The 144,179-nt window shown below is 39.9% G+C and overlaps 2 protein-coding genes across 3 annotated transcripts in view; both read right to left on the reverse strand.

Moving 5' to 3' along the window:
* Positions 1–27,356: 27,356 nt before the first annotated feature.
* Positions 27,357–98,322, reverse strand: Neto2 (neuropilin and tolloid like 2). Of its 2 annotated transcripts, none has more exons than XM_036187108.1 (9): positions 98,001–98,322; positions 76,392–76,448; positions 72,803–72,943; positions 71,938–72,186; positions 66,119–66,142; positions 65,890–66,017; positions 49,290–49,518; positions 33,096–33,209; positions 27,357–31,825 (listed from the first exon to the last, which is right to left on the reverse strand). In XM_036187108.1, the coding sequence occupies exons 1-9, from the start codon at positions 98,032–98,034 to the stop codon at positions 31,245–31,247; spliced, it is 1,557 nt and encodes a 518-aa protein (XP_036043001.1). In that variant the 5' UTR covers positions 98,035–98,322; the 3' UTR covers positions 27,357–31,244. The 2 variants fall into 2 exon arrangements, with proteins under 2 accessions (XP_036043001.1, XP_036043000.1); XM_036187107.1 differs by having other exon boundaries at positions 66,098–66,142.
* Positions 98,323–121,209: 22,887 nt separating this feature from the next.
* Itfg1 (integrin alpha FG-GAP repeat containing 1) overlaps positions 121,210–144,179 on the reverse strand; it is a 152,786-nt gene continuing 129,816 nt past the window's right edge. Inside the window, exons 14-18 of the mRNA XM_036186693.1 lie at positions 142,320–142,398; positions 127,720–127,844; positions 127,051–127,133; positions 124,289–124,406; positions 121,210–122,549 (exon numbers count right to left, since the gene is read on the reverse strand). Of these exons, the coding sequence (XP_036042586.1) occupies positions 122,490–122,549; positions 124,289–124,406; positions 127,051–127,133; positions 127,720–127,844; positions 142,320–142,398 (465 nt within the window). The 3' untranslated portion in view covers positions 121,210–122,489. The remainder of the gene's footprint in view (positions 122,550–124,288; positions 124,407–127,050; positions 127,134–127,719; positions 127,845–142,319; positions 142,399–144,179) is intronic.

The following is a 144,179-nucleotide window of genomic DNA, read 5'->3' on the forward strand; positions in this document are numbered from 1 at the left end:
ACAGGAGGGTTGCTGTGAGTTCAAGATGGCCTGGGCTACAGTGTAAGACTATGTTAAAAAAGACAAAAATAAAATAAAAAAGGTCCTTCTAATTGGGGACAGGTTTTATCCTGGAGCAGGAGCAGGAACAGGTATGCATTTTGCCCAGGATAAGCTATTTCACTCCTCTGAGGATTAGGTCCTTTGGGGTAGGCTTGCATTGTGAGGCATTCTCTGTGTGAGACTTAGACACAGGAGGAATCTGGTCATTCTGTAAGAGGAGGCCTGCAATAGGAATGCTTGTTGGGGAGGGCAGGGAAAGACGCCGAAGCTGTATTTGGTGGCTCATAACTGCAATCCCAGCACTTGGTAGGTCAAGACTGAGTCTCAGACCAGCCTGTGCTGCACAGCAAGACAAGACCTCAGAGGATTGGGGAAGAGAGACAGGGAGAGGCAGAGACAGAGAGAGACAAAGAGACTGAGAGACAGAGGCAGAAAGAGAGACAGAGAGAGCCTGGGTTGCATGTTTGGGTTGGTGCTGAGCAGAGAAATAAGGACAGTCACAGATATGAGAGCATCTGCTGGAAACTCCTGTAGGGTAGGAGATATTCCCCAATGTGGCAGTTCTCAGGGATTCCTGTCAGTCAATTTGACAGGAAGGCTAGGCTACATCACAACTTGATAGACTGGGACCACTTGCTTTGTGATCTCTGTTATATAGATAAAACAGCCTCAGAGAAGTTAAGAACCTGTTCAAGGTCATGCAAGAGGCACGGTGGTTTAAGACCTCGCCTAACATTTGGAGAAAGTTTATGTTGTGGAGTAATCTTTTTGTTCACTCTGAAGATGTGTCACTCTGATTGGCTTGATCAAAAAGCTGAATGGCTAACAGCTAGGCCGGATTTCTGGGCAGAGAGGATGCTGAGAAGAAGAAGACAGAGAAGCCAGCTAGATGAGGAGTAAGTCAGACACATAAAATGTGATAGAAGTAAATGCCACGTGGTAGAATGTAGATTAATAAAAATATGGGTTAATTTAATTTATAAGAGTTAGTTAGGAACAAGCCTAAGCTGAATGCTGAGCTTTCATAATTAATAATAACGACCCCAATGAAAAGTCCAACTACAAGTTTACGTGACCCGTCCTGCAGGCCAGGTTGTTAGGTCGGACCCGAGGAGGCACCACTTGAAAGACCAATGGGGGCGAGAGAGGAAGGAGACCAGGCGCATAAAGAAAGACAGAGACAATCTGAGTCACGTCAAGGTCTCATTTATTGCAAGGGGAAGCAAGTTTATATATTGGTGGATATGAGGGGAAGGGAGGGAGATGAAAAAATTGTTAGAAAAGGGTTCAGGACGAGGTCTCTTTGGTCCAGTGCTTGAACAACTGATCAATCAATTAGAAAAGGGTTAGGGAGAGGTCTCTTTGGTCCGATGCTTTGAACAACTGATCAATCAAACATACTCCAGGAAGTTAATCTAAAAGTACACTTTGTGGTTTTTCCGGGAACGATTGTTTTTGCAATTCAATGGGTGCAGTTATGCCAGATCATCCAAGCAAGAAAAGTCAAGGCACAGCTATCCAATTTTTGGTTCCCAACAATTCCCCCTTTTTTCTTTAAAATGGCCAAAGCAGGCTTTGGTCATGACTCGAGAGGGCCCCTGTCTTAGGCTATATGGGGTGTGTCCTGTGTCTGGCAACGTGCCATGTTGAGCCGGTCTCGACGACCTCTGTACGTTGTGCCTCCAGCACAGGCCCCATACTAATCCTGTCATTGAGTACCCTCTAGCCTTTAGTTGTAAGGGGTTTTTAGGTTTGTAGGGTGCTGAACCTTAGCCCTTCACTTGTTCTGATAGTTTGATCTGGAATCTCTAAATGATGATAGGGTACTGAGATGGTTTTTGATAGAGCTGAATCGATCTGATTTTTTATGAATTGTGTTAACCGTTGAAAAGCCCAAGGACCAAAGGTGAGGAGGAGAAGGAAAATAATCAGGGGGGCCAGGAGGGTGGGGATCAGGGTAGAAAGCCAAGGGGAGGGCTGGAGTTGGTGTCAACGGCAGGCATCAGCGCGAGCCAGGTAAAGGCAGAATTCCTCATTCTGTAGGAGGCTTCAACCACACCTGAAGAGAAAGGGAGAAAAATCTTTGTCTCAGGGTTAAGGCCTGGACATCATAAACAGTGATGAGCATTAATCTTGGCCATCGATTTTAGATTGGGTTTTCGGGGCAGTATATGGCTTGACCAGTCTCTCAGGTAGCCAGCGAGCCCCATTCTCCTTGGAATCATAGATACATGCAGAACCTTTTCCCCAAATAATAACTGGATCAGGGCTGCCCCATTTTCCGGTGATTGGGTCTTTCCAAAGGGCCTGAGCATACCCTTGTTTGGTCTCTGGGTGCCAGTGTCGCTCAGCCACAGATTTTCCAAAAATATCCAATGTCAAAAAATTTAACACAAAAAGGGCATGAGAAAGCAGAGCCTTTTGGTTCCCCTTAAAGGGAAACAGTGTCTCTTGTGAGCTGAGTTTACTAAGAGTATTTTTTAAAGTTTGGTGAGCTCTCTCCACAATACCCTGGCCTTGAGGGTTATAGGGTATTCCAGTGATGTGTTTAATTCCTAATTGTAAACAAAATTGTTTAAATTTATTACTAGTATATCCCGGGCCATTATCAGTTTTTACACATTTTGGCTGGCCCAGCACTGTGAAGGTATGTAACATATGATTGATAACATCTCTGGTGGCTTCTCCACTGTGAGCAGAGGCACAAATAAATCCAGAGAAGGTATCTGCAGTAACATGTATGAACTTTAATTTACCAAAAGAGGGAACATGGGTGACATCCATCTGCCATATTTGTCCAGGTATAAGCCCTCTGGGGTTTACTCCATAATGGGGTTCAGGTAGGAGCATCAGACAATTTTTACAGCCTTTTACAATTTCCCTAGCCTGCTCCCTGGTAATTGAGAACCTTTGACTCAAAGTTTGAGCATTGAGATGATGAAGGTGGTGAGCCTCATGAGCAGCTGCTATCTGGTCATGTTCCAGATGAGAAATTAAGATAGAACGTGTAGCAGAATCAGCAAGCTCATTTCCCTGAGCCAAGGGTCCAGGCAGGTCTGTGTGAGCACAAATATGGCCAACATAAAAGGGTAATGACCTCTGTGGGATTAATTTTTGCAGTTCAGAAAACATGTGGAAGGTAGAATAGGTTGAATTACTGGGACCATTTCTAAAGTCTGTAAAGCCCCTACCACATATCAACTGTCTGAATATAAATTAAAGGAGCAATTTTTGAAATCTTTAAAGACAACAAGTGCAGCATATAACTCCACCAACTGAGCTGACTTGAAAGGAGTTGTCATAACATTCTTTTGACCATCGAAGACATAGGCAGCCCTACCATTTTTTGACCCATCTATGAAAAGCACAGGGGAATCTGGGATGGGCTCCATTTGGGTATTTTTGAGAAAAACAAAAGAAGTAAGGGAAAAGAATTGTAGGAGTTTATTACTGGGCATCTGTGTATCAAATTTCCCTATATAGGTACAAACAAGGATGGCCCAATCAGGACTACGGGTGCACAGCCATTCAAGCTGCTCTTTATCATATGGCATAACAATGACATCAGGGTCCCGCCCAAAGTATTGTGTGGAAGTTTTTCTCCCCAGCACGATCAATTGGCAAACCAAAGAGGGGTAGGTGGGAAGGATTTTTCTTTTTGCAACAGGAAGGTATACCCAGAGTAAGGGCACAGGTTCTTGCCAAAGCAGTCCCGTGGGGGCAAATTCTGTAGAAAAAAACGATCAAATATAAGGGTAAGGTCGGCTCAAAATATCCTGTGTGTTGTTGGACGATGGCTGACTCAATTTTTTGTAGTGCCTTTTCTGCATCTACAGTAAGATATCTGGGGGACCAAGGATCAGAATCCCCTTTGAGAATATCTTCGAGGGGATGTACTTCTCCCTTGGTTATTTTTAAATAAGGTCGTAACCAATTGATGTCCCCCAGAAGCTTCTGGAAGTCATTAAGACAACAGAGCTTGCCTCTCTTGATCTGAATTTTCTGGGTATAAAGAAGGTCTGGACGTAACTCAAATCCTAAAAACAAGAAAGGGTATTGAGTCTGTATCTTTTCTGAGGCTATATAGAATCCGTGGCCTTGAAGTAAAGTAATTATCTTTTGGGCTATATATTGTGTTTTTTCTTCAGACTCCCCTGCTATTAATAGATCATCCACGTAGTGTATAATATAAGCATCAGGGTACTGGATCCTCACTGGATCAATGGATTGAGCTACATATTTTTGACACAGTGTGGATGAATTGGCCATACCTTGGGGCAATACTTTCCATTGAAATCGGGGGTTGGGCCCAACATGATTCACAACAGGTATAGAGAAGGCAAATTGTTTGCAATCCAGAGGATGCAGGGGGATAGAGAAAAAGCAATCTTTAATATCTATAACAACTTTAAAATATTTTTTAGGGATGGCCACAGGAGATGGCAATCCAGGCTGTAACGCCCCCATGGGGACCATAGTCTTATTTACTTCCCTAAGATCCTGTAACAACCTCCATTTTCCAGGTTTTTTTCTTTATTACAAAGATGGGAGTGTTCCATGGAGATGTGGAAGGCTCAAGATGCCCTTGCTCTAATTGTTCCTGCACCAACTGGAGGGCATCTTGAACTTTTTCCTGAGGCATGGACCACTGATCTATCCAAACCGGGTCATCCGACTTCCAAATTATTTTATCGGCTTGGTGTGCAGACAGGGGCCTGAGCCACCTTGGTGCACTCTGCAGCCCAAGAACAAAATGACACCCCTGACTGGGGTTTCCCTGCATCCGTGAGATTTTATTGTTCTGTAACTCTCTTCTCCCAAAAGCACTACTAGCAAGGGAAGGAAATGTTTCCACAGGTCCTCTCAGGCAGCAGGGAGGCTGTGCAAGGTGAACTGCAGTCTGTACTCTGACAGTACATTTCTTATTGCAATGTCACTGTCATTTTCAGCCCCCAAGAGTGTCGAACTTCCAAATGTTATAAACAATGGCACATTTACTATCTGCATTATTAGTGTGGCTAGTTGAAATGTTTTATCTAGCAATCTTAATACTGGTCTTACCTTAGCAACCCAGCTCATACGATCACTTTTCATATACCAGCAACCATGAGACATTAAAGACAAAAAAAAAAAAAAAAGATTCATATTCTGTCCTATTTGTTTGCTGTTTTAAAACTGATTCCTTGTTAGAATTTTCTCTGAAGCAAAGTAGTAATTCTAGAAGGCCAACAGCATCCTTACTGGTTTACAGGTCATAAATTCAGTTTGGTGACAACACCCAGGCCACCATGCTACCCTGCCGATAACTAGTCACATAGACCTCTCAGGTCCTGCTTTTTTTTAGTCAGCATCTTGCTGCTAAAATGATTCTGCCATTTGAAGAATTCAAACTGACGGCAATTTTCACTGTTTGCAACTCTATCTTTTTATCTGGCAAATGTTAATATATTTTGCATGCTAAAAATGTGATCATTGAATTAGGGATGTCACTCAGTTGGTATAGCACTCGCCTAGCATGCATGAAGTCCTGAGTCTGATCCTCATCACCAACAACACAACTGGGTATCCGGAGCCGACCTCACCCTCACACCCGATCACCCCCTCTATCCTGTTGGGTAAGCTCTCTCAATTCTCTTTTCATAGAGAGGACATCCTTTAGATTGGCGATCTGGTTTAGAAGGGATTCCTTGGTCTCTAAGAGACCCTGCATTCCAGGTATAACGGGGGCCCATTTGTCCTGTCATTGTCTCCCTACAAATGGGGGTGCTCGGGGCGTTGGGAGTGGGAGTGACATAGGCAGGCGGAGAGTGCCAGTGAAGGCTCCTCTGGCCTGTTTGGCGGCTAGTGAAAAAGGCTTGGGACTGAGAGAGGGGAGGGGGAGCATATCTCTCTCTTTTCGTAACATGCTGCTTCTTCTTCCAGGCTGATTTCTGAAGAAGGGTCAAGCCAGTCATCGCCTGCTGCATTTTTATGAATGACAGGGTAGATTTTTTTTTTTTTAATAGGATTTGACCGGGGCGGGAGGCTTTAACAAAGGAGGGATTAATTCAGCGGCAGGGATAGGCTCATCAATAAGGGAGGGGGTGCTTGAGATGGAGGCAGCTGCAGGGCTGCCTGTGATCTCAACGTCCCCATTAGCCTCAGGTGGAGCGGCTGCCAGGGGTGAAGCGGCCGTCTCCATTTTACATTCGTTCTTTGGCAGAGCAGCCGCCTCGGTTCCGGACTCACAATCGGGCATCAGGCAGGAGGAGTCTGAGAGAAAATCCTCCGCAAGGGCTAATAAATGTGAAACATGCCCATCTCCCTCTGCCTCTTTTAAAATATCTCTGATCACACCATAAAAGCTAAAGAAAGCATCAGGAATATTTTCTCCCTGTTTAAGTAATTTGTTGATGTCTTTTCCAGCCTTATTCCAAGTTAGTGGGTGAATCCCTGGGCCATTAACTACCAGCCAAGGGCACTTCTCCTCCACAAAACAGAAGAATTTTATCAGATCCTTTTTCTTAACTCTTAGTCCTCTCTCCCTGAGATTGCCCTTCATTTTCTTAATAAAAAGAACCTCTTTTGATAATCCTTTGCCCATGCTCAAGACTCTCCCAGGTTGCACGAGTGATGCGGTCCAGGTGTCTCTACCTTGAGTTGTCCGGAGCTCCGTCTACCCCACATTGGGCGCCACTTTACCCGTCCTGCAGGCCAGGTTATTAGGTCGGACCCAAGGAGGCACCACTTGAAAGACCAATGGGGGCGAGAGAGGAAGGAGACCAGGCGCATAAAGAAAGACAGAGACAATCTGAGTCACGTCAAGGTCTCATTTATTGCAAGGGGAAGCAAGTTTATATACTGGTGGATATGAGGGGAAGGGAGGGAGATGAAATAATTGTTAGAAAAGGGTTCAGGATGAGGTCTCTTTGGTCCAGTGCTTGAGCAACCGATCAATTAGAAAAGGGTTAGGGAGAGGTCTCTTTGGTCCGATGCTTTGAACAACTGATCAATCAAACATACTCCAGGAAGTTTAATCTAAAAGTACACTTTGTGGTTTTTCTGGGAACAATTGTTTTTGCAATTCAATGGGTGCAGTTATGCCAGATCATCCAAGCAAGAAAAGTCAAGGCGCAGCCATCCCATTTATGGTTCCCAACATTTATGTAGTACAGTTCCTATTTCTTGTGTTCCCAGGATGCCCTGGCTTCTGCCCTCCCAAAGGTGGGGAAAGTTCTATTCACTCACTCTTCCTTTTCATATGTGATCTGTCTGGATCCTTTCCTTTGGCTTCAGTAACCACAGGGAATTTCTTAGCCTGTTACTTAAGTACTCCACTTACGTGGCATGTGAATGAGGCATGCACTGTGTCTGGCCTTGGTCCCTCTGCTGGAGGAGCTCAGAGTCCAGAGGGGATGGTGGGCCCTCAGAAGGAAGCTGATGGAAACATGTGGAGAGATCAAGGAGGCATACAGGCTGTTTGGAACTCAAAATGTATCTTGAGCTTCCCCAGTGACCACTATTCTCAAAACAGTTAGATGAGGAGGGAAATATACCTGTTCTGTAAGGAGCAGCCGCAATCTATAAATAGCCACCAGCAACAGAGTGAAGAGAGTGAGCAGGAGAGAGAAGTTATTTGCAGGTCTCTCCTTCCTTCCAAGATAAGAGATTCAGTTCTGTTCGGACTGAGAAAACAAAAACAAACAATTAAAAAAACCTACCTTGGATCACTAAATACTCTTTCTGTCATCTTGGTAACCCCAGAGCTAGTGATTCATATCTTAGGCAGCCCATGTCCAAGGTGTGTGTCGGGGGGTAGGTGGTGGGTATGGTGTTCGGGTGGTGTATATGTCCTGGGTGTGGAAGAGGGAGAGCAAATGCTCAGCCCCCACCCTCCATTTCTTTCCAAAAAAGGAACCTGCAAAATTAATCAGCACTAACAGCCAGAGTGGGAGAAATTCATTAACAGATCTAGTTTTGCAGAATTTAGTCACTGGCATTAGCAAATTAAGCATGCATGCTTCCCTCATTGGAATGGCCTTGGAGAAACGTAAGGAACTGGATTAATCCCCCAGTGGTGAGATACTGTTTACAGCAGCAGACATAAGCTGCTGTCCAGACTGGGTCTGCTTCCACTCAGATGTTCTTGCTTGCACCTCATAGTTCTAGAGGAGGAAGATGGCCTGGATTATTTTCCTAGTGAGAGTGACAGGTGCTGAACTAATGGAGATCTTTGTCACATGACTCCTGTTTCCCTCCCCACTGCTGTGGCAGGCCTGCTCCAAAAAGGGTTGTACTGGACACACATGACAAGGCACCAGCTGGGGATGCCAGTGGCGAGAGCAGTGGTTGGGAAGTCTGGCAGTGCCCTTATCTCGGGTGTGGGTTTCCTTCTTCCAGGCTGTCTCAGGTCAGTGGTCCTCAACCTTCCTAATGCTGAGAGCCTTTGGTACTATAATATAACCGTAATTTTGTTACTATTATGAATTGCAATGTAAATATCTGGTATGCAGGGTGTCTCATATGTAACCCCCAAAGGGGCATGACCCACAGGTTGAGAATCCCTGTCCTAGGTCAAGCATTTCCCTTTCCTTGCTGTTTAGTTAACTGAAGTAGGTCCACCTTTCCTTTAGATCATCTGATGGGCATGGTCCAATTCATCTGTCAGTTGGCCCTTCCTGAAGCTCTCACAGCTGGCTAGCCCTCCTGAGACCATCCTGTTTTCATCTGTGTCTGCAATCGATTGGTCTTGCTGATGATGGTGCACCTTCCTCTGCAGGGGGACTGCTTTGTCCTAAGGTAATTTCATAGTTCAGCTTTCAGAAGGAAACTTTCCTCCTTGTTCTGAAGTTGAAAAGCATTCTGTTTCCTCCCAGCAGCCATCCCCTACCTATACAAAGAACACAGAGAAAAATAGCACATGGGCTCTGCCTTCTTCACAGCTGGAGGATGGGCCATGCTTTTGGATAGTGAACTATACTTCTAAGGTCTCCCCTTTGCCTTGAAGATTATCCAGTTCAGGAATGCAGACTTGCAAAGGAAGCAAACTGGGTCAGGAGGACCCCTGTAAATGCCAGCCATGTTTCTGGGAGTCAGCACTGTGCATCCTGGTGAGCAGCGGCCTTTGGGCTCCCTTTCCCTTCAGAGGCTCCAACTACCTTCTCTGCATCTCTCATTCTCAGTGTCCTTGCTGAGGTCCAGGACTTTGTGGCTTGTCCAGACAGCATGGATCCAACTTGTTTTCAGCTCTTCTTTCAGCCTGTGCTCAGCACAGAGGTCTTAAGGCTGAGAACGGCTTTGCTGAGTTAGTAAAGGCATGGGTTCTAACAGCACAAGATCGCCAGAGGTCACTTGTCTAGGTCCTGGTAAGAGCTCCCAGAATCTTAGCAAGAATCTTTCTCTCCTTGGGTTGGCCTCCAGTCACCCTGTCTGACCCTGGTATCTCTTCTGCTGTCTGAAACATGGCAAATGCATTTTTCAGTTATGGCACAGACCTTAGAACCAGGCCGAGTGCTCAAGAAGCAAGGCTCCTTCTAAGGGAATGTGGTCTGCTGGAGGCTGAACCCAGACCTCCCGAATGCAAGCACACATCCTCCTGCTGAGCGCCAGCCACACTAGCTCTCCTTATTCCTACTTGGCCTCTTGGAGCTGACTGCTCAAGGGACATCTGTCTCCCTTATTTTTCTCACTTCCCACCCCTCCCACTCTCCATGGAGACACACTATGCTTCCTTCCAGAAAAGTGCACACAAAGGGCTTTGGGCACTTCTTGAGATGCTGTGGTTGGCTTGTGTGGGATGCTCCTGATCACTCCCTTTCCCATCTGGTCATCTGAAATCTCCACCTCTTAAGTCTGTTCAAGAAAATTGTTCTCAATCACTAGTTCTTAGGATGCTGCCATAATTGCACTGTGGCTTCTGGAAGGTAATGGTGGTGGTGGTGGGTGCACACATGTGGGGTGCACACATGTGGGGTGCATGCCCACACACATGCCAGAGGTTACACTTTGTGAGGCAGGATCTCCTCCAACGCCCATCCTAAACCTAGAACTCACTGATTTGGCTAGTCTAGCTAGACAGGTTGGCCCAGGGTCCTGTCTTCACCCTGAGTGCTGAGATAATAGTTGGGCAGCCATGCCCACCTGAGCCTTGTGTGGATGTTGGAGATCCAAACTCAGTTATGCTAGCATGGCCGGTGCTATATCCATGGAGCCAGCTCCCCAGCCCTTCCCTGCTCCTCATTTTACCAGTTACAAGTCATGGTCCATGACTCCTCACATTTTATCACTCACTAGCATGGCTTACAGAGCTCAGGGGTACATATACTGATTTCCTGTAAAGAATACGGTAGCGGATCCAGGTGTAGTGGTACATTTGAGGCAGAGGCAGGAGGATCTCAGTGAGTTTGAGGCCAGCCTGTCCTGCATAGTGAGTTCCAGATGAGCCAGGTCTACATTGAGACCCCGTTAAAAATTACAATGGATAGTTGATGAAGCAGATGATGAGGTGAGGCCTGGAAGGGTCTGACTGTAGGAGCTTCTGATTGCATGGAGCGGGGTCAGCCACTCTTCTTGATGAAAACAGTTCACTAATCTGGAAACTCTCCAAACTCAGCAGGGATCTGTAGGAAATGTCGTCATGTAGGCACAATTGATATTAACCTACAGCCCTTCTTTGCTCCTATGTGATGCCCCAAGCTTTCTTACAGCTTGGCCTTTGTGCTGAACTGCCCTGTCCAGGAGCCACCACAGGGCACCTTGTTATAACTAAAGATGCTCTGTCACCCAGGAAAGTCTAAGAGACTGGGAGTTGTACCAGGAACTGGGGATAACAACTAAAACACATGTCTCTTTCTGCATTAGAGTATCATAGCCCGTGAGGGCCTGTGACTAGCTGATGAACTAGCTTTGCTTTAATGAAGACCATGGAACAACTGGTACAAAATCATTCATGTTGCATTTCACCCCAAGTCATCCCATAGCTTACCAGCTGCTGCCACTGTCCAGCACAGTCCTTAGTGTGAGGTCCAGGAGAGGAAGGAGTGAGTGTGCACACATTCACATCAGCTCTCAGAGCTGGTGGAGACTGGTCCTGTGCCGGGTATGTGAACAGTGCTCTGGGTAACACCATGTGGACAAAGAGCACAGCCTTTTATTCAAATATGGGCTCAAAAAACCTGTGTCTTACTGTCTGTGCAGCCCAAGGAAGTGGATCTGTTTCCCAGTCTGTGATGGGACACCATTTACCCCACAATGCTGCTAGGAGACTCACTAGGATGGGATGCCCAGGATAGCCCACAGAAAAGTCTTAATAGGAGGTAGTTTCCTACCTTTCTCTCCTGATACCTGAGTAACCAGCATGCACTCAGTTCTTAGTGAGGTGATCTGCTTCTTCCTTTTACAGAGGCATGTGACACTTTTCCTGGAGAGATGTGAACAAATGTTTACTCACCCCAGATAGGAAGCATACCAGAGTATGAATACTGCCAAAGTCCAACTTGCTGAGCCAATGAGTGTTACTGTGCCTGCCTACCAAAGCAGAATTCATTGAGAGACAGCTGTATTGCCAAAAGCCTATCCTAGCATGGCTGACAGCTTGAGATGTGACAGCAGGCACATGGACAGGTTGGAGAGTCCCTTTTTTTAGGTGGCTCTATTGGTCTGAGCCTCTTCCAGGCAGCTTGGCTGGTCTGAGAGGGTCCCTCAGCAGCACTGCTTATATATATGCCTGAGCAGGAAGAAACAGTAAATATGGTCAGTTTCAGAGACTTCCTGAAGCTACTGAGTTGTTTACTTCCTGAGCTAAAGAGCTTCCTTATAGGATGGGATGTTTTACTTCCCCCTAGAACATTCCGAGTCTGTCTCAGTTAGGGGTTCTATTGATGTGAAGAGACACCCTGGCCACAGCAACACTTTTGAAGGAAAACAATTAATTGGGGCTGGTTTACAGTTCAGAGGTTTAGTCCATTATTGTCATGGCAGGAAGCATGGCAGTGTGCAGGCAGACATGGTGCTGGAGAAGAAGCTGAGAGTTCTGCATCCAGATTGGCAGGCAGCAGGAAGTGAACTGGCTTGAGCTTCTGAGGCCCAGTGATACACTTCCTCCAACAAAGCCACACCTACTCCGACAAGGCCACGCCTCCTAACAGTGCCACTCCTTATGAGTCTACGAGGGACCTTTTGTATTCAAACCACCTCAGAGTCTTAACAAGCTTCTCTCCCTCCGGGATGGAAGGTGTTAATCTCAGGAGTTGGCTGTGCAACAAGAAGAGTTTGCCCTGCATCTCAAGGACGTAGTGCTCTTCTTGTACTAAAGTAGCTGATAGGCACTAAAGCCAAGCAGGTAGCAGCCTCTGCTAGGTACTAAAGCCTTGGTTCTCATGCAAGGGACTGTGGCTCTTGTTGGCCTAAAAGGTCTGAGTTAAAACGGAAAGTGCCTCCCTCTGCTCTCCAAGTCTCAATTCCTCCTGTGTCGGGGCAGGTAGAACAGTCTGCCAAGAAGTGGAATTCACTGGAGGAAGACAATAGGGAGCGTTGCTGCTTTGGGCAAACTAGGATAGGATTAAGACATTCAAGCACATTTTTGCCTGCATACATATGTCTGTGCATCACTCGTGTGCAGTATCCATGGATGCCAGAGAGGGCATTAGATGCCTGGATTTGGAGTTACAGACAGCTGTGAGCTACCACCTGGGTTCTGGGAATGGATCCCAGGTCTTCTGGAAGAACAGGCAGTGCTCTTCACCTCTAAACCATTGCTCCAGCTCCAAGAACTTCAAATTTAGAAAAGAGTAACAGCACAATTGTGCCCCTTTAATTATCATTTAATGTGTTTAAATTTAGTGTACCCATTGTTTTAATAGTTTTAAAAATTCTCTAAGGTAACATGAATATTACCACACTGAGCATTGCAAAATACCAAAAATATACAGATATCGTGTGTGTGTGTATGTGTGTGTGTGTGTGTGTGTGTGTGTGTATTTGTGTGTATGGTACAGAAATGGGTTTTCTTCCACCATGTGGGTCCTAGGATTTGAACTAAGGTCCTCAGCCTTGGCAGCAAGCATCTTTATTCACTGAGCCATACTGCATGCCTTATTATTATTATTATTATTATTATTATTATTATTATTATTATTTTATTTTGGTGTATGACAGAGTCTCACTATATATATCCAGCTGGCCTAGTACTCTGTGTAGACCAGGCTGGCTCCAGTTTCCCATAGATCTGCCTTCTTTTGCCTCTCAAGTGCTAGGATTAAAGGCGTGACTACCCCTCCTCTTATGGCCTTATTTTATGAGACAAGTCTCTCACTGACCCTCAAACTCACTGATTCAGTGAGGACGGCTGTCTGGTGAGTACCATGGACTCACTGATTCAGTGAGGACGGCTGTTGGGTGAGTACCAAGGAGCAGCCCCTCTGTGTTGCCACACTTCCATGCTCAGCACCTGTGTTGGCACTGGGAGTCTGAACCTGGACACTCAGGCTTGTCACAGGCGCTTTACTGCCTGACTGTCTCTCCAGCTCCATTTTATATTTTTTAATTTTCACTTTGATTTTTATTTTGCCATTTGTTCAACTTGTTGTAGATTTGAAAAGGTTTGCAAGAAAAGTTGAGTGGAAAATTCAGGATGTGGGGTGTGGCCTCTTTTGGTAAAAATAATGTTTATACCCATTACATAGAAGACTCTGGAAGGCTGTATCCAGAGGAACCACCGTGCTAATCTCTGAGTGACTGGAAATAACTTTTCTTGTAGCTTCTCACTTTCTATAATCCATGTGTAGTTTCAGTGATAAAAGACTGTTAAGGTAATGAAGGCCCACAGCACAGGAGAGGGAGGGTTCCTGGGATCTGGGAGAGTTGTGGCCCAGGCCTGGAGGACATCTCCTCCTCTCAGCAAGATCACTTCCTCCACCTGCTGCCCCATCCTCAGACGGATGTGCACTGGCCTGGGAAAGACTGATTGCCGTACAGCAGGAGGAGGTGAGGCCAGGTACAGCACCCAGTGAGACCCAGCTGGGCACCTGACACTAACCTCAGCCTCAGCTCCGTGCTGTCTTTCAGTTTCTGCCTGTGTGGTGTGGAGGAAATGTATATTAAAACTGTCAAATTATGTCTATCTATTGACATATTTTTTGATTGGGCACATTTGCCCTGTAGAGGTCAGGGGTCAGTTTCCCCTTTCTAGCAGGCCAGACTCAGGTCAAGCTCAGTGGTAGGCACCTTTACCGCTGAGCCGTCTTGCCAACCTGAGTTATTTTTGGAATTGATCCCTTCCCTCCCTTCCTGGCACTGTGCTGCTGCTGCCAGCTCTGACAGTTCGTGGTGGGGTCCCAACTAAATGCTGTTTAAGTTATGCTTCTCTGAGGCTCTCTCATCTCCATCCTCTTGGCTGATTCTGGGACCCTTGCTCCTACCGGGAGAGACAGACACCCACACACTGCATCACATCTTCACTGGTCTCTAAGTCCATTAACAGACTCCAGAGATATCAAAAGATCCCAGCATTTCGGAGGCAGAGGCAGGCAGATCTCCGGTGAGTTCAAGGCCAGCGTGGTCTATAGAGTGAGTTCCAGGACAGCCAGGGCTGTTACACAGAAAAACCTTATCTGGAAAAAAACAAAACAAAACAAGACTACAGTGGCAAATGCACCCACCTCCACAACTCATCTGGAAAGATCCCTCATGGGAACTCTCTCCCTGGCTCCCTGGGAATCAGAGATAGCCTGGCTCAGGCTCATGCTGTGAGACCTTCCTATGAGTCCTTTAAGAGATCCTCACTTTGCCTCAAGGCCCTAAACTCTCCTCAGATCCCCTGTCAAGTGTCTGTCTGTCCCTGGTCTTAATGACTCTTCTAATAAACTTACCTAAAAGGGCAGTCACCTCAATGTCTCAGTTGAACCCCACACCCAAGCCCCTTCACTTTTGTAAGCTTAAAAACAAGCAAGCAAGCAAGCAAGTAAGCAAGCAAGCAAAGGACTCCCTTCTCCTTTGTCAAGGTGCTTTCAGTCGGGGAAGTTTTCTTAGCAGTACTCAGAGTGAACCCCTGCCCTTCAAGGGTGTCCAGTCCTTTGACACTGCTATGACACTGTCACTTACAAATGTGTGGGATTCCATTCACAGCTATCTTGGGACACATTCAGCCTGTGGGCTGCAGGTTCAACATGCCTGGACACGATCCCAGTGAGTGGCCCAGGACAGCAGGAGGCTCAAGCGATTTTGAGGCTGGAGTCTTAACCAGAGGCTTGTGTGAGTGTAGGATGCCACTCGCCTAGTGAGAAGGCCTCATGGAGGTCCAGGGCAGGACCACATTGGAAGAACTGTTAAAGGAACCAAGGGCAGCACCTGGGAGGCAGAGGCAGGCGGGTCTCTGAGTTCAAGGTCAGCCAGCGCTTTGCAGTGAGACCATTTCACTCTTCCCACTGTTGTACAATTTCTGGAAAGCCCCCGAGACCACCAAGGAGCCGGTTTCCAATGCAAGCACATAAGGGTCTTTTATTATCCGGTTCAACCTGGGCCCCTGCATCACAGATGAGGGAAATGTGGCAGTGGCTGCGAGCCCAGGTGTAGAGAGTTTTTATAAAAAAAAAAAATCACAAGCTGGGAATTGGCAACTTGGGATTGGGTAGAAGGGATATGGGGCAAGGTGATTTTTTTGAAACTATTGGTCTAGACTTTGGGCACAAAATCACATTTGAAACCATTGGGTTAGACTTTTGGCAGGGAACCACAACCCGCTGGACAGGATTATCTGGACTGCTCAGCAGGATTATCTAGATAGCTTCAAGGGCCATAAACCACAGACAGGATGTCTGCAGAAGGATACTGCCCTGTATCTGAGAGTTGTCATGGCACATTCCTGAGGTCCTTCTTGGAACTGAGTACAGCAGGTGGTCTGAGATGGTGGCCCTCCCTTAAGATGGAGCCTCTAAAGTCAAGTCTAGACCTTCACACCTCCCACCATAAGAAAAGGACCAGAGAATAGAGTCTGGCTGTATTAAGAGAGACAAAGGCTGAATAGAACAGAGGCGGTAGACCGTGACAATGATAGCAGGCCAGGGAAGGGATGGATGAGGTCACAGGGCCTTCTGCCATTCCTCTCTTCTCATCCTTCTCTTGGCCTACGGCTGCCTGAGGCAGGCCTGTCTCTTGTTTAGCATACTCAGTTAAGAACACCTGTCACAGATGAGGCCTGTGAGCACTCACCTATCCCCTTATGCTCGCTTGGCAAGGTGCTGGGGTGACGATTTCTCTGCCAGCTCTTAACATAGCTGCTTCTGTCTGTGGGCTGCTCTTGGTGAACAGCTGCTCCTTGAATCTCTTTAGCTGGCTTGGGACACTCTGGATGGCAAACCTGGGCATGTCTGCTTCACATTCAGGTTGGACACAGTAAAGATGGGACCTGTTAAGCCTGTGCTGGGGTCCCATGCAGAAGTCCATGCAGTCCAAAGCCTAGGACAGCTACTTGGGTATGTCCAAGCCCTGTGTGCTCCATGCTTTTAACTTGGAACCAAATGTGTGTCCTCGAAACTAACCTGCTTAAGGAGACCCCTAGCACTAGGCTGAGGGGAGGGTCTAACCACATGCCTCAGTGGTTATCAATTTTTTTATCAATTTCCATTTTTTATGTGCATGATAACTTGAGGGTATAGATGTGTGTGTGTGTGTGTGTGTGTGTGTGTGTGTGTGTGTGTGTATACATATGTATGTATCAAAGGACAGTGATGGTGCTTTCCACCTGTTGACACAGGGGTTTCAAGATGATCCAGAACTTAGTCCTATAGGGTAGGCTAGCTGGCTAACAGCCTTTCCTCTCAACCATCACTGGTATCACAGGTATGTGCTACCAGGTTTTATTGGGTTCTAGAGATATGGTGGTCTGAATGAAAATGGCCCCATAAGCTCACAGGGAGGGGCACTATTGGAGGTGTGGCCTTAATGGAGGAAGTGTGTCACTGGGGTTTTGAGGTTTCAGAAGCCCAAGCCAGGCCCAGTGTCACTCTGTCTTCCTGCTTCGGGTGAATCCAGATGTAGAACTCTCAGCTCCTTCTCCAGCACTGTGTCTGTCTGCATGCCACCATGCTTCCCAACATGACCACAATGGACTAAACCTCTGAACTCTAAGCCATCCCCAGTTAAATGTTTTCCTTTATAAGATTTGTGTGTCATGATGTCTCTTCACAGCAGTAGAAATCCTACCTCTGAACTCAGGCCCTCGTGATTTCGAGGCAAGCACTATACTTACTGAGCCATCTCTTCAACTCCAGTTTGTCTCCCCCCATTTGAGATCTAAGAATACATCCCAGACTGGCTTGGGTCTTGTGACTGTCTTGTGCTGGACTATAAGTGTACACAATATACAGACTTCATATTTACTTTATTACTATTATTTTTAGGATAAGGTCTTACTGTATAGCCCTGGCCAGGCTGGAATTGGCTTTGTAGACTAGGAAGGCCTTGAACTCACAGAGATCTGCCTGTCTCTCCCTCCTGAGTGTTGAGATTAAGGGTGTGTGCCCCTATGCCTGGCTCTAATTTTGTAATTGCTGTGTTTGGGTGCTTTTGTCCTCTGAAGATTCCAGCTTTGGGAGCCTGGTCCTGTGTGATGCTGGAGGTAAGCTCTTCACAGGGCAGGGGCAGTGGGAGTTGAGTAAGTGGGGTTTGCCCTTGCAAGGACCATACTGGCCTCAGTTTCTCTCTGGCTTGTTCCAAGCTGTGACCTCTTCTTCTGTGTGTGCTTCTGTCTTTTGCCATGAGGTCCTCCAAGACGATCTGGATTATGCCTCCAATCTTTGCAGCTATAAGCTAAATAAACCTCTTTATAAAAATGTTAAAACCAGGTGTGGTGACATACATTTGTAATTCCAGCACACTGGAGATGGAGGCAGGAGGATTAGGACTCCAAGAGTTTGAGGCCAGTCCAGGATGCACAACTGTCTCAAACCTTTTCTTTTTAACCTATCTCAGACTTTTTTTTTAAACAGTAATAACAGACTACTACAGCGTCTAAATGGATGTGACTAGGATCCAGTCCACCTTGTACAGCATGGGATCTTTGATGACTGACGCTCAATAAATACTTGTGGAATATACTGGGCCTGAAGCTCAGGACTCTAATCTCTAACCCATTATTATACACATTAAAAGTTAATTAATTAACTAATTAACTAACTAATTAAGAAAGGTAAAAAAGACATTTTAGGATGCAGCTCAGAGGTGGAGCACTCACAAGGTCCTGGGTTCGACCCCAGTGCCACAAAACAAAACAAACCCTGAATATTTGTGGAATGATTGGCAGAATGAGCATTCCAGTCCAAGTGGAGTCTGAATCAATTCAGAAAAGCAGCAACCTAAAGCACAGGTCCAAGCCGTAAGCCAGAGGATGGACAAGGGAAGGGAGGCAGTCCTGTCTAGGTGTGGAGGCAAGTGTCAGAGCACCCTAGACAAACGCTGAATTCTGAGACCTGGGCTGGCTCCTGAGAAGACTCCTTCCAATCCTGGCCTCCCTGTTGTCAGTCAGCCAGGCACTCAGCAGTTACACCAGGAAGGTCTGATGTGTGAGAGGAATCATGGACACTACACCTGGATTTTCTCTCTTCGTGGAAGTGCTCTGCACAGATAATGGGACTCAGCAGGACCCCACAAATGATTATTGAGCTTACAATCTAAAGAACAAAGTGACATTACTCAGCCAGAGAAAGAGCACAGTAGTTATCAGGGTTCTCTGGTTGCAGCGAAACCGCCTTGGCTGATGTAATTAAGTGCTTAACTAGACACAAAAGGGAAGTAGCAGTTCCCAGAATTCAGGCACCTGACAGAGCGAAGGTTGGTTGAGGCCCCTGGGGAAGAATCTGTCACCAGCCCTCGGTGCTCTGGCACTTTCCCAGGAGGGAGAGGCCTTTTGACTGATGGTCCCACCATGAATACACACAACAAGCAAGGCAGAACTGTTCAAAGGGAGGTGTGCAGAGATTGGGTGGGTGAAGTCTAGATGCCAATGGTTTCGGGATCTGTACTGACAGCATGGGAGTCTCCTGGCAGACCACCCTTGCAGGGTTGCTGTCCTTTCATGTATAGGGCAGGATGTCGGGAGCTTTCTGGCTTCCTGAACCACTGGGATCTGAGTCTCTGGATTGGCCTTTCCACTCTGTGTCATGACACTGGCCCCTGTGTTTGCCTGGGCTGGCAGGTCACCAGCTGTCAGCATCATGTCAGTGACCTAGGATATGGAAAGTAAGGTCAGAAGAAACGTGTTTAGGAAGCCAAGGGTGGACTAAGGGCCATCATAAATTATATTTATCAACTGAAATGACTAAACATACTCAAATAAATTTGTCTTTAAAATTTTTTCATGAGCAGTATTCTAAAACACATGTGAAAGTAAAAAGTAGAAAGTCTTCAGCCAAGTAAACATACCACTTACAGCTTAAAGCCAAGTCTCTGGTATGGACTTCAAGAGGCAAGTTCAGACACAGCAACTTTCTCAGAGAACTGGTTCTAGAGCCCTGTGCCAGGTAGGAGGTGGGTGAGACCTCACCTAAGCAACACTTGTCTTCTGTAAAGAGGTGCTGTGTAGCAAGCTCTGACCTGGTGATAAGAATGCTCAGTATCTAATCATTGTCTCCCATGTCTGTGAGGCCTGGTGTCTGTCCCAATTCGTTCTCTGAATTCCTTAGGCAGATCCAAAGGACTGAATTTCTAGAGTATTATCTGTTAGTTTCAGGGGTAACTTTAAAACAAACAAACAAACAAACAAAAAACCCCAAAAAACTTCCTTTACTTTAAAAAAAATACATATATATATATATATATATATATATATATATATATATATATATATTTTAAATTTCACACATATTGGTGTTCTGTTTGAATGTCTGTCTGTGTAAGAGTGTTGTATCCCCTGGAACTGTCTGTCTGGAGTTACAGATAGTTGTGAGCTGCTATGTGGATGCTGGGAATTGAACTTGGGTCCTCTGGAAGAGCAGCCAATGTTCTTAACTGCTGAGCCATCTCTCCAGCCCCAGGGGTAACTTTTATTCAGACCATTCTCTAAAAGCAGAGCTTGGGTCTAGGAGATTGTACTGAACAAGGTGGGTGGAAGCATGGGACGGATAAAGGACTCTCAAAGAAGATGAGGGCCAGCAAGATGGCTTAGTGGGTGAAGGTAGTGGTAACCAAGCCTGACAGTCTGAGTTGGGTCCTCAGGACCCACATGGTCAAAGGAGAGAACTGCTTCCCACAAGTGTCCTCTGACCTCCACAGGTATGCCATGGTGGACACCTGTGCACATACATGTGCAAATCAACAAATACATAAAATTTCCCCGACTTAGAGAAAGAAAGTGATCAACAAATACATAAAATTTCCCCGACTTAGAAAGAAAGCGATCAACAAATACATAAAATTTCCCTGACTGAGAAAGAAAGCGACAGCCAAATAAAAGGCTTCAGGACCAAATAAACGCGAGCAGAGGAGCCTCACCACAAGACAACACGGATTTCTTTAGAAACATTTACCTTTGTGCATGGGAGTGAGTGTTTTCATGCAGACACCTCACAACGTGCATGTGGAGGTCAGGAGGGAACTAGTGGGAACTGGATTCCACCATGTTGGTTTTGGGTATCAAACTCTGGACAGCAAGGTTGGCAGCAAGTTCCTAAGCCTGCTGAGCCATCTCACTCGCCCAGTGCTATCTTTTAAAGCAGGGTTCTGTGTATGGGGGTGCTCACTGCTCTTTATATTTATCATGTCTGAACTAATAAAAAAAGAGAATGCAACATCACTGGTGTTTTTCTTTTTTATTTATTTTTTTTAAGTCCTCAAGTCTTCCTATAGCAGTAGTGTTTCTCAACTAGGCTCTGTTTTTGTCTCCCATCTTCCAGCAGGGGGCATTGTCTACTTTCAGTAGTTACCACTGGGGGTGTGTGTGGGGGGGCAGGTGCTGATGACATCTAGTCAGGGAGGCTACCCAGTCTTACAATGCACACAGTGGTCTCCTCACTGCCAACGATCACTGGGACCACATCAGGCATAGTAATGAGTTTGAGAAACTGTCTTTTGGTGTAAGAAAGTAAGCTTTTCAAAAATTCGATTTTCTTCTTTTCTTATTTAAAAAGATATGGAACAGCTGGGCAGTAGTGGTGCACGCCTTTAATCCCAGCACTCAGGAGGCAGAGCCAGGTGGATCTCCGTGAGTTCGAGGCCAGTCTGGGCTACCAAGTGAGCTTCAGGAAAAGGCGCAAAGCTACACAGGGAAACCCTGTCTCAAAAAACAAAAATAACAAACAAACAAACAAAAAGACATGGAACAGAACTACTATCACTTGGCAACTTGTTCACAGTATTCCCTATGTACATAAGTTTCTTCCTAAAGTAACAATGCTTGGGGAAAACACCACAGCACGCAGGAAGCATATTTTAAAGCATTAAACATTATCCTCTGCATCAGCACTGCGGTGCACACCTCTAACCTCAGCTTAACATAGTAGTGCACACCTATAGCCTCAGCTTAGTGCTGACTCCCAGGACCGCACTAAACAACAAGTCTGGATATTTTGCTAAGTAACACACACAGCCCAAATGGCTGAGTTGCTTCTGGTTGGAATCTCCTGTGAGGTAAAGGCCCATGGGCAGCTAGTAGCTTCCAGCCTCCCTCTTTTCAGGGAAAGGATGAAAGGGCAAGTGAGAAAAACAGTTTGTGCTTTCTGGCTGCAGCTCATTGGTGTTCCATAGTGGACTAAATTCTGCAGCTGTTGCTGCGATGTCTTGATTCAGTTCCCATCTTACACACTTGGAATGTCAATTACAGTCCAATAAATCAGTGCTCTCAAATTCTAGTTTATGTAAACCTCCAATTGAAACACCTAATCCAGGAGCAAAGAGTACAAGCTATTTCTTTTCTAAGGATGGAGAGGTGAGGATGGAGCTTGAAATAGAAGCATTCTCTGGCACACTCTTTAAGAGGTGGCTTTTGGTAAAGCTAATTTCTCTGTCTGACCTCAGCCTACTGCTGACAGCGCAGTCCCTTAGTCCCTTCCTTCTCGCGGCTGGCCTGTTCTTCAGAGAACCTGGTTTGCGTGGGTCTTGAGTAGTGAAAGAAAAAGACACCAAAGCAGACTGTCCAGACAGGAAGTGCTGAGAGCTGGACAGGGAGGATTTAACAGAGGCACATTCTGCTTTAAAAGTTCCAGGGCATTCAGGAGGCCTTCTCCCAGCTCTGCGTAAGACAAACTGAAGGACTTTGGGAGCACAGCCACTGTGGGGTGTGACTTCACCACAGTGGAGACCCGGGTAGTATTGCTGGGAGTTTGAGGCCACAAAACCAATCATGGAGAGCTGGCTTTATGTCAACTTGACACAAGCTAGACATCTGAAAGGAGGGAACCTTAACTGGCCATAACACCTGGCTGCAGGGCATTTTCTTAATTAGTGGTTGATGGTGAGGACCCAGCCCACTATGGGTGGTGATTCTGGGCTCTGTAAGAAAACCCGCTGTGGTGCTTTGCATGGGAATGGGCCCCATAGACTCATTGAGTTTGGATGTTTGGCCCACAGGAAGTGGCACAATCAGGAGGTGTGGTCTTGTTGGAGTGGGTGTGGCCTTGTTAGAGGAAGTCACTGTGGGTGGCCTCTGAGGTCTCATATATGTTCAAGCTACCCCTAGTGTAGGACAGTTTACTTCCTGTTGCCTTTGGATCAAGATGTATAATTCTCAGCTCCTTCTCCAGCACCATGTCTGCCTGAATGCTGCTGTTTCTTGCCATGACAATAATGGACTAAACTTCTGAAACTGTAAGCCAGACCCAAATAAATGTTTTCCTTTTTAAGAGTTGTGTGGTCATGGTGTTTTTTCACAGCAATAGAAACCCTAACTGAGATCTGTTGAGCAAGCCAGTAAGCAGCATTCTTCCATGGCCTCTGCATTAGCTTTTGCCTCCAGGTTCCTGCCTGTGTTCTTGTCCTGATCTCCCTTTCACGATGGGCTATAATGTGGAAGTGTAAGCCTTTCCTCCCCAACTGGCTTTTGGTCATGGTGTTTCATCACAGCAATAGAAACTATAACCAGGACACATGGCTATTGACTGCCTTCTAGAAATTGAAAATGTCAGGACAGGCTCTGAGGGTCAGGACAGGCTCTGAGGGTGTATATCAGTGGTGTGTTTCCACTCTGGCTTCCACTTCTAACGCATCAAAGGGGTGGGGTGGAGTAAAGGGGTGGGGTGGAGTAAAATGGGGTCAGGAGTTACAGATGGCTGTGAACCATTTGTGTGTGCCGGGTCCTCTGGAAGGGCAACAGCTGCTCTTAACCACTGAGCCATCTCTCCTGCACCCTCTCCTTTTAAGGATTTTTATTTTATGTGCTTGCATGTGTGTGTACCACATGTGTGCCTGCAGAGGCCAGAAGAGGGTGTCACATCTTCTGGAACTGGATTACAGGTTGTTGTGAGCTGCCACCAGGGTGCTAGAAACTGAACCTGGGTTCTCAGCAAGAGCAGCAAGTGTTCTCTTAACCATCGGGTCATCTCTTTTGACTTTACCTTCCCTTTTTTGTTTTATATTGGTTAGATATGGCTGCATAAAAAATTCATTCCCAAATCTAGTAGCTGTTTTAAACTGCAAACACCTTTATTTATTTATTTGTTTATTTATTTATTTATTTAGTCAGTAACGTAGGTGACTCACAAACCTGCAAGTAAGGTATTAGCTGCAGCCACTCCATGGCTCCAGATACTGCTGCTGCTCCTGCTGCTTCTCTTGAAACAGGGTCTCACTATATAGCCTTGGCTAGCCTGGAACTTGATATACAGACCAGGCTGGCCTAGAACTCATAGAGATCTGCCTGCTTCTGCCTCCCTGAGTGCTAAAGTGGTGTGCCACAAAACCAGGCTACAGACTCCACTCTTTACAGGGTGTGGCAGTGAGGGCCTCAGTTCCACTTAGCTGCTGGACAGAAATGCCCATTTATCACACAGGCCTCTCTCACAACATTGCAACGGCTTTCCTGGAGCAGGAAGCCCAACAGTAAGGCTGCACAAAGCAGCTAGAGGTTGGTGTATCATCTTATCTCTGAAAGGACACCTGGGGCTAGGTCCTACTGAAGGACAGAAAACTACACAAGAGTTGAATACCAGCAGACAGGTCACTGCCATCATAGAAGATTGTCTCCTCTTAGACGTTTCTAACTCCAAATGTTTTTGTACATTAAAAGCTAATGACTAAGGAATTCCTTAACTGAATTTAAAAGGCGTTGGTTTTAGAGCTGAGCCAGTGGACACTCTTGTGTTCAGAGCTAATTATCTTATGAGGTGTGCACATAACAGAGTGCCAACTCCAGGGGCCAAGAACTCCCCTCCTCTTTCTTTTTCAATATGTGATAATAGTTCTTGGAAAACCACTTAACACAACACCACAATGTTATTGATGAAGAATTGAAGATATGAAAAGAAAGCATGGTTCAATACCTAGATTTCTGATGAAAATTCCTTCCAGCAATCAGCATCCAGTCTCAAAAATGAAAAAAGAAATGCTTCACTGATACACTTGCTGGCTGAGAAGACCGATAGCATCAGATGCTGTAGACAGAAGTTAGAAGAGGAGGACGCCGTGGAGGCCACAGAGGGTCCCAGTGAGATCTGAGCTTGCTTTACCTGGCAGAGCTGCATTAGAGGATGAACTGACCATGTGCATGGTTCCTAGGTGACTGGAAGGGTATGCACTTGGCTGAGATGGGGGAGGTCTTGGTATTCCTACAAACAGCCCTTTAGAAGAGACAGAAGGAGCTGGTGGATAAGGATCCAGGCCCCCCTGAGGCTGTTCTGTGTTTCTATCTGTTTCTCTCCCCTCTGTCCTTCTATCTAAATCTCTTATCCCTCTCTCCTCAAGAAAACCCTGGGGTAAAATGTAGCCAGTCTCCCAGCGGGGCTCCTACAGATGGTGCCAGGAACAGGGACCAGGGACTTGGCAAAGGGAGTGTCAGGGGTATCTCGGGTATAAGGAGGCATGCCTGATAAGGAATTAAAAATTAAGGTAACGGTACTTTATTCCCTGGAGTGAAGGTTAGGTGGCGGAAAGCCACAGTTAAAAGTGAGTGAGGCTGCGGCAGGTATTCCTCTGTATCTACGTTGCTTTCTTTTTTCCCTCTCTTAATTTCTATCTCTAAAAATTAAGAAAAAATGTAAGGTAGACTATAGGAATATAGTGTAAGAAGACATTTAGGAATAAGAATAGAATTAGAAATATTGGGTAAAAAGAAACCCAGGGTAAGGTAAATAAAATAAGCAACAAGACAGAGGAACTATGTCCTTGATTTCCAACCATGGGACTATGAATGCAAACGCCTGAGAAGAATCGGAGTCATGAAAAATGCTATGAAACTTAAGAAACAGCTTTAAAAAATTAAGAAGGGGAAACTGTACCCTCAAAAGCTGCTGGCTGCCTGAATTTGGTATGATGTGTGGAATAGAGACATGTCAGCTCCAATGACGCTCCTCCAGAAGAGGAGTAACTTTCAGAATGATATTAAAGCTGACCATGAACTCAGAACTTTCAGAAATAAAGCATTGTTGAGTTCCCTTGTAATTTTTATTATGGTAACTCATGATTTGCATACTCTGTCTTGTTGAAAGAAAATAAGTTAGTTCTGTTAAGAGATTCTTTGAAATGATTTGAAATGACTGCACACATGTGGTATATAGACATACACACAGGCAGAACACCCATACATATAAAAGTAAAGATTAGTTTTTAAAAAAGAGATTCACTTTTGTTTTTATTTATGTCTATTTGTGAAGGTATACCACATGTGTGGGTGCCCTCAGAGGCCTGTAGAGAGAGAGCATCAGATCTCCTGATGCTGAGTTACATGTGGTGGGGACCAAACTTAAGTTCTTTAGAAGAGCAGCAAGAGCTCTTACCTGCACTGCTGAGCCAACTCTCCAGTCTATAACTTTCTTTTTAAAGATTCAGAGAATCTTTAAAAATTTTTATTTTATATATTTTTACTTTTTTGATATTTTAATTATATCATCCCCCCACTCCTTTCCTCCCTCCAACCCTGTCCATGAACCCCCTCTTGCTCTCATTTAAATTCACAGCCCCCTTTTCTTTAATAGTTTTGTGTGTTGTCTATCTCCCTAAGTTTATCTGTCTGTCTGCCTGTCCATCTGTCTCTTACTGACCTACTTACCTACCTATCTCCATAAATATATAAATACAACTTGTTCAATTTGTATAATGTTACTTGGATGTTTGCTTTCAGGGCTGACCATGTCATACTGGATAACCAACCAATTGCTGTGCTCTTCCCTGGAGAAGACTATGCCTTCAGTTTTCAGCATTCATTAGCTGCCCATGGCTCCTTGCCTTTAGCGGAAGTCTCGTGAGCTTCCCCTTCCATGCAAGCATGTCTACTGATGTCATCCTTGTCAGGTCATGTTTATGTAGCTTTGTTGGTGAGACTTTTCTGACATTTCACGGAGGCACAGTCTCACAGCAAACTCTTGGTGTCTGGCTCTCATAATTTTCTACCCTCTTTCAAACAGATTTCTAAGTCTTATGTATAGGAGTTGTATTGTAGATGTATCAGTTGGGTTTGGCTTACCACAACTCTGTAATTTGACCAGTTGTGTTTTCTGTAATGGTGTCCTTCTATTGTAAAGAGAAAATTTCTTGATGAGGAGTGGGAACTACACTTATCTGTGGGTATAAGAATAAATATTTAGAGTGTAATTACAAATTGTGTTGGTTTAGTAAAGTGGTGGTTATAGGTTCTCCTCCAAGATCCACGACTTCACTAGCCCTGGGTAGTTGGCTGGGTTTCCAGAACCAGGCATGATCTCCCTCTTGCTGAGTGGGCCTTAAGTCCAATTAGAGAGCTACTAGTTACAAATTTTATTTTATGTATGAGTGTTTTGCCTGTATGTCTGTGTACTGCATGCATGCCTGGAACCCACAGAGGCCAGAAGAGGGAGCTAGAGTCCCTGGAACTGGAGTCACAGTAGTTGTGAGCTGCCATGTAGGTGCTGCGAATTGAACCCTGATCTTCTGGAAGTGCAGAAGTGTTCTTTACTGCTAAGCTATCTCTCCCTATCCTGTAACTTTATTTTTTAAGCTCATCTTCTCTTAATTTGAAAGTAAAAAATGGTTCTTAAATTTAATAATCACCCAAAGTTACCTTAACAAATAAATCTCAACAATGACTATATTATCTGGGAAGTAGTAAAAATAGGACATGCCTACTTTGGTCTAGGAAAGGCATGTAAATAAATGCTGATGCCCAAAGTGACCTAGATGTTCTATGTTTATACACTTTAGAAATTGAGGAAGCAAGAAAATCAAATAGGAGTTTTTATTTGCAGTTCAAGGGTTAAATACTTTAAAGTGCCAAATTTGGATTAAGCACATGAGAATTTTTACATGATTTGGAAGTTGATCTCTAATAAAAATCTACTGTTTAAAAAAACAAGTTTAGGTAGTACTCACTATACGTGCACCCTCATCATTAGCTTGCTGGGCTTTTTAAGCCAGTAAACCAATCTCAGAAATATAATCAAAAGTATATTAAAAAGCTTAGTAAAGAAGAGCATATTACTAGTAGAGGTATATAAAACAGGTAATTGATGGTGCAGGAAGCTAAAAAGATATCCCAGGTCAGCTTGTTTTCTTATTGTGGTTCAGACTCAAATAATTCTCAAAACTCAAGATACAGTACCCCAATATTTATAATTTCTGTAATGTACATCATATCATTTAACTTAAAAAACATTATAAAAGTGAAAGCAAAGACGCTTTCTCTCTGGCATCACCCTGTGTGCTGCTAACCAGCACTATTTATTAAGAATTCACTGTAATTACATATTTTGTAGGTGCCAACAAAGCCTGGTAACAAAAAACGGTAGGATAGCAGTGTTATATAAATTAAAAAGGGAGGGGTGAAAACCATAATGTAAACAAAATTATAGCATTACATTTTAGGTAAGAACAACTAACAAGCTTTGCATGGAACATCTAGGCTGATGTTTAGAACTGTGTGATTTTTTAAAAGCTAAGCAGGGAGGGAACAAGAAGCCAAGGATGAACACTGGGCCAGAAGTTCGGAGACATGGGGTGCCACTTCATTTTTAGAATTTAGTCTTCTCATTAACAAAACTAGACTAGATCATCTCTCTTGGATCTTTAAAAGAGCAAAACCTAAAGTTCCTTCTGTCCATAATCAATGTGAATTAGGCATGTTTCTTTTAGTATTTGCAATAAAGAAACATGGACATACAGCAGACCTCATTTTGTAACGAAGTGTAACCTCTGAACGTAATTATCCCTGGAATGACAACCAGGCTTTTCTCATCTTCTCTCAGCAGCTGACATGCTCTGGAAACAAGCAAGCACCCTCATTAGGTAGTAACAGAAGCGCAGAAGCATTGGGTGCGGACTGCGGCTCCTCAATGCTTAGCGATTATACAAGACACAACTGGTAGAATTGACAAAGGCTCTATTAAATCCAAGCTAAAGGAACCAGGTACAGCATGGGAGGAGAAATGTGAATAGCCTTTGGTTTTTGTGAAATATTTATATTGAATATCCCTCCTCTGCAAAAGGAACAGCACAGTCTATTCCCGTGTCTTTGAGATAGTGGATGAGTAGGTTGTATCTGTGGCCACTGGTAGCTGACAGCTATGCTAAGCTTGGGATGGAAGATAGCAATGGTGACATCATACAGCTGGTCTTCAGTGTTCTCTGGCACTGCAGAGTTTTACCACCCTCCTGCTTTACATTGTTAGTCAGAGAGCCTGTTTAACACTGGGTACTCTGTACGGTGTACTGACTCACGTAAGATAGTTAAATTTCATGTCTGTCATTATTAAATTTATGGCTTTCACTTTAGCCTCTGAATATAAGTGTTTTCTACTGTGAAAAGGAACAACTTTCAGGTCAGCTGTCAGAGAAGTTAGAATCAAATGACCACCCAAGCTTCTCTTGCTGATTTGCATGAGGTCATGCAAATCTACACTGTAGTAAAGTCTAGTGTTTTCTACAAACACCTGTGTTTTATAAGTCTTTTCAAATTCCTTTCAAATAGGATACAGTGTTAAAAATAAAAAATATAGCTACAAGTGATAATGATGTACGAAATCATACTATATGCTCTATAATCTAAAAATTATGGATGAGTCTGATAACTATTTTTACAATGTATATAATTTTACATAGGAAATATGTTAATTTTCTTTCATGAGAAAGAACTTCATGAGCTAACAGCTGTCAATTTAAGTATTTACTATGCTGTTGGGACATTGACTCACCTAAGTCACCTAACAAAATACCTGCTTAATAGTTAATAAAAGAAAACATAGTTATCTAATCTTTCCCCGGATAGTTAGTTCAGTGATTACTATGTTTTGAAATTCCTTTTACTTTTCTAAGTTCCATTTTTAAGAAGCAGGAATGTTTACTGACTTAAAAAGTTAAATAATGATTATGCTAAGTGTAGGTTATCCTATCTTCTTGATATTATTTCTTTTTTAAAAATCAAAGTGTCGTACAGAGAACACACTTTGGGCAAAAAGTACATCACATTGAAGGCCACAGTTTTCAGCAATCTCAGCAATAAGATTTATGTAGTACTTAAAAGAATTAATGAAATCTAGTGAAACCTGAACTTTTCATTTCATTGAAAACTGAGTTCGATACAGAAAATGAGAATTTACCTCTTTAAAATGAAATTATTAATATTATTTATCATTAAATATATGGATTCTTCCCCATTCCATCTTATCCAAAGTATTCCTGCTATAAATAATATAATTGAAGGATTATGTAACAATGTATACTTTAATATAAGATTTCTGTTGTGATTTGGAACAATAAATACCACACAGTGAAAAACTTATCAGTGACTAAATACAGCAGCAAAAGAAAAAGCTTATGTACACATCACCATGACCAAGGTCTTTATAGCAGTCTATAGTACAGTCAATCCTATCACAGTGTATTTCTACACAAAGTCTCTAATGTGAACACTCAAAGAAATCTGTCTTGTATGTCTTAAATCTTGGTTTAATAAAGTTTGTACAGTATCAAATAATATCAAAAGTCTAAAAAACACAATGAGTTTTGATATCATGTTTATAAATTATTGTTTTATGTACTTTACAAAACATAAGGTCAAAAGTGCTTTTAAAAAAAGTTGAAGCTGCTATTCTTGATGATAATGGCTAGCAAAATGCAATGTTCCAAGTAGAAGCTATGTAAAGGCTCACACAGTTTCTTAGAGAATTTCTTTAAGTTTCCACTAACCATGGTTACCATGTGTCAAAGACAAACCAATACCAAGAGAACAAATAAATCTTTTTGAAAGATGATAGGGAACATAGATCTGATACTGCATGGAGCCATAATTAAAGGCCTGCCCACAAGAGAGTTACTGGGATGAATGTCTGTCACTGAATGAGACCCAACAGCTGCAGAGGTTGCTACACGTTTTTAATCTTTCTCAAATTTCCACTCCTGACTAACTGGCAATAATACACTCCAGGTATACTTTTCTAGTATGACTAAGAGGAAGCATGATTTAAAGGTGATAAATCATGTCATCTATTACTTCCCACAGAAAACAGGACTAAAGATGCAGTTATTAAAGACAACAGTATAGGGATGATTCAGGGAGAAAGGAAGTATGGCTGTCTTAAACTGCTATTCATCATAGCACTAGCCCTATTCTATACATAAGAGCAAATACATGCCCATGCTGAATTAAGTGACACATTATTCCCTTAATGCAGGAAATCAAAATGGTAAAACTATAGGCAACTAAAACATATTAGAGAAAAGAAAGACAAAAGGAATATGAAAAAAAAAATCTTACTTTTAAATTACTGTGGGATCAAATTGATGGGGCTGTGTAAATAAGAACAGTATCCTGATATCAACATTTCCAGGTGGCTGAGCCTGGCTCTACATGACCACATGCTCCTCAACTGCTACTGAACTGTTGGTATTTTGTAGATTAGATGCCAAGCAACAGATGATGACTTTTTCCACTGAATACATTAAGTTCCTTGGTTGGTTTCACATATATAGAATGCCTGAGATAATAAAATCATCAGCATTATCATAAATTATGAAGGTCTTTCTAATTTGACAGAACAAGATTGGCTGCTGAGACAGAATGGGTGTTGGTGTAGGCTGCATACACATACTTAATAATTAATGCCTTTAGTTGACAATTAGAAGTCGATGGATATGGATGCTTGGGCAGAATCATCTCGCCCTCTGACATAAATCTCACAGGGGATCTCTTCCATCACTCTGTCCTCTAGAGCCTGTTCAGGGCACTCATGCGCTTGTTTGAAAGTGTAGCTGCTTTTTTTGAAGGTGCTATTAAATGTTTTCATTGGCTGTGGTTGTGCAAAATCATTTCGGAAGGGAAGTTCCATGGAACTGAGGTTGGTCCTGCTTTGTTTGACACTGGATGCTTGAGATCCACAGTGGTGGTCATGAATGCACCGGGAGGCCGTGGAGGAGCGCCGCATCTTCTGGTAGTTGTCAAGTTCTTCTGACAAATCTGCCAGGTCTGCAGAAATCTCTTTCTCTCTTAGTGAAAATAGTTCATAATGAGGAGGATCAAATACTTCTTGGAACCCAGTTTTATTAAATGCAGTTTTGCAAGCCATAACCTTTTTCCGGGGCTGTTTCACTTGTACTAAAATAGAAATAATGAGAAGAACCAAGACAATCCCTGATGTAATGCCAATAATTGTCCCATGAGTTTTAGTGATCTGTTCAAATAGTCCAGCTTTCTTCTTCTCTGTAAGAAAGAAATGTTGAGGTTTTCACAATTCATTAATAGGAGTTCCACCACAGATTGACTAGACATTTTTAGGTAATACAGGATATTTGGTTCAAATATATCAGAGATAATGCAACTGAAGAATTGTTTTTTTTTAAAACCAATAGAAAATACTATTACCATGATTTTTGAGTCAAGTAACAAATAATATAGCTAGCTAGAAACAGAAAACTAAAGTGCTTGTTCCCTTACTCAAAAGGCTCACAAGTGCCTATAATCTTCAAATTATATTAATATAGAAAATGTCAAAAACAAATACTCTCGATCTATCAAGTTTAGTTAGTTTCCTGCTATAAGGCAGATTCAACTGCTATGCTAATTCATATGTGCAGAATCAGACTAACAATCCAGGTGTACCACCATGGTCTACTGTTTTGGAATGACAGATACTTGCATGCCAAGTAGTTAGTGTTGCCCTCAGATTACATCAGCTTCCTATAGTAAGATATTTATGTATTCAACTCTTAGGAAGTTGAAAGACAGATATGTTTTATTTTTCCAACTGATGTGACAACCAAGTTACAGTATCTAATACCTCTCATCATATTTGCCTTTCAGAGTGTATGTTAGAAATAGAAGTAACTTGATGAAGAGAAAAAAAAAAGCAAAGAAAAAGCATTTCATAATGCATTGCTTTTACATCACTGTGATAACCTATGAGCAGGTCTTATTAGTTCTTCCATTCTTGAGGCTATCCTTTAAACTATCTAACTACATAGTTCAACAATAATGTAATACAGGGTATAAAATACAAAGACACACTTCTGAATAACTTGACAATACACTCTACAAACAAAGAAAGGCTTTTGTTGAATATTTTTCTATAACATCCCAGAAGTCAATTATCCTTTAAAATGTTATTATGACAGGTGGTGGTGGCACATGCCCTTAATCTCAGCACTCTAGAAGGAGAGGCAGGCAGATTTCTGAGTTTGAGGCCAGATTGGTCTATAGAGTGAGTTCCAGGACAAGTAGGGATACACAGAGAAACCCTTCTTTGCAAAAAAAAAAAAAAAAATGTTATTATGTGTCTAGCTCTGCTAAACAACTATGCTAAGCACACCAGTAGAAAAAGACATTTTAGTTCCTTTCTTATTAATGTTATTATGTGTCTAGCTCTGCTAAACAACTATGCTAAGCACACCAGTAGAAAAGGACATTTTAGTTCCTTTCTTCTGAAAGGAACCCCTACTCCTCATCGAAATGCTGGCATTTGCATCAGACTTACCTTTACAGTGATTCTCATCCCAAGGGTATGCACAGTTCTGAACACCATTACAGACCAAAGAATTGTTGATGCACATGTTGCTATGGCAAAAGAAAGTGCTGCTTGTACAGGGAGCTGTAGAAAGAAAGAAAACTAGTGTTGCTAAGAACAGTGACATACAGACCACAAACCCATCTGCATTTACTTTGTACCTAAGAATTTAACTTTAGCCTGGTGTGGAGGTGCATGTCTTTAATCCCAGCACTCAGGAGGCAGAAGCAGGAGGATCCCTGTGAGTTTAAGGCCAGCCTGGTCTACAGAGTGAGTTTCAGGACAGCCAGGGACAGACCCTGTCTCAAAATAAATAAATAAAAAATTTGACTTTATAAGAGTAATTTCTTAGCTTAGAGACCTTTCCATGAACACACTGTAACACACAACCAGTAAGACAAAGGCCAACATTCTATAATGATGGCTCATACAACATTTGAATGCTGGGCACCAAAAGGTTATTTTCAGTGTAATGACAAAGTATAGTACATGCCCCATACTTCTCAAGGAATTTCTACACAAGTGAGAAAAAATTTTCAAAACTTTGTAAGACCATGCTGGCAATTGTGGTGACTAATTATGAGCTGATGAGATTAGAACTGCCTAGGAGACAGACTTTGGACATGTTTGTGAGATGCTTCTAGAAAGGTCTAACTGGGGTGTCACTGTCTGGAACCCCTCACTGAATGAAAAGGAGAAGGCAAGTGTGGCACCAGTGTTGTTTATGTTTCCTGACCTTGGACATCATTTGGCCAGCTGCTTCTTGTGCTTGCTTACTTACCATGATGGACTGTCTCCTTAAGCCCTGAGTCAGAATCAACCTATACCTTCTGAAGTTACTGTTGTCAGAGCAACAAGAAAAGTCACTAATACAGAGGACATGGAGACATTAGGAACCTTCTATGTGTTGCAGGTGGAAAATAAGGCATAAGATGTTGTGGAAAGCTGGCTCCTTCTCAAAAATTATCTCATGATCTAGAAATGCTACTGCTACCTATATATCCAATAGTACTCTGTAGGAGCTCAAATTGGTATTTGAATACTAGTGGAGGGCAGTATTAATCACATTAGTCAACAGGCAGAAGCAATCCCTCTGTCCAGCAATGGTTAAAAGAAACCAAGGCAATAGAATATGAAGACAAGAAAAGAAATTCCTGCATATATGGCTGAGAGCTGATAGCATAATGCTAAGCAAAGTGAGACAGCTATTTCAGTTCCCATAACTAGATAGTAATTACTATATGGCTTCATTTATATGAGGTACCTAAGCAAATTCAGAGATCAAAAATAGAACCAAGCTTATCAGGTACTGGGGGATGAAAACAGTATTTAATGGGAAGAGTTTCAGTTTGGAATGATGAAAGTGCTGAGGAGGGGCTGGCGAGATGACTCAGTAGGTAAAGGTGCTTGGTATGCAAGACTAGTGAGTTGAGTCCAATCCCTGGAAGCTGCAGGTGGAAGAGAGTACCTACTCCACAAAGATGTCCTATGCCCTCCAATCACATGTTGTGGTATACAAGCTCATCCTCCACACCCATCGTGCTTTGTACATATGTTCAAGTGCAAAGTTCTGGGCCTGGGGATGAATATGACTTAGTGGAAGAGTACCTGCCTAGCACACATCAGACCCTGATTTTGGTCCACAGAAATGAAAACAAACAAACAGTATCTTGTGTTACTAATTTTTTGCCAGGATAAAATCCATTCTTTAGATTACAAAAATAGGAGCCTTTTATTCAAAGACTAACACACATACAGAGAAGACAGGGCATGTATTTTCACACTCTGTAGGTAGCTCTTTCAAATGGGACTGTCTCTTTCCTTAAGGGTTACTATAATTTTTGCTTTTCAAGATAATCTTTCTTTCTTCTTGGTGGAAGTTGGCCTCCCATATACAATAAACTTCATTAATATACAGCCAGGGCTGTATTTTTTTCCTCTAAAGAGTGTAGTGTTGGGTGGTGTGTTTGGAATGTTTGGCCATTGTCTACTCCTGCACAGTATCAATAATATAACTGGCATCTTAGTGCCCACCAGCCACAACTTAATCTTTGCCATGCTACCTCTCAGTATGGGGGAAACAGGTATTTATTGGGCTCTCAGAAAACCCCAAACAAAACCTGGAAGTGTAGTTGAAGGGAAACCACAAATTCTTTGCTATGAAGGCTGACTCCCCTGTAAGGTATCATTCATTAAAATTCCTGTGCAGTTGGTAATTAATCCATGATTAATTATCACAAGCTACAGTCTGTTTCAAGAAACAAATAAATAAAAATTGTTGGGTATTATAGAGACAACTGTAATCCCAGAACTTGGGAGGCAGACACAGCATGAATACAGTAAATGTGAAGTCAGTCTGGGCTGTGTAATCTATTTCCAGGAGACCCTGTTTCAAGAATAAACAATGGCTTGGATAGCATACAATGTATTCCATAGTTCTTGGTTCTAAGAGCTGATACAGCAATGAGATCAGCAGTCACAGTAATGTGGATCCTTTTGCTTTTAATAGAAGTGCAAAAAAGGGTACATAACTAATAAGAGATTTACTACACTGCTAACTTGTAAAAACACTATCACTTAAGCATTACTTAAGCAAGATTTATGATTATTCATTCATTTTTGAATTCAGGGCCTTGTTCATATGAGATAAGCATACAAGCATTCATGTCAATTGAGCCTCTATTCCAGTCTCAAGATTCTATGATTCTTCAAAGTGCTTGGTGGCTTCAAAGCCCATCATGAGATGAGAGGCATTAGTGATATAATTAAGCCACTGGACTGAAAGTTTTCAATGAAAAAGCACAATTGCATTTTATTTACTTTGTATAATTTGCTAGTGTATTTACTTTAGTTGTGTCATGGATATTATAAAACTGTATCTATGATGAATGCACTTTAAGTATAAAGAATGGCCTAAAGAAACAGCAATTTTCACAAACTGTATCATACACAATGTAAATCATATTCTAATTCTACAACCTATCTTATATAGTTCACAACTAGAGATCCAGAAGTGCTAAGTCATTTTTAAAAGACAAGTTGAATGAGGCTATAAACCTCATTATGTCTCCTTGGTATTCTGATTTACTTTAGAACATCATTCGACCACATTTTCATGGCTCTTTCTAACATCAAAAGTGTTGTAAAAGACAGGTTCTCTGCTCTATATTCCTAATATATTGAACACTTTTAGAGAAATAATCTTAGTTTTTATTATAGATTATTTAATTTTTAATTACATCTTAATTAATGTATGTGGGTATATATGTCACAGCACAGGTGTGAGGTCAGAGAACAACTTGCAGGACCTTGTTCTCTACTTCTACTATATGGATCCTGGGGATCAAATTTAGGTTATCTGACTTGATAGCAAGCACCTTTACCTGCTAAGCCATCTTGCCAGCCCATTAGTACAGGTTTTTCTTTTACAACTGTTCTCTATATTATTTAAATTAACTAGAAGATTGCACTGATATAGTCAGATTGCTTTATATAAAATTGTGAGTTATATATTTTTAATTAGTATATACTAATTATATAAAATAACTTGTTTCATTGTGATACTTTCATATGCACATATAATGCACTTTGATCATATTTACCAGGTTATTTATAATTGCAAATCTGTAACAAGAATTGCTAAACAGTCTTATTAATAAAAAACCCAGAGTCAGATATTGGGGTAAATACTGAAAGATCAGAGAAACAGAACAAGCCATAGCCTGTAGCTGAAGATTTCTCCAGTCCTGTCAGGGCCCAGCAGCCACTCAGACCCAAGTAGACACACAGAGACTTATATTACTTATAAACTGTATGGCCGTGGCAGGCTTCTTGCTATCTAGTTCTTATACCTTAAATTAACCAATTTCTATTAATCTATAAGTTGCCATGTGACTTGTGGCTTACCGGTACTTTACATCTTACTTCTCATGGTGGTGGTGGCTGGCAGCTTCTCCTGACTCAGCCTTTCACTTCCCTGAATTCTCCTCTCTTCTTATCCCACCTATACTATACTTTCTGCCTGGCTACTGGCCAATCAATATTTTATTTATTTATTTATCAATCAATCAATCAATCAATCAATCAGAGCAACACATTCACAACATACAGAAAGACATCCCCAGCACCAACCTTACCTTACCAACTCCTCAGCCTTCAGAGAGAGCCACTTTCTATATACTCATGCCTTATATGCCTTTCTGTGCTCTGCCATCTTACTTCCTTTCTCTGCTCAGCTTCATCACTTCCTCTTTCCCCCCAGCTCTATCACTTCCTGTCTGTCTGTACAGACCTCCAGACCTCTATGGTTAACTAGTACTGGGATTAAAGGTATGTATCACCATGCCTTGCTCTGTTCCCAGTGTGGCCTTGAACTTACAGATATCCGGATGAATCTCTGCCTCCTGAATGCTAGGAATAAAGGCATGTGCTACAAATGCCTGAACTCTGTATTTAATATAGTGGCTGGCTTTATCTTCTGATCCCCAGATAAGCTTTATTGGGGTGCACAAATAAAATATTACCACACAAATCTGCTAAGCTTTATGTCTTCTCACTGCATAAACACAGATTATTTAAGACTTCGGTTCAGTTCTTAGCATTGAATAAACTGGGTGTGGCTCAAGCCTGTAGGATCAGGAGTTCAAGGTCATCTTCAGCTATAGGCCAGGCAGGAATACATGAGATCTTGCTTCAAAACAAGAAAAACAACATTGTTTACATTTTGATCCATAGGCAGCAGAAGGAAAGACTGTGTATTGGGTGTAGCTTGAGCATATATGAGACCTCAAAGCCTGCCCCCACAGTGACACACTTCCTCCAACAAGGCCACACCTATTCCAACAAGACCACACCTCCTAATAGTACCACTATGGGCCAAGGATCCAAACACTTGAGTCTATGGGGCCATATTATTAAAACCCCCACATTCCACATCCTGGCCCCCATAGGCTTTTAGCCATAACATAATGCAAAATGCATTTAGTCCAAATTCAAAAGTTCCCACAGTCTAGCACAGTCTCAACAATCTTTAAAAGTCCAATGTTCAAAGTTTTTGGAGATTCATGTAATCTCTTAACTGTAATCCCCTATAAAATCAAAATTTTAAAACCAGATCACATACTTCCAACATATAATTTCACAGGGTATACATTACCCTTCCAATGGAGGAAAGGGAGCAAAGTAAGGAAATACTGGACTAAAGCAAGACCAAAAGCCAGTTGGACAAACTCCAAACTCTGCACCTCCAAGTCTGATGTCAAAATGCTCTTCAGATTTCCAATACCTTTAGCTTTTTTTGCCTGCAACATATTTCTTTCTCTTGGGCTGGTTCTACTCCTTGGCTTTCCTCAGCAGGTATCCCATGGCTCTGGCATCTCCAACATCTTGGGGTCTCCAAGGCAATCCAGGCTTCACCTTCAGTGTCACACAATGGCCTCTCTAGGCCTCCATTCAGGGGCATGCCCCACCACATGCCTGGTCTCAGTGGCTTTCCTTAGTCATGGAGTGATTCCATAAAGCATTTCTTGTTATCTTTGACTCTAAAGCCAGAACCACATGACCAAAGCTGCAAAGTTCTGTTGCTTGCTGGGGCCAGACCATGGCCGCCTCGTTCAGTTATATCTTCACCAGCTTTTTGTTTTCCATGGTGTCCTTCACTGCCTAAGTTTGGCTGTCTTGGAAGCTTGCTCTGTACACCAGGGTGGCCTTGAATTCAGAAATCTGCCTAGATCTGTGTCTTGAGTGTTTGGATTAAAGGTGTGCACCACTGCACCTGGACCCAAGCTGTTCTTTAATTTGTTTTCACAAGCTGGAAAACCAGCTGGGTTAGTCTGGCCCTGAGGTCACCACCCTTTTTATTCCATTTAACATCAGGCTTTCCTTTAATCTGTTTATCTCCTTGAACACAGGATTTAGCTCCATTCCACTTCCTGGTGCCCCTTTTCCCTCAAATGGTACATTTTGTATTTTTCCTTGCTCAGCTTGATCCTTTTCTTTATAGATCTTCATAAGAGTGAACTCTATTAACCAAATGACAGAGTCAATACTAGGCTGTTTTGAGATTTCCTCTGCCAATGGAATTAATCCCAAAACTCTTCACTTTAGCCTCAGATAGACTTTTTGGACAAGGGCAAAAGCAGTCACATTCTTCACCAAAATATCATAAGGTCAGTTTCTAGGCCACATACTAACGTTCTTCTCCTCTGAAACCTCTTGAGCCAGGCTCTCACAGTTCAAATCACCCTTAGCACCAGAGTCTTCCATGTTTCTTCTAGTATAATCCATTAAGCCCCATTTAAAGTGTTCAACTGTTTTTCTAAACCACAGTCCCCAAGTCCATAATACTACAAACAAAAAACATTGTTCGGCTTATCATAGCAATACCCCAGTCTCTGGTCTTAGTTTGGATTTCTATTGCAGTGAAGAGACACCATGACTATGGCAACTCTTACAAAGGAAAACATTTAATTGGGGGTGGCTTACAGTTTCAGAGGTTTAGTCCATTATTATCATGGCAGGACATGGTGGCATGCAGCCAGACATGGTCCTGGAGAAGGAGCTGAGAGTTCTACATCTTGATCCATAGGTAGAAGAAAAGACTGTGTACTGGGTATAGCTTGAGCATATATGAGACCACAAGTCTCAAGTCTGCCCCCACAATCTCACACTTCTTCCAACAAGGCTACACTTACTCCAACAACGTCACACCTCCTAAGTATTCAAACATATGAGTCTATGAGGTCCATACCTATTCAAACCACCACAAATACAGTAAGGGGAGGCCCTAGCCAGCAAAAACACTTTCTTAGATGAATCAGACTGCAACTGATATTAATAAAAAGTCCGCAGAAAAGGCATTTGACAAAATCTAACACCCCTTCATGATAAAAGGTCTTGGAGCGATCAGGAATACTGGGAATATGCCTAAACATAATAAAGGCAATTTACAGCAAGCCAACAGCCAACATCAAATTAAATGGAGAGAAACTCAAAGCAATACCACTAAAATCAGGAACAAGGCAAGGCTGTCCCCTCTCCCCATACTTATTCAACATAGTACTTGAAGTTCTAGCCAGAGCTTTAAGACAACATAAGGAGATTAAGGGGATACACATTGGAAAGGAAGAAATCAAGCTCTCCCTATTTGCAGATGGCATGTTAGTATACATGAGTGACCCCAAAAATTCAACCAAGGAACTGATACAGCTAATAAAAACCTTCACCAACATAGCAGGATACAAGATCAACTCAAAAAAATCAGTAGCCTTCTTATATACAATAGACAAACAGGTTGAGAAGGAAATCAGAGATATATCACCCTTTACAATAGCCACAAATGATATAAAATACTTTGGGGTTACTCTAACTAAGCATGTGAAGGATCTATATGACAAGAACTTTAAGTCCCTGAAAAAAGAAATTGAAGATGTCAGAAAATAGAAAGATCTCCCATGCTCATGGATAGGCAGGATTAACATAGTAAAAATGACGATCTTACCAAAAGCAATCTACAGATTCAACACAATCCCTATCAAATTACCAACACAATTCTTCACAGACCTGAAAAGAATAATACTCAACTTAATAAGGAAAAACAAAAAACCCAGGATAGCCAAAAGAATCCTGTACAATAAAACAACCTCTGGAGACATCACAATCCCCGACCTCAAGCTCTACTATAGAGCTACCTTAATAAAAACAGCTTGGTACTGGTATAAAAACCAACATGTGGACCAATGGAATCGAATTGAAGACCCTGACATTAACCAGCACACCTATGAACATATAATTTTTGACAAAGAAGCCAAAAATGTACAATGGAAAAAAGAAAGCATCTTCAACAAATGGTGCTGCCATAACTGGATGTCAACGTGTAGAAGGCTGCAAATAGATCCATATTTGTCACCGTGCACAAAACTTAAGTCTAAATGGATCAAAGACCTCAACATAAATCCTGTTACTCTGAACCTGATAGAAGAGAAAGTAGGAAGTAGTCTTGAATGCATTGGCACCAGAGATCACTTTCTAAATATAACACCAATAGCACAGACACTGAGAGAAACAATCAATCAATGGGACCTCTTGAAACTGAGGAGCTTTTGTAGATCAAAGGACACGGTCAACAAGACAAAGTGACAGCCTACAGAATGGGAAAAGGTCTTCACCAACCCCACATCTGACAGAGGGCTGATATCCAGAATATATAAAGAACTCAAGAAATTAGACATCAAAATGCCAACAGTCCAATTAAGAAATGGGCTATAGAACTAAACAGAGAATTCTCAACAGAGGAAGCACAAATGGCTGAAAGACATTTAAGGAATTGCTCAACATCCCTAATTATCTGGGAAATGCAAATCAAAATGACTCTGAGATACCACCTTATACCTGTCAGAATGGTTGAGATCAAAAACACAGAAGACAGCTTATGCTGGAGAGGATGTGGAGCAAGGGAACTCTCCTCCACTGCTGGTGGGAATGCAAGCTTGTACAGCCACTTTGGAAATCAATATGGCGCTTCCTTAGAAAATTGGGAATCCATCTCCCCCAAGACCCAGCTGTAGCACTCTTGGGCATATACCCAAGGAATGCTCAATCATACCACAAGGGCATTTGCTCAGCTATGTTCGTATCAGCATTGTTTGTAATAACCAGAACCTGGAAACAACCTAGATAACCTTCAACTGAAGAATGGATAAAGAAAACATGGTACAGATACACAATGGAGTACTACTCAGCAGAGAAAAACAATGACATCATGAGGTTTGCAGGCAAATGGATGGACCTAGAAAAAATCATCCTGAGTGTGGTAACCCAGACTCAGAAGGACAAACATGGTATGTACTCACTTACAGGAGGATACTAGATGTAAAACAAAGATGACTAGACTGCTACACAACTCTAGGGAGGCTACCTAGAAAACGGGGCCCTAGGAAAGACACAGGGATCGCCCAATGACAGAGAAATGGATGAGATCTACATGAACAACCTGAACGACAGTGGGAGTAATGAAGGGCAAGGTTTGAGGGAAAGAGAGCTTAGGGGAGCAGGAGATCCCAGCTGGATCAAGAACAGAAAGGGAGAACAAGGAATAACAGGCCATGATAAATAAGGACCACATGAGAACAGGCACAAGCAAGGTGCTATAGAGGTCCCCAGAAATCCACAATGATACATCCACTGTAGACTACTGGCAATGGTCGAGAGAAAGCCTGATCTGACCTAGTCTGGTGATAAGATGGCCAAACACCCTAACGATCATGTTGGAACTCCCATCCAATAACTGATGGAAGTAGATGCAGAGATCCTGGGCCAGGCCCCAGGTGGAGCTCCAGGAGTCCAATTGTCAAGAAAAAGGAGGGACTGTAAGAGTGTGAATTGTTGAAACCAAGATTGGAAAAACACAGGGACAAACAGCCAAACACATGGATTATGAACCAAAAGCTGTGGAGCCCCCAACTGGATCAGGCCCTCTGGATAAGTGAGATAATTGAATAGCTTGAACTGTTTGGGAGGCACCCAGGCAGTGAGACCTTAGTGCATGAGCTGGCTGTTTGGAACCTTGGGCTTACACAGGGACACTTTGCTCAGCCTGGAAGGAGGGGACTGGACCTGCCTGTACTGAATCCACCAGGTTTAAATGAATCCCCGGGGGAGTCTTGGCCCTGGATGAGATGGGAATGGAGGGGAGGGGTTTGGGGAAAGGTAGGGTGAGGGTGGGAGGGAGGAGAACAGGGGAACCCATGGCTGATATGTAAAATTAAAACACAAATATAATAAATAAAAAAGGAGGAAAAAAAGAAAAAGAAAAAAAAAGAAAAGTCACAGAGTGAGGTATTCTCATTGGAAATGAAAGATTATCTGAGCAAGGCTGACCTCTTGCTTTTCAGTAGCAATGAAATACTTCCATATCTGAAGAAACTAGGAGAGGAAATCAAACTTTGACAGCTGCTGGAGTAAGGCTGTAGGTTTTTTTCCATTTTTTGCAAGGGCTTTTGGTGGCATGTCCCATGGAATCAGGGAACTCTCCATAAGCCAAAATAAACTCTTTCTTCTACAGCAGCTATTTTCAACCTGTAGGTTTCGACCCCCTTTGGGATCACATATCAAATATCCTGCACATTATATTTATAATTCATAACAGGAGCAAAATTACAATTATGAAGTAGCAACAAAATAAATTTTTATAGCTGGGTGTCATCAAAACATGAGGAACCATATTAAAGGGTTGTAGCATTAGGAAAGTTGAGAACCAGTGTTCTACAGGCTGTCTTGGTTACAGAGTTTTATCACAGCAACAGAAAACTAATATAATGAACAGAATCTATATTTTACCATAATAAATATGCACTAAAATTAACTACAAGTAAGTTTCACAAAGGTAAAGAAAGACTTACAAACTGTAAAGTATAAATATTATTAAAATAAATGAAAGATGACAAAAGTATATATTTACGGTAAGACATTCTATGTTCATTGATTGGAAAATGTAGTTTAGATGGCAGTATTACTTGAACTGATCCATAAATTTAAAGTGACCCCTATCAAAATCCCAGGAGTATATTTTGCTAAAATTAAAAAAAAAAGAAAATCCATACTAAACTTCCTGAAATCTGAAGGAAGTTAAAATAGTTAAAGCTGTCTTGAAAAAGAAAATATTGAAAGAGCTGTACTTCCTCATTTTATGACCTACTACAACAGTACAAATCAAAACAGCTAGAAGTAGGCAAAGAGTAGACCAGAACAGAGAGCCTGAAAAGGTCAGCAGATTTTTGGCAAGAGCGCTAGCATCATCTTTTAAGCAAAATGCTCCAGTAAAACTGGTTATGTACTTGAAAATGAATGAACTGGATCTCTACCTCATAGAAATAAAAAAAGTTATTTCAAATGTATTAAAGACACTAACATAAGAACTAAGGTTATACAACTCTTAGCAGAAATATATGAAGAAAAACTTCATGACATTGGTTTTTATCAATGATTTTCTTATTTATCATAATAAGAGCACATGTGGTTGATATACTGTACACCCCAATAAACTTATCTGGGGGTCAGAGACAGAACAGCCACTATATTAAACATAGGTTTAGGCAGTGGTAGCACATGCCTTTAGCCCAGCATTCCAGAGGCAGAGATCCTTCTAGATCTCTGTGAGTTCAAAGCCACACTGGAAACAGCCAGGCATGGTGACACACGCCTTTAATCCCAGGAAGTGATGGCAGGAAGCAGAAAGGTATATAAGGCACGAGGACCAGGAACTAGCGCCTTTGTAAGCTTTTAGCTTTTAGCAGCAGCTCAGATGAGATCCATATGAGTGAGGACTCAGAGGCTTTCAGTCTGAGGAAACAAGATTAGCTGAGGAACTGGCAAGGTGAGGTTGGATTTGACTTGTTCTGTTTCTCTGATCATTCAGTGTTCACCCTAATACCTGGCTCCAGGTTTGTTTTTATTAATAAGACTTTTTAAGATTTGTGCTACAAACATAGGTAACAAAAGAAAAAAGTCATATAAATTGACCTTTATTTAAATTAAAAACTAATTTATATTGCTGGGTGTGGTGATGCATGTCTTAAATCCTAGCATTGGGAGACAGAAGGAGAAAGGGAGTTCTCAGAACTCTGTGAGTTAGTGGGCAGCCTAATCTACATAGTGAATTTCAGGCAAACCAGGGCTAAATAGTGAGATTTTTGTCTCAAAATAACAACAAACCTTAAGAACTGTCAAAATACTGAGATAACATACAGAATGTAAAAAATATTTATCTGATAAGGGAATGATACTAAACATATATAATTCTTACAACTTAGTAACAACCCAATTTAAAAATGAATAAAAGGCCTGAGTAGACATCTCTCCTGAGAAAGCCTATACTAAGTAGCCCTGAAAAGATGTTCATGAATCAAACCTTCAATGAAATTCTATTTTTCATATAGTGAGGGGTTATTATTAAAAAAAAATAGAAAAACTGCTCAAGTATTGCAAGGTTGTGGAGAAACTGGCACTCACTCTTGGTGGTATAGAATGGTATAGCAATTGTGTAAAAGTCTGTTGGTTCCTTAGAAATTTAAACATGTACTTATCATATGAGCTAGCAAAAAAATTAAAAGCAGGAACTGTGACCTGGTACTCCAATATCTGCAGCCTCATTCTTCATAATAGCCAACAGGTACAAACAACAAAAGTCTCTATCAGTAAGTTTTAAGAACAACATGATGAACAAATACTGCTATGGTTTGAATATGAAATGCTCCTCACATTCCCAGACAGAGATGCTATAAGAACTTAAGGACTAGGTAGGATGCAGGAGCTAGCTAAACAAACACTAAGTCATGGGAGGTGGGTATATTATCTCTAGCCATTTCCTGCAACTACTACTTCCTGGTTGTCACAAATTAATGGTTCTCCTCTGCCACATGCTACCACCACGACGATTCTCTGTCCAAGTGACTGAAGACAAATGATCATGGACTGAACACTCTCAAACAATGATCTAATATAAACCCTTCCTTCCTATGTTGTTTCTGGCAGGTATTTGGTCATAGGGATGCATTTATCATGTTTTAAAAAGAACACAATTCTGATATATAGAAAAGCTTTAAAGTATTAAACTATGTGAAGTAAACCAAAAGTAAAAGGCAGACATTGCACAATCTACTTAAGTGAGTTACTATTATTAACAGAGACAGTGGAGGAGAGGAGAGCTTACCAGGACTAGGGAGAGCAAAATAAAAAAAAAATGGCTATTTAATGTGAGGAATTTCAGTTTTGGATGACAAAAATGTCTCTGGAGATAGATAACGGTGTGGTAGTTTGAATAAGAAAAACCCCATAGGTTCATACATTTGAATGTTTAGTCACTAGGAAGTGGCACTATTTGAGAAGGATTAGAAGGATTAGGAAGTGTGTCTCTGGGGTTGAGCTTTGAGGTTTCAAAAGCCCATGTCAGGCCCAGGCTCTCTCTCTCTCAGCCTATGGATCAGAATGTAGCTCTCAGCTACTGCTCCAGCATCATGTATGCTGCCATGCTCCCCAGCATGATTATAATGGACTAACCCTCTGAAACTGTAAGCAGGTCCCCAGTTTTAAATGCCTTCTTTTGTAAGAGCTGCCTTGGTCACAGTGTCTCTTCACAGCAACAGAGCAGGGACTAAGACAATGGTAATAACTGTATAAGAAGATGAATGTACTTGAATGTTAAGCACTACTAATTTGTACAGGTGAAAATGGTTGATGGTAAGTTTTATGTATAATTTACCATAATATATATATAAAAGAACTGGACACAAATACTCTATTAGGATGTTCTTCACAGAGATAATGGCTAGCAGTTTTGAAATTATGTGTATGAGTTATAGAAATCAATCTATTTTGGACAACTAGACAGGTTTTTCATATTAAGGAAAGGAATTGTGTCTCTAGAAATATGGTTAGTTCTAAAGCTGGAAAACACAATGGGCTTGTTTCACCAAGGAATGTCATTAAGTTAGGATTAAAGGGAATGACTGGACACGGAAGGAGACAGGAGGCAAACTCAGAGACTCAGCCAGGATTTTATACAACAAACACCAGGATTTTAGAGTGACAATAGTGATATATAATTATATAATAGAATAAACATCTATAAACTCACCGATGTATATAAATTGCTGTTTAGCAACTTCTTCCAGAATAAAACCTCTATCCGAAAGGGAAGCTCTTAAAGCCCAGACAGTAAACAACTCAGAGGCTTGAGGAAGTCTTTGGAACTGAGCATACACTCGTCCCCTCCTCCCCAAGGCTACATAAGCAGCAAGAACAGCTGAGAAATTATCAGACTAGCTGAGCTGCTCAGAAGAGACATTGTCCAGCCAGCTGAACTGCCTGCAAGCTGAGCGGTGTGCTTCAGGTTTCCAGCTTTGTCAGCTGTCACTGTGCTGGGGTGAGCTTTGAGGATCAACCATCTTTGACTCATTTCTGTTCTAGCGTGTAACCCTGGAAAAATTCCCTGGCTCACAAAGTTGGGTTCTGGTAGCATCTTTACTTTGGTCTGTCACTGATTTTCTGTTTGGAGTGAATAGATATTTGTTCATGTCTTCCTAGGAATAGTGTCACACAACAACTGAATATGTAATTGAGGGAAAGGCTAGACTAGTTTCTCCCCACAAGCAAAATTATAATTAGAATATGTAGAAGGAATGACAGAAATTGAAAGTCATCATTAGGTAAACACTGAACAACAAGTACTGCAAGTTAAAGACAAAAAATTCAATGGATGCTAAAATTAGTTGTGAAAAGATATTTTCACAGTCCCCAATCGACCAGCAAAGAAAAAAAGAGTAATTCTGTAATTGGGGAAAACTGGAATAACATTAGGAAAATGGTAGAGTTAATATGGTAGCCAATCAGCATTAATAAGACAATCAGTATTCCATACCCAACTTCACTGACATGATGAGCAGAGAAGGCACTTAGTATTCTAGATGAAAATCATGATCTCAGTAACTCATTTGGAAAACATCACATGAACCCAAATTGGTGAAGAGTTTACTGAATCACTAACCACTATACTTCACATGTTCAGATCACATGTAAAGACTGAGTAGCCGTCAGATGGACAAGACCAAAGACACTGGCAAATGAAAGCAACGTGAGAAACTAGATCATAAAAAGCCACTAAAGAAAGGGGGGAAAAGCCATTAGTGGAAATTAGTCATATGAGGTTTATAGATTGGTTAATAGTGTATCAATGCTAATTTTCATCTTGTTTTTAATGATGTTAACATTAGGAGAGTCTGAATAAAAGTATAAAGTTTTACTATTTTTGTAAATCTCTGCAAATTCAAAACTATTTAAGAATAAAAGGTGAAAAAAAATCTGTGGTGATATTTTGAACAAATAAAATTTGCCTGAAGATCAGAGGACAGAACTAGCCACAGAGGTCAGGCAGTCGTGGCACACACCTTTAATTCTAGCAGTCAGGAGGCAGAGGCAGAGATCAGTCTGCATTTCTGTGAGTTCAAGGCCACACTGGGCTACATGAGATTAATTTAGTCTAAAAGAGAAACAGAGCCAGGCAGTGGTGGCACATACCTTTAATCGCAGCACTAGAAGGTTGAGACAGGAAGTGATATGGCTGGGCAGAGAAAGGAATATAAGACAGGAGGAGACAGGAACTGAGGCTGAGGAGCTGGTGAGGTAAGAGGTGGTGGCTGTGGCTTACTCTGTTTCTCTGATCTTTCAGCTTTCACCCTGATATCCGGCTCTGGATTTTTATTATAAGACCACTTAGGATTCGTGAAACAAAAACCTTCAACATGGTATCTAAACTTCTGGTGTCCATGGTTTGTACAGTTTGCAGGAGTCCATAATTATCAACAAAGCTAAATTACTGCAACTGATAACTTTTCTTTCTTTTTGAGATGGGGTCTCTCTATTATGCAGCTTGGCTGTCATAGAACTTATTACATAGACCAGGCTGGCCTTGAACTCATAGAGATCTGTTTGCCTCTCCCTCCTGAGTGCTAGGATTAAAGGTGTGCCACACCATGCCTGGCCTGATAACTCTTTTTAAGATAGAAAAATCCCCAGAGAAGACCCCACTTCTGAACTCTCTTTTCACTGACCCAGTGCTGCTATTCATATACCAACACTTGTTTCCCCTGCCATAGCCATCAAAAATTTAAGAACAGGCATCATAATTTACTCATTTTGACATGCTTTTGGATACATGGTTTTGTCAAAAATACATATTCCTATTGACAAATATTACTCTGGGGCTGAAGAGACGGCTCAGTGGTTAAGAACACTTGTTCTTGCAGAAGATCCAAGTTCAATTCCCAGCACCCACATGACAGCTCACAACCATCCATAACTCCAGTTTTAATACCCTCTCTGACCTCTGCAGGCTCCAGGTGTACAGTCATGTGAGCAAAGCACTCATATGCACATAAAATAAAAGACTAAAATATTAAAATACGTCAGGAGCTTAAAATAAATGCATCTCATTAATTTTGTTGCTGATTGATTACAAATAAATAAAATAATCTAAATCTCCCTGTTATTAACAACTGCAGCGTGAAAAAAACTGTTTTACAAAACTGATGCAGTAAAATATAAAATAATGTACTTTTTCTGTCAAAAAAAAGAGTAGATATTCAGTGGGCAACTTGTGAATGATTTACTTACGTTCCACAAAGGAAGTGAAGAGCATCCTAAACCTGCTCAGCCGACTGCCCTCATCCGCCCACATCCGTATCACACCAACTCCTGTTTTCAGCATTACGTCATTAGCCACAGTACTGCAAAACTTGGCCTTCAGGTTTTCAATGGCACTGCTTCCATCATAGACTGCCACGAAGTTTCTCTTGCATTCATTTGAGTGTTCCATTTGGTAATCTAAGAACCTCAAATAAATCTGTAATATGAAAACACAGGAATTTTAAAAAATACACTTAAAGTTGTTCTATTTTAAGATTCATAGTCAATATATTAGACTGAATTGTAACAACTCACTGAAAAACATAAAATATCTAAAAATAATTAAAAATAATTCCTCTGGATAATTCACTTGTTTATAATAAAATTAATGTTGATACTTTAAAAATAAACATGTTTCACTCTATATTTAAAATTAGTGTTTTATGGCATGTAAATTTCTGTTACAGAGCAATACTGGACTTTGCATAAAGTGCCATAATCTGATGGTAGTTAAAGATCTAAAAATAATAGTCTCACTTTTGGTTGTCTTAATAATGGAACCAAACATTAAGAATCTAAAATTTATGTTTTATTTACAAAGAGGTGTTTATATTCTTATATAATCTCATTATAAAGATAATTCCATGGTATTGATATATAAAGGAAACAAAAGAATTGTTCACAATTTTATTATTCCAACAGTCAATGTTATTAGTTGGTGCTTTCAGTTTTTTGTACATTCTATTTTTTACTTTATCTATTTTCAAGGCAGCATCTCATGTAGCCTAGGGCTGACCTTGAACTCAATATCTAGCCAAAGGTGACTTTGGATTTCTGCTCCTCCTCTTTCCTCCATGCTGGCGCTGAGATTACAGGCATATATCACCCCACTTGGTCTTATGCAATGCTAGGAATCAAACCCAGAGCTCATGCACAGAAGACAAGTGCCTTGGTGGCTGAGCTGCCTCTCCAGCCCTTTCTGTACATCTCAAAACCTGTGCTTAACTATAAGATTCACAAGATAAATACACCCCATTTATGTAGTAACACATCACAAGGGTCATCTACAATCTTTATTGCAATCCTCACTCACATAGCACCCTATCATTTATTTATTCACAATTCCACTGCTATACATTTAAGCATTTTTAAAATTCTAATCTGTAAAGCAACACTTCCCCTTCTTTTCAGACAAAACATAGGGTCTGTATTATAAGGACTATTAGCGTCTGCTTTATTCATTTTATAAAATTGCTGTCAGGGACCAACTGATTTATTATTATTTATTACAATTTGGTTTCCTTTTGTCTTAAGATCTTATTTATATTTTTACATTCTCAGCCACAAAGACTAAGTATTAATCTCTAACAGAACCTTATAAAGCAAGTGCTACTTACGGCAAGAGAGATTGAACCTGCTCAGGGTCACACAGAGCAGGAAGGTGAAAAAAATTTTTGATTTATATATGTACTTACATGTTTTTGTGTCTGTCACATGTATGTGGGTACCCACAGAAGCCAGAAGAGGTTACCAGAACCCTTGGAGCCGAACTTACAGTGGTAGGAACCACTAACACAGGTGCTGGAAACAGAGCTGGGGTCCTCTGGAAGAGCAGCAAGTGCTCAGATAACCTGCTGAGTTATCTCCTCAGTCCCCAAGGGCAAGGATTTGAACTTAGGTTGATCTGTGTTTAAAGTGTGTGTTCCTCAACTTTAAGGGAGGCCTTACATTCACAAAAACACACATATGTTCTCACTTTTTGTCTTTACCTGCCTTGATGGCTCTATAATAAAATTTTCTGGTGTGAAAAGTAGTATTTCCTCAGACTTGTCACTAAATTCACCTTCCAGATGTTACTCAGGAGGCAGTGGTAGTCTTTCTAACCTTAAAAGGCTTAATGAAACAAAACCATGGCAAAACAGCATCAAGTTTTGATCTATTAATAACTTTAGTTTAGTTGAAATTACGAATTTGGCATTTCCACGGGCATGGTGAGAAATTAGTAATAAGATAGGTTTTGTAATCTGAAAGTATAAAATCTTTGTGCATGTACCTAAACAAAAAAAGGAGACAATTTTCAGGCTGGATGTGGTAGCATAGGTCTACAGCCTTAGCTCTTTCTGTTTTTCCTGTGTTCTACTTTTTATTCTCTATTTACTTAGATAAGTAAGTAAGGAAGCAGGAAGATTAATTGGAAGTTTAAGGTTATCCTTTCCTATGCAGCAAATTCCTGACTAGCCTGGACTACATGAGACTCTGTCTCAAAAACCACCAAACCAATCAAGCCAAACAAGCATGGTGTGGTGGTGCCCACCTGCAGTCCCAGCCCTTGAGAAGTGTAGGCAAGTGCCAGGAACTCACACTTGCCTCACACAGCAAGTTCAAGAGTCACCCTGGGCTACATAATGGCCCAATGAGAACAATATTAATGAAGCAAACAATATTAATATTAAAATGCAATTAATTAACATTAATAAAACATTAATATTAAAAATAAAAAGTATATTTAATTTAAAAAATTACATTTACTATTTGTGTGCATCTTGGTTGGTTTTTGTCAACTTGACCCAAACCTAGACGTGTCTAGGAAACTGAAACGTCAATTGAGTAAATGCTTCCATCAGATTGCTGTAGGCAAGTCTGTGGGGCTTTTTCTTGTTAACTGCTGATGCAGGAGGTCTCATCCCACTGCAGGAGGTGCCACTTCTGGCATGTGGTCCTCAGTGTATAGGAAAGCAAACTGAGCAAACCTGTAAGGAGCAGGGCTCTGTAGCTTCTGCTTCAGTTCCTGATCTTTCTTCCTCAGTGATGAACTGTTACCTGAAGTGTTCAGATAAAATAAGCCCTTTCTAAGTAGACAGTGTAAGTAGCTCTCAAAAACTTACTATTTATGCAATAAAAACACCCTGTTTATGGTTCTAACACTACAATTGCCTCCTCCATTAGACTGTAAGGGCTTCATACAGGAGGATCATATACTAACTAATAATCTAGCATATTCTTGCTCAGAGAAGGTAATAATTAGGTTTTTAAAACTATGAATTAGATCAGGATGGAGGGAGAGAGTACTGGGAAAGACAACTGGAATTTGGGGGCATCTCTAGGTCCAACTAGAGACCTAGTGCAATGGAAACTCCCAGGAATCTATGCGGGTGACTCTAGCTAAGACTCCTAGCGGTGGGGGATACAGAGCCTGAACTGGCCATCTCCTGTGACCAGGCAAGACTTACAGTGGTGGGACTGATTCACCAACCCAGCCATACAACCTTCGACCTACAACTGTCCTGCCTACAAGATGTGCTGGGGGTAAAGGTGGCACAGACATTGTGGGAGTGGCCAACCAATGGCTGGTCCAGCTTGAGACCCATGCCCACCCCTGACATTGCCTAGAGGACCAGGGCTCAGAGGCTGGATAGCACAGAGACCTAGGATAAAACCAAACATGACTGGCAAAAAAAAAAAAAAAAAAAAAAAAAAAAAAAGTCAACGAAATGATTCCTAAGGATATTCTGCTGTACTCATAGATTGGTGTCTAGCCAACTGTCACCAGAGAGGCTTCATCCAGCAACTGATGGAAACAGGTGCAGACCCTCAGCCAAACATTAGAGAGCTCGAGGAATCCTGCAGAAGAGAGGAAGGACTGTAGAAGCCAAAGGGGTTAGGACACCACAAGAAAACCAACTAACTGGGCTCATAGACTGAACTGACAAACAGGGAGCCTCAAGGAACTGACCTAGGCTTTCTCCACATATTACAGTCGTGTAGCTTGGTCTCCTGGTGGCATGCCTAACAGTGGGAGCAGGGGCTGTCTCTGACTTTGTTACCTGCTTTGGGGACCCTTTCCTCCTACCAGGTTGCCTCATCCAACCTTAATATATGAGGAGGTGCCTAGTCTCACTGCAATTTGATATGCCATGGCTGGTTGATGTCCATGGGAAGGCTGCTCTTTTCTGAAGAGAAAGGAGTGGATTGGGGGGGGGGGGATAGGAGGCAGTGGGGGAGGGATTGGGAGGAGAGGAGGGAAAGGAAACTGCTTTTGTATGTAAAAACAAATGAACAAACAAACACCCATGAATTAGAAGAACTAAATAAGTAGCAGCAAAACCAACAAGATGTCTCAAGTGTTTACTGCCTCCTTCTTGTGGGTGGAAGTGGTACTAGGTTACTTAACCCAGGGTCTTGCATATGGTAGGCAAGTGCTTACTACTGAGCTGCATCCTCTGTACATTCAATATTGGCCAACAGTTATTGACAGTAACTCATTATTGTGTGCACACATGTGCTACTGCACGTTTCTGTGAGAGGACAGATCTGTGGAGGTGGCTACTTCCACCTCTGAGTGGGTTCCACTGATGCCCTGAAGCTGTGAGGCTTTGCAGTAAGCACTTGCATCTGCTCAGTCATCACACTAATTTCATTCCTTCGAGAAAAGGAATTGTTAAAGTTGCCCAGACTGGTCTCAAACTTGCCATGCTCCTGCCTCAGCATCCTCCAAAGTAAGTGGGATTATACACCTGTGATAGCATATTTGCCTGTCTGCATAATATTTTAATACAAAGAAATATGTTTAGGGGCTGGAGAAATGGCTCAGAGGTTAAGAGCACTGGCTGATCTTCCAGAGGGCCAGGGTTCAGTTCCCAGCACCCACATGGCAGTTCACAACTGTCTGTAACTCCAGTTCCAGGGCATCTGACACTTTCATACCAATGCACATAAAATAAAGTTAAATAAATTAAAAAAGAAATATGTTCAAATCTACAGTAAATGTTCTTTGAAGACATTTAGCTCAAGGTAAGTCATACCACACACACACACACACACACACACACACACACACACACACACACACACTCACACGAATACACTAAAACAGAAGCAGGTGTGGTGGTGCTCACCTGTAATTTCAGCACTTAGGATGTGGATACAGGTGCTTCAGGAATTCAAGGCCAGCCTGAGATACACAGCATATTCGAGGTCAGCTTGAGCTACAGGAAACCTTGTCTCAAAACTCCCTACAACAATGAAACCCTCAATTTAATAGTTTAGACAACGTTTAGAGAATATATGGATCTGACAAAGTGAAATGCGTGTGTATGCTACTCTCTTATTCCAGAAGGCATGTCACTCTACTCTTGCATAGCCCACCCAGGAGATTACACATATTCCGCAGGTTTCTGGCATATTTCTTTCCGGGATTTTTTCTGTCAGTAATTTCCTTATGTCTTCCAAAAGGAGCTTATATTGTACCTTCCTTATTTCTTAGACAAGATTATGAATTACATAATGTCATCACAGCTCTTGCTAGTAAACTCATGGAAGTCTTGGACATTTTTGTTAGAAGGTTTTAAACTATGAGTTCAAGTCTAGCTTAAATGTAGGATGACTCAAATTATCTAGTTCTAAGCTATGGTCAATTTTTTTTTTAAGGCAGCTGATTTGGGGGCAGAGAGCTGTTTACCATGGGTCTCTTTTTCTTTTTTAACACTGTTAGAGTAAAACAGGTTTGATTTAGCTAGATACTGTTTGTTGCCCTTTATTCAAGAAGTTCAATGATTCACTGACACTTCTCATTTACTTGAAGAACTTTCTTTAATTTATTTTATAGCAGGTCTACAGGCAATAATGATAATCTCTTTGTCTTTAGCAATGTTTTCAGTTTGTCTTCATTCCCAAGTTTTTCAGGCTACAGAATTCTGAGTTTAAGTATTCCCTAGTACTTAGGAGGCTAAGGTAGAGGATTGTGAATTCTAGGAGCCTGAGCTACATAGTGACACCATCTGAAAAAAAAAATCAATAAATTTTAAATTTACTATTACTTACTTAATTTAAATAAAAATTTAATTTAATAATATAAAAAAATATTTTGAGGGGGAGGGATGGATATCCCCAGGAAGGGGAATTAGAGTAGTTATGACTAGGGAGGAGATAGAATGAATGATCAAATGGGGAGGGAGAGAGAAGAGAGGGTTGAGGGAGGGAGGGAATATGGGGGAGGGACAGCTAAAAATAAGGGCCATTTGAGCTATTGTATGAAATGTAATACATTATTAGAAGCTTCTTAAAATATATACATACATGAAAGAAATCTAAGTGGAATCACCAAATAGTGCGGAGATAAAGCCCCAACTAGATGTTTGTTGTCTCCCAATGAAATATTTAGTTTCAGGAATGGGTTATATCTAATTGAGTTGTTGGTCAAAAAGATCCAACAGACACCCCCAAACAACCAGACTATTGATAAAGCTACTAGTTGCTCTCCATAAACTGATGGTAAGGCCCTATTGCTGAAGACAACACCCACATAACTCATTGAACTTGGAGAAGTCAAGCTGGTGCCTACCTACAGCCTTCCCCTCTACTGATCAGTGTTCATGGTACTAGCAGGTATTCTGCACTCCACCAGGAAAAAGGTAAACAACATTGAACTAGGAAATCTTTGATATACAACAGTGTCCTAACCGCAGATACGCCGCTGCAGTAGTGACCCAAGCTTGTGGGAGTATATCTGATTAGATTTAAGGCCAACTCCTTGAGCGGGTACCCATGCCTGACACTGCTGGAGTGGCCTGGAACCTAAGATAGAACAGGGACCCTGGGAAAATTCAACTACTACTATTCTCCTAAAGGAATGTAATAATAAAATGACCTTGACATTCAGCTAGACTCCTAGATGAGTGCCTTGCTCAGTCATCCTCAGAGACGCTGCTGCAGTGGGTAGTAACAAAAACCAGAGACCCATAACAGAATAAAGTGCAGAGAGTGAGAGACCTCCCAACACTCGGCTCTAAATGGGATGTCTTCATTAAAACCCTCTCCTCAGAGCTCAAGGAAACTGGAAGAGAAGGCAGAAAGATTCTAAGCACCAATGGGGATGGAGAACACCAAGGAAACAAGGCCTTTTAAACACAGGATCGACACATATATGAACTCACAGAGATTGTGGCAGCATACAACACAGGGCCTGCATGGACTGTGCCAGATGGGAGCCCAGTGCTGAAAGAAGTGGATACAGGATGCCAGCCTGAACCCAGACACTATCACCCATTAATACACCCTTGCAAATGAAAAATTAGTTTTCTCCAATGAAATCTAACAGGTAAACAGACTACACTTACAGGAAGGCCCCATGCCCAGCAGTAGATGGCCAACACAAACTGAACTCAATAGCATTCTTTGAAATTCCTTGTTTCATAATGCTTTGTGTGGGCATTATTTTCTTTACAGATTGTTTGTATATATATTATGGTTTCTGGTGGTGTGTTTTTATGGGACTTTCATGCATATGCAAATATGTTTCCTGTGCTTTTCTTTGGAACCTTTTCTCCTGGTAGTTTGTTTGCATCATCCTATTCTGTTTTTCTTTTTTTTAAATCTTATTTTATTATTACTTTTTAGATGCCTGCTTGTACTCTAACGAGAGCGAAAGAAAGGCTGTGGATTTGGGTGGGTGGGGAGGATCTGGGAAGAGTGAAAACTATAGTCATAATATATTATATAAAATATATTTTTCAATTAAAGAAAGTAATTTTTTTCTCCGGCACTTAACAAGATTTTTATCTACTAGCTGTGCATTCCATGACTTCTGAAGAGACACGTGCAAATTTATTAAAATAATCACTCCCTTATACAAAAATCATGATTTTCCTGATATCGGGGGCTCAATCATTGGTTTAAATAATTTGATTATGATGTGTGTAGCTCTCTTTCGTTTGTTTATTCAATTTAGAATTCACTCAGTTTTTTTTTTTTTTTCCTTAAGACAGGGTTTCTCTGTGTAGCCCTGGCTGTTTTGGAACTCGCTCTGTAGACCAGGCTGGCCTCAAATTCACAGAGATCTGCCTTCCTCTGCCATCTGAGTGCTGGGATTAAAGGTGTGTGCCACCATGCCCAGCTCTCAGTGAATTTAAGTCTGTAAGTTTTATATATTTTACCAAACTTGAGATTGCAAAAGCAAGTATTTCTTCTAATATTTATTATGCACTAAGCTTTCTCTTCATAGATTAAATGATACAAATATGAGACCTTTTGAAAGGTGCCAGAGGATCTATTAACTTGTTTTAAATTCTTTTTTTTTTTGTAATTTAGGTTAGATAATTTCTATCAATTCATGTTTGATGTTATTAACTTTCTATCATTTCTATTCTAACAGACATTATATTCAGCAATTCTGTAAACTTCAGACATTGCTTCAGGCTGATCTTTAAATTTCAGTTTCCCTGCTGAGTCCTATTACCCCTTACCCCCTCCCCAGTTTTGGTTACATTGATGATTTTAAGTTTTGACAATGTGATTGATGTTTGGATCCCATTAAGGCGGGGGAACTGTTGGAATATAATTTCAGAATTAATACCATTTTCTTGGTTGTTTCTTGTATGCCACTAAAATTTTTATTCTAGACCTTTTTCTGTGTTAAGACAGACTCTTGCTATGAGGCCCTGGCTGGCCTGGAGCTTATACTCATCCTTCTATCTCAGCCTCTAAAGTTCTGGGATTATATGAGCTAACATACTTGCCATTCCTGGACACTCTGAGTATTGTGATATAAGATGGAAATGTGCTGGAGATCACTGAATTTTGTTCTTTCCATTGCCTTGGCAGGCAATCAATGCTGTTCCCACTCCAAGCTCAACCTCACTTTGTGTGATGGATGGTGGTTCCAAATTAGGGTGTATTTAAAGCCTTCGCTGTGCTGGGTAAGTTTATCCAGGTGGTGATCCACTCAGAGACCGACAGGGTGGCTTGTCCTGTAATTTGCCATTTTGTGGATCTGTTGTCGGCACATGCAGCTGAGGAGCAGAGAATCAGTGCTGCCCCTACTCCTTTTTAACATCTCTTCTCTATCTGACTTGACAGTGTTCATCCTTTCCCGTTTCTCTGGCAAGAATGAGACAATTTCCTCAGTTTGAGTCTCCTAAGATGTTGTGAGGAGAAAAATATAGGATAGAAAGGGAGGCACAGAGAGGAAGTGGGAAGATTCTCTACTCCAGATATCAGTTTAGACTACTTATCAACCTATTAATAAAGGTTTTTTTCATGATATTCTTGTGATAATCTAAAAACTCTCAACTGGAAAACTTTAAACATGTAAAGCAGACAAAATATATAATATACCCACAAACCATCCCCTCAACTTCACTAACAATCAACTCAGGTAGTTCTGTTTTATCTTTGTCTTTCATCACTTCTGCCCCTATTACAAATGCCAGACACTAATTTCACTTGTTTCTCTATGTACCACTTTGGAAACAAATGTGGAGAGATGCCTCAGTCAATAAAGTATGTGCTTGACTTTTCACCACAGTGGGGAGCATGGTGGGCTTGCAGGACCAGCAATGGGGAGGTGGATTAGGTAGATCTCCAGAGTTGCTGGAGCCAGCTTGCCCAGCCTAACTGGTGATCCCCAGGCCAGTGAGAGACCCTATCTTCAAAAACAAAGTGGATGGCTTATAAGGAACCACACCTGAGGCTGACCTCTGGCCCCACATGCTGATGCACACATGTGTACACATACAAATCCTATCCCATGCTACAGTCAAAAGAAATAAGCTAACTGCTAATATCAAATACATCAATTTCCAATCATCTTTTAATATCAGGAATCATTTCCTTTTATAATTTAATTTTGAGTTCACTGGATTTAGTATCTCAATCCAATGCTTCTCTCAGTTTGTGTCAGCTGTTTATCTGGTAGACTTTATGGTTGATTTGTCTTACAATAAATAAATCTTTATTTAGGAGACTGCAGAGAGATAGCTAAACAGTTAAGGGCACTGGCTGCTGTTCCAGAAGACTCGGGTTTGGTTCCCAGCAGTCACACGGAGGCTCACAATTGTGTGTAACTCCAGTTCCAGGGGATCTGATGCCCTCTTCTGACTTATGAGGGCACCAGATATGCATGTGGTATACTTATATACAATGCAGACAAACACATATACGCACAAAATTAAAAACTTTACTTATATTTAATTTTTATTAAATTTTTTAAGAGATAGGATTTTACTATGCAGTCTCAGGTGACTTAAATTTGCCAAAGCTGGCCATGGACTTGTTTCTTGCCACTGTCTCCTGCATTTTGCAATTACAGGCATATGATACCACCACACCCAGCTTACTCTTCTTATTTATTTCTTTTTTCCTCTTATTACTTATTTATTTTTTCCCCCTTTTTGAGACAGTTTGTGTGTGTGTGTGTGTGTGTGTGTGTGTAGCCTTGGCTGTCCTGGAACTAAAGGGAGTGTGCCACCACTGCCTGGCTCATTTTTATTTTTAATAGACACATAGTAATTGTTCAATACAAACTACACTGTGCAATGATTAAAGATGATAAGCATAGAGCTATTACTTTAAACATTTACCATTGTGTTGGAAATATAAAAACACCCTCTTTATCACCTTTGTTGTAATACAGAGAACTGTGAACTAATTACCTCCAGGAGCCCTGTACCCGCTAGTCCCTCTCCCCCGCTCCCTGCTCTCCAGCCTGTGCTCACCACTCTTCTACTCTCTAATGAGACCAGCTGTTTCTAGCGTCCACATTTTAAGTGAGAACATGTAACACCTACATCTGACTAACTTAACATGATCTCCTCTAGATTCAGAATGACTTCTTCATTTTCATAGTGGAATAATAGCCTACTGTGTATATATAACCTGTTTTGGTCCATTTACATACCTGTTGGTTTCATGGCTTGGCTACTGTGAACAGCACTGAAATAAACACCGAAGGGCCATTCTCTATTTGAACACTGACTTGTGTTCCATTTGGATGTATCTGGTAACAGAGGAGCCAAATCACATGGCTGGTTCTGAGGAAGTCCCATACTGCTTACCATAGGGCTACAACTAATACGCGTTTCCATAAACAAGGTAGCAGTTCCTCTCTCTTCAGCCTCCTCAGTATTTGCTACTGAATTTTAGGTAACAGTGTACTAATTGGTCAAATTTTAATTTGTATTTTTGTGATTAATAGTGATGATTAGCTGTTTTTCAAATCTACTGGCTATTTGTATGCTTTCTTTTTATTTAAAAAACTCAAAGTATGTTATTTATCAATAATGATAGAGTTTAGAATTATAACATATACTGAAAAGAACAAATACCTAGCATGGTACTCTTTAAGATTCAGGGATAATAAATCAGTATTCCCAGGTATTCTCAGTGCTTTATTTTAAAAGTACATTATTTTAAACATACCAATAACCTTTATAATTTGAATAGCTAAAATTCTTGTTTAAAGAATAAAATACACAACTAAACATAGTGCTTACAAAGAACTACATTTTATAGGAATATTCAAATAAAAACATGATTTAAAGTTTAGGTCTCCCACTAACAAACAGCCCCTCATGGAATCACATATGGGCACTGCTCATTTAAGAACTCATTTTGCAGGGCTGGAGAGATGGCTCAGAGGTTAAGAACGCTGGCTGTTCTTCCACAGGTCCTGAGTTCAATTCCCAGCACCCACATGGTGGCTCACAACCATCTGTAATGAGATCTGGTTCCCTCTTCTGGCCTGCAGGGATACATGCAAACAAAACACTGTATACATAATAAATAAATAAATAAATCTTTAAAAAAACCAAAACTTATTTTGCACTGAAAATGCCTTATACCTTGAGATGGCATTAAAAAGGCTTATACAAAGTATACTACATAAGTGAACTCAGCAGTAAGCATTTTTCTTTTATTTGTTTTTGGTTTTTTGAGACAGGGTTTCTCTGTGTAGCTTTGGAGCATGTCCTGGAACTCACTCTGTAGCCCAGGCTGGGCTCAAACTCACAGAGATCCATCTGCCTCTGCCTCCCGAGTGCTGGGATTAAAGGCGTGCGCCACCACCACCTTTATATATTAATTTGCATTCCTATGAACTATGAAGAGTTCTTCTTTCTCCACATTTCCCCCCACATTTGTTAAATTATTGATGGCATCTATACCCAGTTAGGTCCTAACTGGGGAGAGGTAGTATCTTAAAAATAGTTTTAAATTACACTTATCTGATGACTAGGGAGGCTGAACATCTTAGAAAATAGTTTTTGGTCATCTGTATTTCTTGAAAACTGTCTATTCCGTTCATTAGCCCATTTGCTGATAGACAGTTTTATTACTCGGTATTTAATTTCTGCAGTTCTTTTTCGAATATTAGCTCTTTATCTGCAGTAAAGATTCTCTCCTTTTCTGCAGGCTGTATGCTCTACTGACAGTTTCCTTTGCTAAGCAGCAACTTTTTTTTTTTTTTTTTTTTTTTTTTTTTTTTTTTTTTTTAATGTAGACTCACGTATTTATTGACACTCTCCTGCACTGTTGAAGTTCTTTTTGGAAAGTTCCTGTGCCTGCTGCAGAGTCTTGAAGGAGATTCCCTATGGTTTCATCTGAAAGTTTTTAAATTGAGTTTTGTACAACATGGATGACATAAATTTCATTCTTCAGCAGGTAGATGTCCAGTATTACCAGCACCATTTATTGAATAGGGTCCCCCCTGCCTTAGCCCCATGAACGTGTCTACTTCCTTTGTCAGTTAGGTGGGCAGAGCTTTGTTGGTTTATTCCTGGGTTCTCTATTCTGCTTCACTGACTGATCTGTCTGTACTAGTACAGGCTGTCTTTATCACTATAGCTCTACTGTATAGTTTGAAGCAAGTATTGTAATACTTCCAGTGGTAGTTTACTTCTTTGGCTATTTGAAGTCTTTTGTGGTTTCATATGGATTTTTTGGATTATTTTTATTGTTATATTCTATGGAATGCAACAACGGAATTTTGGTAGGTATTGCACTAAATCTGGGATTAATTTTGGTAGTGTAGCCATTTAACAACATTAATTGTGCCAACCCAGGAATATGGAAGGACTTTCCACTGACTTGTCTTTTCTGATTTCCTTTTTCAGTTATTTTCTTCTTTAGTTAAGTATATTCCTGGGTACTTAAATTTTTTGGAACTATTTTGAATTGTGCATTTTTCCTTGTTGGTATATATGAAAGCTGTTTAAAAAACACTGATTTTGCATGTTCCAATTTTACTGTATTTATTAAATCTAAGAGTTTTCTAGAAGATTCTATAGGATATTTTAAGTATAGAATCATGTCACTTGCAAATAGGGATAGTTTGACTTCATTTCCTATTTTATCCCTTTATACCTATCTCTTGCTATAGCTCAAACTTCAAGTACTATATCAAATAAGAAAGGGGAGAAGTGGTATCCTTGTCTCATTCTTGATTTTTAGAGGAAATGCTCTTAGTTGTCCATTTAATATAAGTTGACTATAGGTTTGTTGTATACAGCCTTTCTTATTTTGAAGTATGTTCCATCTATTCCTAACATCTCCATTATTTTATCATGGAGGTATGTTGAACTTTGCTGAATGCTTCTGTGAGATCAATCAAGATGATTACATAGATTTTTGTCCTTAAGTCTGGTAATATGGGACATTACATTGATTGATTTTCATATGTTGAACCAACCTTGCCTTTTGGGGATAAAGCTCACCTGGTCAAAATACCATGTGTTCTTGAATTCGGTTTCCAAGTATTTTGTTGAGAAGTTTTGAATCTTTATTTATCAAAGATTTGGTTTCTAGTTTTCTTGTTGTCTTTTACCTGGTTTTTGAATCAAAAATAATAATGGCATCATAGAATGAATGTGGCAGTTCCTTCACTTTGTATTCTGTGGAGCAAGTTAAGAAGAATTGGTATATGATTTTCCTTGAAAGTTTGATAGAATTCAGTGGTGAATCTGTCTTGTCTTGGGCTTTTCTTTGAGAGGATTTTTTTTTTTTATTATAGCTTCCAATTTTATTGCTTGTAATGGGTCTGTGGAAGTTATTTGCATCTTCCTGCTTTAATTTTGGTTGATATGCATTTACATGCTTTCTTTTGGGAAATCTCTATTGATGCCACTAGCCTATAGTATACACATGTATATAAGTAAACACACACACACACACACACACACACACACACACACACACATATCTGTATAGTGTGACATTTAGAAAGCACAACAAAATATAGTAAAAAAAAAATGATGCATGCATGTCCTTGCCAGAAGTTGGCATTGGATGTTTTTCTAATCACTCTCCACATTATTTTTGAGGCAGGGTTTGCCACTGAACTTGTCAATTTAGTTAGACTGGCTGGTTAGCAAACCCCAAGGATCCTCCTGTCTTTTCCTCCCCAGTGCTGGGATTACTGGTGTGTACTGCTGCAGCAGCTTTTGTGGGCGATGACAGTTACACTCAGGTTCTCACCCTTGTGCAGCAAGCACTTTAGTGACTGAATCATCTCCCCAGACAACTTGTTTTTTGAGATAGCATTTCTCATTAGAATTTGGAATTTGCACAGTGGGTTAGGTTGGCTGGCTGGAAAGCCCCAGGCTTTTAACAGTTAATTGTGTGTGTACTTTTACTAATTTAGTTCTTTCCAATAAGAGTTTTTAAATTTTTCTGTACTTGACTTATGCCATTTTCTATGTTCAACATTACCTGGGACTCTTTTTACCATGTCAATCTAGCTAGAGTCAGCTTTGGGTCAGATTTTTTCTTTTGAAGCCTCCTAGGCTGGTCTCAAACTCTAGTTCATTCTGTTTCAGATTCCTGAGTAGCTAGACTTACAGGCCTTTGTCACCCATGGCTGTTCCTGGGTGTCTCAGCTTCTGCTGCTGTAATCCAATGCTGAACAAAAGCAACTTGGGGGAAAGGGTTTATTTGGCTTACATGTCTAGTCCATACTCCATCAGGGTGGGAACTTAGCCAGGAAGTGAAAACAGAACCATGGAGAAACGCTGCTGCTCATAGGCTCATTCTCTGGCTAGCTTGCATGCTCATGCTTACCTTTTTTTTTTTTTTTTTTTTTTATAATCTGACCAGGGAATATCAATTCATATCCCAGACATGAAGGTTACTTTTTAGGTAGGAAATCACAGGAGAATGCCAGGCATGGTGTGGTACACATTTAATCCCAGCACTTGGGAGACAGAGGCAGGTGGATGGATCTGTGAGATTGAGGCCAACATGGTCTACAAAGCAAGTTCTAGGACAGTCAGGGCTGTTAACACAGAGAAATCCTGTCTAGAAAAAAGCAAAACAAAGCAAAAAAGAACCCCCCCTCACCAGAGAACAAGCCCCTATAACATGTTTCCTTGTTTCCACTTTAGCTCAGTCATCTTCTTCTAAGGGTTCTTGATGTGGAAGGGCCTCACAATGACGGTGTTAAAACCGAACTCATGGTATGTCCACTGCTGACCAGGCATCTCTGACATTAGCTTTATTTTACTGTACTAATATACAGTTGTCTGTTTTCGTAAGAATCACTGGTTTTATTTTAAAATTATATTTTTCTTTTTGAGGAATACCTGGTAAGTTTTGTCCAATATTTCCAAGTGTTATGACCTGTTTTTAAAACATTTTCAGGTTATCTATCATTTTCCATAAATATAAATCTTATTTTTCATGTGGGTTTTTTTTTTTTTTTTTTTTTTGTGGGAGGGTCAGATCTCACTTATGTAGCCCAGGTTAGTCCCCAAATCATGATATGTTCTTATAGTTCCTCTTTCTTTCTTTTCCCTTTCTACAAACACATAAATTAAATCTAATTTTAAAAATAAAAAGCACAACTAGTCAACAACCAATCTCAGAGTTACTTAAAGGCATTCTTTTTTTGCAGCACTGTCTATAACAGTTTCACATGATTACAGAGGGCAGAACCGTGGGAACACAGACCTGAGGAAGGTTCAGTGTTTGCCTTTCACACTGATATGACCAATCTTTAAGACATTAACTTCTTCCAGCCTAATGTTCCTTAACAGAAAAAAGGATTTCTTCTGAAGACATAGGTGTGTCATGTGTGTACACATGTATCTTCCTCTCTTGCTATCACCTAATTAGTTTTTGAGCCAGGCTTTCTCACTGAATCTTGAGCTCCCCGTTTCAGCTAGACTGGGTGAGTAGCAAGCCTGTGTCCCCTCCCTCCTTCTGCTGGTGTTACAGACGCGCACTACCACAAAAGTGCCTGGCTGTGTGTAGGTGCTGGGATCTGAACTCAGGTCCTCATGCTTGCACAGCGTGCACTTTGCTCATCTTCCCAGGACCCCAAAGCACGTAAACAAGTGAAACAAAACAACAACAAACCCAGCAAGTGTTTCATCAATACTTGCACTCAGCAGTCAGGACTCCATAGATTTTAAAACCACAGTCTTTCAAGATGAAGAGTCTTAGTGTGCGGTTGATGAGATGGTTCGGCAGGTAAAAGACTGGCTGTGTGATGCCAGTGACTGACCCACATGGAGGTGAGAGGAGAAAAATAAACTCTCTGAGGTTGTCCTCTGACTTCCACAGGCGTGCTGTGCCATGTGTGTGTCTTTGTGCACACACACACTTAAAAACTAAAAAAGAACCTTAATATATGCATAATATCTAACTATTTCTATCTCAGTTTATTTAACTGCAAAAACACTGTGGTCTTAGTAGGTGCCCAACAGAGTAAATGAAACAAAAAATTTAGTTACAAATATTTACACGAATCAAACAATACATTATAGAAATCATATATTCTTATGTTCGTCTCTGAAGTGAGTCAATATATAACAAATAATACCTTGGCTTTTGGGGTAGCTTTAATTGTCCAAATGCAATCAACTGCTTGGCCAGGCTTTGTTTTTTCTTCTTGTTCTACCTGGCTAGAACGTATTATTCCATCAGCTCCTGAGAGCTCAAACTGGCAATCTAGAAAAAAAAAAAAGATACTCAAAGAAAAATAAAACTAATAAAAAACATCATAGGAAGAAAGAGGTAATATACTAAACCTGGGATGGGATTTAAAATACCTCCAAGGTAAGTAAAGTCTGGATCTGTAACAGAAAAGAGAAAAAAAGCCATTGGTACTGAGCTTCTTTCAGACCTAACTGACGGCCAAAGCTTTACTACACAACATCGTAAGAGACACTTTCATTGACAGATACTGCGCATCACTAGTCATCTGTGAGAATGCTATGGTGTTGACATTTACTGAAAATCTGTACACTTTTGATTCCATTATGTATGCTTTATGTTACTGAAAATATTAACTGTCAAATGTAACGGTCCACTAACATATGGACAGATAAATAAAATATGGTCTATTTAATACAATGGAATACTATTTAGCCTTAAAAGGAATACATTTCCTTTGTGCTGAGCTATAGTAAATGTTTTCTAAAACATCTGCTTCAGTGGGTAGTGGTGATAATTGCAAAATAAGATAAATATATCCAATGCTAATGACTTATAAATAGCTCCTATTTAATCAGTCAAATGTTCTTTTTAAAAATATTGCATATATGCCTCAACAATTATTTCTAAGTTAAAAGAGAAACCACAAATACAAGACTGTATATGTACTCTGGAAAACCTAATTTACGTACATGGTTAAATCCAAGTAAGAGGACACTCAATTTTTATTAACACTCTTTAATTGAAGATACTTTAGAAAATTACCAAATTACATATTGTTAAGTGGAGAAATAAACTATTAGCTTAATTTCAAATACATTTCAGTGATTGTTCTTTTTATTATTTATTTATTTATATTTATTTATTTATTTATTTGTTTATTTATTTATTTATTTTTCTGAAAAAGGGTTTCTCTGTGCAGCTTTGCGCCTTTTCCTGGAACTCACTTGGTAGCCCAGGCTGGCCTTGAGCTCACAGAGATCCACCTGGCTCTGCCTACCAAGTGCTGGGATTAAAGGGTGAGCCACCACTGCACGGCGATTGTTCTTTTTAAACTAACAATAAATTTATCCTTGTTTAAAGAGTCAACTAGTAGACACCAGCTCTTCTGCAAAAAGTATCAAAGCATAATTAAAATCTTAAACTGTACTAGAAAAAAAGCTATAAGATCTTTTTGGAAAATTAATCAGAATTATTTTTCATTTCTTTCTTTTCAAAAATTTTTATTTATTTATTCATTCATTTATTTATTTATTTATTTATTTATTTATTTTAGACAGAGAGTCTCTTCATAGCCCTGTCTGTCCTGGAACTCACTATGTAGACCAGGCTGGTCTTGAACTCACAAGAGATCTACCATGCTACTATAATGTATATAGGCTGGCCTTAAACTAACTATGTAGTGTGCAACTGGAAATATGCCTATAAATAACAACAAAATAAACACAGCTGTATTTCAGTCCATTATGTATCCCATATTCATTGTTATGAGTTTGTTTTAGAAGTTTAGAGATACAACTGGGGATTCCTGTCTACAGTAAAAAGGAAATATGACACAATATAAAAAATAACCTAGGAACTCAATCTAGTTCTGAATTTGCTACTGCACAGAAAAGTACTTAATTCCTAAGCTTTCTCATCTATAAAACAGGGTATTATGTAATGTTGATGACATTTCCATTAGTGTAAAATTTAATATAATGAAGGAGTACCACAAGCCCTGTAAAGCACAAAGATAAAATATTCCAGAAATTCCAAGCATTTTTAACTATAAACTGTATAAAAAGAACAAAACAAAACTACTCTTGTTCAAAGTGAGTGTCTTTACATATAAAGTTGGCTGACTTAGTTACTGTGTGTGTGTGTGTGTGTGTGTGTGTGTGTGTGTGTGTGTGTACACAATTTACAGAAGTCAGTTCTCTCCTGCCACCTGGTGGGAGTCTGGGGATTACATTCAGGTTGCCAGGCTCACGTGCAAATGCTTCTTTCTACCTGATGAGCTATCTTTCCAGCCCTAAATTTGGTTATTTAAAAAATATTTTTAAAAAAAGAATATTAAAAGTTGTGTATGTATGTAGAGGCCAGATGTCCACTTGGGTATCTTCCTCTATCATGCTCCACTTTTTTATTTTATTTTAGTTAGGAACAGGATCTCTCATTGAACTCAACGATTCTCTCACAGAACCTAGAGTCTGAAGTTTTTGGCAGGACGAGTGGATCTACTAGGTCTCTGCTTCCCAGTGCTGTGGTTCAGGTGTGTGCAACCACACAGTCTTTCATTTTTATGTAGTTTCTTTTACATGGGAGTGCATGTACACAGCAAGCAGTTTAACCACTGGAACATCTTCCCAGATCCTGAAAAACATGTTTTATTGTCGATTTCTTTTGTTTCAAAACTCTAAACTTGTAAAGATGTGAATCATATATAAGATTTTGTAGTGGCATTTTATGACACTAAAGGGATTACTTCAGTTAATTTAGAATGTAAACATTAAATATATGACCTATGTAAACAAATAGCTTATTTTGTTACAAATAACTGGTTCTCAAGCTTCTGTGAACAAATTTATAGGGCAGAATATCCTGTGAATCACCTCCTCAGTTATCTTTCTTAATTTCTTACATTTTGAGAAAAACAAGTTACTGCATTTCAGTTGTAATAAATTCCAAATAAAACGTATCACATTAACTATGGTTTTTGAGACAACGTCTTATGTACAGCCCAGGCTGTCCTCAAATGTACTCTCTTCCTTTCTCAACCTCCTGAGTAGCTGGGATCATAAGTGTGTGGCACCATTATAGGCATGCCAACCTTTTTTTTTTTTTTTTTTGGTGTACTGTTCAGTGATTTTAGTGCATGGACACAGTTGTTCAACAATCACTTTTTTATTTTCAAAAATAGTTTTCATCATCAAAAGCTGAGTCTGTGCTCACTAAAGTGCTAACTTTCTACTATCTATTTCCGTGAATTTGCCTTCTTGATGTCAGAACACAGACCAAGAACGGAGTTGTGTGAGAATTCTGAGTGCTTGTGAGAAACTCCAAGGAAACAAGATAAGAAGAGTTCTGCCCTCAGTTTCTTTAAAACACACAATTGTTCTTGGAATGTGTTTTTGTGTTCTTCACAGGTATAGCAGATAGGAGTGAGCTTACTTCAGCTGTTGTTATTCATGTGCCTCTATGGAAAAGCACGTTTTTGCATGTGTTACTTGTCCTTGTGATTGAGGATCTTATTCATGTGATTCTTCTTAACCCTCAGAGTATAAATTGTCTGATACTCTGAGTAAAGTTGGCTATTGTACGAGGCTTTAGTACACCTTATTTTTAGGAACCTGCTTTCCCAGGTTCATGCCACCAACTAGAGTGGTAAACAACTTTAGAAAACTTAACAATTGGACAGATACAATATATGCCTTTTGTTTCTAAATAATTTTCCTTAGCACATATCACAATTCATCTTGGAGCCGACATGAGAGAACTGATTCCTACAAGTTGTCTACTAACCTCTATGTACCGTGGTAACATATACACATACACAATAAATGCAACATAACACACACACACACACACACACACACACACACACACACACTATCACCTATTAAGCCATAGAAAAACGTCATGTTCATATAGTTAAGTGAAAGAAGTCAACCTGAAGAATCAACATACTGAATGATCCCAACCATACATGACATGGAAATGAGAAACCAATAGAGAGGCCAGTGGTTGCCAGCAGTTTAGGGGGAGGAAGGATGTACAGTGAGTGGAGCATAGAAAATTTTTAGGCAGTGAAACTGCTTTGTGTAACAGTGGATATATGCTATTTATCAAACTCATTGGACATATAATATCAAGGGTGAACTATAATGTAAGCTAAAGACTTAGGAAAATTATGATGTGCCCATGTTGGTTTATTGATTGCACCAAATATACCACTCTTTTGGCAAGTTGTGGATACAGAGGAGTGGAGGGGTGCATCTGATAACTACTTCCTGCTAAGTTTTGCTGTGATCCTAAAACTGTTATTAAAGTCCATTAGATGAATTTTACTGTTAGAAAATACTGTCCTTTCAGTATTAGACAGATGATACTGACGCAAAAACTTCTATAATGCTTATTCAGATAAAAAGTAGTTTGATTTTTAAGGGAAAAAAACCCTGGTAATAGAGTTGTATGCATAGCATGACCAATTTTGTAAAAGCAAACTGAATAAAGAAATCCATCTTAAGAGGTAACTACCAAATTGTTATCAATGATTTTAAACATAAAGTGACAGGATTATAATTAGTCTCATTGGTGTATTTTTTAATTAAATTTCCTCCATAAAAAACAAAAAAGAAAAGATTATACACTTGCTGCACAAGGTTGTCATTTCCTTCTGTCATGTCTGTAAACTCCTTGGGCACAATAACATACCGATTTCTGTGTTTCTACATTAGAGTGTATGTACTTTACATAAATAGCATTTGATCAGTGTTCTTACTTACAAGGTGTGGGTAAGACCATGCAGTAGGCTGACAGTGGAGTAGTGCCCAGATAGATCCACATCCAAATCCTCATGAATTTTACTTTAAATGGTTATAAAAAGACTATTATGGCCAGGCGGTGGTGATGTACACCTTTAATCCCAGTACTCGAGAGGCAGAGGCAGGAGGATCTTTGTGAGTTCGAGGCCAGCCTGGTCTACCAAGTGAGATCCAGGAAAGGTGCAAAGCTACACAGAGAAACCCTGTCTTGAAAAAAAAAGAGTATTATATTACAACATAAATCAATAAGAATTTTAAGACGACTGGGTCTAAACAGATTATCGATTAATAGCACTTGGTGCTTTTTGCAGGGAGAATTGGAGTTCTGTTCTCAGAATTCAGAGGGAAGTTCACAACCACCTGTAACTAGCTTCAGGGGACATGATGCTATCTCTGGCCTCTGTGGGCACCCTGGGCATAAGTGCATGAAGACAGAGACAGAGGACAGACAGACACACAGACACACACACAAAATAAAAAATGCACAGATAACTAAAAAAGTAAAAGAATTTTAAGAAAAGCTGTGAAGTCAGAAGTTAGAGCATTATGTCACAATTGCAGAAATGCCAGGATAGTCTTCCAGGCAACGGAAGAGATAAAGAACAGATCTAACTGTGAGTGATGGTGCACACCTTTAATCTCAGCAGAGGCAGACAGAATTGGAGGCTGGCATGAGATCTACATAGAGAGTTTAAGGATAGCTTAGGGCTACATAGAGAGACTGTCTCAACTTCCCACATGCACTACCAAACAAAACAAGATTCAGTTCTTAGAGAGAGTGAGGCTTTACTGGAATTTTTGGCTTCCAGAACAGAACAACTTGTATTTCTCTTTCCTTAATTAAGTTAGCAAATCTGTATTAATTAGTGATGTCAGTCCCAGGAAATGAATCCAGAAGGTATTACTACTTTACTATTGCAAAGTCTCAGGCACAACTTTATGGTAGAGAAAAGACTCAAACCTAGACCTAGCCCTCTTAAATGTAGGTGCAGTATTAATTCTATTGTTAAGTAGTTTCTAAAGTATTTATGCGTGGTTAATAAGTGCAATTAAAAATATCTGCTTTTGTGGGAATTGTGAAAAGACAATGGATTGAATTATTTAAAAATATATATTTATTTTGATGTTGTTGGTCTTAGATGTGTGCCCTAAAATATATTTAAGAAGAAAATGCAACGTTGCCTGGCCGATCACAGGACTGGTCTGGGACGTGTGGTCTATTGCTCCCTATTTTAAACAGTTTTACTTGTTCCTAGACTGATTTTCTCTTGACTTTGACAGTTTCTTTAGTCTTATCTGATTACCTTGATCAAATTATCCTTTTCTAACCTTAAGATTCTAAAATTAGTGATATATTCATTTCATTTATTTAAAAGTAACTTTTTTTTTAAGGACACTTAATTTGTTACCTGGGATGAATGAGTATTTTGCTCGAAATCCTAGTCCTTCAAGTTCTTCATCAGAACTAAATTTAATCCACATGAATCTTCCTGTTGACCTAATTAATGCAGGGCTTTTCATGCCACAGTAACGGTCTATAAGAGGAGAGAAGCCAAATGGTCCATCTCGAACTTCCACGTGATCAAAGCGACATTCAAATGATGGCTCTATATAATAGCGTTCATCAAAAGTCAGCTCTATTCGTTGACGAGGAGCAGCTATAAAGTAAGAGCAACCAAACAGGGCAGCATGAATAAGCCACACCAGAATGGGCCCAGATGAGACAAGCAAATCAATCACTTCAGTGCTTCACATCTGAGAATCTCACTGAGAACTATGTATGCAAAAGCCCTAAGAAAAACTCTTTCATTGCAATAATCATGCCATGTTGTAGAATTACAGTAACATTTCCCTAAGGTATTTTCCTGTGGTATGTCATTTATTAAATTAGTTAATATACTTGGTTGACTAAAAGGAGAGGAGGTGGAAGGCTAATTCTTGCTTACTTCATAAAAAGTAAGTGTACCATATGTGATACAGAGAAAAACAAATGATCTCAACATGAATTTGCCAGTGAACTTACATTCTTTATCAGGGAAGTTTCTCATACAGTGATGCACTTAATTGAACTATACTTTAAACAATTATGAATTCCTATTAAAATTTAGATATCATTTTGTTAATGTATTTGACATTTACAATATTTATCTTTATTATAATTCAAACACATTTAAATTTTGTTCAAACTGGTTTAAGCAGGGCTTTCAGCTAATGCCCTCAGTTTTACAGTGAAGTAAAAGTTTATGCAAGAAAAGACAGAGATTTGTCAAATACCTTCCAAAATATAGATACACTCCTTGTTTGGTGGATATGAGTCAGGATAATTTGGTGAAGCAAAATGACCTCCATTGCTGGTTCGAACCCAAATGCCACACTGAGTTGCAGGAATGTGCTTGATCCCAATATTTTGTCCATCTTGAACAGAATTTTAAATATCATTACAGCAAAACTTAACAAGCATTATTTTCTTTCCCCCAACACCCTAAACAACTGCCTACCCTGTTGCATATATGACTTCATAAGAACCACTGCCAAATGTGGTATGACCAGCTGAGTACAGCAGAGGTTTGAGGAGGCTATTATATATAATATACACTATATAAATGTAATATATACACGTATTTTGAAAGCTTGACAGTAGAGGATAAGTTTGCCACAACATGCACCTGCCACCAAGCCTGACAACCAGTTTGATTCTCGGAAGCCATATAGTGGAAGGAGAGAACCTGCAAGCTGTCCTCTGACCTCCACATTCAGGAGCAGTGGCACATTTCTTTGATGAAGGTAAAGCAGGATTAATGGACTGGGGACAACTAGGTGCAGCTGAGGGTGGAAATAGCAACTTGAAAATTGAGAAGCTGGTGAATGTTAACGAATTCAATGACAGTCCCAGGTTTTTCCCACTTGACTCCTGAAGTAACAGAGACTCTGACAGGAAACAGAGATTTATTTTTTGGGAATTCCATCTCTAAGAAAGGGTTAACCATATAGCTCAGAGAGTCCCAAATGTCAGTTCAAATCCAAGATGAGAGCCATGGCAAACACATCCTACCCACACCTACAGACAACTCATGATCAGCATTTTAGTGCACCTGTTAAAATATTAAGTACATATGCAAGGACAACCAGGAATTTGAAAAAAGCTTCTAGTATGAAAAATGGGTTGGAACACATGGAATAAAGCAACTCTGAGTAAATAAAGCCTATGCAAAAAAATGAAAATAAACAATAAACCCAAGTTATCAAACAACCAGTAACAATAGGGTTTCATGCAATTTTCCCAGAGACAGAAAAGCAAATATATTCATAAAGAAAAAGAAATACTTTCTTGAAAAAGAAATAGAAGCAATCTTCACCAAACAGAGAAAACCAAAGAGTGAGAAAGTTTAGAGCAGAGGTCCGACGTTTGTAGGTGTGTGTTAAGTTTTCCTGGACCATATCAATGCCTTTCAATGCTCATTTTGTTTGATTTTACACAACAAAAGAACTGGGTCAGTTTCAGGGATAGGCTGATAGAGGCCTAAATATTTATTGGCTCTTTCCATAAAGTTTTGTAATTCTTAGTTTATGGAATAAAAATTGAGTAAGTCTCCCCAGATTAAAACAAAAATGTGTGAAAATATACAGAAATTAAATTTATATTTAATTCATTATATTGAATTTCATAATAAACCCACCACTTTGCATGTTAACTTAAAAAAACAGTAATAAAAACCCAAGAAAGCTGTAAGGAAACAACAGGGAATCCCAAAAAACCTAGAGAAAACGAAGGAATTTTTTTATTATTAATTATTTTCTCTGCCTGATCAGTTCCCCTCCCTCTTCCTTCTCCTTCCAGTCCCTCCCCTCAACCCCCCCCCCCATCCACTCCCTCTCCCTTCCTGAAGGAGGAAATTTAAAAAATTGAACAAAAAAAATTCCTAAACCTAATAACAAAATTTGTATTGAAAAACTTTGATGAGTGGTCTAAATCGTGAATGCTGATTTTTGCACCTATCTATCTATCTATCTATCTATCTATCTATCTATCTATCTATCTATCTATGTAAGACAGGTATTGAAAAGTTGTTCAGGCCAGATCAGGTCAGCTTTGAATTTGTGATCCTCCTGCCTCAACCTCACAAGTGGCTTGGATTAAAGGCTTGGACCACAGCCTGGTTCTGAATGTTGATTTGACCAGAATTGTGATGCAATTATATCTACAAGGATGGTCCAACAGGAAAGAATGTGAATGCTTATAATGTGTAAGGGAGTGAACAGTAGGTATATAAATGAACTAAACTCTCATGTTTATTTTATGTTGAGAAGTCAGATGTTGTTGGAAATTGAAATGACCAAAATGCAGCAGCTATTTAAAGTATGCTAATTAAAGATTCTGAAAATTAAAAAAAAAAAAAAGAAGTAGCTATTTTTGGTTTAAGATGATTTAGAGCAGTGATACTCAATCTTCCTAAAGCTTCAATCCTTTAATACAATTCCTTGTGTTATGATGACCCTTAACCATAAATTTCTTCTCTTCTCTTCTCTTTTCTTGGCTGGCCTCCAACTCAGAGATCCATCTGCCTCTGCCTCCTGAGTGCTGGGATTATAGGAGTTCACCACCACCACCCGGCCATAAAATTACTTTCATTGCTAATTCATAACTGTAATTTGCTAGTTATGAATCATAATGTAAATACCTTTTGGAGATACAGGCTTGACAGAGGGGTCTCGACTCACAGGTTGAGAAAAAACTGGTTTAGAGAGTTAAAAGCTCATGCTTTGCAAGATGATGGCATGACTTCAGTCTCCATAACTCAGGAAGTGGTAGGAGAGAACCCACTTGCCAAAGTTGTCCTGCCCTACAGATGTGTACTGTAGCATATCTGTCTATCTTTCCCCAGACAAAATAAAAAAAAAAAAGTTTAAAATAGTAGTGGTTTTCATTAAGCAGAAAATAGGAAGAATAGAATGAAAAGTGATTTTTCTCCCAATTGTTCAGTATACGTTGATTTCTTTTATCATGTGAATGTATACTTTAATGAGAATAAAAAATAAAGTTGTATAGAACATGTACTAAACTTTGACATGGAAATTTGATAATAGAAAAAAAAATCATATTAGCTAATCTTCTTCAAAGCCAGACAATACAATAGGACCAAAGGGCTTTGAAGACTGAACTGAAAGACTCTGCTTGTTCACACTAGAAAAGACATTTTATTTTTCTTAGTGATAAAACTGTAAATTTTGTTTAAATTTTGGATATAATTAAGTGTATTAAAAGATGCTGGCTTTTGAAAAGTTGATCAGAGTAAGCTGTGTAGACAAGCTAGTAGCTGATTCTGGTTAAGTTGAGTTCTATAGGCTGATAGAAAGCTTTAGGTCATTACAATAATCAAGAGGAATGTGTTGGTTAGCATTTTTTGTCAACTAAGCTAGGGTCATCTAAGAGGGCACCTCAGTTGAAAAAAAATGCCCCTAGAAGATTGGCCTAAGGGCAAGTCTGTGGGCATTTTCTTGACTAATGGTTGATGTGGGATGATCCAGCCCACTGTGGGTAGGGCCACCATGGGCAGCTGGTCCTGGGTACTGTAAGAAAGTAGGTTGATCAAGACTCAACAGCACTCCTCCAGGGCCTCTGCTTCAGTTTTTGTAACCAGGATCCTGCCCTGCCTCCTGCTCTGACTTCCCTTGATGATGAACTGTGATGTGAAATTGTAAGCCAAATAAATACTTTCCTCTTCCAAGCTGTTTTTGGTCATGGTATTTTTTTTTTTTAATCACAGTAATAGAGAGCAAACCAAGACAAAGTATTATGAAATAGAATTCAAGTTATAATTCTTTCAAACTGCCTGAACATACCATGGACCTGTCCATACTTTACCTTGGGTCTTTTGGGCCACAGCAATCCCTTCCACTACAAGTACTGTTACTAGCAACACTAGAGAAAGAACAGAAAAGAATAGTTAAAAAGTTGAATTTATATTACATTTTACTAAGTCTATAAGGAAAATCTGATTACAATAAAAGATTAATAACTAAAATCACCTTTTTTTAGATGGGTATTGTTATGGATGCCAAGCTGGCTTTGTACTCAAATCTGCCTTCCTTTATTTCCCAATGCTAGGATTATAAACATGAGCTACTACATTTGGCTTAAAATCACCATTTCTTACCAATATTCATACTGAGTCTTTGAAATCCTAAGTCTTATATCCTTGGGCTGGTGAGCGAGCTGGCTATTGGATAGAGGTGCTCGCCACTGAGCCTGATGACCTGAGTTTGATGTCCGGAATCTATATGGTGGGAGGATGACTCCTGAAAGTTGTCCTCTGACCTCCCCTGAGTACCATGGTGGGAATGTGTAAAAGCTTGAACATGCCCACACACATATTCACAATGTAGATAAACGAATGCTATATTCTGATTTACTATTTGACCCTTAAAACAACCAAAGAAAAGATGTGACTGTATATAAGAACTAATAAATACCATGTAGCATTTAAAACATTTTTTTTCAATATGAAAACAAGCCCACATATCTGTGCTGTGCAGGATTTTGCTAAGCCTCACTACTTCATTGACTCCACCTGAAGTGTGTTTATGCTGTGCAGTGTTTTATGCCAAAGCTCAACTGGATCATCTGACTTCTAGAAGTCAACTGAAACTGCTACTGTGCATCACTCTGCTGCGGTCTCCCTGTAAACAGGAAGCTGTATTTAGACACTAGAGCTATTTCACTCTTTGCCCTGAATATTTGAGACCCAACCAACAATATATTTTGTGTGTGTGTGTTTTGGAGATTTCAAAGACATTTTTTATGAATGGTATCTTCTTTCATTCAGTGGAAAATGTACTACTAGCCTACTCCAAACTACTGTGTGACTGAAGTAGGTATTCATATAGTCAATAGCAAGTATCTCCTTCTGTTGAAGGAAAAGGTATGGCTAGAGAATTCAGCAAAGTGCCTAAGAGTATTGATTTCAGGAAATATAGGAGCTTAAGTTTTTGTTTTAGACAACTGTACTAGTTGTGAGGCCTTTTAAAGCTTATTTTACTTATTTGCAAAATCAGGAAGATGTACTAATATCATGGAACCAGTCTCAATGGTGTGCATATCATATCATATGTACTAAGCATTCTACTAAATAAATGGTAGATATTAGGACAATTAGCATCTTCCTAGAATCAACTGTCAAAGACTACCTGTAACACAGGTGAAAACAAAGGTTTACAGACTGCCTAATGGAAACATGGAGAGGGGAACTGATATCCATTCTTCTGGAGATAAAAGAGCAGAATGAGGAAAACATCTGGAAGTGAGGTATATTCTGACAGACCTAATTGGACTTGAACCCTTGAGGAAGAAATATGGTGGCTTAGCAGGTTGGGAAAAAGGCAGGATAAGTCTGGAGAGTAAAAACTCTTAAATACCATATTGATGGACTTGGACTTTCAATTACAATACAAAAAAATCACTGTAGACTTCTGTTTGTTTGTTTATTGTGGTGTTAGGGGATGAACCCACAGCCTTGTGCATGCTAGCCAAGTGCAGATACATTTCTAGTTCCTCACTATAGGTTTTTATTTTTTAATTTAATTTAATTTGTCTGTTTGTTTGTTTTGTAGACAAGATTTTACTACATAGTCTTGGCTGGCCTGGAACTGTTAAGTAGACCACGCTGGCCTAGAATTCAGAGCTCTGTTTGCCCCTGAATTCAGAGATCTGCTGGAATTAAAGGTATGCACCACCACACCTGGTCTCTCACTATTGATTTTTAAACTAAGAGAGTGTATAACTGCTTCTAAGTTTCAGACCAACACTCCTAATGGTTGTGTGGAGGCTAAACTTATAAAAAGATCATTTGAGAAGTAAAGTAATGACGATGTATTGCAGCAGAGATGTGACTGTGGAACTGCAAGGGAGAGACTAATGACAAGATCAAGACACAGAATGAACTGCAATTTATAGCTTACAAGATGTTAGGGAGAAGGAAATAGAGTGATTGAAGACTGTGCCAAATGAGAGAGAGCGAGAGCGAGCGAGTAACAGCACAAGTTTATTTAATAGCATACCTTCAGTATCTATTAACAAGGCCGTCGATGCTACAAAGATATAGTTCTTGTCAGTTAGTTTACATCTTAAGATCTAAGTATTTGATCTCTTCATTTTTGGTTTCTTGAATCCTTATTAACCTTTGTCTCCTTTCAACTACATTAATTGCCTTTTCCTTTTTAAGGACTTTTTTTTATGAATGGTGCTTTCTTTCATTCAGTGGAAAACATACTACCAGCCTTCCCCAAACTACTGTGCAACCTGGAATAAGTATTGGACTTAAAATTAGAGGAAAAAAAAACCCACTGTAGGCTTTTGTTTGTTTGATTAAAGATCCCATGTTAGAATGAAAAATCTTTTTTTTTCTTTTAAATTTCCATTTTTGGTGTTGTGGGACATGTCTTTAATCCCAGAACTAAAGAGGCAGAGAGGGTCTCAGTGAGTTCTAGGACAACTATGGCTACATGGTGAGATCCTATCTCAAAATAAAATAAAATACTTCCCATCTTTATATTGGAACTGAATCAGAGGAACAGAACCTGGAACTTAACAGCAACCACAAAAAAATTAGAAGATTTATGATTAAAAAACAAAACAAACCCACAATCCCCAAACATTAGGAATTTGAAATCCAGCAAATAAAACATCAATTTATGTGAGCTATCCTATCAGAGGAAGCTATTTCCCATGGTGCATCACCCAGATGACACACAACTGTCTAAAAATTTTTTTGTTCACGATCCTTCCCTTCCAGAATCACAGGTATAACTATTTATCAGTTTTCAAATTTATAAGTCATAGTTTTAAAGCAAGTGCCACAAAACCAGCAGACAGGTTAAGAAATCAACAAACAGGGCTGCAGAGCTAGCTTGGGGGTTAACAGCTCATAATGCTCTTGCAGAGGACCTGGGTTAAGTTCCCAGCATGCACATGGTGGCTCAAAATGATCTGTAACTCCAGTTCCAGTGGATCTGATGCTATTTTCTAGCCTTCAAGGGGACCAGGAACACATGTGATACACATACATAAATGCAGGTAAAACATTCACACATATAAAATAAAAATAAATAATCTTAAAAAAAAAAAGAAATCAACAAACAGAAGCAGGACACCAATAGTAAAACTATGATTAAAAAAATAAAGTGTATCAGAAAATTAAAAAAATTAGTAGGTAATAAACACTCATAAAATAAAATTTAAAAACAAATGGTTCTGGGATTGTATATTAATCATAGAAATAGTTGGCAGCAGTGGTGGCACATACCTTTAATCCCAACACTCAGGAGGCAGAAGCAAGCATATTTCTGTGAGTTTCAGGTCAGTCTGGTCTACCAGAGTGAGTTAGTTCCAGGACAGCCAGGGCTACACAGAGAAACCCTGTCTTGAAAAACAAAAAAAAACCCCCTAAAACCAAACCAAACCAAAAATAAATTCCAGATTTGGGTGTGTGTGTGTGTGAATTTTAACAAAGACAGAAATAAATGTTATTTTGCACATTTTATTAAAATATATAATATACATATTTATTTTATATATACATGGGGAAAATGGTTATAATACCATCAGCAATATGTGCCAAAATGTAAAACCAAAAAATTCAGCTTTATTAATTTTAAACTATGTAGATTTGGGGTTGTAGTGATGGCTCAGAGGTTAAGAGCTGTCACTGTTCTTCCAGAAGACCCAATATTGCAGCATTCAAAGCCAGTGACTCAAAACTGCCTATAACTACAGCACTAGGAGATCCCACATCTTTTTACAGCTTCCTCGGACATCTGCACATAAATGGCATACATTCTCTCTCTGTCTCTCTCATAACACTCACTCTAATAAATATTTAAATAAAAATACAGTTCTTAATGAAAACAAAAAATATTGCTAGGAAAAATTTTAAGGCAAAAAGAGACTTTCATCACAGTTTGCAAACTGGGGAGACAGAACCATTGGTATAAACTATTAGTGTGATCCAAAGGAACAAAGAAGCCTTGGTTTAAATAAAGTTCCTGTCCAAGTTCTCATGCTGGCCGAAGTGATCAGTACTGTCTGCTGATATCTAAAGTTTAAGGCTAATTGTGGTGGTAAACATGTGGTGGTGTACACCTTATGGTAGTTTGAATGTACCTGGCTCCCATAAACTCATAGGGAGTGGTACTATTAGGAGGCATGGCTTTGTTGGAGTAGGTGTGGCCTTGTTAGAGGAAGTGTGTCACTATGAAGTGGGTTTTGAGGTTTCATATATGCTCAAGCCATGCTCAGTGAGACAGACCACTTCCTGCCACCTGTGAGTCAAGATGTAAAAAACCTCAGCTCATTCTCTAGCATCATGTCTGCCTGTATATTGCCTTGCTTCTTGCCATGATGATAATGGACTAAACCTCTGAACTGTAAGCCAGTCCCAATTAAATGTTTTTCTTTATTAGAGTTGCTATGGTCATAGTGTCTTGTCACAGCAATTGAAACCCTAAGACACACCTGTAACCCAAGTATTCAAGAGGCAAAGACAGGATTTTTCTGAGTTCCACGTCAGCCTGGTCTACATAGTGAGTTCTACACCATCTAGGGCTTGAGTGAGACTCTCTCTTAAAACCAAACCACCAAACAAAACAAAGCATAGATTACACTAGGTCATATGGCTTATTGGTTAGGTTTGTTTATCTGACAGCTGAAATAGGAATATGACTAGGCATGGGACCCATAAAGTTTAGCTTGTCATTTCTCCATGAAAAAGTACATATGTGACACTAACCCACCCCTCCATCAGCAAATTGTTACCAGACTTAATTTTTATTGTAGCTAGTCACCTGACCCTTTTCTTGGCGCCAGCTGCTGGTGAGGGCATCTAGAAACCCGTTAGATCTCTAAAATCTCTTGGTTAATTGGATTCTGGTATCTTGTTGGGATGAATCCAAAGTCTTAAAGGTTTTTAACATTACCCTGATTCTGGTGAGTGTCTCTTTGTAGTAGCTGTTAAAACAGGTTTTGTTCCTCTTAAAGAGAAGTCAAATGTCATTGCTAGTATGAAGAGAATCATTGAAAGTGGTGGGGCAGAATACAAGAAGTAATCAGTGCCAATTAAGACACTTTTAGAGATTTAGCCAACTTTAAGAGTTTGAAAATTTCCAATTCAATCTGCACAAAGTATCCAGGTACAATTTGAGGTACATAGAACAGAACTGCCACTGCCACATACAACAAGGTCTATTATTTAGGAGTATATGAGCACAGGAGTCCAAAAAGCTCTGATGGGGCCTACAAGTCTTGGGCAGTGGACTAGTGACTGTGTTCACAGCACAGGAGGGGCCAGTGCGATGATTGGGTCAAAGTACTTTCCAAATAAGGCTAAATTCAATCCCCAGAACAGACTCCTTAGAGTTGTCCTCTGATCTCCATTTGTATGTTGTATGCATGTACAACACACACCCAGTAATAAAAATTTAAAAACCCAGAACAGTAAAAGTTTCCAATTATGTATTCATTCTAGGTGGTACCAATTCCTAACAAAGATCCCAGTATTCTTCCATGTCTAGACCAACCACAAGGATAACTCCTCCCAATAAATCATACCCTTAGGAATGCCCACAGCTGTTATCCTTATAATGAAGGGTTGGCATCAGGGTAATCACCTCTAAAATAATTTTAAAAAGCCTCTTTCTATAGTGTGTTATTTGGGCTTGGAATAACAGTCTATTTGTAAGGTGGTAAAAGGCATAGCCAGATATCCAAGAGGGTAGGTACATCCAATCTCTGTCAAGGCCTGTTCGCATAGCACAAATGAAAATAATTCCAGCAGGGGCACAAATGAGCTCTGACATATTTTTTAGGTTAAGATGACTTTCAGTGGATAGGGAGGTAAGAAGAAAGGAACACGAAGTCAGTGAGGAAGACACCCATGCAGTAATTCATTTGGCTTGTGGCTTGTGATAGGAGGGGGTAGGTTTTCCAGATGACCAGTCCAAGTGAGAAGGTTCTTGTTGGTAACAATGGAGTTTAGCTTTATAAGCAGCTTTTTTTTTTTTTAGATCTGCTGAAGATACAAAGTTAAATCTTGAGGCAGGTAAAAAGTTAAGGTAGAGACTTCACAGATATTAAGCAGAGTCATTCCTGAAAGGCTTCAGGACATGACCCTGTAGAACAGGCCTTGGTGAAGTTGACACAACAGAGAATTATTAGGTTATTCATACCAAGGGCTTCATTAGGGGTGTGACGGCATATCCAGTATTCCATTAAGTTTCTGTTTATGGCCAAGACCTGGGGGGTAGATAATGGTGATCTGTGCAGAGCAGTAGGAATGGCTAGGATAGCCAGAGCAATAACAAAAATCAGTATTGTATTTCAATGTCAAAGAAGCTGAGTGGGGAAAACGTAAGGATCAGGGAGATGCTAGAGCAGTGGTTTTCAGCCTTCTTGGCGCTGCAATCCTTTAATATATGTTGTGGTGACCCCCCCACCAGAAAATTATTTTGTTGCTACTTCAAAACTGTAATTTTGCTGCTGTTATGAATCCTATGAATCTGATGTGCAGGATATCTAATGTGTAACCCGCAGTGCGTTGTGACCCACAGGTTAAGAACCACTATGCTAGAGGTTGTTTATGAATTCCTGTCAGGGCGGATCAAATGAGTCTAGGTAGTGAAGACCTTTAGAGAAGAGTGTTAGCAAAAGGGTTAAAGAACTGGAATGGATGTCAGTCAAAGTGATAAAGAGACACTGGTGTTATACAACTATGAAGGAAGAAAATAGTATCTCATGGGGAAATAGTGTAATGAAAAACCGCAAGTTTTCAGCTAGATGCAAATTCATTTGGAAGCTGTACTGTTCTTGTGCTGGTTCTTGGGAGAAGCTCCTTTCTCAGATGTTATCTTATTTCTTTTGAAATGTAAGCTTCTTTTTTAACTTGATTTTGATACTAGTGGCAGGAGCTGAGGTCCATTAGCTGACAGTGGAGGGTCAGGAAATCTTTGTAAATGGTACAACCCTCGAAAACGAACCCCTATGCCAATACCCTTTAATTTAGCTGTACACAGGTTGGAAAAAAGCTTCCATAGAGGGAAAGATAAAGGTTAGTTAACAGTACTTGAAGGAGTCCCTTCAGTAGGACTAGAAGGAACCTAAGCTAGTATCATTTCTAATATACTCTCCAGGCTTTAGGATGTAAGAGTGAGCTTTGTATACCAAGGGCATGCAGTTGAAGGAATCTTTAACAAAGGTAAGCAGGACACTGTAGGATGTCAAGCAGCAATGCACATATCCTCTAATGAGCACAGGCTGTTAAGTACTTTGTGTAGCACTTAGATGCTAAGTGCATTGGGCAGCCAGTAATGATCTCAAAAGAAGATAAAAATGTCTTCCCGTGGGAGTGGAGGGTTGGGGGGTGCTAACAGAAGGGCCTTGGATAATGGCAGACTGAATATCTCACTATTCTCATGTCTTACATATACTAGAGACTGGGATATAAACAAGGAGATATGAGAGGCTGATCTACATTTGATACTTGTCTAGTATATGTCTTTCATCACAGTCTAGGGATTCTCCGGTGAATATTTTCCAGGTTCTGAACTAGTGTAGAAAGCTTCAACTCAAGATGAAAACATGCCAGCCATAACCAACACACACTAGTATCCTGTGAAGTGGTACAGTTAATAAACCGTGTCAGACTTTGTATGGACCATTAGACAGTTGGAGATGCTGAACAGAGTTGCTTCCAGGGTTGTACAGGGACATATTTACAGAGTCAATATACCTCATAAGCAGTGATGAGGGCTCATAATATGAATGCCATTTCTAGAATCAGAACAAAGTTAAAATTAATGTGAGAAGATGCATTAATCCCCAAAATAGTCTTTATCAAATGATGTCCTGTGTGTCCCATCCCAACATTTTTCCACTCCTGGCCATGGCTGATCTTTTTAGTTGGTGGCACAAACCTAGGGTTGAGGAGGACACTGGGCAGCTTACAGAGGCATTGACATTAATAAGCTTGCTTCTTGAAAGACAGCCATTTGAAGTTCATGTACTTTATTTTGTTTGAATTCTTGGAACCTGAGTGACATGAGCAGGTAAGGATATGGTCCTTACTTTCACTGGTTGACCTTCAGGAAGTAAAACTCTTCTGGGCTTCCAGAGCACACCTAGCACACATATGACCCCCAACATGTATCTACTGTCTGTATAAAGGTTTCTATAGCCCAGTGAATGGGAGCTCTAGCCTTAGAAAAGAGTCTGAATTCTATAACCTTGTCAAAGGAAACTGTAGCAAAAACTGATTTGATAGTGACTACTGGATCATCTGAGATAAAATCTTTTACAAACTAATTGTTGTATGTACTCCACAAAGGAGTTTCTTGTTCATCTAGTAAGAGGGAAGTTGATGAGTTAGGGTAAAAAAAAGTCAGGAGGGACATGTAGCTGGAGAGCTTCTCTCTGGGTCCCGCCAGGCCCCGGCAGTCCCGCATCCCACTTATAAAACAAATACACAGACGCTTAAATTATTTAAACTGTTTGGCCTAATGGCTCAGGCTTCTAGCTAGCTGTTCTTATATCTTAAATTAACCCACTTCTATTAATCTGTAAGTTGTCATGTGGCTCGTGGCTTACCGGTATCTTAAACATCTTCTCATGGCGGTGGCTAGCAGTGTCTCTGCCTCAGCCTTCCACTTCCCAGAATTCTCCTCTCTCTTTGTCCTGCCTATACTTCCTGTCTGGCTACTGGCCAATCAGAGTTTTATTTATTAACCAATCATCCACAGCAGGGACACGACAGTCTGGGAAAGGAAGCACTAGCAGAACCTAACCTGTTCTAACAAGTGACAGAAGATGAGGTGAGGAGGAAAAGACTTTCATAGGTGGGCTGCTAGCAGAGGCATTAGTATAGTGAGAGCTGAAAATAGCTTCAAGAGAGGGAGGGACACAGATGAAAGAAGATCCCATGATAACTGTTCAGTGAGGCAGTAACCTCATACAGACAGGAACACAGTCTTTGGGCCAGTAGGTTTAGCTGTTGTCTGTACTGACCCCAGTGGTCTGTTTTACCTTTCTAGAGCTGAGGTAGGATTCTTGGTGTCTTCCTTTCCCATACATAAATATGTGAAAAGGGAGAATGTAACTGGGGTGTCTCAAAGTGTCTCAATTACTTCCTGATATCCTCAAAGAACCGTTTTCCATTGTAGAACCACTAAATATGGTAAAGACGAGAATTTTTCAGTAAATTGTACAGAGATTAGAACACCAAAGAAACAAGTCCTAAAAATCCTCAGAGTTGTCTTTTAGTGCAGGGAAGAAGAGACGTTAAATGTTTTGAGGGCTGTAAAGATAAGATTGCAGCATGAATCTTAAAAGTTCTTATTAATAAAATCAAACCAAGCCAGGTATTGGGGTGAATGCTGGAAAATCAGAGAAACAGAACAAGCCACAGCTACCTCACTTCGACAGCTTCTCAGCTGGTCTTGTTTCCTCAGACTGCAAGCTTCTGAGTCTTCATCCAGAATGGAACTCAGCTGAACTGTTGCTAGAAGCCTAAAAGCTTAATCAGCCAAATGCTTCTAGTTTCTGCTCTTCACACCTTATATATCTTTCCTTTCTACTATCACTTCCTGGGATTAAAGGTGTGAGTCACCATGCCTGGCTGTTTCTAATGTGACCTTGAACTCACAGAGATCCAGACATCTCTGCCTACCAAATGCTAGGATTAAAGGCGTGTGCTACCATTGCCTAATCTCTATGTTTAATATTGTGGCTGTCCTGTTCTCTGACCCCAGATAAGTTTATTATTGTGCACAATATTTTGGGGAATACAACACTACCACATAAGATCCAGATCTTTAGGCATCAAGAGTGAACTCCCAAACGTGAGAGAGGTTTGACAGAATTGGAGTCCTTACACCTTCTAGAGGACAGGCTATGACAGTGGAGGCTTTCAGCACAGGGTTCTTGGGATGAGGCATGTAAAAATTGATTATCCTAATATTGAAGAAAAATGAAACCATATTAGAAGGATATATTAGCTAAGACATTGTGAATTACCGAAAAGAATTAAGTGGGACTTTCCGTATAGCTTCCCAGGTAGACTGCTGATCCTTTTGTGTTAAAGTAGAGAGGTGTAGTGGGTAGCCATCCCAGCATTGGCCTGGAAGTTCCAACATTCATTGAGGCTTCGGTAATGGTCACGCCCACAAGGTGGGGCGGAGGAAGGAAGCAGAAGACCCAGGATCGAGAGGAGGTCTCTCTTGGTTCTGGGACCCTGGACGCTGGAGGTAGACCGAGCAGAGTTTTCCAGAGAACACTGCCGGACTGTGCCATACCTTTGCCAGACCCTACAACCTATCCATTCATTTGTAAGTTACCCCACAAAATAAACCTCCCTTTTAACTACATGGAGTGGCCTTAATAATTTCACCGATAGAGAGGTATTGGCTATGAGGATGTATTGAAAAAAGCACCACAGAAGCCAATGGCTTCTCAGGGAAACACTGAACAATAAAGTACAAAGGCAAGAAATCACTGGCTGTTAAGGAATAACTATTTTGTTGACAGCTATTAGATATTGAAGAAATCTCCATCCTTTTTCCATTAGGCTAGTAGACAGGTAGGATAAAACTACTGTAAGTGCAGATAGAGTGAACACATTTCTTATGCGTGAAATCATCCACTATGAGTTGTATGGCAACAAAGACCTAATGACTATTGCTCAACACTGGTGAGAAATTTTTAGGATCCAACTGGATTTTAACCGGAGATGCTGAATGGATTTGACCAACATTAGTACTGGAATGAGTCCAGAGGTTCTTAGTCAATCTACTGGAACATAGGTAGGTGTGGCAGTATTAGAACCTGGCTTTCTGGTGGGATTAATTATATTACTGTTTCTCCCTTTGGGAAGAAAGAGCTTAATTTTGTGTCCACAAAATTTCTCCCTAAAATCTACACAGGGGTTGTACCAATCAGTAAGCAGTATAGCAACTTTCCAGTATAGGAGAGAGCATTATTAGAAAGAAAAAGGTTGAGATTTGGAAACTGTCACAGATTGGGTAACAATCTCAACCATCTGGGGGAACTTGGAACTCTGGGGAAGAGACAAGAGGGTGTCAAGGTTAATAAGAAACAGATTATCCCATGTGTTGTGGTTTGAATGAGAATGGCCCTTGAATGTTTGGTTTCCAGATAGTGGTCTGTTTGGGATGTGTGGCCTTATTAGTAGAGTTTTGTCACTGGAGGTGGGCTGTGAGGTTTCAAAACCCATACCAGGCTCAGTCTTACTCTCTCTTGCTTGAAGCTTGTGGATCAGAATGTACTGCACTAACACCATGCCTTCCACCACACTCCCTACCATGATGATCACAGGCTAACCCTCTGAAACTATTAAGGAGGTCCCCGATTAAATGCTTCCTTCTCTAAGTTGTCTTGGTCACTGTGTCTTTTCACAGAAGCAGAACAGTAACTAAAACACCATGTCCAACAGTGAATTGATTAGCTGCTGTGGTCGTTTTTTTTTTTTTTGTAACCATGACAAATACCCGAGGAACAAAGTAAGATTTACTCTAGCTCACAGTTTCGATGATTTTAGTCCTAAGTAGCCTGCTTCACTGCTTTTGGACTGAGGGTGCATGCAATGGTAGAGAGGTGTGGTAGAGTAGAATCGCTCATCTCATAACAGCCAGGAAGCAGATAGAGCAGAGGAAGGGGCTCAGACAAGATATATCCCTCAAAGGCAAACCCCAGTGGCCTCCTTCCTCCAACCATGCACTATTTTGCCAATAGCCCTTTCAGAATAAGCACATCAAACAATTGACTTGTTGATAAAGCAAAATACACTTTATTTTTGTGTGTACATGTGCATGTGTAAGCTAGAGGGGTTGATGTCAGGTGTCTTCCTCCATCACTCTCTACTACTACATACACATACATACATACACACACATATACAATTCTTTGGTAACTTCATATATGCACAAACTGAATTTTGAGTCATTTTAAAACCCCCTATTACCCCCTCAAACAGTCACATATAATCCATTGCTGAATTCTGAAATCCTGGTTCTCTCAATAAGCCTCCTCCTACTGTGATGTCTTTTATTTATTTTGACCCACTGAGGTTAATTATTATTGTTTGTAAAGGCACGAGTAGGGGTTACTGTGTTAAACTGCCTTCTACATACTTACATTTATACCCATGGCTTAGTGCTGCTCTCAGCCTTTACTAGAGAAGCTTCATTTTGAAGTGAGTGAATGGTCAAGAATGAAACAACTCACTGATGCAGTGGTTCACAACTGGTCAAACTAGAAAATAAGCAACTGTGGAATGTTTGCATCTAAACAGGGCATCTACATCATCCCCTCCAAAGAATAGAAAAGTCAGCTGGGCGGTGGTGGCGCACACCTTTAGTCCCAGTACTCGAGAGGCAGAGCCAGGAGGATCTCTGTGAGTTCAAGGCCAGCCTGGGCTACCAAGTGAGTTCCTGGAAAGGCTACCGAGTAAGTTTGATCCACCATGACAGGAAATCATAAACCTCTAGCATAGTGGTTCTCAACCTGTGGGTCACAACCCTCTGCGGGTTGCACATTAGATATCCTGCATATCAGATTCATATGATTCATAACAGCAGCAAAATTACAGTTTTGAAGTAGCAACAAAACTACACAGAGAGACCCTGTCTCGGAAAACAACAACAACAACAACAACAACAACAAGAATAGACAAGTCTAAGGTCAGGAAAGAGTGTTGTGAAACAGTATCCTCTGGACATGACATGGCTACTGTACTCATGAACTCACCACAGCTGTGGTTATCTGCACAAGACTGAGCCCATCATCACTTCATCGTGCATGGCAGAAGGGTTCATGAGGACCTACCTCTTACTGAGGGACTCTGAGCAGTTACTGGTGCTGAGTGGGGAACAACATTTTCTTCAGTGGTATAGCTTATCACTAGATAAGGTGTCTACCTTACTTTTTGAGAGAAGGTTTCTCAATGAATCTGGAGCCGATCAATTTAATTAGAGTGGCTGGCTAGCACTTTCCAGAGCCAGGGATACAGGTATACTCCACTGTGCCTTATATTGCAAGCATAGTACTCTCTGAACCATCCCATCAGCCCCTGGTTTTATATCCAAACCACAGTACTGGTTTATCATCAATTTTAGTATTTAATTTGCCTAGTTGGTTTTAAGTAAGAAAAATGGACCATGGAACCTTCCTAGTTTTGCTTGAAGGTTAGGAGTAAAGTAGTTTTTATCATGGTTTAACTGACTGTATTTGAAGCAACTGCTTGGAAAACAGTCAGTTTATAGAACCCAAACAGAAAATCAAAACCAGTTCTTTTGACTGATCTGTGGAGGCCATTGGTAGTTTTTAACTGGAGAGTCCTTAATTTGTTTTCTCCTAGAAAAGGCTTGAGTGGTTTTATGCTTATCCTTTTTAATAGAGTTTTGGTTGGCTAAGAGGGTGTTTCATGGGGGTGCCATGCTGCTCTACTGAAATCCTGTTGTTTGACCAGGTGTTGAAGGCTTCTGAATCTAGCGAAAGATCAAGTCAAATAAGTTTATGGTCTCTTCACAATTCTATAACTAAGTTTTGACAAAAAGTGTGTTCCAATACAACAGGGCTGGCTTTCTAGGAATGTCTTACATTAAGAATGACTTTTAGCTGGTGGTGGTGGTGGTGGTGGTGGTTGTGGTGGTGGGTGAATTATCAAATCTTCAAGAGACTCTGCCATTAAGCAACTAGCTTCCATTCCTGAACCTGTCGTCCATTTCCTACAAACATGAAGCGATAAAATGTATTTGGAATTCAGGACAATCAGTTTGAAGGACTAAGAAAATTTTGAGAATTGCTGAACACCCCAGGCAATTAGTATAAAGAATGTCAGCTATATACATCTAGCTCTAGTTATTTGGATATTAAAGGGTGCAATTAAAAAAAGGAGTCAGTGACTGGACAAAAAAGTAGGGGAATTAGGAACAGAAAATTAAGGGCAGCCTGGAGAAGAGGGGGATGTGTGAAGAAGGGAGTGGAAAGTAGAGAGCAGGTGGCTGGGAAAGCAGAAACAATGGCAGCTATATTTGCATTAGTAGCACTGATGATTTTAACTTTGTTGTTAAGTGTTTAATTTCTTAGTTAAACTTGCTGAGTTTTGGTTTAAAATTATTCTGAGATGCCGGGCGGTGGTGGCGCATGCCTTTAATCCCAGCATTCGGGAGGCAGAGGCAGGCGGATCTCTGTGAGTTTGAGGCCAGCCTGGTCTCCAATGCGAGTTCCAGGAAAGGCGCAAAGCAACACAAAGAAACCCTGTCTCGAAAAACCAAAAAAATAAATAAACAAATAAATAAATAAAATAAAAAAAATTAAAAAAATCTGAGACAAGCAACAGTGAAATCTTAGACTTGTTTATAAGCTTTGAAACACCAATTAAAAAATACTTCCCAATGTTTTGGCCAAGTTTAGTATTTTTTTTTATTTGTTGTTTTTGAAGCAGGGTTTCTTTGTGTAGTCCTCACTATCCTGGAACTCTGTCGATCAGGCTGGCCTCAAACTCACAGAGATTCACCTGCTTCTGTCTCCTGAGTTCTGGGTTTAAAGGTGTCCAGCTAAATTTATTATTTTATCTGTTTTAACAGGGCAAGCAAATAGACAAGTTTTGAGCTTACTGGGGGTTATCTAGGTCCAAAGAATTAATCAACCACTTTTCTGGATATAACTTTGAGTTATGAAAAAAGCTAGAGTGGCAGAAGGTAACTATCAGCAGAGAGCCTAAACTTTGGCTTACGCCTTTTGTGTGCACCTAATGAAGTCTCTTCATACAACTCAAGACCTCTACATGAATCAGAAGGGGTATGAAACAAAGGGATTTACCCAGTGTGCTTGGTACAGCCAAGGAGACAACTGAACCTAAGTGCCTTTGTTGCGTATGTGTTGGTCCAGAATACTGTATGAAAATTGGAAGAGCCCTTTGGATTTCAATTCTGATAGCACTAAATGTCAATACAAATTTGTTAAAGATTTTTAAGCCAATAAGCAGGCTGTATTTCAATATTTTGCAAACTAAAGAAACAACAGCCTTTGGTACAAAATCCAAGTGTGATTTAAAAGAACAAAGAGAGCTGGCTGGTAAAGACAAAGCTTTGGCTTAGTCCTATACAAATGAGGAATGGCATCATGAAGACAGTGCTAGGCTTGACTGGCTGACAGTTAAACTTGTTTTCAGTCACAGCTAACTGGTGAGTCTTGGTAAGCAAAGCTGAGACTTATTTGGGGTTATCTTTTTATATGTAAGTGTTTTGCATGTATGTGTACCTGTGTGTGCTTGGTGTTCTCATCAGATCCCCTGGAACTGGAGTTACAGATGTTTGTGAGCTACCATATTGGTACTGGGAACTGAACCCAAGTCCTCTGCAAAAACAAGTGATTTTAACCACTGAACCATCTCTCCAGCCCTGGAGTTATTTACTTGACTGTTAAAATAGGAACATACTCAGGTAAGAACCAAAACATTCAGTTTGTAGTTCTTCTTAGAATAAAATGAGCATCCTATACTTGCCAGCAAATGGCTACCAGACCCACGTTGAATTTAAGTCCAATTAGCCTACTAACTAGAACAATTGCGATCCTTCAGGAATAATTAGCTTTTTAGTAAGTTCACCCAAGTGTTGCTAAGGCTATTAGAACAGATATGTTCACATTCTGCCATTGGCTTGTAAGGTTGCACATCTTTTTGGGTGTTACATCTGGTAATGTACTATGGTTTAAAAAAGGTGTTGGTTCTACCTTGCCATTCTAATTCAGGCTTGAGAAAGGAATTAGAGAGTAGTTTTCAAAGTTCAATGTACATGAGTCACCTCCAGGGTTATTGGATTAGACAATGGTGGGTGAATGGAATTTACTTTTAGCTATCTAGAGGTCTAGAGCAGGACTCAAGAATCTATATTTTTAATTGATGCTGGTGCTGCTGGACCCGGGGCCATACGGTGAAGACCACTGCAATAGGATGATCACACTTGCCTAAAAGAAACAGAAAAGTTGCTTTTTTTTCATCTTTGACACTGACTGAGACAAGTTTGTGCCAATAACAGATGGGACAGGAGGTGGGCTGATTGGTTCTTGTAATGTTGATCAGGTGAATTGCTTTACTGTTTTCTTAAGGCTCTGCAAACATTTCTCATTGTTTCTGCCTATCCACATTTGCTACGAATCTTTCTGCATCTAGAAAAATCACCTCTACAAGAGGTGTTTAAAACCTCTTCCCTCTAAGAACTTCTTCCAGGTCAATTTTACTTGACAGAATCCTATTTTCATTTTTGTGACTATTTCCTAGCTCTCTATAATCTGAGTTTGTTACCTTTCAATTTGTGCATTCATACGTTAGCATCAGGACTGGAATATGTAGCAAAAATACCATAATGAACAGTTTAAGCAGGATACTGTCATACTTCTGACATATGAACAAATTAGAGATAACCAGTCAAAGCAAAGTGAAGGTTGTTACTAGAGAGCCAAGACCATTCTATCTTATTCAGTTAGGTTTTCTATTCCCAAAGTCATCTGAAGACTCCATGTGGCTATCAGGTTGCCAGCCATCACAACTTTCCATATTTACTATGCCTGCATCATACTCAACATGCAGAAAGACATGGCATAGATTATTCCTTTTCCCTTAAAACAAACAAACAAACAAACAAACAAAAACAAAACTTGCCCAGAATCTAAAATTATCTTAAAACAAAAAGTTTATTATAAATAATAAAGTAAGTTTCCTTAAGATGTACATATCATTTTATATTTACATATACCACCGAAACAAAATCATGTGACCATACCTAACCCTAAGAGAGTCTGTGAATAACTGTGTTTTTAACTAAATTCAGAGAATCACTAAAGAAGAGTAATGGCTATTAGGTGACAATCAAAAGTTGTGCTACAGACCTCTGTGGACAACTGTGCCAACTGCAACCAGTTATCTTTTCAAAGTTTAATTCAGATCACATCATAGCCTTTCAAAAATCTTCCAAAAGACTCCCATTACATGTAAAATAAACCTACCAGCCATACTCTTTTGAGGTCCATTGGAACCTGGCACCTGATCACTTTTCCTGATTGTTTTCTGTAGGTCCACAGACCCATTACTTCAATGTCTTATCTTAGGAACTAACCCATGTTATATGTCTAGAATTAGTCTCTGCATGGCTGATTCCTTCATTCTTTCTGATTTGTTGAAGCTTCTCTAATTTCTAAATAAATTGTTTTTTTTTTTAAATCATCTTACTCTACTGTTACTAGTATTTATAACATCTGATTTTTTTCATGTGTGTATGTGTGCTTATTTAGTTTCTTCTTATTAAAAAGAGGGGCCATGTTTGTCTGGTTCACTGACATATCTTCACTGCTTAGAAGATTGGCCTGGCCATAGAAGCACTCCATACAAATTAGATGAATACATGATGTGACTAAGCAGGAATCTGACTGCACATAGTACTGAAAGAGCTGTACTAACTGACAAACTCACACTTCACTTAAAAAGTGGCATGTGCATAGCCTAGCTTTTTATTTGAGCATAAATCAGGAAGGATACGAAAAGAACAGACTTTTTTTTTCTTCATTTTATTTGGCTACCAGACACTACTTTTGTTTATCAACCTGGCTCAACCTACCTTTGCTAGAATTAAACATGTCTCTTTCCAGGTACTCCTGTTTTGAGCATCTAAGCAGTAAATGTAAGATTTGTTAAATCTAACAAGAGACAGAATGATGGCTTTATTATTATTTTCTTTTTGCCAACTAGATTTTAAAGCACAAAACATACTCACACTTAAATACTAAATATTATTGATAGAGAAGGAAGGCGCTTGGTAAACATTTGATCACTGCAGCCTATAGATGCTGATCATCTTGCCAGGCATATTTATGAGAAAGTGACTGTGCAGCAGAGGTCCTTTCTCTTTCCTGCACAATGGGGCAATCCTGTTAGTGAGTGCTCTGAGGGCAGGTCTGTATGCTACACCTTGATTAAAGGAGTCGATTTTCCACATCCACAGCAATTGTCATCAAATTTTCATGTGATCAATCTAGTGCTGTAATTTCTAATATATTACTCTATGCATATTTGATCCAACCAACTTTAACCAGAACAAAATTAAACTTTCTGATTAGTATATAGTACTCTGTCATTTTCTAAGAAATATGCTAACATGTTGAAAGGCAGTGGTTTCCAATGAAATGCTCCTCTTAAGTGTTGTTCTGGCTTTTGTTGTTAGAATGCCTCTGAAGGGCTTCTGCCATTAAGGAAAGCTTAGGAATGAATCCCTGGTTCAATCACCTCTCAAGAGCCTCCTTTCTAACTCAATCTTAACCTTAAAATATTCCAGAAACACATTTAAAATATCAATAATTATTCTGAAGGAGAATACATAGGAAGATGGTAGATCATGCTGAACAGATAGAGCCTATAAAATTTGAAATATTGTTTGAAAAATAGTCACAAAATTTAGAGTCTATCATTTTCCTATTGTATTCCCAAAGGAGTGAAAGTGGCTTTGATTTAATCTTGCCTTGTAATGCACACATTCTTCTCCCTTAAGGAACACTGTGGTTTAAAAATGTAAATTGGCCTCTAATTCAAGATTTAGTATAACAAAATCATTGTCTAATAAGAAATTTCAATAAACAATTTATTCCAAACTGTCTCTGTGCATGTAGGTGGTGGGAAAGTTTTAATAAGGCTGTATTGAGAAGCTTTACTGTTAAAGGGATAGTGTCCCCTGTATCTTTCCTGGATGAGGTTTAAGACTAAAGAACACAAGGTAATACTCAGTTCAGACAAGACTTTTAAATACACAGGGCTAAGGAACAGTTAAGCTCCATTATTTCATAAACTCAACCTCAGATTATATAGCTTTGCATAGCAATGGCTTTAACAGGAATTTTTCTGAAGCAAATGCATAGTATTTGAGAAGAAACAATTGGTTCATAATCTCAATAGAAGATTCATAGGATTATAATGCCTAGATACTATAGAGAGAAGATTGACTCAAATTCTGTAATACCCGAAGTGGTGAATAACAGAAGTGAAGTATTCACTTTCACTGATATTGGAAAGGCTCAAATAACCTAACAGAATTACTCTTTTGTTATAACTGCTGCAAAATAGAAAAAGAATAGTAGCATCTTTAAAAAGTAAAATTAGTGGCTGGCAAGATGTCTTAGTCTTGCTGCCAAACCTGACAATCTGAGTTCAATCCCCAAGACCAACCTCCCACATGTTCTGACCTCCACATGTACGTTGTCATGTGCATGCACACATACACACACACACACACACACACACACACACACACACATTACAGTAATTTAATAAATCACTTTCTACTCATAACTTCACACTTGTTTCTGATATTTAACTGGAAGCTGACTATTATATTCCAAAACAAGTATTTGAGAAAGTAGCATCTATCATTATACAAGTGTTAAATGGATACTTCAGAGAAGAGCCTCTTGATGTGGATAAAATTCACTTCTAAGACACTTAAGGGATGCTTTTTCATGCCTCAGGACACAAGTAAATAGTAGCACTGAAAAAGAGTAGTTGTCTTAAAGTACATTTTTAATATTATTATTTTATATAGGAAATACATGCATTTGATTTAAAAAGCAAATGATTCAATATGTGCAGTAAAGCCTACGCCCTCCCTCTTTCTTCCAGCCTCCAGATTGCCTTCTCAGGTTCAAATTTGTTAACATATTTTTTTAGTCTTTCCAAACCACATTCTAATGTTTACAAAGTATAGTATAGAAGAATTAAAAATAGCTTGCTCTCTCTCTAGTTAAGCCCACAACAGCACAATTATCTGGAGCTGTAAAAATACTTCTGCTATGTAAAAATAGTTCAGGTTGAATAATATTTGAAAAAAAAATAATAAAAGCCAGATACTACACTGTTTTCCCTGGAGCTCAGCCATCATCACAGAATCTTTTCCAGATAGGCGCAACAATTCGCGTTGGCCAAAGAGGGCAGTGTGTACCCACTGAAAAGGCACAGGCAAGCTGCAATTCCTTGAGGATCTATGGAGATTGCCCAATGCACTTCGGTTTCGTCCCGTTCTGCAGGTAAAGCTGTGTAACGGATCCGAGGGATTTCTTGCGGAAGGCTACTCAAATGGACTTGTCATTACGGTGTTGGTAACACTAACATGGTGGCTTCACAATCGGAAGGAAGACAATTCCCCTAAAGCAGCAGAAATCCAGTTGTGCATGTGGGTTCATTTATTATCAAAAAGTGAAACAAAACCTTAATTTCCAAGGGAATGACTGCAGAAATCTGGAGTTATAATCAACTACAGAATTTTGGATTTGTTTTTTTTCTACTAAAGGAATCACTAAGAATTTATGGATTAACTGAAATATTCACTGGGCTAGAAGGCTATTGATTATCTTGGCACAAGTATTGATGCGTATAGCTGGGTAGGTAAATATTGAAATGCAATTGTGCTAACGTCAACTACGAATTTATTAATATTTGTCCAATAATGAAGTTGGTCTAAAACGTCATTAGTTCAAGAACGGTGAAAAAGTAAAGTTCTATTGAACTTTCTAATAAAACAAAAATTGAAAATACGATGGTAACACGGACCAGGGAAACATCAACAATTATAATTGTGCAAATATTCAGATTCAGTGCTAAAACTATACATACCAATATTATCACTGTCTTAACGTCTCTCTCAATATGAAAAGAGGATTTTTCAGAAAGCATTCAGATATTCCGTTTGCAATTGAAACATTAGGGGAAAAGGAAGTCAGTTAGTGAATGGCGGTGCTTTTCCCTGAGATTTATAAAAGGATCAATCCAGGACGAGTTCCGGAATAAACTTTGCCTTCAATGTAAATGATCTAGAAATATTTATCTGACATAACACCTCAGGTGAGAGGCAGCCGCCAAGTGGCTTTCCGAGCTCTGTGCTGCCGGCCGGCCGCTGACGACCGGTTCATCCTCCGCACAAGACCGGGCAGCCGGATCCTGCGATCCCTGGAAGGCAGGCGGCGCGGGGTGAGCGGGTCGCGGGCAGGGCGGCCGTGCGGAGCCCGGAGCCCGCAGTGGTGTCGCAGCCTCCCGGCCGCAGCAGGTGGGACCCGCTGGAGGCGCGGGCGTCGCGGGGCTTCTCGGAAACCGCTCCAGCGCGTCCGAGTTGGGGTTTTTGTGGTCTGCGCGGAACGACTTTCTGCGGTGGCAACCGGGGACCGCCGGCCTTCGCCTCACACACTTTGCGAAGCGCGGCGTGGAATTCTCGGAGGCGCGAGCGCAGTCGCCGGCGTCCCCCGGCCTCCGCTCCCCCTAGAGCTGGCTCGCAGCGGCGGCGGGCGGCCTGGGCCAGACAAAGGGCGCGAAGGCGGCGGCGGCGGAGCGCGGCCTGACCCGCAGGGGGCGCCGTCCGCGCCCGCGCCCGCGCCCGCGCTTACCTTTGAGGACCGCGCAGAGCTGCTCCAGGGCCATGTTCCCTAGCGTCGGCGCTCCGAGAGCGCCCGAGGCGGCGGCGCGGCGGTCACGGCCCGGCGCGGTGGCTCCGCTCGGTCCCCATCGCCGGACGCCGCCGCCTCCCTGCAGCGGGCGCAGCGCCTCAGCCCGCCGTGCCGGGTCCCCGACGGCCGCCGCCTCCCGCCGCGCCGAGGACAGCTGGCGGCGCCCGCTCCCGCGGCGGGCTCCCTTGAAGTGGCGCGCGCCGGGAGCCCCGGCTCATTTAAGCGGCGAGCGCAGCGCCGCGTGCCGGCCGCGCGGACACTGCGCACGCGCAGCCCCGCCCGCCCGCGTGCCCCGCCCGCCCCCTCGCCTCCCGGGCCTCGCGCGCGGCCGGCCCCTCCCTGCCGGTGGCTCCTCGAGGCCGCACCTCGCTGATCTCGGTGGAGCGGAGACCAGAGTCGGGGGGCCCTGGACGTGCCCGGGTGAGTTCAGGGGACCGGCAGTAGCCTTGTTGCCGTTCGTGAACCGTCACCAGGCTGCCCGCCACCACGCCGCTTCTGGGAGCATCACTCCTTGTCCTCACCCCAGTGGGCTGGAAGCTCTACACCAGCTCGGGAGGTGAAACTTTTTGTCGTAGCCGAAGTGAAGACGGGAGGCAAGACTGAATCCAGAGGGTGGGCCTCCCCAAGAGCACCCCGTAACCATGGCCCGACAGATGGACTGCTGAGTGCCACTGGGGGAAAAGTCCACATCTGTTAACACCTGGATAGTTTGGACATGATCAGGTTTTCCTCCAGCACTTGTGCTTTGAAATTGCCTTGATGGAGCTATCGCCATTCCATTAAAATAGAAACTACTTGAACGTAGGCATGCTACAGCCATTATGTCACACATCACATATTTATTGATATGAGTTATGTGCATATTTAACAATGACTGCTGTTGAGGAGACAACTAGTATTAAGCCCTACCGTAATAGATCTGACATATAAATGTTTATCTAGCAAATTATAGCTAAGTTAGAATGTCCAGCAACTGAACAAAATATTCCAAGGGTGTTAAGTTCTTTCTTTTCTTGGATGTCTCTAAGAAAGGCACAAAAGTGTAAGTAATTCACAAGTTTATAAATAAAACAAATTAGCACCAATTAACCTATAGTTGTTTAGTCCTTTGCTGTGTGCTTCAGTGGTTATGAAAGATGTGTGATTTGGGGTTTCTGAGGCAATCGCCTGCAGTTAAAATTAAAATTGCACCTAAGAATCAACCAATAAGGCATTTCAGAACCTTTTCCACAAATAAAATGATAAACAGGGATAGTAGTAATAATTCAGTCTATGTCCTGAGCAACAGTGGATAAAGAAATTGAGAAGCCCATTGAGTTTCTGGATCAATCATGCATGGATGACTAATTAAAAAAAAATCAGCCTGTGTGATGTCATCAGAGAATGCTCTCTGAAAGAGAAAAAAAAGAATGGAAAAGCTTTGGACGGCAGGGAAGATGCGAGAGGTAGAAGAGATTGTCAAGTGTTGGGTAAGGAGCAAGTGTGAGCACTGAATTGGGGATGAGTGTTATTTTCTGGAACTAAAATTAAAGATCAGGTGGACCTTGAATATGGAGATACAGCTATTCTCTGGGAACACTGGTTTTAGGACACCTGTCCCTTACCCCAGTTGGCACATGTCAAGTCCTTCAGAGGGAATGGTGATATGGAAGCTACACATATCCTCCCTCAGGCTTTCAATCATTTCTAGATTAATTATAATACTGACCACAGTGTAGATGATATGTAAATAGTAAGTATACTCTATTGGCTAGAGAGTGACAAGAGGGGGAAATCTGCACATGCTCAACACAGACACTTAGAAAAGGATGCTTGTTCCAGTGGTTAAACCCTTGGATGCTGACACCTCAGGATTTGGAGGGTTGACTGGACTTGCTTGAATGTTAAGCAGAGCAGTTTGTACTTCGGTTTATAGGCCAGGGGCATCATTTTCATTAGTGGAGTCATGGAGTTCTGTGAAGGTTAATCTGGTTGCTAAATTGAGGGAGTAAAAGGGGTAGATTAGAGAAACCGTGGTCATTAAAAAAGTAGGTGCCTCGTACTTACTTAGCTTTGTAGCTTTTACTGATAGTGTCATGTTGATAGACTCTAGAAAGACTTCTCCAGTCTGATGGTTTGGGAGCAGACCAGTTGAGAATACTAATTTAGTGGTCCACCTTAAGACACCTATCTTTTAGATGTACTGTAGTAAAAATTTCAAGAAATGTAACAGAGCATAGATCACAGATGAAACTATCATGTAGCCATGTGTGAACTAAATCAAAAGGAAAGCAGTTTGCCTTCTCTGTACCTGAATTATTTTCTACAAGGGCCACTCAGTAGCACCCATTCTGTTCCCACATTGCCTGCCAGTTTGGGGGTGACAGAGGACTCTGTTTTTGTAGTATTCATGGCCAGTCTTTTAGGCATATAGTCTCTGCTGATTAGCATAGGATCATTCCTGTAGTTCAGATTTGGTTTTCTCCTACCAAGTCATTTGTAACATTTTAATAGTATTGTCTGTGTTGGCCATGGTGGCACACACCTTTAATTCCAGCAGAGGCAGGTGGATTTCTATGAGTTTGAGATCAATCTGGTCTACATAGTGAGTTCCAGGCCAGCCAAGGCTACATAGACCCTGTCTTAAGGAAAGAAGAAAGAAAAAAGGGCCATATGTCATTGACTTATCATTAAAAAATTAATAGGCATGATGGAACATGACTGTAATCCCAGCACTTGAGAGGCTGGGCAGAAGGTTTGATAATGAAAGTAGCAGCATTTTATCTGAAGGTTGATTGAGGTTGTAAAGGCAGAGCTCTGAACTGATAAAACTAGTGTCCTTTTAAGAGCAAAGAAAGCTCACTCTCACCACACTGTCACCAAGGAATGGCCGTGTGAGGACGAGATAGTCATTTGCAAGCCAGAAAGAGCATCCTCGTAAGAAGCAGAATTGGCTGGTGCCTTGATGTGGGACTCCAGCCTCCAGCTTTGTGAGAAAATACAGGCCACTGTTTAAGCCACTTAGCTACAATATTTGTGGCAGCCCAAGCTGATTCATTCAGAAACACAGCTAAGGAAGACAAAGGGATTTATAACTTACCACATTCCAGTCCACAGAAACTGTATTTTATTAGAAAATAATATGCATCTCCGGCTGCCTTGAGTCAGTGTGCAAGTGACTTCAGTGGTGAAGAGATCTAGTGAAGAACCTGAATTGTCTCCTCGGAGACCCTGTCTTTGAACCAGCCACCTGGATATTAGGCTGAACTAACTGCATAAGATGTTAGGTTGCACGAATTTGCAACATACTGATTTGCAGGTTAGTGGCGTGCAATTCAGACCATAAGATACATGAATCCAGCTGTTAATGACACCAAAGAACATCCAGGGAATCAAAAATATGTCTTTGGCAAAACTATCAGCAAAACTTGTTTCCAAATTTTTGTTTAATAAAACTGCAAATTAGGAAAGTTTTAAGAAATATGGCCTCCTATAATAGTAGTTTTTAAATTTTACTTTATCAGGAAAAATTCAAATTATCAGAAGATTTCTAGTCACCAATTACTTTCACTTCACTGTGAAAGACGAAGACTCAAGTAATCTTCATTAGAATAAAATTGCTAACATAAATGGTATCTTTCTCTTCAAAGCTAAAATCCCATTTCAAAATGTCTGTTTACTTCCTATTTAAGGCTATTGTTAGCTGATATAAACCTCGTTTATCCATGTAGTATGAAACTTTTCTTCTTTTTTCCATTTTTCTTTGTTTCCCTTCTCCCCTTCCTCCCCCTTCTTTCTTTTGTGGTTCTGGGAACTGAATCTGGGACCCTGAACGTGCCAGGCAAGGGTTTTGTTGACCACTGAACCACACTCTCAGTTTTCTAACTGTAGCATTATAATAAAAAAAAAAAAATAATTGAGACAGTGTCTTGTTGTGTAGCCTTGGGTGGTGTATGGAACTCACTGTGTAGCCCAGGCTAGCCACAAACTTGTTGCTTCCCTCCTGGCTCAGCCTCCCTCTGAAGTGCTGGGATTATAGGCATGTATCACCACACTACACCTGACTTTAAGTATTTTCTCTCTTCTCCTTGGGCCCCTGACACCTGTGGTGAGGATCTAACCCAGGGGCACCTGAGTGCCAGGAAAGCACTGCTCACTGCACTGTATTTGAGCCATAAAACATAACTTAAAAAAGATACATTATTAACTTTCATGGATATGAGTGTTTTGTATGCATGGAAGTACATACACCACATGTGTTCCTGGTACCTTAGGGGGCCTGGAATGAGTTACAGACAGTTGTGAGCCACCATGTAGGTGTTTGTAAACAAACCTGGGCCCTCTGACAGAGCAGGAAGTACTCTTAGCTGCTGAGTTGCCCCTCTAGCACCAAGTGTTGGTTAGGCAATAGTAATTTATTGGAAATTCAGCTTAAGGACTTGATGAACTGGAAACATCTGTACTGGTGGAAATGCATATTTTATTTAATAATAATACAATAACTATAATTAGTGATTTATACAACTCATCATCTCTCTCTCTTTCTCCCCCTTCCATATATATGGTTTATAAAGTTATAATTAACCCAAATTTCTGAAACTACTTTATTCTATAAAATATATAACCTAGGATTTGTAATGAAGCTCATTGTCATCTAAAAAGAGACCTATGAGAAAGCATTTGCCTGGAATGTTTGGGTTCAGTGCCCCAAACTGCAGAGGGCAGAGGAATGAAGCATATTCTGTGCCCTAAAGTTCATCTCTTTGGAGGAGGATAGAGATGTGAATTTACAGGAAACGGTTAATAAAAGGAAATGCAGCCCTTGTTTACAAAGCCCTCTGAGAACCTAAGACTTATGCTCCACGCCCACCCCAGCATTTCACTGTTGGCAGCTATAATAAGACTGTCAGTCTTTTTGCTCAGTTTTTTTTAATGTTACATACCTTTCTTTAAAAACCATTCTAGTCCAATTTCTATATGTTGGGGCCTCAACAGTTGTATGCGTTTTGTGTGGTCATCCTTTTTATACAGTGCTTGTGAGGTACAGGGGTGTTAGTGCTAGTTCATTCCAGTGTGTTAGTGTCTTACCCATCAGTACTTTTCTTGTTTTGGTTGCTGCCTGGCTGTGGAGCTCAGACACGCCCTCAGCTTTGGCTCCTCCAGTCACAGCCTCCCTCTTCTTGGGTGATTATTGGTAAGCCAGATTCTCCCAGATCATGAAGTTACTTATATTAGGCTATAAATAATTAGCTGGGCTTGGTAATACCTACAAAAGATCAAGAGTTCAAAGCAAGCCTGGCTGCTCAAGACTGTTTCATAAACCAAACCAATTTCAACCAAAAAACCCAACCACAGCAACCCCAACCACCAAAGATCAAGAAGCTTATAAGTTTACACGTCATACTTACTCTTAATACTCTTGGGATTGATTTTTCTGAGTAAGGGATGTTATTAATTTTTAGTCTTCATGTAACTTGTTTCAGCTTCATTTACTTTTAAAACTTTTTTTCTTGTTCTGTTTACCAGTGTGATGGTTAACCTAACATTTAAAGTATGCTCCAGAGACAAAAAAAAAAAAAAAGACTCTTTAACATGTAAGTCTCTAACTTGTATAGGCTGTACTCTAGCAGCCCACTTTCCACCCCCAAATGTTGAAGACTATTTTTAAATCAATTGATCTTATAAAATTTGTTGTTTAGCAGGCCATAAGACTTTTATTTTTGTTTTGTAATCAAACTTGTTTACTCTGTTTAAAAGATGACTAGGGCAACTATAAGATATATATGTTAAAATTAGAACCTGATTACATGTAGACAGAATATATGTAATCTTGTGGTTTTTGCCTTTATAAATCTTGGGCTAATGTGGATAGGGGCTGCATCTTGGGAGCAAGCACTCTTGGGCACCTGTACCTAAATAAAAAGCCTCTGTTTATTAAAGTTTATTTATGGTCATGGTGAACTTCTGAGAGACCCTAGACCTATAACAACAGCTCCATACTTTATTAATCACTATAATTATATATATGGAAGGACAAGTCCTTGTTCTTTTTCAGAGTTATCTTTGTTATATTTGGCTCTTTGTATTTCTGAGAGCATTTTAGAAACAGCAGGTCCCACCCAGCATGGTGGCACACACCTTTAATTTCAGCACTTGGGGGGCAGAATCAGGTGATAGATCTCTGAATTTGAGGCCAGCATGCTCTACATAGAGAGTCCCTATTTCAAAAAACAAAAGAAAACAAGAAACAGCTTATCAATTTCAGGAGTAACAACAATAATGATAGTGGCTACAGCCCCCACTTGGAATACTGAGTGGAGGTGGGAAGGGTTTGGTGTCTATAATTTTGATTCTTACAACTAGGGTATGTATTTATTCAAGATTTTTTTAGTATCTATCCATAAAGTTTTACAAATTACTCCACAGAGACATGGTGCATATTGTGTTAGAACCTTGATTAATATTATTTTTTTTGTGTGTGCTTGATTGTTTTGTTTGTTTGTTTTACATGCCTGTAATCTTGAAAAGTTAAAGGCCAGCTTGGTAGGCTATTATCTTAGTTAGTTTTCTATTGCTATGATAAACATCAGTGACCAAAAGCAACTTGAGGACAGAGTTCCCTTATTCCTACAGCTTGCAGTTGATTATCCAGGTGAAGTCAGTGCAGGACCTCAAGACAGGAATCTGGGGCAGTAACTGATATTGACACCATGGAGGGATGCAGAGGCCAAGGAGGGATGCTGCTTACTGGCTAGTTTCCCTTGCTTGCTCAGTTTGGACCACCTGCCCAGAGGTGGGCTCCTTGTGGGCTGGGATCTCCCACATCTATCATTAAGAAAATGCCCCATAGTGGTATTTTCTCAGCTGAAGTTCCCTTTTTCCAGATGATCCTAACTTGAGTCATGTTGACAAAGAAAGTAGTCAGCATGGCTGTATAGAGTATCCTAGACTAGTCTAAGCTATTTAGTGCAGCTCAGTCTCAAAAATCAAAATAAGTAAACAAACAAAATCTCCCAACTCTTTTCTAGTCTGTGTATGTGAACATTCACACGTGTATGCTTTATTGTGGGGTGCATGTACAAGAGTGCTCATGCACATCATGTAGAAGCCAGAGCAGGACACCAAGTATTGTCCTCTGTTGTTCTGTCTTACTGCTTTGAGATGCTCTCACCGAATCTGGAAACTGGATGTTTTGGCTAGGCTGGATGGCCAGGGAGCTTTCTGGATATGTCTGTCTCTGCCTTCCACTTCTGGAGTTATAAGCATGCACAACCATACCTGGCCATATTTTAAAAATTTTATTTTAAAAAGTTTTATCATTATTTTATGTGTATGGGTGTCTTGCCTGCATGTATGTCATGTGTGTTCAGTGACCATGAAGACTAGAAAAGGTCATGGGATCCCATGGACTGGAGTTACGGAATTTGTGAGCTACCATGTGGTTCTGAGAATTGAACCCTAGTCCCCTGGAAGGGAAGCCTGTACTCTTAACTGCAGCCACCTCTCTAGACCACCCCCACCCCAAAATTTAGAATTGTATTTATTTGTGTGTCCATGTTTGCATGTGTGTGAATGTCACAGTATGCATGTGGAAATCAGGGAACAACTTGTATGAATGTGTTTTCTCTGTTCTCCTGGTGATCACACTCGGGTCTCCTGCCTTGGTTACTGAGCCGTTCTGATGGTTCTCTTTGTGTCTTTTAGTGTGGGTGCTTGGAATCTGAAGTCACAGCCATGGCCCTAGTCTCCTAGTTGTTGCAGAGTTTGTATTATGAAATGTTTTTGTCAACGTGTGTAGAGTACGTATGTATGTATTTGTGTTGTGTGTGTGTGTGCATACGGGCGTTCCTTTGAGGCACAGCCTCTCTCTGAGTTTTGGTGTCTGGAGCCCCCAGTTTTACATGGATGCTGGGATCCAAACCCCAGGCCTAATGTTTGTGAAGCAAGCACTCTTAGTTGCTGTGGATATTGCTCTGTGTAAATAAAGTTCTGATTGGCCAGTGGCCAGGCAGGAAGTATAGGCGGGACAAGAGAGGAGAGAATTGTGGGAAGTAGAAGGCTGGGGGAGACACCACCAGCCACCGCCATGAAAAGCAACATGTAAAGACACTGGTAAGCCACAAGCCATGTGGCAAAGTATAGACTAACAGAAATGGGTTAATTTAAGATAGAAGAAGTAGATAACGAGAAGCCTGCCACTGCCATACAGTTTCTAAACAATGTAAGTTTCTGTGTGCTTTCTTGGTTGGGTCTGAGCGACTGTGGGACTGGCGGGTAAGAGAGATTTGTCTTGACTGGGCCAGGCAGGAAAACTCTAACTACAAATGGCATCCAATGTGTTGGCAAGAATTTCCACCTAAAACCTGAGAAAAAAGATTCTAAAACGGAGCTAAAAACAGCTTCCTAGTTGTCTCTCTCAAGTTAGCAGCAGCCTGCTGGTTTGAGCTACTATGGCGGGTTCCTGGCGGGTTCCTGGTGTGTGTGTCTGACCTGCAATGTGGCAGGAATGAAGAATCTACAAGCGGCACTTTACTCTGCTGTGTGGTAGATTTAGCCTTTGCTAGTTAAAAACAACAACAAAAGGTTTCTGGGCTATGCACTGCTTTGATAGAACTGCTTCTGATAGTTGATGGTACACATGGCTCCAGACCCTGAGCTGTTGGTAAACTGTACCACCGCCATGTTGGGAAGCTGAGGTGGGCGGAGCCAGCAGCCACAGTGGCGTTTCAGTCTTATAAAGATGGATATTACACAGAGAATCTGGTTTGTCTTGTCTTTGGGATTTTTAACTGCAGAAAAAGATTTGATCGTAAAAGCTGTTGAGTTAAACAAATATGTAAATTTTAAAGGTACCTTGACGTCAATATTTGGATATAAGGATATGTTGCTTTGGAAAAGAGTCTCTGCTTTTGTTTCCACAGAAAGCCGGAGACTGTGGATTTGTTCCAGATTAAGATACATCAGGTTTGATCAGCCAAGACCACCTGAAAGGTCTCCGATGACACCATGGCCCAGATGATCTGACATCCAGAATGGTTTCAAGGCAACTGACTCAGAGGTTCACCCTAATGGACTACTCCATAATCCTAAAATTTTCTTTGTATCCCCATAAGATACAGTGCCCCCTTCCAGCAGGAAGTAGTAAGAGAAACTACGCCCACATTCCCAAAATTATCAAGCTGGCTTTGGAGATAGAATTGGCTCACTCCTTCTCTAAACCCAGACATATTGCTAAAAGAAAAGGTTAGATTCTTGTGTCCCAAATCAGAAGAGCCCTTTGGTGTGGGACAGAGAAAAACCAATATTTTTATTTAAAGCAGTTTGATTATAAGTGAGATCTCTTTCTAAAGAAGAAAAGGGGATATGATACAGATATAATAGGATGAAAGGGTAGATTAAGGAACTTATTTCTAAAGAGCAACAACTTGTTTAAAATGTTTTACATTGGTATAGATTTTAGTCTATTGATACAAAGTTAAAGTTAATTTTGTTATACTATGTATATATTTCTACTCGTGTTTAAGGTATTGTGTTTGTATAGCTCATTTAAAATTGTAATGGATAATTAAAAATAGATTAATAATTAATCATCTGTGATAATCATACTCATAGCCATGTTAGTTAAGTCTTCTAGGTATACATAGAGATATTTCAGATAGATAGGTAATGTTCAAATACTTCAAAGACCTTCAGAATATGACATTTAAAATATTTTTAAAATTTAGACTTTCTGGACAGTGAGACATGTCTGCTCCTGGCAGCACCAATTTACTTCAGAGAGGAGAATGGGCATTGAAGACATTTCATATCTTATCTTCACCTTTGCAAAAATAGCCATTTGGGCAAGAAACTGTTCTTGCCTGGACTGCTTGATCAACTGGACATGCAGAACCCATAGAAAGGTGACCACTGAACTTGGCTTGACAAAATGGTCCTTCAGGTTCCTGCTTCGCAGAGGAAACTGCCAGACATTCTACAGGACACTGAGAGAAGTGACCGAGAGACTCTAGCCCTGTGGGCTGAAGACAAATGCCCAAATTTACAAAGGAACATTAGGTGACTGTCCAGGCTGCCAGCTGTCTCTGTCTACTCTTGCAAGACTCCTGAAAAATGCTTACATCCTTCTCCCGGTTCTCAGGTAATATTATATCCTTCTGAGGTCTTTGATGTGGTTGAAGACTAGATAGTTATAATTTCCTCAGTTATGATACAAGATAAGTTAGATATAAAACCTTAGACTCACAAATATAAGATAGATAGGATATCTTCTTTAATATTGTAACTGTAATTCTTGCTAGATAATTGTTTTGTTATATGTAATTGTACTATGTAAAAGTTAAAACCTTCCTTAAAAAAAAAAAAAAGAAAAGGGGAAGTGCTGTGGATATTGCTCTGTGTAAATAAAGTTCTGATTGGCCAGTGGCCAGGCAGGAAGTATAGGCGGGACAAGAGAGGAGAGAATTGTGGGAAGTAGAAGGCTGGGGGAGACACCACCAGCCACCGCCATGAAAAGCAACATGTAAAGACACTGGTAAGCCACAAGCCATGTGGCAAAGTATAGACTAACAGAAATGGGTTAATTTAAGATAGAAGAAGTAGATAACGAGAAGCCTGCCACTGCCATACAGTTTCTAAACAATGTAAGTTTCTGTGTGCTTTCTTGGTTGGGTCTGAGCGACTGTGGGACTGGCGGGTAAGAGAGATTTGTCTTGACTGGGCCAGGCAGGAAAACTCTAACTACACTTAGTTGCTGAGACATCTCCTAAGCATCCTAGAAAGGGCGTTGATATCGATTTACATAGAGCTTCATGTAGAACGGTCTGGAAAGACAGCTGTATACATGAAGAATGGTGAGTATGGATCTCTTTTTTTTTCTAATCCAATAACATTAAATTTAATTTTATTTTACTTATTCTCAACATAATAAGAGTTTATGGAAAGACTAGAAGAGAGAGAACTAAACATAATGATATTGTTTAACAGAGCAGTAGAAAATTAGAGTTTAAATAAATATCCAGTTAAACATGTCAGTCTGTACTGATACTCTCCTTTTGATAAAACATAGCCAAATACATAATGTTATATACATGTGTGAAGTACAACTGACATCTTATTAACTCCTAAGTGCAAACAACCAATAAAAATAACTAATCAGTGCCCAATGTTTCAGGGAAGCCTCTGAAACAAAGAAGAGTGATCATAGCCAATGAGAGAGGGAACCTGATTAGATATAGAAATTACAATTACATAATCTTTAAAATACATTTTTAACACTGAAAAGAAGACAAGATGTGATGCCTCACTTATGAAACAAAATTAAATCCCTAGAAAGTGTGAAAGACGCTGAGACAAAACTTTTTTAAATTTAAAACAAAGTGAGTAGCATTTTTAAAATTAAATGGAGAGATTAGATAATATATTTTACATTTCCTCTATGTAAAAGAAATTGACCCATAAAGTACCTGTGCACCCAAAATGTTAGTCTAATAACAATCTACTTTATTTCTCTAGTCATTTTTCCTTTTGCAGTGATCTTTTTAAAAAAAACATTATTATTATTATTATTATTATTATTATTATTATTATTATTATTATGTGTTTTAATTTTATACGTCAGCCATGGGTTCCCCTGTCCTCCCCCCTCCCACCCTTACCCCCACCTTCCCTCCAGCCCCTCCCCTCCATTCCCATCTCCTCCAGGACCAAGACACCCCTGGGGATTCATTTAAACCTGGTGGATTCAGTACAGGCAGGTCCTGTCCCCTCCTTCCAGCCTGAGCATGTGTCCCTGTGTAAGTCCCAGGTTCCAAACAGCCTAAGGACAGGTCCTGGTCCCACTGCCTGGGTGTCTCCCAAACAGATCAAGCTATTCAATCGTCTCACTTATCCAGAGGGCCTGATCTAGCTGGGGGCTCCACAGCCGTTGGTTCATAATTCATCTGCTTCCATTCGATTGGCTATTTGTCCCTGTGCTTTTTGCAATCTTGGATTCAACAATTCATGCTCTTACAGTCCCTCCTCTTTTTCGACAGTTGGACACCTGGAGCTCCTCCTGGGGTCTGACTGAGGATCTCTGCATCCACTTCCATGAGTTATTGGATGAGAGTTCCAAGATGACTGTTAGGGTGTTTAGTCATCTGATCACCAGACTAGGTCAGATCAGGCTTTCTCTCGACCATTGCCAGCAGTCTACAGTGGATGTATCATTGTGGATTTCTGGGGACCTCTCCAGCACTCTGCCTATTCCTGTTCTCCTGTGGTCTTCATTTATCATGGTCTGTTATTCCTTGTTCTCCCTTTCTGTTCTTGATCCAGCTGGGATCTCCTGCTCCCCTAAGCTCTCTTTCCCTCAAACCTTGCCCTTCATTACTCCCACTGTTGTCCAGGTTGTTCATGTAGATCTCATTCATTTCTCTGTCATTGGGTGATCTCTGGGTCTTTCCTAGGGTCCCATTTTCTAGGTAGCCTCCCTGGAGTTGTGTAGCAGTCTAGTCATCTTTGTTTTACATCTAGTATCCTCCTATGAGTGAGTACATACCATGTTTGTCCTTCTGAGTCTGGGTTACCTCACTCAGGATGATATTTTCTAGATCCATTCATTCGCCTGCAAACCTCATGATGTCATTGTTTTTCTCTGCTGAGTAGTACTCCATTGTCTATCTGTACCATATTTTCTTTATCCATTCTTCAGTTGAAGGGCATCTAGGTTGTTTCCAGGTTCTGGTTATTACAAACAATGCTGATACGAACATAGCTGAGCAAATGCCCTTGTGGTATGATTGAGCATTCCTTGGGTATATGCCCAAGAGTGCTACAGCTGGGTCTTGGGGGAGATGGATTCCCAATTTTCTAAGGAAGCGCCATATTGATTTCCAAAGTGGCTGTACAAGCTTGCATTCCCACCAGCAGTGGAGGAGAGTTCCCCTTGCTCCACATCCTCTCCAGCATAAGCTGTCTTCTGTGTTTTTGATCTTAGCCATTCTGATAGGTATAAGGTGGTGGTATCGCAGAGTCATTTTGATTTTCATTTCCTGGATAATTAGGGATGTTGAGCAATTCCTTAAATGTCTTTCAGCCATTTGAACTTCCTCTGTGGAGAATTCTCTGTTTAGTTCTATAGCCCATTTCTTAATTGGACTGTTGGCATTTTGATGTCTAATTTCTTGAGTTCTTTATATATTCTGGATATCAGCCCTATGTCAGATGTGGGGTTGGTGAAGACCTTTTCCCATTCTGTAGGCTGTCACTTTGTCTTGTTGACCGTGTCCTTTGATCTACAAAAGCTCCTCAGTTTCAACAGGTCCCATTGATTGATTGTTTCTCTCAGTGTCTGTGCTACTGGTGTTATATTTAGAAAGTGATCTCCAGTACCAATGCATTCAAGAGTACTTCCTACTTTCTCTTCTATCAGGTTCAGAGTAGCTGGATTTATGTTGAGGTCTTTGATCCACCTGGACTTAAGTTTTGTGCACAGTGACAGATATGGATCTATTTGCAGCCTTCTACACATTGACATTCAGTTATGCCAGCACCATTTGTTGAAGATGCTTTCTTTTTTCCATTGTACATTTTTGGCTTCTTTGTCAAAAATTTTATGTTCATAGGTGTGCTGGTTAATGTCAGGGTCTTCAATTCGATTCCATTGGTCCACAAGTCAGTTTTTATGCCAGTACCAAGCTGTTTTTATTACAATAGCTCTATAGTAGAGCTTGAGGCCAGGGATTGTGATGCCTCAGGAGGTTGTTTTATTGTACAGGATTCTTTTGGCTATCCTGGGTTCTTTTGTTTTTCCATATGAAGTTGAGTATTATTCTTTCCAGATCTGTGGAGAATTGTGTTGGTAATTTGATGAGGATTGCGTTGAATCTGTAGATTGCTTTTGGTAAGATCACCATTTTTACTATGTTAATCCTGCCTATCCATGAGCATGGGAGATCTTTCCATTTTCTGACCTCTTCTTCAATTTCTTTTTTCAGGGACTTAAAGTTCTTGTCATATAGGTCCTTCACATGCTTAATTAGCATAACCCCAAGGTATTTTATAGCATTTGTGGCTATTGTAAAGGGTGATGTATCTCTGATTTCCTTCTCAGCCTGTTTGTCTATTGTATATAGGAGGGCTACTGATTTTTTTGAGTTGATCTTGTATCCTGCTATCTTGCTGAAGGTTTTTTATTAGCTGTATCAGTTCCTTGGTTGAATTTTTGGGGTCACTCATGTCATCTGAAAATAGGGAGAGCTTGACTTCTTCCTTTCCAATTTGTATCCCCTTAATCTCTTTATGTTGTCTTATAGCTCTGGCTAGAACTTCAAGTACTATATTGAATAAGTAGTGGGAGAGGGGACAGCCTTGCCTTGTTCCTGATTTTAGTGGTATTGCTTTGAGTTTCTCTCCATTTAATTTGATGTTGGCTGTTGGCTTGCTATAGATTGCCTTTATTGTGTTTAGGTATGTTCCCAGTATTCCTGATCACTCCAAGACCTTTATCATGAAGGGGTGTTGGATTTTGTCAAATGCCTCTTCTGCATCTAGTGAGATGATCATGTGTTTTTTTTCTTTGAGTTTGTTTATATGGTGTATTACATGGACGGACTTTTGTATGTTGAACCACCCTTGCATCCCTGGGATGAAGCCTACTTGATCATGGTGGGTAATTGTTTTGATGTGTTCTTGGAGTCTGTTCGCCAGAATTTTATTGAGTATTTTTGCATCAGTGTTCATGAGGGAGATCGGTCTGTAGTTCTCTTTCTTTGTTGCATCTTTGTTTGGTTTAGGAATCAGGGTAATTGTAGCCTCATAGAAGGAGTTTGGTAATATGCCTTCTGCTTCTATTGTGTGGAACAATTTAAAGAATATTGGTATTACGTCTTCTTTGAAGATCTGGTAGAATTCTGCAGTGAAACCATCTGGTCCTGGGCTTTTTTTTTGGTTGGGAGACTTTTAATGACTGATTCTATTTCCTTAGGGGTTATTGGACTATTTAAATGGTTTATCTGGTCTTGATTTAACTTAGGTATGTGGTACCTATCCAGAAAATTATCCATTTCTTTTAGATTTTCCAGTTTTGTGGAGTAGAGGATTTTGAAGTATGACCTGATGATTCTCTGGATTTCCTCATTGTCTGTTGTTATGTCCCCCTTTTCATTTCTGATTTTGTTAATTTGGATGCTCTCTCTCTGTCTTTTGGTTAGTTTGGATAAGGGCTTGTCTATCTTGTTGATCTTCTCAAAGAACCAACTCTTTGTTTCATTAATCCTCTGTATTGTTCTCTTTATTTCTATTTTATTGATTTCTGCACTCAATTTGATAATTTCCTGGCATCTGTTCCTCCTGGGAGACTTTGCTTCTTCCTGTTCAAGGGCTTTCAGGTGTGCTGTCAAGTCACTAGCGTGAGATTTCTCCAGCTTCTTTATATGGGCATTCAGTGCTATGAATTTCCCTCTTAGCACTGCTTTCATAGTATCCCATAAGTTTGGGTATGTGGTGTATTCATTTTCATTGATCTCTAGGAAGTCTTTAATTTCTTTCTTTATTTCTTCCTTCACCCATTGGTGATTCAGTTGAGCATTATTCAGTTTCCATGAAATTGTAGGATTTCTGTAGTTTTTTTCTGTTGTTGAAATCTAACTTTAAACCATGGTGGTCTGATAGAACACAGTGGGTTATTCCAATTGTTTTGTATCTGTTGAGATTTGCTTTGTGGCCAAGTATGTGGTCGATTTTAGAGAAGGTTCCATGGGGTGCTGAGAAGAAGGTATATTCTTTTTTGTTGGGGTGGAATGTTCTGTAGATATCGATTAAGTCCATTTGAGCCATAACATCAGTTAAGTTCATTATGTCTCTGTTAAGTTTCAATTTGGCCGATCTGTCCAGAGGTGAAAGTGGGGTGTTGAAGTCTCCCACTATTAATGTGTGGGGTTTTATATGTGATTTAAGCTTTAGTAATGTTTCTTTTACATATGTGGGTGCCCTTGTGTTTGGGGCATAAATGTTCAGAATTGAAACTTCATCTTGGTGGATCTTTCCTGCGATGAGTATGTAATGTCCTTCATCATCTCTTTTGATTGATTTTAGTTTGAAGTCTATTTTGCTGGATATTAGGATGGCTACACCAGCTTGCTTCTTAAGATCATTTGGTTGGAAAGTCTTTTCCCAGCCTTTTATTCTTAGGAGGTGTCTGTCTTTGAATTTGAGGTGTGTTTCTTGTATGCAGCAGAAAGATGGGTCCTGTTTTCATATCCATTCTGTTAGTCTGTGTCTTTTTATAGGTGAATTAAGTCCATTGATAGTGAGGGATGTTAATGACCAGTGATTGTTCGTTCCTGTTGTTATTTTTATTTTTTGGTGGTAGTGTGTGTGTACTTCTCTTCTTTGGGGTTTACTGCTGTGGTGTTATCTATTGCCTGTGTTTTCATGGGTGTATCTGCCTTCCTTAGGTTGGGATTTTCCTTCTAGTGCGTTCTGTAGGGCTGGGTTTGTGGATAAGTATTGTTTAAATCTGGTTTTGTCTTGGAAGGTCTTGTTCACTCCATCTATGATGATTGAAAGTTTTGCTGGGTATATTAGTCTAGGCTGGCATCCATGGTCTCTTAGTGTCTGCATTATATCTGTCCAGGTCCTTCTGGCTTTCGAAGTCTCCATCAAGAAATCAGGTGTTAATTCTGATGGGTTTGCCTTTATAACTCACTTGGCCCTTTTCCTTTGCTGCCCTTAATATTCTTTATTTATTCTGTACATTTAGTTGTTTAATTATTATGTGGCAAGGGGACTTTTTTGGGGGGTCTAGTCTGTTTGGAGTTCTATAGGCTTCTTGTATCTTCATAGGCATTTCCTTCTTTAAGTTGGGAAAGTTTTCTTCTATGATCTTGTTAAATATATTTTCTGTGCCTTTGAGTTGGTATTCTTCTCCTTCCTCTATCCCTATTATTTGTAGGTTTGGTCTTTCATGGTGTCTCAAATTTCTTGGACATTTTGGGTCATGACTTTGTTGGTTTTAGTGTTTTCTTTGACTGATGAATCTATTTCTTCTACCGTATCTTCAACACCAGAGATCCTCTCTTCCATCTCCTGCATTCTGTTGGTTATACTTGCCTCTGAAGTTCCTGTTTGTTTACTCAGATTTTCTCTTTCTAGCATTCCTTCTACTAGTGACTTCTTCAATTTTTCTGTTTCCCTCTACAGGTCTTGGACTCTCTCCCTTGTTTTTTCATGATTTGATTTCAAGGACTTATTGTTTTCTTCTGCTTTAATTGTCCTTTTCTTTAGTTTTTTATAGCATTCTTCCCATTTTTTGTTTGTCTGTTCCTCTACTTTATTTTTGATTTCTTCTATATAAGGCTCTAGCCTCTTCATGATGTTACTTATAAGGTTATTTTCTTCTTCTTCTTCCATTCTGTGATGTTCAGGTCTAGCTGTTGGAGAAGGGCTAGGTTCTGGTGATGCTGTATTGCTCTTTATTTTGTTGTATGTACTTCTTTCTGCCTTGACGCCTGCCCTTTTCCTCTTGGGTTCGTTCTTGGTCTTATCAGTGTACTTGGTCTAGAGAGAGCTGACAGATTTAGGGAGCCTCTCTCTGGTCCACATGGAAGCTCTGGGCCAGATGGGAGCACTGCTCCAGATGAGAGTGCTGGCTGGATAGGAGCTGGGGGGCTGGACTCTGAGTCTCGGGAAGTCCCTGATGTCTGCTTATTTTGTCTAGATGGGAGCTCCTATTGTCCAGATGGGAGTTCCTCTTGTCTCTGGTCCTGATGGGAGTTCCAGGGCAGGATGGAAGCTTGGGTCTGGTCTCTGATTCTCAGAAAGTGGCTGGGGTCTCTGGCAGATGGGTATGGGTTCAGGGTGTGGAGACTGCAGGGTCTGCCTGCAGTCTTAGAAAAGGGGAGCCTTCTCGCAGGGCCTGCCAATTGGCCAGAAACTGGGGCCAAGTTGGTCAGGACCTCCTGAGATGGCCTGTGTCCAGTGGTGGTACCCAGGGGCAGTTGCCTCTCTGGCAATCACCCCAGGCACTCACCTCTGGTTCAGATGGGAGTTCCAGGGCTGACAGGAGCTGGGGGTTGGTCTCTGAGTCTCAGGAAGTGGCTGGTGTCTCCAGCAGATGGGTGGGGGTGCAGGGTGTGGAGAGTGCAGTGTCTGCCTGCAGTCTTGGAAAAGGGGAGCCTTCCTTCAGGGCACGCCGAATGGCCGGAAACTGGGGCCAAGTTGGGCAGATCCTCCTGGGATGGCTGGTGCCCAGGGGTGGGACCCAGGGGCAGTTGCCTCTCTGACTATAACCCCAGGCACTTACCTCTGGTCCAGATTGGAGTTCCTGAGTATGGATCTCTTAAGGCAGTCATTGTTACTCATTCTTAAACTGAGTTATGTTTGTATTGTTGAGATTTCTACATTTTAGATACTAGTCAACTGTTAGAATTGTGATTTGCAAATATTTTATTTGCCTATTTGTAGAGAGCTGTGTGCCACACCCTAGAGATGGCGCCGGCTTCCGCCTTCCACCAGCCCGATGGTGAGCGCTCTCGGTGGTAAACAATTCCATATTCGGCTTGGCTTTAGGATCTGGCTTGCTTCCATATACCTGGACCTGTCTGCGATGCCCACGTGGTGGTTTAGGGTTGGCTACCCAGAGGCTATAAGGGCTGAGGGAGGTCTCCCCCCGGGGTCAGAAGATTGTTCAAGGTTCCTGAATAAACTGCAGAAAGAAGAGCTCGGTGTTGCGTCTTCCTTGCTGGTCGAGGCAGTTGCGACACCTATTTATCTTGTCTGAGCATTCTCTTGAAAGGATCTTTGTTAAAGTAAACATTTTAAATTTTGGTGAAATAAAATTTGTTTCTTTTGTGGATCATATTTTTAATACTATTTCTCTGTTCCCTCCCTCTCTCCACATATGTATGATGTGTGTGTTTGTGCATATCTGAGATCAAACTGAGGACCTCACACTTGCTAGGCAAATGCTCTATTACTAAACTACATCCCCACCAATACATTTTTACTCCTTCCATCACAATGGAATGTAATTACAATTTGTGTTTTTCCCTCAGCTAACCAGCTTAACACTGGTCAAGACTTGCAATGTTATTTTGAAAATAATGAGAAGTTCCTAATCTTAGTGAGAGGAGAGCATTGTTTCTTACATTGTTTTAGCTGTATGTTTTTAATGCATGTTTTTTTTTATTATTAAGATAGTTCTTTAGATTATAATAAAAATTAGGAATGGCTTTCTTCATTGAAAGGAGTTTAAAAATTTTTGTTAATATGATAAATCAACTGCTTTGTTTTTCAAATACCGGATCAGTGTTACATTTCTAGAATGATACCTTGGTTATGATCTATCTTTTAACCTATTTCTGGATAGTTTTTTCTATTTATTGAATTTTTTTGTTTGTATGTGTGTCTGTGTGATGACAGATAATAACCAGACATTTTATTTCTTTGTAATATCTGCACTGGTTTTCATACTGAGGATTATTGGCCTCTTATAAGGAGTTTTCAAGTATTCCTTTCTTTCCTAGTTCTATCGAAGGAATCGATAAAATAGTACTTCTTCCTTAAATGTTTTCCAGTTAGGTAATTCATCCTTAGTTTACTTTGTAAAGCTTTCTTTCTTTTAATTCTAAAATCACAATTAGAAAGTACTGATTTCTTTTGGATGACGTTAGTAACTTGCTATTGTTCAAAGAATCTGCTAAGTTACTGGTGGATGCCTGGGCATAGATTTTCCCGGACTCCCTCGTTGCCTCTTTACTGTCTGTAAGCCTAGCATGATGTCTTCTCTTTCTTTCATTATTACGTTAATTCATCCCCATTGTCTTTTCCTGACTAGCTTGACCATAATATTTTTTAATTTTTTCATTTTTAAAGAATGATTCACCTTTGTATTTCATTGATTTCTGTTCTAATCACATTTCCTATTGTTGGGTAGAATATTATTTAAGTATCTATTAGTTTGACTGTTTTTCAGGTCATTTCTAAACTGATAAAAAAAAAGTATTATTGTGTGCATGTGCCATGGTGCACATGTGGAGACCAGAGGGTGAGTGTGTGGAGCTAGATCTCTCCATCTATCTTCATGTGGGCTCCTGGCATTGAACTCCAGTTTCCAGGTTGGGCGGGAGGTACCCTTACTCACCATTGAGGCATCCCAGCCACCCAGCTTTCATGTATTTTTTACTGTTTTTATCAGTAACTACAGAGCAATGTTGATGTTATTGACTGAAATGGTACAGTCATCTACTTTTCCTTATATGTCTGTCAGTTTTTACTTTACATATTAAGTTTACGCACATTTAGAGTTCCGACAGTTTTATACATGAATATAATGTATTCTGATCATATTCATACCCTATAACTCCCTCTTGTGGTCCCCCCCCCCCCCCCGTTAGGCCCTCTTCCAGTTTCATGTCTATTTCCTGTTTTGGTAACATTTTTAAAATTAGGATTGTATAAGGATTGTATATGTCAGCATGGTGAGGGTTATTTACAGAAACAGTGCATGTTTGTAGTGACTGAACCCTGAAGAAGATATCACCCCTCCTCCAGCAACCACTTACTACCAGTAGCCCCTTGGGAGGGACTGAACCTATTAAGCCCTATCCTGTAAACATTCAGGAAGTGACCAGTAGTCTTGGGTGAGTGTGCTCTCTTTAGATAAGGCCGAGAGCAAAATACTGTTGGCACTTTCAGCCATCCAAATTATAAGTTCTGTGCTTTTAAAAATTTGCAAGGTGGCAAAGTATTGGGCTTGATTATGGCATCTTGGTGTGTTTTGTGTGAATGATTATACTCTGTTCTTATTCAGCACCTCTTCACCCCAGCTGTCTGCCTCAGTCTACTTGCCCCTTCTCTTGCTGGTCTTCCTCTTCTAGGCTCCTGCATTTCATTATCCTTTTTACTACCTTCTCATTTCCCATAAGTCTGTCACTCTGGGCAGAAAGCCTCGATATGACATCACAGAATCAACTAGAGGAAAATTCCCTATTTTTCTTTTAGAGTCCATTTTGGTGATATTTTCCTAAGAATCAATCAATTTTGTATAAACTTCTAAATTAATCGGTATAAAATTATCCTTTTAAAAACATTTTTAATGTTTTTGATCATGGCCATTCTGACAGGTGTAAGGTGGTATCTCAGAGCTGTTTTGATTTGCATTTCTTTGATGATTAAGGATGTTGAGCATTTCTTTAAATGCCTTTCAGCCATTTGGTATTCTATTGAGAATTCTCTGTTGAGCTCTTTAGCCCATTTTTTAATTGGACTGTTGGGCATTTTGATGTCTAATTTCTTGAGTTCTTTATATATTCTGGATATCAGCCCTCTGTCAGATGTGGGGTTGGTGAAGACCTTTTCCCATTCTGTAGGCTGTCTTTGTCTTATTGACCATGTCTTTTGCCCTACAAAAGCTTCTCAGTTTCAAGAGGTCCCATTTATTAATTGTTGTGCTCAGTGTCTGTGCTGCTGGTGCTATATTTAGGAAGTGATCTCCTGTGCCAGTGCGTTCAAGAGTACTTCCTACTTTCTCTTCTATTAAGTTTAGTGTAACTGGATTTATGTTGAGGTCTTTGATACACTTGGACTTGAATTTTGTTCATGGTGACAGATACTATCCATATTTTTTAAATGTGCAGTTTTTATTGTGCTATCTTTTGCAATTCACAATGTTTGCATATTTCCCTGCTCATTATTTTTCTTGGTAGAGGTTCCTGAGCTGATGATTTGAGGGTAAAATCCAGCCTCTTGCCTTGGTGTAGACAGGTGAGGAGAGAGGATGCCATCTCATCTTGGAGTGCTCTCTGTTCAGGATGCAATATCCCTCCATTTACGGTTGGTCCCAGCTTCATTCCTTCCCTTTTTGGGCACAGCTGTTGATCATGAGCATCTCCTTTCCTGTTACCTATTTTGTTAACTTCAAAAATAACCAGAAGTGGAAAGTCAGGCTTCAAGTCATTTACCTGGACTGGTTGACCACCGAGGTCTCCGGGGTATGATTTAACTTTTGAATTTCCTTTGAAGTGACTTTTAGGTATTTGTAAGAATAATAGGAAATGTAAGGTGCTACTCCAAATCATCAGTGCTTTGGCAACGTGTTTTCTAAGTGATTGTTAAGTCTCTTTCAGATTGATTTTATGTATATGAGTGTTTTGCTCACATGCATGTTTAGGTGCCACATTTGTACCTGGTGCCTGTGGAGGTCAGAAGAGGGTGTAGGATCCCCTGGAACTAGAATTGTAGATGGTTATGAGCCTCCATGTGTGTGCTGGAAATTGAACCTGGAAGAGCAGCCAGCATTCTTAACCACTGAGCCATCTCTCCAGACTGATCTTAAATCTTAATCACTTGTTCCTCAGGAGGACCACTGAAATACAACAGTGCAGAGAACACCAGGCAGGAAGTGATGGTTGGTTACTGTGGTGGGGTCAGAGGGGAAGAAAAGAAGCTGCATGTTCCCAGTGCACACCTGCTGTATATACACTGCCATTGGATTCTAGAAAATGTTCTTCATGGCAGGTGTTTCTTGTTAGCCTTGTCTGACTGAATAAGAAACCACAGCTTGACATGAAGTGACTAATTAGAAGTCACAGAGTTAGGGTGGGCTCTGAGTCCAGTTATGTGTGCCCACTCCAACAGAACATGTAAAATTAACACAAGGATCTTTGTTGATCTCAGTGTAAGGACACTTTTTTTTTCTCCAGTTTTTCAAGACAGGGTTTCTCTGTGTAGACCTGGCTGTCCTGGAACTCACTCTGTAGACCAGGCTGGCCTTGAACTTAGAGATCTACCTGCCCGTGCCTCATCAATGATGGGATTAAAGGCTTGTGCCACCACCACCTGGCCTCACACGTTTTTTTTTTTTAAACTTGCTATACCCAATAAATGATATCAAAGTTGTGTTTGGTAATACAGAAATATTATTGTCACCAAATATATTTTAATTGTCACTAACATTTTATCTGTAACATTATTCCTCATAGATTCTGATTCCAAGTGAGTTTTAGAATTCATATTTTACCAACTGCTAAGCTTAATTATCTTTGTAAAAGTATGAGCTGATCTGTTCAGTGAAATCCTGTCTGTGACTCACAGGTAATAGGTAAGTCACGTCATTGCAGTCCTCATCCATAGCGATTTATACTTGTTATCCCCTAAAACTCTGAAACAATTATTCAAATGCTCACCATAGTACTTTAATTCAGTAAGGAATATTTATTTAGAAGATATATTATCATGCTTAGAGAGAAAAATGAACACATGCCCTTTAGTGAACTGTAATGAAGAAAGCATGAACAAACCTGTCTCCAAGAAATTTTATATTTTACAGCCATAGCATGTTTTAATAATCAGAATATTGTTAGCTGCGATAATAATTTTATAACCTCTCTCCTGAGCTCTAGATTTAAATAATTTTAAAGTAAATTTTGGCACTGCAAAATTCACAATATAAAGTCTGAGGTCTGAATAGAAATGAGACAGACTGTCCCAACTTTTGAGAACAGAAACATGATGGTGCAGGCACCCCCAGACTCTGCCTATACCAGCTTTCTTTCAAGAGACCAAATGCTTTTCATTATTGCACAGGGATTAGTATTTAAATACTAAGTTTTAGGACACATTTACTCTTAGAGAGTATTATAATTAGTTGAACAACTTATTTTTTATAAGATATGTTATCACCAAGAATTTAAGTTTTCCAAAGAATATGTCCTTATGTCTAAGATAACTATCAATTCTATATATTTTGATAATTACCTTTAGCAGTAAAACATCACCTAAAATAGCAATAATGATGGCTGCTGCTTCATAAATACTTAGACACTGAGCTAAGCACATCCTGTACATCATACAGTTTAATGTTCATGATAACTCAAGTAGGCAGGCAATTCAACTATCATATAAACAAAACAGGCTTAGAGAAAAGCTAAGCAATAGCCAAATTCAAATCACTTTTAAATTGTAGAGCCAGGTGTCTAAGGCAACTGTCTTACTATGATCCAAAGCCAAGATAATTAGTCTCATTCTGTGCCATTCATGAGAACTTTATCTGCTGTGATAAATGTTAGTTTAATAACTTTGCCATATACTTATGAAAGTACAGTTTGCATTTTTTAAGATAAGAAGCAATATCAATTCAGTTGGAACAATACCTCTACCCCGGCTCATTTAAATATTTTTTATTTACATGTCTTTCTACCATCATTATTCTAATAAAATTATAAATGCAAATATACCAGAGTACATGCAACATAATCCACAAAGGAACAAAAATGTTCAGTACTACTGAATAAAGAACCCCAATATTACATACAAAGTGCTTAAAAAAGACCTTATGAGATATCCAGGCCGTATTTATTTTAGTATTTTCCAATAATTGACAAGGAAGGCATAATTTATAAATATCTCAAATCCATTATTTTTTACTATGAGTCAATCAAGTGAGTTCTATTGTGGATACTTAAAGCAAAGTCACATGGCATCAAAATGGAACCGATGGGCTTCTTGTCGCTTTTCTCTGTCGTCTGCTTTCTGAAAGACAAGTGTAGAGTAATTTCAGTACTCAGAAAATAGTAAGATTCATTTCTGAAATGTAATTTTTTAAAAGATCAAAGAAATTTACAAACATAACAGTTATGATTTTTATAATGCAGTAATATAAAATACCTTTATATATCTAGTAGCTATTTTATAATTAAGACTATATTACTTGAATTTAAAACTCAAGAAGAAATGTTCCATATACTTATATTGTCATCACTTATTATCTACTTGAAAGTGAGAGTAAACATTAGGTGCTAGAAGAACACAATCACTGTTAACACCAACGTTAACAAACCAATCTAAACTAATTATATTAAGATGACTATTGTTTAGTTAACCTATTGATTTAGCAGATAGTTATTGATCATCTTCTCCTAGTAAGAAGGATTAAAAAACAAGTTTTGTATTTTGTTCTTCAAGCACTTAAAACTTAGAAAGGATAAAAACAAAACTTGCTGTGCATCAGACTGACCCTAACTGGGTTTGAGTGAGGAAAGGGCAAGCTTTGCAAATACTGTTTATGGAAATGGGAAGGGGCATTCATTTCAAGCTGGGAGTTGAGCATGAGGAGCATTGCACACCTGGAGAGTGTGGAAGGTGGAATATAGGAAAGAACTGGAAGACACAGGAGAGCAGGGCATGTTGTGGAGTGGCATGGAAGGAGTGTGAGGGTCTGTCTGGATGAGGAACACTAACATATGCTGGACAGTGATGAGTGTCTAGTGCAGGAGAGAGGGGAGGAGGTGAAGCCAGAGGGACCAGCCTGGATCTAAGGAAGTGGCAGAAGGAGGCATATGTGGAATCAGCTACAGAGATCCTAAGGAAGGTGGCTGATTAACACTGAAGATGAGTAAGAAAGGGAAGAAAGGAAGCTTTAGAATATTGGCTTTGAGGGGAGTAATCCTGGTAGAAATCATTGTAACAACTGGAAATGGAGAAAGAAATTGTGAGAGAGAGATAGAGAGAGAACATTCTGAGATACAACAGTTGACTTTAGATGAAATCGGCTGGAAAGTGGAGAACGCAGAGGGCTTTGAGCAGGTGTGTAGAGAAGTTGTCCTGGGAGAATGGAGAGTAGCAGCAGCTGGGAGAGGTGGAAAACTGGCTAAAGAAATGGAAGACTGAGTCCCTGGTGCTGCAGTGTGTCCATGGTGATGCAGTCACCTCAACTACTGCATCACAGCTGTTGGAATCCCACATTTACACCACAGCAGTCAGACCTCCTGATAAAATAAGGGGGATTTAGTTTCCTTATTAAGGTCACGAGATATATTTTGGATTATGTTGCTTTTAGACAAAGTAAAGAGTCCTTCTCCAATCTTAAAGTTAATTGATTATATAATTGTTAGCTATTATTTCTGATACACAAGTGATCGTTCTTTGGAGTGACAAATATATGAATATTTATCAGAATAATCAACATGCTTTCATAAGTTACAAGAACAGCAAGATAAAATAGTAATTTTAGTTAGCAAAACATGATTCTGGTAGGCATGATAGTCCAAAGAAAAAAGAAAAAAACCTCTCCTTTGGGAGAGGAGCCTTTTTGGGGATATTGCTGGCATCTATTGGCTGAGTATGTGATATGACTTCCTTCTCCTCTTCGTGTGGCGCTAGGGAATGAGCCTTTGCTCTCAACCAGTGAGTAATATAGATGCCAGCTGTTCAGTTCTGAAGAGCACCGTGCTACCGTAGTAAACTAACCAGTGTCACCCTGAGAAACAGACCTTTTCCTGCCAGTGTAAAACAGCAATGATTGCCAAGATGAAAAGGCAGACGCCAGTCAGAGCTACTGCGGTGAGCAGGACGATGTTACTCGGTGTCAGGTACAATTTGGCACTCCAGCTGGAGAGAAAACGGAACAATTACAGTTGTAAACTTTAACATAATAAGGTTAGGTTGAGATCAGAAAGCAAAGCAGCTTATTAATTAATGAAATTTCAGTGGTTAAATCATTCACTCATCTAGCAAAAGCAATTAAATTTAGATGATTTGAAGAATATTGATGACCCTCAAGTGTTCATTGTTTTCTTAGAAGTGAACTAGAATTTTTTTTTTCACATGTGCTTTTGGGGATTAAACCCAGGGTCTCATGTGTGCAGGGCCAACACCTTATTACTGAAGTATACACCCATCTTCCCTGAAGGAGAACTCTTGATGAGATATCTAATATTCATGTATTACTGAGTTTGATCTTCAGAATTATTAAGTAAACTTACCAGTAGTACTTTAGACAATTAAAGATGTCTTTTGAAAAGAAGATTTTGATCTGTTGAATTTAGAATTTTTAACTCTAGGGCTCTGAAGTCACCTGATTTCACAAAGCCTATAGCATCTTAGTTTCTGACGCCCCTGCCCACACATGTAGTACAAGTAAAACAGTCTTATGTCTGAGTGGGTGTTTAATTGATGGCTGTGTAAAGCTGGCTTCATTTCTGTGTTATGTTGAACATTTTAAATTATTACAGTAACTTTTATGTTGAGACTTATAAAGTCACTTAGCCTCTCTGGTAATGTCAATACATCAGCATAAACATAATTAGGTCTGCTCTCTTAAAACACTATACATAATGCAGCACCTTAAACACTGCAAAGCCTGAAACTGGGGTCTTTCTGACTAACTCTGTGGGCAATTATGCACACAGAGCTTCTTGTTCTCTCTGGAAACAGGAAATGACTGTGTTCTCATTTTAAAAGAGTAATAAGGGCAAGATCATTCTAATGAACAGCAAGTAGCTATTGATTTATTTTGACATAATTAAAATTTATTGATCTGTAAGTTAGTCTTTAGTCGGTAAATCTCAGAATACACCTCAAACATAATCAATTAGAGTTTTTATTATTTACATAAATTTGAAAAGGACATTTCTTTGTAAAGAGCAAGAAAAACATGAAAAATGTTCTGATTATGGAAGAAAGCTATGGCAGGATTTTTCAGCAATTCAGAAAATTGAGTATTGTTGAGTACCTTACAATAGGAAACCAAACTATGTTGTTTTTTTGAGACAGGGTATGGCTATCTAGCCCAATATATCCCTGAAGCTGCCATCATCTTGCCTCAGCCTCCTGGTATTGGGTTACAGGTGTGAGCTACTACACTCAGGAAAAAAATTGTTTTCAATAAATCATTAAATTTTAGAAAAATTTCTTTTTATTTTGTGTGCATGCCTGTGTGTGTGCATGCATGGCTATGGAGGCCAGAAGAGGGACTCAGGTCTCCTGGAGCTGGAGTTACATGTGGTTGTGAGTCACCTGATGTGGGTGTGGGAACTGAACTCAGGTCTTCTGCAAGAACAGCAATCGCTCTGTCACTGAGCCATCTCTTTAGCCCCTAAAACTGATTTTTTTTTTCTGTCTTGAGCTTTTTTTTAGTTCTATTTTTTAAATAGACTTTTCCCCTCAAAGATGAAGACATTTGTCAGTTTGGTTAAAAGAGAAACAAAACCTTCAGTTGCCTGCTTAGGAGATTTCTTGTATATTTTGTCAGAGACATACAATCACAGCATATATTTCTCCACTTTACTTGTTTTCTTTTTCTTCCTCCCTATCATATTCTGTGCTATGTCCACGGCAGTAAACACAGATGAGTCACTACGGTATACTCTTATCAGCACTACATTTCTATAGTTTCCCTGCTCCTTATTCAGATTTTATAGTTTGTTATCAACTTCATGTGGAGAAAGATACCACAAATATACAGCACTGGATTATTAAAACAAAACAGAATGAAACCAACCAACCAACCAACCAACCAAACAGGCACCAGGGCCAGGCATGGCAGTTCCAGGTACTCAGGAGGCTGACGTGAGAGGGTTGTAAAGTTTCAGATCAGCCTAGGCAACAAGGTGATTTTATCTTAAAAACAAAACAAAACCTCAATCTGCTCCTACTCTGAACCAGACAAATAGTTGTATTTACTAATGTTATCTTATAGATACAGTGATGTGCTGGCCAGTTAGGTGTCTAGCATGGTAGGTAAATCTGGTTTATGACATTTCTTAGTTTTCATATGGGGTAAATTCTCTCACAGTAGAAGACTTGACCATGACTTTACTGAATAAAGATAGAAAAAGATGGACACAGTGAACTCATGAGATGGTTCTAGTGCACCACTGAATGTACTCATGTAAAATTTTAATAAAGGCTGGAGCTAAGAGAGTAGCTCACTGGTAGAATACTTGCTTGGCATGCACAAGGCACTGGGTTCAACTCCCAGGACTGCAAAACAAACAAACTGACAAACAAACAAACAAGTATTTACAAGTAGTGAAAATTAAACATATACAATGTTTAAGCTGCATTTTGTCCTAATAGGAATGAGTTTATTCCTTATAAAACACCAGGGTAGGTGTGTTAAATAATTTGAAAGTGACTAAGTAAATTAAGTGTTGGGCACTTGAGGAAACAGAGTAGGCAATACATATGATAGTTTATAAAAACATGCCACTGGATAACTACCAAACTGAGGTCAATCAAGGAAGGATATTACCTTCGAGGGACATTGTGAGGATATGGAATGACAATCAGCTGGGAGTTTGGAATGATTGCTGTCCACTCTTGTTTTCTTATAGACTGAAAAGAGAATTTAAGAACACTTAATATCCAATTAGTCTGAATATGAAAAAAACAACCAACTAAACAAACAAAAAAAGCAAACCCTCAAGTATTTTGAGAATTTGAAATCCAGATATAGAGGATTATATTTGTGTGTTATGAATTCAGTCATTCAACAAATACTGATTGTTCAGTTTTAGCAGGCATTATTCAAAGTGCTCCGTGTAAATGCTAATTGGAGCTAAAATTCATACCAGGAAATGGACAAATGACACTATTCTATCCTATATATATATGTGTAAGTACAATAATGCTACTTTTATGTTTACAGATACTACTTATGCTGTAGGTGATAAAATATTATGAAGAAACAGCAGGTAAAATGGATAAGAAGTCACAAAGTTTACTGGGGAAGAAATGGAAAAAAACTATATAATAACAAATCATGGTATGCTCTAAGATAAGCTTAGACAAGTCACTATGAATCATTTTTTAATTATTTAAAGGCAATAAAATATCTGAATTCAAATTCAATTATATTCAAATTTTTGGATTTAAATGTTTAAGTGGTAAGTATTAAAACAGATTGTCAATGTTTACTTGCCTTCTCTCCAGATGGACGGGGGATACCAACATAAAGATGGTCCAGGAAATTGGCACTTCGGCCTAGACCAAGTACATTGTACGGTAGTTGGAGAGCTAAGTGTGCTGACTGGCTGAGCTGTCCAGCTAGATTTATGAAGAAAAAAAAAACAAAACACCAAAAAACCAAATAAACAAAAACACCTCTGAAAACATTGCACTCAGCAAATCTTGAAGTCTTTAATATTTTAGTTAAATCCAGGTATAAAATGCCAGATGAATGTTTAGTTAATTAATAATGATTCATAAAAATATGCTTTGTTTGAGATACAATTCCCATACTATAAATAATATCCACTCAAATAATAAATGGCTTTGAGACTATCCTACGGGTTTACCTCAGTGAGCACAATGTAATTTTAAGATGCTTTAATTACTTGAAAAACTCAATACCCAAGGCTGGTACTCTTGTCAGCAATGCTACACTTCCTGCTGTAGGCACTCTCTTTAACTGGCCTATTCCGAGGAGTTTATAAACAGTCGTACAATAGATGGACTTTGTAAGTGGCTTCTTTCACTTGGCATGTTCTCGAGGTTCACGATAAAGCATGTTTCAGTACTTCATTAACTGCCATCTAGCATGATACATACTACATTTTGTTTCATTAGTTAATTTCATTAATAGGCTTTTGGATAATTTCCACTTTGAGTTATCATTAAATAATACTGCTCTGAACATTAATATACATTTTTTGTATTTTCTAGATTATATATCTAAGAATATGGATGATAATTAATTGCCTATTCCAAAATAGGCACCAGAGATAATCTCTGGTGTTCCCAACACAAAGCAACCATAAATGTTTGAGGTGTTAGATTTGCCAATTACCCTGATCTAATTATACATAATATATATGTATTGGAATGTCACATTGTACCCCATAAATAAGCACAATTATGATGTATTAATTAAGTGTAGTGTATATGTATGTAAAGATAAAAAAAGGTACCTGTCTCATTTCATACTCGCACAAGCAACTGTATGAAGGTCCAAAATTTTCCATATTCTAGCAAACACTTATTATCACCATATGATGGCTGGGAAACAACATCTTTGATATCAGAGTTTAACCTGAACTCTCTATTACCAAATGATGTTGAACTTCCTTCAAGTGCTTGCTGTTCATTTGTGTATCTTCTTATTTTTGTGAACTTAGTTCAAACTGAATTTTTGTCTTTTTTTCCTGATCAGTATAAGTAAAGTCTTGGCTAGTTTTTAAATATGTCTGAAAAGTATCCTTTGGTTTGCTGTTCTCTCTAATCTCTACTTCATTTAATTCCTTTATTTCCTGTCTTCTGCTTAGGCTTAGTTGTTTTATGTTTCCAGTTTCTCAAGGTGAAAGATGGCGACACTCATTCCAAACAGTTATCCCTACAGGTCTCCTATATGGGTCTCTAGCCCAGGCTGGTCTAGAGCTCCCTATGAGTTATCTCTACAGGTCTCTATCCCAGGCTGGTCTAGAGCTCCCTATGAGTTATCTCTATGGGTCTCTAGCCCAGGCTGGTCTAGAGCTCCCTATGAGTTATCTCTACAGGTCTCTAGCCCAGGCGTGTCTAGAGCTCCCTATGTTTCCAGGATCATCTTGAACTTCTGCATCTCCTGCTTGTACCTCAGAGTTCTGGGATTATAGGCACCAGCCACAGAAACAGGCTGAAGAGATACTGGGGATCAACTCTGGGCCCCTGCATGCCAGACTACTATTCTCCCAGATGAACTATATCCCTACCCTGGTTCTTATTTTTTCAATGCATTTGGAGCAATCCATTTTCCTGTAAGAAAGATTTTAGCTCCATTCAATGGATTTTAGTATGTTGCATTATTTTGGTTCACATTTTCTTCCATGTATTTTCTAATTCTTTTCAATCCATTATTTTAGAGTGTGTTGATTTTCATGTATTTACAGATTTCAAAAACGTGCTTGATTTTTTTAAAAAAGATTTACTTATTTTATGAATATGTACATGCGCCTGAGTGTACGTATGTACACCACATACATACAGATGTTTTCAGAGGCCCAAAAAGGGTATCAGATCCCCCAGAACTGAGGTAACAGGTGGCTGTGAGCTACCTAATGTGGGTGCTGGGAACCAAACCCTCGTATCCTGCAGAAGCATCAAGTACTATTTTTTTTTTTTTTTTTTTAAGACAGGGTTTCTCTGTGTAGCTTTGCGGAGGCTGGGATTAAAGGTATGTGCCACCACTGCCGGGTGGCTTTTTTTTTTTTTTTGCCAGACCTGAGGACTGAATCCAAGGCCTTGTGCTTCCTAGGCAAGCGCTCTACCACTGAGCTAAATCCTCAACCCTGCATCAAGTACTCTTAAATGCTGAGCATTATTTTAAGCTCCTTCTTACTGATCTTTTTTTTCTTTTTGGATTTTCGAGACAGGGTTTCTCTGTGTAGCTTTTTGCGCCTTTTCCTGGTACTTACTTGGTAGCCCAGGCTGGCCTCGAACTCATAGAGATCCGCCTGGCTCTGCCTCCCGAGTGCTGGGATTAAAGACATGCACCACCACCGCCCAGCTCTTACTGATTTTTAATATGTGATTAGAGAACACACTTGTTAAGATTTCAGTCATTTAAGATTTACTGAGTTTTGTTTCATGATACAAGATATGGCCTATATGGGAAAATGTTCTATGTGAACTTGAAAAACAATCATTTTCTAGGTGCAGTGTTCTACACATTTCTGTTAGGTATTCACATCTTTGATTGATTAGCTGCTTAGTTGTGTGACCCATTTTGAAAGAGAGGTATTAAAGTCCCTATCAGTCAATCATTAATCAACCAATTCTTGGTTAATTAGTATGTCTCAGTATGTTGCTAACATTGTATTTGAATTTTGGGGCTCACAGGATCCTCCTACCTTAGCTCTGGAGTGGGTGGGACCATGGGAAAGAGTGACGTGTGCCTGTCTGGCTCCAGTAGTTACTGTTGAGTTACCACCTACTTCCGTTCTTCATTAAGTCTGTGGCTGTGATGTTAAGTGCATATATATGTTGAGTTGTTGCACCTTCTTCTGGACTCACATTGGAAACTCTGATCATTAGTGTATGTGTGTAAATGCTTGTCACGGCAGATGTGTAGCATTCAAGGACCACCTGCAGGAGTCAGTTGTCTCCTCCCACTATGTGGGTCATGGGATTGAGGTGGCTGGGCTTGGCAACAAGCCCTTTACTCACTGACACATCTCCCCAGACCATGGACTCACCTTTCTCATTCTAGGAACAGTTTTGTCTTTAATGTCTAGAGAATCTCCTATAGACACAATAATTTTGCTATCAGTTCTGACATAATCTTTTGATGGAGTGCTTCTTTCATTTACTTTTAAAATAATTACTGATAACAGAATTTATGTCTGTGATCGCATAGGTCAGAAGAAAGTGTCACATCTCCAGGCACTGACTGCATGTACAGACATTTTTTTAGCAGCCCTGAGGGTACAATAACACGTGTTCTTAATCACTGAGCCATCTCTCCAGCACCTCAGTGTTTTAATACATTTTGAGTGTCACTATCCTAGTAGCTGCCCTGGGGATTTCAATTAGCAGCACAGAAAAAAAATCTTGTTCAGATTAATGCTAATCTAATTCAAAGTTCATATAAAAATCTGCTACAGTATAACTGTTGATCTGATTTGTAGGGATTTAAACTGCTGTCTATATCAGTCTTAAAGGGGATCTTTTTAGTGTTGGAACGTTCTGCCAGTGTGATTAATGCCATTTTGGTTTCTCTGAGCATATCTAGGGTACTTCATATTTGAAGGATTCTTTTGTCTATCTTTGATTGATAATTCCCCTTTTCGTATGTATAATGTATTATCCACTGCCTTCTTGCAAACAGATGTGGTAAATTACTTTTTTTGTTGCTTTTAAGAATATTTTTTGAGAGTTGATATGACTGAGTATGGTTCTTTGGGTTTATCCTATTTGGGGTTTGCAGATCTTTCAGATGTGTGTATTAACATTTGTCATAAAATTTGGATGGTTTTAGCAATGACTTATATATTATTTCTGCTTTTCTTTCCCTGTTTATCATCCTACAATTTCTATTAACAATATGTTGGTATGCTTGATGGTGCTTCCACCAGTCTCTGAGACTGAGACTGTCAACTGATATATCTTTAAGTGTTCAGATTATTTCCTAGCTCTAACATCACAGAGCCTTCTATTAATATTTTCAAATACTGTACTTTCCAACTACAGAATTCCTACTTGATTTTTTGGTAGGTCTGAGGCCTGAACTGAAGGACTCCTGCATGCTGGAGTTAACTATTACTGGGATGCCTTCCTACCTCTCTTCCCTGTTATTCAATAAAGTGCTGGAAGTCTTAGGGTAATATGACAAGAGAAAGAAACAAGAGGGCTACAAACAGTAGTCAGTTTATTTCTTTTGCAGATGTTATGATCTTTTACTTCAAAGGCCCTAGAGACCCCACTTGAAAACCCTTACACTTATAAACACAGCAAAGTAGCAGAATACAAAAGCAACATATATTAAGTCTCTATAAATGATAAACTTGTTGTGGAAGAAATCAAGGTTCCCAACAGCTTTAAAAAAATATCCAGGATAATTCCAAGGATGCAAATGAATTCTACAAAGGAAACTTTTAAGGCACTGAAAAAAATGAAAGGCACAGGAAGATGAAAATGCCTCTAAGACTCATGGATTGTCAAAATTAGTGTTGTGAAAATGGCTGTATTATCAAAAGTGATACAGATTCAATGCAGTGCCCATCAAAATCCCCATGGCATTCTTCACAGTACTAGAAAAGCAACCTGAAATTTCATAGAGAAGCAGATATGATTCCAAACAGCCAAGACCATCCTTAGCTGAAAGACCAATCAATATTAGAGATATCTTAGATAACTTGATCTCAAATTAGAGAGCTACAGTAATAGAATCAACATGGAACTGGCACAAAAACAGACTTGGTGACAAAGAGAATAGAAAGAAACTCACTAACTAGAGCCATAAAGGTGTCAAGATCACTCAGGTGGGTATATGTGTTAGCTCATCCCTATAACCACAAGCACTAGTGAGGCTGGGCTGTGAAGACTGCCATGAATTTCAGGTCATCTGAGTATACAGATTAAAGACTTTGATGTAAGACTTGAAACTAAAAGGAGAAAACCTTTTAAGATTAATGAGCACAGGCCAGGATCTTCTGAAAAGAACTTCAGGGCATTGGAACAGTCTGAAGAACTGCAAAGTGGTGATACACAAAACTAAAGCTTTTGCTCAGCAAAGGAGACAGCTACAGAATGAGGAAAAAAGAAAAGCTTTTCCAACTTTATGTCAAGCACAGAAATAATATTGAGGATCTATAAAAGACTGCAAAAATTAAATACTAAAACCTCAAATAATCTAATCAATAAATGGGCTAATGAACTGAATAAGCTTTTCATAGAATTACAAATGGCCAATAAAAACTCAAAGTAGTGTTCCAACATTCTCAGCCATCAGAGAAATGCAAATTAAAACTACTTTGACATTCTACCCTAACTCTGGTCAGAATGGCTATTATAAAGAAATAGGACATCTGCTGTGAGACTGTGTCTTCTATATAGGTCAGGAAAGCTGTACCCATAAAATCTCAGCAATACAATAGCTTAAACAAGACTTGGACAGTGGCAACACTAGCTGACATGTCAACAATGGATGGAGGAAATATCACAAGGCTCCAACTCTAGATGAAGAACTATAGGCAATTAATGACTGCTGAAAGACAGGGATGGGCCCCTAACTGACTATCCAATATCAAGGAGACGGTCCTAAAAACATACACATGAGCAACAGTACATGAACTCAGCAGGTTGTGTGTGTGTGTGTGTGTGTGTGTGTGTGTCACACACACACATATGTATACACACACATGTGTATATATATATATATGTATAGATTTAACAATAATAAAAAAAGAAAACATGATAACTACTGTGAGATATCTGGTTAAAGAACAACTCTTATTCATTGCTAGTGAGAATGTAAACTTGGGTAGCCACTATGGAAATCACTATAAAGCATTCTCCAACAACAAAAAAACCAAACCCAAAACTGAAAAGAGAACTGCCATATGGCCCACCTATAACACTGTGCGATGATATGTGTGTATGTATACACACACACACACATATGCACGAGATGGCAAGTCAACATACCACAGAGAGACTTGCACATCTATTTATATTGCTGTATTTTTATACAGCTAAGAAACAGAATCAGACTAGATGCCCATTAACAGATGAGTAGATGAAGAAAATGTTGTATATACATGATGCAATTTTATGCTACTATAAATAAAAATGAAATCATCATGACATTTTTAGGTAAAATAGAAACCATTCTTTAAGTCAAATAAGCCAGATCCAGAAAGGCAAATACTGCATGCTTTTGCTCTCATACGTGGAATCTAGATTTAAATGTGTGTAGTGGGGAGGGAAGGGAATCTTCTATAGGGGACAGGGCAGTAGTGGGGAGGAGGAGGGATTAGAAAAGTATAACATGTGCACCACAATGTTATAAGGAAATTCATCACTTTGTATGGTAACCTAAAACATAAAAAGGAACATGGTAAGACTTGGGATACAAAGGCTAATGATGCAAGTTGAACAAAATGTTTTCTATGGGACCTTGGAGCATGTGGGACCTTAGAAACACCACCATATTTTAGAGGATCTTTAGTTTTAACTAAGTTGTAGTTACACACATTGAGGCAAAATTTACCACCTTAGCTATCTTTACCAGTGCAGGTACAGAGCACCAAGTATCTTCACACAGTTGTACAACCATCACTTCTTGTCTCCAGAGCTCCTAATTAAAACTCATTGCACTTCAGCCCCATCTCCTTGCAACCACAGTTGTACTTTCTATATTTGGGTTCTGCAATGAGGTTATCTCTTATAAACACAATCATATAGTATTTACCTTTTTGTGACTGGATTAATGAAGGAAATCCACAGATTACTGAGAAAAGGACTATTTGTTAGTGGATTATATGGGGGAACAAATTACTGATACAGGATAAGGCAAATTCAGTCACAGAGCCCCTAGAAGGCTGAGAACTGGTCCCACACTGCTTCATGCCACCTGACTTAGTCTTTACTATCCAAAAATGTGAGAGAGAAGGGGTACCATGTATGGGCTTCCCAGATCTTAAGCTAGCCAAGAGGCCATGCCCTAGGGTCTAGTACCCCAAGGCCACAGGTAGAATGAATACCCACTACACTGGATTATTTTACTTAGTACAATGTTCTGTTAGTTCATCTATGTCGTAGCATGTGTCAACATTCTCTTGTAAGTCTGAATACTATTTCTTCATGTGTATATTCTATATTTTGTTTATCTACTCATCTATGCATGGATACTTTTGATCCTGTCTCATTAAACTTAAACAACAAGAACAACAACAAAGAAACCTTGGTTATAAAAATCTCTCTCAGCAAAACTGCTTTTAGTTCCCTTGCATGTTATCTCCAGCAGTGGATTTGCTTCAAAACATGGTGATTCTGTTCACTTCTGAGGCACCAAGACAGTTTTCCACAGAAACTCATAGTTACTTTTTCTTCCCCTTAGTCTACACCTGTTAACTCTGTGTGTGTGCACGTGTGTGTGTGTGCGCGCGCGCGCGTGCGCGCGCACGGGAAAGAGGGCGGGTGTGGGTGGTAATAACGTATGGTGTGTGTAGTACTTGCATGTGAGTATTCAGGTGTATGTACCTGTGCATGCACATGCAGAAGCCAGAGCAGGACACTAGGTCCGTTATTGTTCTCTTACTGCCTAGAGATGAGGTCTCTCATTGAACCCGAAGCTTGCCATTTTGGCTAAGCTAGCTAGGAATTTAGCTCTTGGAATCTTCCTGTCTCTAACCATCAATGCTGGGGTTATAGACTCTATACACTACTCTTTATATAGGGGCTGGGGATTTGAACTCAGATCCTCATGTTTGTAGAAAAAGCACTCCTACCCATTGAACTATTTCCCCAACCTCAAATGCAGATTAGCAGCAATTATTCTGAGCAATTATTCTGTGGACAGGAAGTAAAATATTTTATTTACATTTTCCTCATAATTAATGAGGTTGAATATCTTTTCATGTGCTTTTTGGCCATCTGGATGTCTTCTTTGGGGAAACATCTATTCAAAACCTATGCCCATTTAAATATTTTATTGTTGTTATTGTTGAATATCTCTGCATGTTTTAGGATCTTTTTTGGAGGTAATACCTATTTGCATCCTTATGCTTAATTTTAAAGTAGTTATAATTGTACAGAGCCTGTGAATACTCACAAGCGAGAGCATGAGGAAAAAAAAATCAGTGCTGTGGGAAGGAGTGGCAGACATTTTAAAATTAATTCAAGGTTTAAAAGTTTCATTCAACCATTTTTGTTTCAAATATCTAGTTCTCTAAACTGAAAACAAAGCTGAATTTGCTAGTATTGGGGCATAATTTCATTTTAATAGTAACAAGTTAAGAGACCATTATTGTCTACTTTTCTAATTATTTTACTGGTATCTACTTAGGTGAAAGACAAGTAAGTTGCCTCATAATAATGAATATCTATGCCACTTCATGTCTGTTTCAGATGTAACTAAAATTATAAAATGTTTATGGTTTATACAACAATGCTGATTAATTAATGAACATAAATGAATAGCATAGGCAATATTAGGTAGTAAGAACTACATGAATCCTAGTGTCCATCCTCATGTTTACACATTGTCATAGTTAGGATCTATTGCTGTAAAGAAATACCATGACCCTGGCAATTCTTATAAAGGAAAGCATTTAACTGGGACTGGCTTTCAGTTTCAGAGGTTTATTTCATTATCATCATGGCAGGAAGCATGGCAGCATGCAGGCAGACATGGTGCTGGAGAAGGAGCTGAGAGTTCTACATCTGGATCCTCTGGGCCTGGCTTGGGCTTTTGAAACCTCAAAGCTGACACCCAGTGACACACTTCCTCCAAGAAGGCCACACCTACTCTAACAAGGCCACATTTCCTAATCCTTTCGAATAGTGCCACTCCCTGATGACTAAGCATCAAATATATGAACCTCTGGGGGCCATTCTTTTTCAAATCACCACATACATTTTTCCAATACTGAGAGAGCACTGTGCTCTACTGAAAAGTCTTTAAAAACTGCACTCAACAAATTCTTGGGTATCCTTGAATGGGTAAGAATCATAAAGACAAATTAAGATTTAGAAACAGTCCTCAATGAGGACTCATGGGAAATTAAAATGGAGAATTACTAAGTGATACAGGACCTCTCACTACCCTATGGCATATATCACAGAAAGGTACAACATAAAGTTCTATTGACACTTGGTGGAGTTTATTTCTAGTTTGGGGAGTGAGTTTAGCTATTATTGTCAGACTTAAAAGTGTTGAGGCATAGGGATGGAGAAAAAAGGTTGAGACTAGAAAGATCAAAAAGGGCCTGGGACATGGAGATGGATTAGCTTCACAAGAAGCTGGACATGTATAACACATATAAAGGGATCATAAGTGAATACGATGGTAAGAAGTTCAGGGTTCACTTCTTAGTCAGGAGGAAGGCACTTGGACTGAAACTAAGCTTTGCATTAGAAAGATTAATTTCTAAAACTAAGCTTCTATGTTATTTCAATATCCTGAATGTTAATTTCTGATATTGGAGATGAAATGGGAACTTTTATAGTGAACTAGGCCAGAGGTTGTGGGAACAAGAGAAAATTACTGACTCATGATTTGGTCAGTATATGGGTAAGGAGCTATGGGCACTGTATGTACTATGGTGTTTTGTTTTTGCCTTTGATTCTGTTGTTTGCATTGATCTGTATGTTTACTGTCAAGTTTGTAATGAACAATGCATAAAGAAGTAAAATACAGAGTCTGCTTCAGGGGAGAGCCAGATGGAAATCTCAGATCCCCACTAGTCAGATGGCAAACAATACAATTCAATTCGTAACTTTCCCCTTATTTTATGTTTTAAAATTTAGTTGACTACCTCATTTAACTGTAGTACTATGCTTCTGGTAAACTTAAAGATAAAGGTTAAAGATTAATAAAGGTGGTGGACGACTATTATTTTATACATATATTACCCTATTCTACTTCATTTTTAAGCTCACTTTATAGGAAATGATTCTTTATATTGCATTACTTCTAGTTAACTACAGTAAAGAACAATCTCATGCTACTTGTGCTGGGTGTTTCCTATGCTTCAGACAGTTCTATACATCATCATGTCTGTGAGTTTCAACCTTTACTGTAGCACACAGTTGCTTTACATGGTATATCGACAATACCTGAACTACTACAACAAGAAGGAACATACCAGTAGTGTTACTGAGCAATGTGAGATGTAATCAGATTCTTTCATTCTAAACACACTTACATAGTTGAGGAATTATTTCAACAGAGTGTAGATTATAACACATTGCTAGCAGAGACGGCAGAATAGATAAATAATATTCCTTTTCTCACTCCCTATTCCCCAAACTCTCATGTGACAGTTGTTATTTCAGCATTAGGCTCTATATTGACTAAATATTTTACTAGAAATTAGTCTGGAGTTATTTTGGAAAATGGCAGACACAAGCAGGCATAGTCTGCTAGAATTTTCAGGGAGAACACTGGGGAAAGTCAGACAACAGCCATAGAAAGGTGAGTGATACCCCCAAATCTAGTTTCATAGCAAAGTAAAGCAGGAAAACTTACAAAAGCAGAACAACAACAACAAAAAAGCTAGTGTCCAATGGAAGGACTGATATGTTTGGGGAGCTACTCCTGCCTATGACTATGGAGGAGAAACTCTTGAGTTTGCTCTGCACACCATGTTCAGCAAGGTGGAAACCTGGTTGGAGCTAGAGTATGGCAATACAGGTTCTAAGCGGCATGCCTGATATCTTGAAGGACTTCCCAGGGTCTGTACAATATTCATAACTAGACCAGCCTTTATGACCTGGCATGTAAAAAGCTGTCCACTAATGGGATCAACATCATGATGTCTTTACAAAGAACTGCTCAGGAGTGTGACAGGCATCATGGAGACAGAAAAGAACTGCTCAGAGTCAAGACTTGACCACAAAGCAGGCAAGAACCTTAAGGTAAAATGGTTGAACACTTACACAATGGCAAAGATAAACTATGAATAGAACACTCAAGATCTATGGGAAACTGTAAATAATCAAATCTATGACTCACAGACATAAAAAGAGAATTTCATGCTAATGGCATGGAAAACATCTTCAAGTTATGGCCATTCTACCCTCTAAACCTTATTAAATTTTGATGGGAGAAACCATTTTTCAATGAAACAACAGCAGATTTCCCAAATCTTGGGAAAGAGATGTCCATCTAGGTACAGGAAGAATTTAGACTACCAAAGAAACACCACCAGAGAAAAACCTCTCTACATCACAGCCAAAACACTAAATATACAAAACAAAGGACATGTCCCAGCTGAAAGCTGCAAGAGAAATAAGTAATATATAAAGGCAATTTCATTCATTGAGTAACAGCAAATTTCACAGAAAAACTTTAGCTGAAGCAGAAAATAACATGCGCTGGTGAGGATGTGGACAAAGAGGACACTTAGTCTGCTGGTGGGACTGTAACTAGTTCAGCCACTTTGGAGATCAGTATGGAGGTCCCTCAAGACACTACAACTACAACTACCACAGAGCCCAGGTCTAGCACTCCTGCACATTTATTTATGCAAAGAATTTCACACCAATACATCATAGAGATCCTTACTATGCATTATAAATTCATTATGCATATGCATGTTTATTACAGATCTATTCACAAGAGTTAAACTGTGGAACCAACCAAAATGTCCAACAACAGAGGTAACAGATAAAAAAAAATATACTATTTATACACAATGGACTTTCTTCCAGCAATAGAGTTATGCTGTTCAGAGTCAAGTGGAAACAAGTGGAGATAACCATATTCCATGAATTAAGCCTATTTGAGAAAGACAAATATCTCATATTTTCTCTCATTTTGTGCTTCTTTGATTTTATACAATATTGTATGTATATAGGTCATGAAAGCAGAAGCAACCCTGTCTAGGGGAAACATAGAGGGAGTGGTAGAGAGTACAATATGAGTATACTCAATGTATATTTGTGCTTATATGAGAATATCCTTACTGTAACACAGTATTATGTACAATGAAAATATACAATGAAAAAAGTCCTGATTTGAGCTCCACTATGGTACTTTCTGGGCAGCACCACCAAGAATTCTCTCATTATGGCAGTTCTTCTAGTTGTTAGTGATTAAATATTTCATTTTGAAAGTTGGGTAGAGCCTCAGATGGTGCTCATGCATGTACTTGTAACAGTACCAACTTGCTAGTGCATTTCTACCAACTGGACACTACATTCATATGCCCATATTTTCTTTTTTTTTTGTTATTCATTATATTTGTGTTTTAACTTTACACATCAGCCATGGGTTGCCCTGTCCTCCCCCCTCCTGCCCCCACTCCCACCTTCTCCCCAACCCCTTCCCTCCATTCCCATCTCCTCCAGGGCCAAGACTCCCCTGGGGATTCATTTAAACCTGGTGGATTCAGTACAGGCAGGTCCAGTCCCCTCCTTCCAGGCTGAGCAAAGTGTCCCTGTGTAAGCCCCTGGTTCCAAACAGCCAGCTCATGCACTAAGGACAGGTCCTGGTCCCACAGCCTGGATGCCTCCCAAACAGTTCAAGCTATTCAATTGTCTTACTTATCCAGAGGACCTGATCCAGCTGGGGCTCCTCAGGTTTTGGTTCATAATTCATGTGCCTCCATTCATTTGGCTATTTGTCCCTGTGCTTTTCCAATCTTGGGCTCAACAATTCACGCTCTTGGGCCAGGCCCCAGGTGGAGCTCCAGGAGTCCAATTGTCGAGAAAAAGGAGGGACTGTAAGAGCGTGAATTGTTGAGATCATATTTTCTTTTATGTCTAGCCCATTGTTATATGTGCTCTCCGCTGTCTTCCCAACAGATGTTTATTGTTGCACTGTCTTAATGTAGTGAAGAGGCAAACACAGTAGAAGGCTGACCAACATAGCTACTGTATCTCCATAACAAAAAGCCCAGAAGAAATTAGGGTTTCCTATGAATAGGAATATAAAAACATATATGGCATATAATTTTAAGAAAAAAGTGTGATAATACAGGACTTTAAGATATTGGTGTATAGCTGTGATAAGTAAAGGATTTTCTCATTTTAAAATTAATAGCACAGTCCTGAGACAATCACCTTTTTGACGGTGTGAAATAAGTAGTTTTTAAGTGTAAGTAGATTTGAGTTGCTAATGTGTAGATATGAGTCTCACTGAGAATTCACCAATGGAAGTAAGTTTTGGATTTGGAGTGTGCTAACCTGCTTGAGTTTACCAGCATTGTGAAATAAAAATGAGTCTCACAACATCTCACTTAGCAGTGAAATTATTTGCACATTAAGAAAGAATTAGCAAACAATAAAAATATAATATGTATAAGAATTAAAATTTAAATGACTTCTTTGTTGTAATTATATATCAAAATATTTGACTGTAATAGTCTTAACGGGATTTTCCTTAATTTTTTTTACAGAATGCTTTTATGCTGAAGCAGCAACATGATCAATTCTTTTCTTCTTTCTCTTTCTCTCCCCCCCCCCCCTCTTTTTTTTTTTTTTTTTTTTGATCTAGGGTTTCTCTACATGGCCCTGGCTGTCTAGTTTACTACACAGACCAGGCAAGCCTGGAACACACAGAGATTCCCCTTGCCTGCCCCTACCTCCTGAATACTGAGGTTAAAGGGAGTATGCCACCACATCCACACAATGAATTCTTAAAAGTTTATAATTAGCTACAAAATAAACTCATTATAGTATATTTAATTTATGTAAGGCCATTATATAATACAAAATTGGCCACTAACATGTTCTTTATGGTTATTATATTAAGCTTGTTTATATTTCTTCAAGGGCAAGATTCTAGGATTCTCAAAAGACCATCTAATGTTGGGATTTTATTCTTTATGTAGGTAGTTGATTTACCGTAATTTGAAAGGAAGCTCAGGCATTAGTCACATGCAGACATCTTTTGGTCTGTTTCCTTTTTGTCTTGACTGAATTTCTTCACAATGTTTGTTGCAATGGACAAGTAAGCTGTGCTTTTATAAAATGATATAAAAAACATCTCTTTAAATTTTAGACCTCTTATTCCAAATTTGAAAATATAGGATTAATTTAAATTGTACTATTAATTGGATTTCTAGCTTTTACTTTTCTTAAAATGAGCTAATTTATATGATTTATCATTTTAATCTTTAAGTCAAGTTACCTCTCCTTTTCTGTTATTTCAGCTGAGAAATAAGGGTAAAGGTTTGGTTCATCACAGTAATAATAAGTGAAGAAATACATGTTGACATTTTTGTCCTGAATAGCTCTTAAAATTTGATTACGTATAGACAGAAAAAGTGCAATGAAAGAAAATTGTATTCAGGGTTGTGACCCATAATTTTGACAGCAGCTCACCTCTCCGATATATCAAAAGAAGATGCGTTACATGTTGTGACATCCCACATGCCTTACCTGAGCCGTTTTTCAGATATCCATTTGCATCTACTGTTGTGTACATGATATATGGTCCAGGCTGATTCACTCCAAAGGGCTGCAGTAAGAAAGGAAATGGTTGGTCTCAGAAAGTAAGTGAATGATTTGAATTTCAGGAAAATTTATTATATAGTAAAAACAAAAACAAAAATAAAAATGAAGAATATTTATTCTTAGAAATTTTCATACATTTATAAACTGTATCTTGATCATACTCAACCTGGCTCTCAAATTCCTGGCTCCAAAGACCCAAGACCTCACCCCACTTGGTGTTCTCTTCTTTTAAAGAGCCCAATGAGTCTAAACTTTAGTACTTCCCATGTGTATGTGGGGAAGGGCATCTACGAGAACACAGGCAATCTGCCAGCAGCAACAAACCAATTCTTCATTTTTCTCTTATAAATTACATCCCAGCTGCAGTTTTGCCTCCCTCCTCTCCTCCAACTCTCCCACCCTCAATCCCAGAACCACTCCTCCTCCTTTCCCTTCCGAAAAGGGCAGGTCTCCCAGGGATATGAACCCAACATGGCCTATCAAGTTAAAATATAACTAGGCACATTCCCTCATATTAAAGCTGGATGAGGCAACCTAGTAGGAGGAAAAGGGTCCTCAAAGCAGGGAAAAGAGTCAAAGACAGCCCCTGCCCCCACTGTTAGTAGTACCACAGGAACCTCAAGCTATACAATCATAACATATATGCAGAGGATGTAGGCCAGACCCATACAGGCTCCCTGATTGTTAGCTCAGTCTCTGTGAGCCCCTATGGACCCTGGCTAGCTGATTCTGTCAGCTGTTTTCTTGTGGTGTCTTGGCACCTCTGGCTCCTGCAATCCTTCCTTTCTCTCTTCTACAGGGTTCCCAGAGCTCCGCCTAATGATTTGCTGTGGATCTCTGCATCTGCTCCCATTGGTTGCTGGGTAAAGCTTCTCTGATGACAGTTATGCTAGATACCAGTCTGGTTACATAAGATGGCTGGTTTGGGTACCATATTCCCTATTACTAGGAGACTTTGCTAGGGTCACCATTGTAGATTCCTGAGAGTTTTTATTGCATTAGTTTTCTACCTCACCCCTGCAAAGCCTCCCAATTCTAGTCTCTCCCCAGCACTCCCCCCGAAACTAATCCCTCTTGTTCCCGTCCACACCCATCCCCAGTCCACCCTTGACATCACTTTTTTCCCCTTCCCAGGGAGATCCATGAGTCTGGACTTGAGCCCTCCTTGTTACTTAGCCTCTCTGGGTCTGTGGATTGATGTAGCATGATTATCCTTTACTTTACAGCTAATATTCACTTATGAGTACATACCATGCACACACACACACACACAAAACAATTCTTTTTTTCTTTTCTTTCTTCTCTTTCTTTTTTCTTTTCTTTCTTTTTGGGGGGGTTTTTCAAGACAGGGTTTCTCTGTAGTTTTGGCACCTGCCCTGGATCTGGCTCTGTAGCCCAGGCTGGCCTGGAACTCAGAGATCCACCTGGCTCTGCCTCCCAAGTGCTGGGATTGAAGGTGTGCAGTACCGCTGCCTGGCTGCACAAACCAATTCTTAGGTATATGTCTTAAATAATTGTAGCTACTTAAAAGAACATTTCCATAAACAGATAATAGTTCAAATTAAACCTGGTTAGTGGAAAATTATCAAAATTAGTTATTTAGTGTGTGTGTGTGTGTGTGTGTGTGTGCGTGCGCGTGCGTGCGTGTGTGCGTGTGTGTGTGTGTGTGTGTGTGTGTGTGTGTGTGTGTGTGTATGCAGCTATTTGAGTATCAAAGTGCATGTGTGTAGGTTAGAAGACAACCTGCAGGAGTTGGTTTTCCCTTTCACCATGTGGATGCTATGG

Source organism: Onychomys torridus, chromosome 5, assembly GCF_903995425.1.
Source record: "Onychomys torridus chromosome 5, mOncTor1.1, whole genome shotgun sequence".
In the NCBI taxonomy this organism is placed as follows: domain Eukaryota; kingdom Metazoa; phylum Chordata; class Mammalia; order Rodentia; family Cricetidae; genus Onychomys; species Onychomys torridus.

Excerpts from the sequence above, each read along its gene's own strand:
- Neto2 (XM_036187107.1), bottom strand. The coding sequence starts at position 98,034 with ATGGCCCTGGAGCAGCTCTGCGCGGTCCTCAAAG. Across the intron at positions 76,449-98,000 it reads GCTCTGCGCGGTCCTCAAAG|TGTTGCTAGTAACAGTACTT; the intron begins GTAAGCGCGGGC and ends TTCTTTCTCTAG. Across the intron at positions 72,944-76,391 it reads TGTGGCCCAAAAGACCCAAG|ATGGACAAAATATTGGGATC; the intron begins GTAAAGTATGGA and ends ATTCTGTTCAAG.